Consider the following 122,340-nt stretch of genomic DNA (forward strand, 5'->3'; position numbering starts at 1 on the left):
TGTGCCCAGCAGGGAGCTATTCCAAAGCTCTGGCCAGGGCTGCTGTTAGCTGGGGGCCAGGTGTGGGGGCCTTTTCTCTCCACCTCCTTTACCTGAACCCCCTCCTTCTTCTCTTCTACCTCCCCTTTGAGGCACCTAACCCTAATCCTAACCATATCAGTTTATGCCTAACCATACCCCTAATCCTCACTCCTAAAACAAATCCCTAATCCTACCCTCTAACCCCTAAACCAAACCCTAACTCTAAACCCTATCACAAGCCCTAACCTCCCCATAGACCCCAATGCTATCCCTAAACCCAAGACAATCCAAACCCTAACCATAATCCTAACTCCTAATGCCTAACCCTAGTAAATACCACCCAACAACAGACCTCTAACCCAACCCTACACCTAACCCTCAGTCTAACACCTTATCCTAGCCCTAACAGCTCACCCTAACCCCTACATCCAACCCTTAATCTTATCCACAAAACCAAACCTGAACATGAACACCAATCCTGTCCATAACACCTAACACTGCCCCGAGATCTCCATTAGCTTTCTCATCTCTGTGGATATTTTGCTGACCTGAGGACTTTGCCTCCCTCCCTCCCTCTTCAGGCCATCAGCAAGGCTGACGATGTGCAGAATGGAAGAGCACATCAGCCAGGTCTTGATTTCCTCAGGCAGTGTCACCCAGCCTATGTCTGTTGCCAGCTGCCTCACACCTAAGTCATCTCAGAAGCTTTTTCGTGTCTTCTTCCATCCCTGCAGGAGAGCACCACTAACCTCTTCTTTCTTAGGCAGTGGAGAGCAAATATTTGCAGCATAGCAGGCAGGAAGACGCCCCCCCAGGTCTTCTGCTACACACCCTTCCAGCCATTAAGCTGTGATATTGTTGCCTTCTCCCACCTGAAAACAAAGTGTAAGAGCAGTGCTGAAACGCAAGTAAATAAGGAAGGATCTTGAGTAACTACTTAGCAGCTCTTGTTATTCTGTAAATGGTTTGTCCCTTTCAAAGGCACTTTTGAAGCTTGACAATAATACAACGTAGCTCTTTTACTGCTCCAGGAAGGCTTTGTCCTGCAGGGAGAGTAATAAAAGGCTGCCATCAGGTTGATATGTTTACATGTCAATTACTTGAAGCATCTTTCAGCCCTGTTTCTCCAAAAGAATGCAGCTGGGTCAGAAATCCCTTTTAATCTTTATCTGCTCTTACAAATCTCTTATTTCAACATCTTTGTTATGACACATGTGGGGAAATAAAAAAATAAAACAAAATTTTAAAACAAAATAAAATGTTAAAAGTCAGTTTTGTGATTTATAGTACAACCTAGATAAATAAAACCACACAGATCTGTTCTGATATTGTTATTTCTGGCAGGCAACTAAACAAATAATAATAAAAAAAAAAATGATCCCAAAACAAACAAAGGGAATTGAATATATTTGGGTTTAAGAAGTAAATATATTTTGACTGCAGTAATATCATATTAACCAAAAGTAACAAAAGCATCAGAAAATAGCCTCAAGTCCTCCTCCTTTTGAATGTTGTCAAATGCAAATGCACTAAACAGAATGGAAAATATCTATTGTTGAACTTCCCTGCTGTGCAAGTGGAAATTTTGTGCTGGGTGTGCAGGTGGGCTATGAACACGCTGCCATACACTTTGTGGCAACAATGGGAAACTGTTAGGACCTTCCCTGGAGTCTGAAGGCCCAGAATATTTCTGAGAAACAAAAGGAAGATTTAAATATTTTTTTTTAAAAAGTAGTTAATGATTCTTGCAAGTGTAGGAAATAAAAACATCAGGAATACTCTGCTTGTAACAAGAGGAGAAACTCCTACCAAAACAAACAGCTAAGACATGCTGCTTACCCCACACAGCAAGGAGCTTTCCCTGCTCATCATTAGGATGTGCATCCTTACACAAAACAGGGCCTTGGCAGGGTTGTGATCTCCTTCCTCCCTTGGTGGCTGAGGTTTTGGCATATTTGTATCATCAGAAACCAAGCCAGGAGTGTCCCTCTTGCATCCCCTGCCAGACTGAGCATCTGAATTCTGCAAAGCATCTGGTACTGGGATGAAAAAAATAGGTACTGAGCTGGGCAGGTGATTGGCACCAAGGAAAAGACTTCTCAGCTGGGCAGGCAAACGTGTCTGCAACTGGGAGAGAGGCCTTTGCCACCAAGCCAGGTCTAGAGCATTGTTGGTGAGACAAAGCAGCTGTACTTGGTAGCCAATGGGGTTTTCAGTCGGTGTTCTATTGCAGCACTGGGGTACACCAGGACCTCTCCCTAAAGTGTGCACCACCCGGCACCTGAACACGTGGGATTTTAGAAGCCATATCCATGGCTTTTCCACTTTCCAACTGCCTAACATAAAACCTTCTGTTCTCAGAAATCATGCTCATTGTCTACGCCCAGGCTTTTCTCGCTCTTAGCACGGTCTCTGCCGCCTTCTGCTGTTGGTTCTTTATGATGACAGCCACGCTGAGGGTCTCTTGCTTCCTCCGAGGGTCGCTTTGTAGCCTTCCTCAAGCGTCCTTTCAATGAGCTTTGTTCACACAGTTCCTCCTTCTTGACAACTCGGCCACACGAGCCGGCTGATCCCAGTTATGTTACAGCTGTGTCCTGTTTTCTTGCTTAACGGATTCTCCCGTCCTTGCAGCTTGCCTTGTTGTTGTTGATTTACCTCCTCCTTGCAGCTAAACAGATGCCTTCCTTCACAAGTTTTTGTTGTTTAGCATTCTCATAAACATCGCTATCAGCTCAGCAAGATTTAGTTACAAACTCAGCAGGATTCAGTCACCCACTCGTCTTAAGCTTTTGCAGAAAGTCCCACTGCCAAGCATCGACAAGGTTCAACATCCCAGTTAGGACTAGAGGATAAAATAAAAACTCTTTTGTTTTAATAGAATCATAATACTATAGCGGTCTCTTTGTTAAGTATACACAGGGATTCTAAACTATACGCATTCATCAACTATATATTTAACATTTCAAATGCTTTTTACCCTTCTTGACTCAGGTATGACAATTTTTCTTTGGGAGTGCCCTTGCTTCCTTTTGCCTTTCAGGGTGCAGAGCTTACTGATGGAAGCCTCTCGCTCAAGTTCCCACTTCCAGACGCATTTCAGTCGGGAGTTTTCTTTCTGTTCTTAAACGGTGATGCGCCTGTGATCTGTCCTCGATGGTTTCCTTGTCTTCATTGAACCCACAAAATGAAACCCACCCCTGGGTGCAGGGGCGAGCTCCCCTCGGGGAGGTGCTGGCGAAGGGAAGGGAAGGAGAAAGAAGGGGAACGGGAGAGGGAAAACAAAGGGGAAAGCGACCGGCGGGAGCAGTCGGCGCAGCTCAGCGAGGCGCACGGCTGCAAGGGGTGGCTGTGCCCGGTGTGACGCCGCCGCTCCGCGCCCGCCTCCTCCCTTCGGCGCCGGGGTCTCGCCGGCGCTCGCCTGCCCGCCACCTGCCTGCTCCTGCCGCTGCGGGCGCGGCCGCTGGGTGCTGCTTCCCCGCGTCACGCCTCGGGCAGGAAGGTGGCCGGGACCCCCTTGTCCTGAGTCCCGCGTCGCGGCAGTGGCTCTCGCTCGGAGGCTCAGGGCTCTCTTTGCCCCTCCGGCATCGGCCGGTCCCGCCCCGCTCCGCGTTGCCGCGGGCACGGAGCCACCGTTGGGCCGGCCTCTGCCACCGGCCTGCCTCCGGACGCGCTGCCAGGGGCGAGCTGGCTTCGTATCCGGAAAGGTGACGGCGGGACTAGGGCCCCAGGGCCTACCGCCGGCTGGGCGGGGAGCGCAGGTGTCCGCCGTAACAGAGATAGAAGGAGAAGGGTGGAGCGCGGAGGAGGTTCCATCGGAGCCTTACCCGGACGCCTCTCGCCGGCGTATCGCGGCCGCTTGGCTTTGAGCCGTGCTGGGGCTCCCTGCGCTGCCGAGGGCGGACATGGTGCGGGCGTCGCGGGCCGGCCGTGCCCGGCCTTGGGAGCAGCCTTTTGCTCTCGGCGTGTCCGACTGCAGCCCCTCCAAAAGGCAGGCTGAGGGTTGGCGACTCGGGGCCGCAGGCTCGGCACAGACAGTCCCCGGGTGTCGTAGGCGGACGGTTTGATTTTAAGCAGGAGCTCCGTGACGATCACCGACGCAGCGGTGCTTCGGTGCCCACCTGAACAAGCCGCGGACCGGCATGAGTGAGCCCAGTGGGCACCGGGGCCACCCGGGCTGCTTCCGCTCCTGCGCCCCCGCGGTCTCCGCACCTGCTGCCGCCCCGAGAAACGCTGGCGCCGAGAAACTCCCTACTGGCCCCGGCACAGCGGGGCAAGGCGCATCCGAAGCTGTTCTGTGCTTCACGTACTGCGCTGGCTTCCGAGTGAGGGGAAAGTGAGAAGGAATTTCGCGATTCCCGGCTTGCTGGCTGGGCTCTTTATAAACGACAGTTTTTTTCCGAGGCCGGCGTGTGATGAGGGGCTTGGGGTGTTCCTTCATCACCGAGATTTCTTACAGCAGCTTTGGGCTGTGGAAATGTCGCTTGTCATTCCGAGACCTAACTGTGCCTGCTCTTCGTCTCTCCCGTAGTAGTTTTCTGATGCTCCTTATTGCTGCCCAGCTATCTGGGGGTGGGAGCGCTGCTGGTGTTCTTTTCCTTACAATCTCTGCATTCTTGCTTTGGCAACAGGATGCGGTGCAAAAGCTGCAATTTACTACGTGGAGAGCAAAGACCACAGGTAAAGGTTTAGATCCGAGTTGTAACTGATGCACATGATGGGGAGGCCACTGAAAAAAATCTAAACCACACTGATGCAAAACTCTGAGCGGGAGGAAAGTAACTGCTTCTCTTTTCCTTTTCAGTCCCTGCTGGGAAAAGTCTCTTAGGACACCTGCCCAGGGGAAAAAAGGCTCTGCACAGAGGGCAGCACAGACTTCTGTTCAGCAGTGCTGCAGAAATGCATCAGTTTGCCTTTCACTGCATCCTTGGTTCTGAGTTCTGTATGATAAATGTGGTTTAAAACTGTTGTGAAGCACTTTCGCTTTCAGCCCTTGAGTAAAGGACTTCGTATCAGTGATTGCCTTTGTCCTTGAAGGCCAAGGGCTTGTTTTGCTTTCTTTTCCCTTCAGTGCCTCCTTTTTATACCTTACCTTCCCCTGTTGTTGGTAGAATGTACAGCTTTGCATAAGCAGAAGTGGGAAAGATGCTTTTTGGGTTGTCAGTAAAGAGCTGGAAATGCAGGGAAGGGCTTGGCTGAGCTCACTGGCCAAGAGCAGGAGGAACATTAAGATTGTTGCCCAAAGTCTGGAAGCCTTTGATGACCTTCTTACGGACACAGACAACTCCATAGCGCAGAAGGTTTTATGCCAGGCTGTGCTTGCTGTCCAGCAGCAGCAGAAGGATGAACAGCAAGACCTGGCACAAAGTTCTCATGTGCCAAGGGCAGCAATGACTCCAGCAGCCCCTCGGGACACAATGGAGAGCCGGGGACCTGCTCTTCACAACCTCCCATCCAGAGATGGGCTTTTACTGGGCGTAGACAACAAGATCGTGGGCTTGGCTGAGCTCATTTGCCAGGAGCCAGAGCCCAGCACAGCTTCTCTTGCTCCTCCTCCCAAGCTGCTGGCAGAGCCCAGCTAGCCCCGGCTGGGCAGCGCCGCCCCTCCCGCTTCAGGACGGTACTGAGGGCCCTGCGCAGGGCTTTCCGTGCTTTCAGCTGCACCAGGGCACAGCCAGAGGAGTAGCACCCACTGCTGGTGCCACGCAGGTCCTCACACATGGCACCTCCCGGCCCTGAGCCTGCAGCTTCCAGAGGCAGCGGCACGGGGTGGGGGGGGACACACCCCCGAGGGATGGCTGGGGCAGGGATGGTGCCTGCGGGCATTGCGCCCCTCGGCCCTGGGCACTTTCTCAGGCACGTTTTTCCCCAGTGCCCAGCCCTGCCTGCTCCATCTCAGGATGAAGACGGCTGCAGGCAGATCCCGTGCCATCAGGCAGAGCCGGGGAGCCCCTCTGCTCCCTTGGGCTGTGCTCACACCTCTGTGCTCTGGCATCGCTCCCTGGTGCCCACGCACTGAGCCAGTCTCTGGCCATGAGCTGTGTCCCAGCAGCAGCCTGGCTGGATCCCTTCAATCTCCTTTCCCAGCCTCCCTCGACTTCCCTTCCCAGTCTTCCCCTCTCTGCTTCAAGTTCTTGTTAATGTTTTAGATTTAAATACACTTGGTTTCTTTTACCCAGGGCTTCATCACCTCACTCCGAACCTCCTTAGTGCCAGGGTACCCAATGGGTGCCACCAATCACACACAGCTGGGCACAGCTACAGTTCTCCTCTCACCAGCACTGAGTTCAGCAATGGGTGTCCCTGTGCTGTGGGGGCACAGCTGAGTCTCCCCACCAGCTTTTCAGGCTCCACAAGGTCCCCCTGCCCCATGCCTGCTGCTAGGGGCACTGCCACCCTCAGGCCCAGCCCTGGCACTGTTGTGGGCAGCTCAGGGCAGGATGAGTTGCTCATGTGCCCCTGTGAGGACTCCACAGCATGGCTATCCCCTCTTCCTGTCCCTACTTTGCCAACCCACAGCCTTGAGGCATGGGACAGGGAAAGCTGCCCACAGGTGACATCAGACACAGGACAGGGAAAGTTGCCCACAGGTGCCATCAGCCACGGCAGAAGGAAGAAGAGGCAGAGACAGGGGGCCTGATGCAGGTTTTTTCTGTACATCAGTGTTTTTGACACCACAGCCTGTTGCTGCTTTATAATCAAACAGAAATCAGAAAGAGCAACCAGAATACACACCCAAAGGCAAAACACCCCTGGGCAGCACCAGGGCACTGCTGGACACCTCCCCCCCACGCCACCCAGGGAGGGGAGGCTGGCGGCTGGGAGCCCGAGGGGAAGGGTTAACACCTGCCCTGGCTGGGAAGAAAACACAACACAAAGGAAAAAACGAACCAACGGAAAACAAGAGAGAGATCCCCACCCGCAGCTCCCGCTGCGGAGCAGGGGAGAGCCAGAGAAGCCCCACGATTGTCCCCTCCTCAGTCCTGTTAGCACCTGTACAATAAAACTGTACCATGCCCCGCACCTGGGCGGCGGGCACCCTGCCCGCTGCTCCCCCGGGGCACTGCTCCTGGTGAGACCAAGGTGGGGTGGGGCCAGGCTGAGTGGCGCTGGGTGAGGAGGGGGCTTCTGCCAGAAGAGAGACCCCGGGGCTAGGGAGTTAGGGGACAAGCTGCTGGGAAGCCTGGGGGTGTGCCTGGGGCCACGAATGAGATGGGGGAAGGGGCCCGGGGAGGGGATGGCACAAAGGGACTGGCAGCTCCAAAGCCAAGAGATACCACTGTCCCCAGGCTCAGGGCCACGGGGGGCCCTCAAGGGGGCCGTGACACCCCCGAAGCCCTGGGGCGGCTGCGGCACTGAGCCTCAGGGGTGTTGGAGAGGGGCCAGAGGAAGAAGACCTGGTCCCACCGCCCCAGGGCTCAGCGTCACAGTGATCCAGACGCAGCAGAAACAAAGGAAAGGTTACAAATTAAATACTAATTAAATAAATACTATGGAAGACGTCGGGGGGGGGCAAACAGAGAGGTGCAGTTTCATGGGGTCAGGCAGGGAAGGGTGGCAGAACCCCCCCAGTCCTCGGTTCGGCAGAGCCGGGGCCGCCGGCGCTGCCCCATGAGCCCTGCAGAAGGAGCTCCATCGCCTGCCAGAGCTGGATGGGGCCAACTGCTCAGGGCCATGGGAAGTTCTTGGAGACCAGGGTCCTCTCCTCTTCCAACGGCTGGCAGGGTGACCCCGAGGATGGGAGGATGAGCTGGCCAAAGACTGGGGGTGTCCCTGCTGCTGGCGCTGAGAGGTGGGGGGCTGCTTGGTCCTTATTATTGCCTCGTGATGCGGGAAGCCACCCGTCCCCGTCAGCTGCTCCAGGCCTCGTACTCCAGCGCCGAGCCCAGCAGCTGCAGCAGCTCAGGCTCATAGTGCACCAGCTCCACTGTCTCTGCCGTGCCCGGCGCCGGCGGCTCGGGGCTCTCCGGAACCTCCTCCTGTGCCAGCAGCTGGCTGAGGGCCACCTGGCGCTGGAACTCGGCCCTGGGCAGCGTGGTCACCTCCAGGTGCGGGAAGCGGGCCTGGAAGATGCGTGAGGACAGCTTCAGTCGCTTCAGCACGTCCGAGAAGAGGAACCAGTTGCAGGGTCTGTGGGAATGGCAAGAGGAGGCTGGGTTATGGGGGTGGAGTGGCATGGGCATACTGCCCACCTCACCACCTGTCCTCACCAGAGAGGTCCAGGAACTCTCCTCACAGAGTAATGGAATGGTTTGGGTGGGAAGAGACCTTAAAGGTCATTTAGTCCAACCTGCTGACTCCAGGGACATCTGCAACTAGAGCAGGCTGCTTAGAGCCCCAGACAACCTGACCTGCAATGGTGCCAGGGATGGGACATCTCCCACCTCTCTGGGCAACCTGGGCCAGGCTCTCCCCACCCTCAGTGTCAAACATTTCTCCCTTCCCTCCTGTCTGAATCTCCCTCTTTGAGTTCAAACCATCACCCCTTCTCCTGTCACTACAGGCTGGGCTCAAAAGTCTGACCCCAGCTTTCTGATCACCCCCTTTAGGACCTGAAAGGCCACCAGAAGGTCTTCCTAGAGCTTTCTCTTCTTCTCCACATGGCCCTCCTACACAGGGTCTGTCCAGACCCCACAAACAGGACTGGGGCTCAGAGAAACCCCTGGCTTTGATCACTGCTTTGCAGGTCAGATCATTATAAAACACTCAAAGCAAGAACAGATGTGAAGTTTCCACCTTCTGTGAGCTCCCCTCCACCCACACTACTGTCACCCAAATGCCCTCTGCACCAGGACACTTACCCCCGAGAGACGGACACTTGGAGGTTGTAGCTGGGGAGCAGTGGCTTGTCTGAGAACTCAAACATGAAGTTGTCTGCTTCTTGCTCCTCTTCCTCCTGGTCTGAACTTCCTGGGGGGTTGAGCAGAAGATCACATCCGATGCTGTCCTTCCCCTCTGCAACAACCAAACAGATGCTGTTGGCATCATTCACAGCTTCACACCAGCCAGTGCTCCTCACTCCCTGGGCTGGCCTGGTCACCACCATGAACTCCTGTGTGCTGCCCACAGTGTCACAGCAGCTGCCAGTACCAAGTTCTGGGGCTCCTCCTCCTCCTCCTCCTCTGCCCCTTGGTCTTGGAGAAACCCTGAGTGAGCTCTGGCTGCTCTCCACAGCCAGTCCCTGCTTGGTGGCTGGGGTAGCCAGAAGGAACATCTCGTGTCATCATGGGTGCCATCAGGTTCACACTGACCCCACCAGTCAGAGCAGGTGCTGCTGCTTGTGAAACAGCCATGTCCCCTGTAAGAGAAGCCACTTCCTTGGATAAACCACATGTGGATTCTCCAAAGCCTCAGCCCCCTCCCCTCTGCCTCATCAGCAAGGGAGAACTGGCACCAGAGGCAAGAGGTGCAGGCACCAGATGCTTTGTTCACCCAAACTCTCCAAAAGCAGGCACCACGCTCTGCTTCTCCCTGCAGCTCCTGCCCCTGACAGCTGCCATCAGGTTCTCCAGAGGTGCCTGCCACCAACAGCCTCACATCAAGGCCTGCAAGGCTGTGCCACCACGCTGTACCATACAGCTAGAGGCTCACCCCACCAACCAACAGCAGCCTGATTCCCAGGATCAGCCTCATGCATTCCTAGCTCCTCTAGGAGGTATCTGAGCTCCAGCAGGATTCATTTCCAGAGGAGATGGAGAAGAGCAGAGTTGAGAAACCATTTAAAGACATCATAAATTCAGGGATCAACCTGAAAACCATCTTCCTGCCTGGAGCATTTTGTCTTGGGTCTGCAGAGTGGTTTTGTCCTGCTAATAACTCCAAACTTCCAGGATACGTTGAGATTCAACAGAGAGAAGCCAGACCCAAAGTGGTGGTGAGAGATAAACCAAACCCATCACCCCAAAGTTCAACACCACACACAGTAGAAAAGGCTGCAGGAGACTCTTCTGTGCTGCAGAAGAAAGGTCCCCCCACAACGCTGTGCTCCCCAAAGCAGCACAGTGCCCAGCAGGATGTCCTTCAAGAGAGAAACCACAGCAGAGGAGAGGAGACAGCAGCTCAAACAGGGCCTCAGGACAGAAATCAAATCAGTTCTCAGTTATGCCAAGGAAAAGAAATCCCTGAGAAGCAGAAAAACAATGGTTGAATCTTCAAAACTTCCTGTGGAACAGGGCAAAAGTGACACAGGTACAGATCTGGTGCCACAGCTGGGAAAACTTCAGATGCCACCACTGAAACCCCTACAAATTTCTTGAGCAACCCAGGAAAAAAGAATTAAACCCCTTTAAAGTGGCACCACAGTGCCTGTCCTGGAAACCCTCTTGGCTCCCTTCTGTCCCTCAGCCCAGCGCAGGCTGCGACAGGAACAGGGACATCCTGTACCAGCAGAGGGACAGAGGACAATCAAGCACAACAATGCTGGTCCCACTGTGGAACAAAGCCCTGGAGTGGGCCTTTGGAGCTGCAGGAGCATGGGGACGCTGATGACTTTCCCACACCCCAACCTCCCTCGTTATCTCCAGGCCCCCAGAGATTTGCAGACCCAAAGGAAGACGTGGACAAGGTTCCTGCTGCAAAGAGTAGGAACAGATGGAGCAGGGAGCTGGGATTTCTTCTCCACCCTGAGGGACATGCAGTGTTTTATGTCAGCTAGTGGGTCTGGTGGAAACTCTGGACTGAAGCCCTGAAGTAGCAGAGATGTTTCCTGAGCTGCCTGTGGCACAGAAACAGGCACTGGCCTGCCAGGGGAGAAGAAGCCAGCAGCTTGTCTCAGGCTTCTGAGTTGGGAACCACAACTTTTAGGAAGTGACAGCGAAAGGTCCAGGGGATGCCTCCACTAGGAAATGCCTGGCACTCTAAGAAGACCTCCCCAGACAATGACCTCCCTTCCAAAGAAGAGAAGGACAGGAAGCTCTGGAATTTCCAGACTTCTACACCTCGAAGGAATAAGGCAGTTCTCTGCCTGTCTTGCTGGCTGGTTGCTACAAGTGCTGCAAGAACAACACGCTCCAGGAGTGCCATCCAAAGACCCTCAGATGCTCAGCAGCACTCAAGAGTCTCATCTTGCACGTCATGTCCAGCCTGCTGGGAGGGATCCACAAAGAAAAACAGGACAGAACCACTCTGCAGCTTCCCAAAGGAAAACTCCCTTTCAGGAACAACTCCCCATCTGGAACTTCATGGTAAGATCTCCAAGACATGAGCCACGGACAGAGCTGGGTGAGTGGTGTCATCAAGCAGTGCTGCTGCCCTCTGCTCTGCTGCTGCAGCTGCAACATCCTGGCCTGAACTCACCTAGCACGGAGCTGCTGTAGAAGTCCCACGCGGTCCTGGGGTCTCCATCAGAGCGGCCCTGGAGATCTGACAGGTAATCTGCAGAGACAATGGAGAGGGTTAGATCTTATCTGCTGGTCACAGCACCACCCCAGCTGCCATGGACATCCACTGGTGCTGCCTGAGCCACGTCACCTCTGCTGCTTTCCTCGTGCTGCCATTATAGTGGCCAAAGCTGAATAACCTGAGTAAGCTCTGAACAACCTGCTCTAGTGGCAGATGTCCCTGCTGACTGCAGGGGGGGTGGACTAGGTGACCTTGAAAGGTCCCTTCAATCCAAACCATGACTCTATTCTATGATAACTTGCAAGTTAGAGGTTCTGGAGGAGTTGGATAGAAGGTTGGACTTCATGATCTTACAGTTGTTTTCCAACCTCAATGATTCTATGAAAGGAGAGGACAGCATGACCCCAGGCCTGAGGACAGGAAACAGAAGGTGAAAAGGAAGAGCAAGTGACCACACTAAGTGTGTTGGGAAGAGGTTCTTTGGGCTGTGTTGAGTTCAAAATTACATCTCCAACACCTGGAGGAACAGCTGAGCCAGGCAGGCAGCTGCCAAACAAGGTTATTTCAACAGGAGACTTTCTGCCTTGTATCTGTCTGGGAAACACCAGACTCCAGCTGTCTCTTCCTTGTTCTTGAGGAGAAGCCATCACACTTATCTTGCCTCCACACAAACAGCATCAAAAGCGGTTTGTGGCTTCACTGTGGGCCACAGGGACCCAAAATGGTCCTTTTTAACACGGGCAAATGGGCAGAAGCCAAGCAGAGCTGGGTTTGGGTAGAAGGCATCGTTACTTAGCAGCAAAAATCCATTTGCTTGGGTTATGCAGCAGAACCAGGAATGGTGGAACAGTGTCTCCAAGCCTCCTGCACAGCACTGCCCAGCTGTGTGACCACAGCAGTGCCATCTCTGCATTATTAGAGCTAAAAATGACTCAGCCACCTGCTGCTCAAGCCCTGCCAACCTGACACCCAGATCTGAGAGGAAGGGTGGAAGGCCTGGCAGCTCCAGCCTGGCACCCACCGCAGAGGAAGCGCTTCATCACGTCGCTGGTGGCGAGCTTCACCGCAGTCTGCCCCGAGTAAGTGGCCAGAGTGGGGTCAGCACCATAGGAGAGAAGAAGCCACATGGTTTCCAGGTTGTCATTTGCTACTGCATCATGGACAGGCCTGCAGGGACAGGAGGGTGGGCAGAGAAAGCAGAGCATTAGAGCAGGGTGATACCAGAATAGTATCAGCAATGGTGTGTGGCCAGCAGGACCAGGGCAGGGATTGTTCGCCTGGACTGGGCACTGGTGAGGCCACACTTTGAGTCCTGGGTTCAGTTTTGGGCCCCTCACTTCAAGAAGGACATTGAGGGGCTGGAGGAGGTCCAGAGAAGGGCAACAAAGCTGGTAAAGGGTCTGGAGAACAGGGCTGGTGAGGAGCAGCTGAGGGACCTGGGGTTGTTCAGCCTGGAGGAAAGGAGGCTGAGGGGAAACTTTCTGGCTCTCTACAACTGCCTGAAGGGAGGCTGGAGCCAGGTGGGAGTTGGCCTCTTCTTCCAAGGAACAAGTGACAGGACAAGAGGAAACGGCCTCCAGTTGCCCCAAGGGAGACTTTGGTTAGACATGAGGAACAACTTCTTCCCCTTCAGGGTTGTCCAGGCCTGGGCCAGGCTTCCCAGGGCAGTGGTGGAGTCCCCATCCCTTAAGAGGTTTCAGAGCTGTGGAGATGTGGTGCTGAGGGACATAGCTTGGTGGCGATTTGGCAGTGCTGGGTTCACGGTTGGACTCCATGACCTAAAAGGCCTCTTCCAACCAAAACCATTCTGTGATTCCTTGAAAAGGAGGAAACTGGAAGAGTTCACAAAGCTCTGTTTCGGGTGAAGACCAACACAGCAACAACCGGCAGCTGTGAAAGCAAGGCCCTGCTCCCTGCCCTACGCCTCTCAGCGCTCCCCAGCTGCTCCCCTCTCTCCGCGTTCCCCTTGCTGCCCGGCGGTGCCCTGCCGGAGCCTTGCCTGGTGCCGTCCTGCGCGCTGCAGTTGACGTTGGCACCGTGCTGCAGCAGGATGTGGAGGATGTCGATCCAGCCCCGTGCGCAGGCCTCGTGCAGGGCTGTGTACCCCGCGTTGTCACGGTGGTTCACGTCGCTGCTCTTCTTCTGCAGGCAGTACAGCACCACATCCTGCAGGGAGAGGAGTGTGGCCAGCCTGTCACGCACAAGGTGTGGCCAGCAGGTCTAGGGAGGTTCTCCTCCCGCTCCGCTCTGCCCTGGTGAGGCCACACCTGGAATGCTGCGCCCAGTTTTGGGCTTCCTAATTCAAGAGAGGCAGGCACCTGCTGGACAGAGTCCAAAGGAGGCTACAGGGATGACCGAGGGACTTGAACATCTCTGCTGTGAAGACTGACCAAGGGACCTGGGGCTACTTAGTCTTGACAGGAGAAGGCTAAGAGGGGACCTTATTAATGTCTACAAATATATGAGGGGTGGGTGTCAAGATGAAGACTGACTGAGACACCTAGGGCTGTTTAGTCTTGGGAGGAGAAGGCTGAGAGGAGACCTTATTAAAGTCTACAAATATATGAGGGGTGGGTGTCAAGATGAAGACTGACTGAGAGACCTAGGGCTGTTTAGTCTTGGGAGGAGAAGGCTGAGAGGAGACCTTATTAAAGTCTACAAATATATGAGGGGTGGGTGTCAAGACAAAGACTGACTGAGAGACCTAGGGCTGTTTAGTCTTGGGAGGAGAAGGCTGAGAGGAGACCTTATTAAAGTTTACAAATATATGAGGGGTGGGTGTCAAGATGAAGACTGACCGAGAGACCTAGGGCTGTTTAGTCTTGGGAGGAAAAGGCCAAGAGGAGACCTTATTAACATCTACAAATATATCAGGGGTGGCTGTCAAGATGAAGGTGCCAGGCTCTTTTCAGTGGTGCCCAGTAACAGGACAAGAAACAAGGGGCATAAGCTGGAATACAGAAAGTTCCACCTCAACATGAGGAGGAACATCTTTGCTGTGAGGGTGCTGGAGCTCTGGAACAGGCTGCCCAGGAAGGTTGTGGAGTCTCCTTCCATGGAGGCTTTCAAGACCCATCTGGATGCGTTCCTGTGCAGCCTGTCCTAGGTGATCCTGCTTTAGCAAGGGGATTGGACTTGATGATCTCCAGAAGTCTCCTCCAACCCCTACCATTCTGTGATTCTGTGAAAAGGGCCAAGGCAGCAGAGGAGAGAGAGCAGAGAAGGGTGCCCAGCCCACCTTGTAGCCCAGGCGAGCGGCTCGCTGCAGAAGGGTCTCCCCAGCGTTTTTGTTGACGATCAGCCGCCGAGCTCCAGGAGGAACGTTCTGGGCTGGGGGCACCTCGGGGCAACTCCCTGGGCTGACCCGATGGGACTTGCACAGTGTCCACAGGTCCTGGGGCTTCTTTGGGGAGCGCACTTTGGGCTGGTTCCAGCAGCCTTTGCCCTAGGAAAGAAAGGGATACAGTTCCTTGGTGCAAGTGGATGAGAAAGAGGAGTCCCCTTCTCTCGGCTCCACCTGAAGATGTCCCTGCTTATGGCAGAAGGGGTTGGAGTAGATGACCTTTAAATACCCCTTCCAACCCAAACCATTCCATGACTCTATTCATAGGTTCACAGAATGGTTTGGGTTGGAAGGAACCTTCAGACCATCTAGTCCAAGCTCCCCTGCCACAGTCAGGGACACCTCCCACTAGTCCAGGTTGCTCAAGCCCCCATCCAACCTGGCCTGGAACAGCTCCAGGGAGGTGGCATCCACAACCTCCCTGGGGAACCTGCTTCAGTGCCTAACTTGCAAGAAGGGGACCCTCACTGAGGAGAGAACAAGATGACCCCAGGCCTGAGGACACAAAGCAGAAGCTGAAAAGTGAGAGCAAGTGACCACACAAAGTGTGGTCTCCCCCTCCCTCCTTCTGTCTCTCCTCCCCACGCCTGCCCTGCTCCCCACCCCGAGCCGTACCTTCCCCTCGTCACAGATCCCTGCCAGGTGTTTGGTTTTGCATTTGCGTTTTCCTGATGGTTTCTCCAGCTCTTCTTGGCCAGGAGAGCTGTCAGAGTGCTCCAGGTAGAAGCCATTCTGAAAGTCTGGGCGCCCTTGGGATTTCCTGGGGGATGGGGACAGCCTGCTCCGCAGCCGCAGCTCCGCGCCCTTGCCCTTCCCCGAATCCTTCTGCTTCCGGTACCGAAAGTCTACAGGAGAGACAGGAATGAGGAGCTTTGGTGGGTACAGCCCTGGAGAGGAGCAACCCCATCGCTGCCACCAGGCAAAGCAAACGGCTCACCTCTGATGGCTGCACAGCCAGAAACCCAGACCCACAGGGGTGTCTCTGCAGGAAATAGAAGCAGAGTGACTGACAGATTGTACCTGTCTGAGAGGGACTCAGCATGGACACAAGAAATCCAAGGACAAGCAGAGGTCCTGGTCCTGGCCAAGGCTGCAAGAGCTGAGGCTTGCACACAACTGGCTTATGAGGAGCAGCTTAGGGACCTGGGGTTGTTCAGCCTGGAGGAAAGGAAGCTGAGGGAAAACTTTCTGGCTCTCTACAGCTCCCTGAAAGGAGGTTGGATCCAGGTTGGGGTTGGTCTCTTCTCACAAGGAACTAGAGACTGCACAGGAGGAAATGGCCCCAAGTTGTGCCAGGGGAGGTTTAGGTTGGACATGAGGAACAATTTCTTGCCCTTGAGGGTTGTCAAGGCCTGGCCCAGGCTGCCCAGGGCAGTGGTGGAGTCCCCATCTCTGGAGGGGTTTCAGAGCCATGGAGATGTGATGCTGAGGGACAAGGTTTAGTGGCAATTTGGCAGTGCTGCGTTCATGGTTGGACTCCATGATCTAAAAGGTCTCTTCCAACCCAAACCATTCTGTGATTCCACAATTCTTTGACCAAGGTTTTTCCTTAGGTCCGACAGGGATCCCAGCAGGAGACAACCCAGCCTGTCAGCCCTGTCCTTTGGTAATCCATTGCTGCACTCCCTGCGAGGCTGAGTAGGACTCATCTGGACACCCCATGGAGAGACAGAAAACACAGGAGCCATCACTCTCACCTGTCCCTGTTCTGCTGCCTTCAGACCCAGCCCTGCCCTCTCACATCCCCCCTTAAGTCACCCTAGCACCTTAAAGTCTCAGTTCCTAGGCACACAAGGAGGAGGGATCAGGGTTCCTTGAGCAAAACCCAGTTTTCCCCACATTATCCTGAGCTGCAGGTTGCTCGTCATGCAGGGATGGAGCCTCTGCTTCCCTGAACCAACAACAGCCCAGCCCCAGGACACAGCACCAAGGGGAAAACAAAGAGTGAAAGGAGAAAGCAAAGCCCTGTGAGCAAAGAACTGCCTGGCCCTATGCACCTCCCTCTGCCAGATGATCTGTGATGGAGTGACACAGGTGACAGAGGGCCGAGCACAGCCCTGAGGACTGAGGAGGCATCTGCAGAGCCTGCGCCTCTCAAGCCTGGCTCTCTCCAGGGCTCTGGGAAGAAAGATGTTGTTTCACTCCTAGGTGAAGTGTGAGGAGATGCCTCAAGGGTTAGTTCAACAGATCAAGAGGACAAACTCCAGGAACAAAATTTTCCTGCTGTCCCTAGGGCCAAGGCAGGTTTTGTGGATCTCCAGGAGCAGCACCTCCGGCTTCCACATTATGCCCAGAATCTAGATTCTCCAAGGCAAGCACCACACAGAACCTCCAGCCCTTAGGTCTTCCATACAGGATTGCTAAGAAGCAGGGACCAAGGATCTTGCAGAGAAGCCCTCAGGGAGACACTGATCACAGATTTGGTGTTGCCCCTATGGTCTGGACAGTTACAGGAGAGGCTGAGATAGAGCAGTGAGCAGGACATGGGCAGGAGGAACAACCTTCTCCTCCTAGCAAATAGGAACCATGAAGAGGTGTCCCTCTGTCACTTGCAGACCTTCTGGTTTTGTCAACCCTCTCTCCCCCTGTGCTCCCTGGTGCAAGCTACCTTTAGCAGGTCCAAGCACAAAGAAGCCCAACTGAATTGTGACAGCTCCGTGTCCCCCTGCTTCAGCCAGGGGTGCTCAGTGACAGTCCCCAGAAACATTTCACTGTCCTGCCTCACCCCATGCTGGGTTTGCCACAGCCCCTGTCCCAGACTGAGGGTAAGATCAGTGCTTAATGAGCCCCATCAGCTGCTGCTCCTACTCCACAACCTGCAGAAAATCTTTCTGCACAAAGAGCTGATGGGAGCAGCCTGTGGACAGCGAGTCATTGGTAACGATGGAGATTCATCATGAAAGCAACAAAAACCCGAACAACAAACCCCCAAATCCCCTTCACGACACAAAATAAGCAACCAGCCAAACCAACCCCAACCTGCTGATCCCCAGCCTGGCCCCAGAACCCCTTCCCTCGTGGTACCTGCTTTGGATTTCCTCCTCCTGTGGGGGTAGCCCACTCGCTCCTCCTCCCGCTCAGTCAGATATTCCCCTGTCTGGTACTTTCGGCTTTTCTGTCGCCTCCTCTTCTTCCTCCTCGTGTGGCTGCCATCCTCCTCCTCCTCGGTGGGCTCCCACAGCTGCCTGGGTGATTCCACTCTCCAGGGCAGCTCCCGGGTCCTCCTGGTGTAACAGCTGCTCCTCTCGGACAGGGACCTGTCCCTGGCCCTGCGGCTGTGGCACCGCGACGTCCTGTGGGACTTGCGCAGCTTGCGGCGTTTCAGGGATGTCTCCTCCTCCTCCTCTTCCTCCTCCTCATCTTCCTGATCCTCCTCCAGCAAGGGCAAAATCTCCTGACCAGTCACATCACACTCTCCTGTCATACCAGCAGAAGAGCCAGCGACGCTTCCTGCAACAAAGCAGGAATTCCAGGCTGACAAAAGCCAAGGGTCTACAAGCAGCTCCCCTGCCAGGCAGGACAGGAAGCAGGGACAAGAAAGGCTCAGAGCCCACCCAGGGCTGTCCCCTGTCACCAACCCACCCGATGGGTCCCCTGTCACCAACTCACCTGACTGACTACGCGTGCGGCTGCTCAGCACCACTGGGATGAAATCCCGAAAATTGTTCTTGGGCTTCTTCTCCAGGTAACCTGTGAGGAAAACTGAGCCTTGAGAATGCTCCCCAGGGATCCACGCTCTGGGAAGAGCAGCCTGGGATCATGTGGAGTTCTGCTCTGGATCCCACCCCACTGTGGGAAGCCACTGTCGGCAGAGGCCGTTCAGCCCCAGGGGAGCAGTGGTCTGGCTCCACAAAGGGGCACAGCCTGGCTGGAAAGAAATAATTTACAGAGAGGGTGGTGAGACAGTGGCACAGGCTGCCCAGGGATGTTGTGGATGCCTTCTCCCTGGAGATGTCCAAGGCCTTCAGCAACCTGCTGTAGTGGCAGGGAGTTGGAACTAGATGATCTTTGGGGGTCCCTTCCAACCCAACCTATGATAGAATTCCATGACCCCCCAGGAACACCCTCTGCCACCCCAGAGTACCTTCCTCGTGGCTGTCCCCACGGTGAGCTGAGGATAGGAGCTCTGCCTTGGTCAGCCTCCTGCGCTTGCGCTTCACCCTGAGGCTATTGTGGTCCTTGCCCAGCACCAGCCCTGCCCGGCCGTCCTGCCTGGAGAGCTCATGGGGCTTCTCGTGGTGCTTCCGCCACTGCCAACACAGGACACAAAGCAAAGCCTGACCCAGCTGGAGTAGCCAAGAAGAGGGGACAAAGTGCTGTCCCCCACTCATCACGCTGCTGGCCTCCAATTGTTTCGACACCCCAGGTCAGTTTGGAGGTCACAGCAATGATGGAAGGGCTGGAAGCCCTCTGCTGTGAGTATAGCTTAGCCCGGAGAAGAGAAAGCTCCAGGGAAACTTTCTGGTGGTCTTTCAGTGCTTAAAGGGGGCGATCAGAAAGATGGGGACAGACTTTTGAGCAGGGCAAGTTGTGACAGGACAAGGGGTGATGGTTTGAACTCAAAGAGGGAGATTCAGAATGGAGAGAAGGGAGAAATGTTTGGCACTGAGGGTGATGAGAGCCTGGCCCTGGTTGCCCAGAGAGGTAGGAGGTGCCCCATCCCTGGCACCATTGCAGGTCAGGTTGCTTGGGGCTCTGAGCAACCTCTTCTGGATGCTCTAGATGACTGCAGCAGGATGGAACTAAGTGACCTTTAAAGGTCTGTCCCCACCCAAAGCATTCTGTGACTCTATGATTTTTGCTCTAGACACCTGCTGACACAGGCACACTAACCCATGGCCAAAGACCACAGGCGGAAAGCCCTGCTGCACTCAGCTGCCCTCCCTCACAAGAGCTCCCTCCTCACCACCAAACCTTTGCCCCAAGCCAAGGCCCCCAGCCCATCTCACCCACCTTCCTGCTGTGCACACCCCGGCTCCCTGACTTGCTCGGGGACTCCTTGCTGTCCTGGGCTTGGCACTTGAGTCTCTTGTGGCTTTGCCTGGCGTCGCCATCGTGCTGCCGCTTGGCCTTGCAGCGCACGCTGCCCTCTTGCTTCACCTGCCCTGCTCCTTTCAGCTTGCCCTCGGCCAAAGCCTGGGGAGCAGCCCCAGCTCGCAGGCAGGTCATGGAGGTGAAGGGCACCTCACACTCCACTCGCTCCTTCTTGACCCTGCAGAGATCCACCTGCCGCACGCACGGCAGGGGCTCCATTGCCGGTGGCTCCTGGGGACCTTCACAGCCCGGCTCCTTGTGCTGACCCTCCGTGGCCACCTCCGAACCCCCCTGCAGGCTCTGCTGCCCGCCCGCCGGCAGCTCATGCGACAAATAGGCTGCCAACACTTGGTTTTTGGGCTTGGCCTCCAGCTGCTTGAGGTTGCAGCTCCCCTGGGGAGCCTCAGTCTGTCCCTTGCCCTCCTTGCTGGAGTCAGCCCCGGGTTGATCACGCTCTGGACTCTTCTGGGGGGTGTCCAGCTTGCCCTTGCCCCCTTTCCCATCCAAAGCGCTGGTTTGAAGAGGTGGGCCTCCATCCAAGGGGACGGCATTGGCCAGCTCCTCATAGAGTTTGGGCAAGGCCCTGCAGCTCTTGCTCTTGGCTGCAGCTTCCCGCTCCCGTTCCGGAGGCGGGAGCCTGGGCAGCCCCTCAGGCAGGCTCTGGGCAGCTGTGCTGGACTCTGTGGGCTGGATGTTGGGGAACACTGGGAGCTCTCCAGCACCTGCTGGCTTGCAGGAGCTGTTCTGGCTTGAGGGCAGCTGCCCTGCTGTGGAGATACCAATGGAAAGCAGTGGGGTTTGGTGATAAGGAGACCAGCCCAGAGGCAGCATCTGAGGACTGGAAGGCTTTCCGTTCACGGGGCATCGTGGGTACACACTCCCCTGGCCGGGATTCCAGGTGGAGATGTCCTTGGATTGACACAAAGGAGCTCCAGGAGCAACTCTGCCATGAAGAAGTCTCCTGGCAGGATCCTGCTGCCCTTCTGTGCTGGCCTGGTTGGCTTTCTTCCCACAGGGAACCCCAGAGCTGCGTGGCTCTCCCTGGTCAATGATGGAGATGGGCTCCTGCTTGGGAAGGTGGCGTGGGTCCCTGCTGAAGCTGACACCGGGGTCCTTGCTGAGCAGCAGTGAGGCAGGCACTGGGTTGGCAACGCCCACGTAGGTGCCCGGAATGGTGCTGATGAGGGTGGTGTTCTTCACCCAGGAGCCCTGCTCGCCGTTGCGCAGGAACTCAGGGAAGATGACCAAGGGAGAGGTGGTGCCAAGGCAGGAGGTGACGCTGCTGCCCGTGGTCTGGGCTGCACGCTGGGACTTGGACAGGACCGTGGTGAGAAGAGCTTTGCCACTGGTGTGCACGGGCGTGAGGATGGGCATCGGGGGTGTCTTGCGCTGGCTGGGCGGAGGCAGCTTCTGACGGTTGGACTTGGAGGAGAGATCCAGGGGCATCTCGCTGCACTCTGGAGAGGAGACCATCTCACGCTCCAGCTGTGGAGGGGACTTCAGAGGAGAGAGCGAAGTGACAGCCCCTGAGGCGTGGGGTTCAGGAGCTGCCGGAGCTCTGGCTTGTGCCCCGGTGCCCGCAGGGGGAGCAGCGGACCCGCACGATGCCACCACTGGTGGGGGCTGGCTGGAGGAGAGCGGAGGGCCAGTGGTGGAGGGTGCAGCAGGGCCCTCGGCAGCAGCCTGGGCACCACTTGCCCCCGAGGGAGAAGGGCAGCTGAGCTGGTTCACCTCCACAGGCACCACTTTGGCGTCGGAAGCCAAGGGCCTGGTGACGGAGAAGGTGTAGGGGTAGGAGCGCAGCTCTGGGGAGGCAATGATGCCCGGCAGGCAGCGCTCGTGCAGGTAGGAGGGCAGGACAGGGAGGGTGAGGGTGGAGGAGACCCCCAGGGCGGCTGGCAGCGTGGCCACGCTGAGCGGCTGCCCGCAGCTGGGCGGTGGGATGTACACCAGTGACTGGCTGGGGCTCAGCACTGCTCCGGTCTGGAAGGACAGGGGTAGTTTTTGCATAGCAGGGGCCTGAGAGGAGGGGAAGCACACCCTGTTCAGGGTGAAGGTGGCAGGGGTGGAGGCAGAAGTGCTGCAGCTGGAGACAACCACAGACAAAGTCCCCTCGGCCAGCACGCCTGGCCCTTGTGCCATGGTGCTCGGGGCAGCTTTCTCTGTCCCAGCAGGCTCGCCCTCTGGGGCCACTGGGCAGGCTGTGGGGACATCACCCTGCTTGTTGCTGGGAGCATCCGTGGCTGGCCAGGCAGCATCAGCACTGCCACTCTCCTGCTTGGCAGCTCTGGGGACTGTGGGCTCCTGCCCTCTGCCATCCCCCTGGCCTGCCAGAGGGCCCAGGCCATCATCTGTCACAGTCTTTCCTGTACACTCCGGGTTTGGGTTGGGATTGGGTGGCTGCTCTTCCAGTTTGGGCCCAAGCTTCTCCTCCACCTTGCCATCAGCATCCAGCCCCTGGGCACTGCCGCCACCACTGCTGACTGCTGTGAGCTCCACCTGCAATGAAAAGGGAGAAGTTGTTCCTCAGAGCTTTGCCAGCATGCAATACTTTCTCTTGAGCCCTGCCAGGACACAGAGGTGGCAAAGAGCTCTTGCCAAACTAGAATATGGCTTTGCTTTACTGCACCCAGGGGCATCTGTCTCAAGAAGGAGGCCATGGGATCCACTAGGGAAGATGTTCTTGCTTGGCCTGTTCCATCAGGGAAAGGCTTTCTTGGACATGGACACACATGTGAGGATCTCACCTCGGAAAGACTGCTGCTGACGCAAAACTCTTGAGACCCCAAGTGCTGGGAGCTGCTTGTTTTAGACTCTTCATCAGAAAGGGGGGCTCTCCTGGCAAGGAATAAGACACAGCATTAAAAAACCCCAAGGTACTCTCCTTCCAGCATCCCACCCCTTCATGTCCCCTAGAGGGACAGTGGAGCAGCTGGCAGCCTGAGAAATCTGTGTCTGCACCTCATCACCACGTCACAGGGTGGGTACTGGCCACTGCAGACTAAGGGGTGAGGAACACTGCTCTCCACTGCAGTCACCCCATCCAGGTGCTCCCAGGAGTTCTCCCTGGGTCACAGCACCTCCTCACTCATAAAGTCTATGGCTCCTGAAGACCTTCTCCAAGGCCCAGCAGCTCTCTGGACCTTCCCTACCCATCGACATTTTGACCCCCTCAGTGTCATCACAGGCCAGCCAAGCCCTCCCTAACCATGCTTGGCTCCACACCGCTGCTCCTGTCCCCTCTGCTGCCTGTTTGGCCTCACTGCAGGCTTCCTGTCCCATCCTGCTTGCTCTCTTCTCCCACAGGCACCTCCTCCAGAGGAGGCCACAAAAATGATCAGAAGGTGGAAGCCCTCTGCTGTGAGGACCGGCTGAAAGAATTGGGGTTGATCAGGCTGGAGAAGAAAAGGCTCTGAAGAGACCTTTTGGTGGCCTTTCAGTGCTTAAAGGGGCTGATAGAAAGCCAGGGACAGCAGCAGGGCCTGTTGTGATGGTTTGAACTCAAAGAGGGAGATTCAGATTGGAGAGAAGGGAGAAAGGTTTGCCCAGAGAGGTGGGAGATGCCCCACCCCTGGAACCATTGCAGGTCAGGTTGGTTGTGGCTCTGAGCAACCTGCTCTAGTTGCAGATGTCCCTTCTGACTGCAGGGGGTTGGACTGGATGAGCTTTGAAAGTCCTTTTCCACCCAAACCAATCTGGGATTCTTGTTCCTCCATCCATGCTCATTCTCTGCTCCTGACTTCCCAGCCCTTCTCTCCCCCAGCCTCAGGTGGAGATGTCCCTTCAACACCAAAGCTCCTCAAGCTCCAGCTGTCCCTGCTGGGAGCAGTGGGTGCCTGCAATGTTCTGCACACTTGTGACCCTTTCTCCTTGGAAGACAAGGAGCAGGAAGCCTGAACTGAGGAGCAGGAGTTTGAACTGCATGGAAATGGAGCACAGGGAGATCTGTCCTGATGATCTATCAGAAGATGGGATGAGACAGCACCCGTGTGTCCAGTACCCTCACCCAGGACCCTCCTGCCCATGGTATTTATCCGGTGGAGTTTAAAGCTCATCCAGACCAGCTTCTGGTGCTGGGATAGAAAAGCTCGAGTTTAACTCCTTCTGCAGATACGATTCTTCAGGACCCGCTCCCCACCCCCCGGGCCGCCCCCACAGCCCGACACCCGCCTTGCGAGCCAGGCTCCAACTCGAGTTCCGTGTCCGCAGCACCGGGACCTCACCCCGGGCTGTGCCACAGCCCAACCCAGCTCACCCCGCTGAGCCCTGGGAGCTACCTAGTCCCTTCCGGAGCCTCCAGTCCTTCGGTCCCCTCGTGGCACTTTGGCAGGACCCCTCCAAACCAGCCCGGCCACAGCAGGAGGCGCAGGGCCGGGAGCGGGGCGGACAGGAGGCGGCTAAGGAGCGAGCCGGGGCCGCCGGGACTCGGGGTGCAGCGTCCCGGTCCCCCAGCCGCCGCAGGCACCCGGTGCCCAGCCCTGCGGGGGTGGCAGAGCCTCGCGGGGACGAAAGGTGACGAAGGCAGCGGGGGTAGCGGAGCCAGGCTGCCCGGTCCCCGCGGGGCCGTACTGCGGAGCCGGGGCTTGGGTGCACACCGCCGGGCGGCGCCGCGGCGGGACGCCAGGAGGCGCCAAAACGCAGGCGGCTGCCGGCGGCACCGCGGCGAGCGACGGTTGGGATCCGGACAGCGAGGAACGGAACTGCCCGGCCCCGGTCCTGCCACGGCCACAGGCCTGGCTCTATCCCGGTCCTTCCACGGCCCCGCCCCAGCCTCCAGCCTCCGTCCTCGTCCTGCCCTGGTCCTTCCCCGGCCCCGCCCCGACCCCAATCCTTCCACAGCCCCGCCCCGGCCCAGCCCAGCCCCGGCCATTCCCCGGCCCCACTACCGGACCTGCCTCGTCGCCGCCGCGCCCAAGCCCAGGCCCTGTCAGCTGCCAGGACAACCCCCGGGCCAGCCCTGACCGCGGTCGTGCGGCCTGTCCGCCTGCGAGCCGGGCCCCGGGGACCGGCGCTCCTCCACAGCCCGTGGCGCCCCGCCGGTGACACGCAGCCCACGCAGGGGACGGGGACAGCCCCGCGCCAGCCGCCCCGCTCGGCCGCAGCCCGTCCGGTTTGCCCGCCTTGCTCAGCCGGCCCAAACTCCGGCGTTTGTTGCGGAGGAGAAGCTGCGAGCGGGTGCGGAGAGGCGGAGGGCAGCGCCATCCCCAGCCCTTATCTGAGGGACACACGGCGGGCGAGAGGCTGCTGAGGGCTGCAGATGAGCTCTGCCTGCCTCTGCCCCGAGCCAGAGCCCAGGCTCTTCGCTGTCCCTGCTGTCCTGACGGGTGCTCAGAGGTATCTACCAACAGGCTCCACACCCGCAGCCAGGAATGAGATACAGACTCCCAGCTCTTTCCTGTCCCACCATTCTCTTGACGGGTCCTCAGAGGTCCCACCACCAACAGCCTTGACACCCACAGTCAGGAATGACAGATCCAGAGTCCAGCTCCTTTCTGTCCCACCACTCTGCTGACAGGCCCTCAGAGGACTCACACCAACAGCCTCAAGACCCACAGCCAGGAATGACAGCCATGTACTGCCCATAAAACTCTTCTGGTTCCAGCTACAATAACATAGCAACCTCAAGGAAGCCACCAACTGATCAGTTTCATAAAGCCGAGCCCAGAGCTGCTGAAATGAAAGGGCCAAGCGAAGCAGGCCAGGGACTCGTCCAGATCGATTCTGCCTCCCAGCCACTAATCCTCCCTAAGCTCCTATTTGGTGGCATGTCACAACTCTCCTGTCTAATCATTTGGTCTGCACTAACCCTCCCGGGTCACCCCAAGCTCTCCACAGTGACTTGGCTCACTCCTCTCCTCCCCTGGCAGTTAAGAGCATAGGTCTGGGGAAGCTCACAACAGGTGCAGACACCTCAGCCTGTCTCACTCGTGGAGACAACACAGCTCACACGGTTCTTCTGCAGAGATCTCCAGCACACTTTGCCTGTGGGACCTCCTCACTGGAGCTTGCAATGCGAGGACCATCACAGAATGCCACCATTTGACTACACACCCATCCCCTTGCTGCAGCTCTCACACCTCAGCCTGGTAAGAACAGGCTGAGCCAGCACCAGCTCCTGCCCATGGCTTCCCCAACCCCGACCTCCCTTCCTCCTGCCCGGCACGCCGCCCACGCACCTCACCTCTCCTCGTTGAGGCCACACATGCGAATCCGCTCTGTGCTGGTCCAGTTGTGCACCCCACTGTAGAGAGGTGCTGTAGAGATCATGACAGCTGCTCCTCACCGACCTGCTGGGGCTCGAGGGGCCGCTCTGCCTGCAACAGAAAAACAGGGTCAGGAACCCTCCCTGGGACACTTCAGAGAATCCTCCCTGCCAGGCCAACGAGGTACAACACCTGAGATGCCACAGGTCAGGTCTAGAAGAGGCCCGGAGGAAATCAGCAGAGCCTTGGGACAGAAGCCACAGTCTGCTCATCCTCCTGTGACACAACCTGATTGCCAGAAAGCCTCTCTTCAGCTACCCCAAGAGTTTCACACACGTGTCTTCACACACCAGGTCATCCTTCAAAAGATTCCTCTGCTCTTCTGCCTCCAGAGGAACCTCCAGCACCAGACAGCAAGCCACCAGACAAAGCTGCACCCCAGACCACAGTATCATAGAATGATGGGGGTTGGAGGGGAACTCCAGAGATCAGAGTCCAACCCCCTGCCAGAGCAGGTCACACAGGAACGCATCCAGATGGATCTTGAAAGTCTGCAGAGAAGGAGACTTTAGACCATCTCCAGAGGATGGTCTGTTAAAGTGCTGACATCCTCTGGGCTCCTCAATCAGCACACTGCAGGTTCAGGGGGAAAAGCTTCAAACAAGGAGGCAGCTGGGGGGATGCTGGAGGGGAGCAGAGCTTTGCTGACAGTGCCATCAAGTGATTACCCCCTCCCTCTGCCGGGAAGGTGCTGGTATGGAGCGGAGTTGCGGGCGGAAAACATGAGGGAATCCAGGGATTCGTGAGCATCCAAGATGCACCGTCGGCTGGGTGGAGCTTTCGAGGGAGAAGGTTGCAGCCAATCGTGCAGCGCTGGCTGTTGGAGCATTAAGGCAGCTTTGCTGCTCCAGCCGTGTCAGGGAAAAAAAAGCAAGCAAGGAAGGAAGAGAGGATCTACCCTGCCAACAAGTGGAGTTGAACCAAGCAGGACTGACTGCACGAGGCAGAGAGGTGTCATCAAAGAGGTTCCTGGCTCGGAGGAACGCTGAGGACCCGGAGGGAAAGCAGGCGCAGAGCCACGGCAGCGGTGCAGCGGGCGAGAGTGGGAAGGAGCTGAGAGCCACACGTGATCCCAAATCTCCCTCGGTTTTCCTTTCCCTGACAAACTCCTGGTGACACAAGCTCTGAGTGGGACAAGAAGCAGCTTGCACCACCCGTTTGGGCTGGAAGGAGCTGCACTGAGATTTGCTGGCCGGCAGCTCGAGGGGCCAAGGTGAGGTATCGAGAGGCTGCTTGCAGGGAGGCTGCTGCTGCATATCCTCAGCCCAAAGGTGCCAGTGGTGAGACACTGGAACAGGCTGTCCAGGGAGGTCATGGATGCCCCATCCCTGGAGGTGTTCAAGGCCAAGCTGGATGAGGCCTTGAGCAACCTGATCTAGTGGAAGGTGTCCCTGCCCATGGCAGGGGGGGTTGGAAGAAGGTGATCTTTAAAGTCCCTTCCAGTCCAAACCATTCTGTGATTCTGTGAATCCTCCAGGCAGAGGAGTAGGGCCAAGCACGTGGGAGAAGCGGGGCAAGGTGGCTTGCTCTCAAAAGAGAAGTGACAGAGCCACTGTACAGATGAGGGCACGAGTGAGCAAACAGAACACGGAAACAGAGGGCAGGGCAAGGGGGGGAAACCTGCTGCAAGGCACAGAAGATGGCAGAAACGTGGTATGGTGTTGGGGGAGCCAGGCAGATGCCAAAGCAGAGAGCAGGGTCGGACCCAAAGAGAAAGAGAGGTGGCTTGGAGCAGGAAGGGGAGGAGTCTTTCGATGCTTGGAGAGAAATGCAACATAAAGGAAATAGGGGAACAAACAATCTGCGGGGATTTCACCATCTTAGGCCAAACTGAAAGAAGGGGAGGAGAAAGGTTCTGCTCCCGAGCACAGTGGCAGGACAGATGTGTCGGGAAGGAATCACAAGGGCCCTTCTGTGCCCCAGGGGACGGGGGACATGTACGGCTGCACGTTGTGGCACAGGAGCTGCAGACGAGCTGGAGCCTCCAAGCAGCACAGAGCCAGCGTGCACCCAGAATGGGGCTGGCAAGGGACAAGTGATAGCAGGGTGCAGGAGAAGCTGGGAGAAGCAGCATGATTTAGTACCCAGGCAAAAGCTGGTCAAGAGAGGAGGCACAGCAGCCACGAGGAGAGAGCCAGAAGGCCACAGCAACAGATAGACACTGTTTCACCAGTTCTTGGCCTCTCTCCTCCACGGACAACATGGGACACATGCCAAAGACAGGCAGTTCACAGGGAACGAAGGAGAGGAGAGGAAAAGAATCACAACTTCAACTGAGAGAAGGGGGGAAAGACAACAGAAGTGAAGGACCAGTGAAGGAGCCAGCATCCTTAGGAAGAAGTGGCTCAGTAAGTTTATGGAGCTCTGCAAGGATGATCAGGCTCTTGCTGCAACATGGACGTGGAGAGAGCAACCATAGCCTCCCAGCTCCAAGCCCACCTGCAGCAGGGCTGGCATGAGGAGGCCAAGCACATCTCCCATCTATACCGGTGCAGCAGCAAGCTACTTTACAGAGATGTAATTAAACTTGTAGGAGCCCCTTGGAGAACACAACTAGGGCATGGTTTCATGCCTTGCTTCCAGTAGAAGATGTTGAAGCCCTTCTCTCCCATCACCTCTTCAATTGTGTGGTGTCCAAGTAAACTTGACCAGGGAGCTGATCCCCACTTTTTTTTTTTTTTTTTTTTGGAGGGGGGATGGTTTTTTTTCTCTTGGCTGGCTGAGTTTTAACCCATCTTGGCTCCTCAAGTAGGTTCACCAAGAGGGAGTGAGGGCACAGCCTGGCACAGAATCGGCTTAATCCACCACGTCTGCCAAAGGAAGTGTGTATGAAACCACAGTCTTCTTTTGATTTAGCTAACTAGGTGCCCAGCCAATTCCAATTAATTCCAAAGGAAACTCCTTTAGAAGGAAAGAAGAACACCACCACCACAGCCTTCGGCGTGGAGAAGCTCGTCGGCTGGTAGTGAAGCTCCTTCACCTCTCAAGCTCCAAGAACTGCGAACAGGCAAGATGCCAAACATGTTCACCTCCAGAACGAAGAGAGATTTGCAATGAAGCCAATGTGGTGAGTTAAAAGAAAGGGCTTTTTGTTGTTGTTGTTGTTGTTGATTAAGGCAAATCCTCCCATCGTCTGCAAAAGGAAGGGATGCTGCTGTTCAAAGCAGGCTCAGAAAAGCCAAGCAGAAGATGTTTTCCCTGCAGTACAAGCAGGTTTTCACTCAGGTTAGTGATGATGTAGCTACACGTGGAAGTTCCCTTGGATTAAGTCAAGAAACTACTGACTCTTCTAAAATACAGCTGATGGAAACAAGTTTCACAGAATCATAGAACATTAGAGGTTGGACGGAACCTCCAGAGATCATCAAGTCCAACCGCCCTGCCAAAGCAGCTCCATCCTGAGATGGAGCTCTTCAGGAGTGGATATTCTCTAATAATTCTCTCCAGACAAATCCCTCTGTACACAGAAGCCCCAGCAGCAACCATCACTTCCACGTGGGGCAAGTGGAGGGTGGCAGGAAAGGCTGCTGCTACCTTTACTCACTGCTCCCTCACAGCACAACAGCATCAAGCTCAAGTCATCTCCACGCTGACCCCTGTTAAATCCCCTCCTGCTCCCTGGCTCTCAGGGATCCTAACTCAACAGGTTACTAACTCAGCTCAATGGGATCCTAGCTCAGCTTGCTCAAGGTGAGGATTCCTACTTCAGCTGCAGTCTTCCACTGCTACTCTACCCCTCACACATCCCATTCCAGCACTGATGCAGCAGAGGAGCAACAAGAGCTATGAAGATTTGGAAGCTATCCCACTAAAGCCCACTCCCCTTCCCAAGCAAGAGTCAAATAAGAGCTCCCTGACCCAACCCAATGCTCAGCTGCTGCTTCTTCTGGCAAATACATCATGCATCTTCTCTGGGCTGCCACCAAATTTTCAGCCACAGGTAAGGAAAGTGGGCTTTTTAGCAGAGGATTCAGGACTGTGGGTGTTTGCCCTAAGAGATGTCACATTTCTGTTGCCACCTGGTCTGACCTGCTTTGGTCAGGTCAGCCAGAGCCATGACCTTCTGCAGCTGGCCACCTCCACAGAACTGCTGGGGAGACCCAGATCCACAGGTACAGAAAGGAGGCTTGAAAGGGGTACAGAAAGAGACCACCTGTGCCAGCCACTTCTTCACACAGCAAATGCATTCCACTTTAGGATCATGCTGCCCTCACACCCACAAAGCTCCTCAGGTGTTTTCCTGCTCTGTACACCTCCAAGTACTAAACCAGCTTAGATCTCAAGTTGCTCACCCTTCCTCTCCCTCATCCCAGCAGCACAGCTACACACCAACAGACCACCGCTGCCTGAGCAGACACGAGGTGATGGGTACCAAAAGACCAACAGCCACCATCCTGAAACCCCTTGACAAGGGGCTTCCCTCTGCCTGGGCTCCAGGCAGGGTTCTCACCTCTGACACAGGCAGGAGAACACTGGCCAAAGGCCCAATGAACAGCATCATGCACCAGTACCAGGGTTCCCTGGCCAGCTCCAGAGACCCCAGCATGGATCTCCTTGGTGGCCAGCTCCAGAGATCCCATTATAGGTCACAAAGCAATGGACTCGGCTGGGCTCCAGAGCCCTAATGGACACAGAAAAACAGTGCCTCCTTCCATTCCCAGCTGCCACCTGAAGTGGGCCTATGGTAGGAAGGAAGGACAGGGAGACTTCCCAGCCTTAGGGCATCAGCAAGGAGAAAGCCCAGTACATCCTTGTGTGGCAGAAGGTATGGAGGAGGTAGCTGCTTGCCTCCGAGGTGCCACATGGCTCCTTGGGCCGGGAGCATTGCAGCAGGCCAGGGAGATGCACTTTGACCCTGGAACACCCCTACTGCAGACACCCCTGTAACCACCACTGCCAGGGAGCAGCCAGACCTGGAAGGCAGGGTGGGGTTCCTCCTGGATGGCCACGAAATCTAAATCTAGGTCGGGCACTAGGAAGCCAAGCGGGACTCGGAGCACATCCTGCACCCCGGTGACATCGATGGCAGTGGAACGCGGTGGCACGTGCCCTGTGGCACCTCAGCAGGGCTGGGATGGGCCAGGAGGACACAGCTTGCACCAGGAGGAGTGGGCTCCTTTGCCTGTGAGAGTTTGTTCACTTTAATCTTCGTTGCCATTAGTAACACAGGCAAGAAATTATATTTGTTGCTCTCTGTGGCTGTCGGGCGTCCATTTGAGGTGCAGAGGTCCAGAGTGAGTGCCAACACTGAGTCGCCCAGGGTGCCCTAAGTAGAGGTTTGGCTCTGAGCACTGCTCCACAAAACCCCTTTAAGGCAAAAAAAAATGCTCACAAAAAAAAAAAAAAGAAAAAAAGAAAAAAAAAAGTGAATAAAAAAATTCAGCTTAGAATATCACGATGGCCCTCTTGGAGGACTCACAGTGGGCATGATGAGCAGGGAGGGGAAAAAATTTGAGTAGAAAACTGGGGGGAAAAAAAAAGGAAACAGTTTATCTTGTGTTACTGCTCAGGGAGAGGTCAGAAACTAGCAGAACTGGCCAGGATCAAGCAGGCTGGATGAAAACCCAGCAGGGCCATGCCAGGCCAGCAGCAGAGCCCTGCAGAGGGTGATGCCACCTGAGCTGGGTCTGGATGCCCCGCTGCCGGCACCGCAGCCCCGCTGCCGAGCCGAGCCTGGCTTTGCCTCCACGCATTTGCTTAAGCTGATTTAAAGCCACAGTAACACCGCAGTGCTCGGTGGGCTGGCAGGGAATCAGGGGAAATCCCGCCCTGTTTCGGGGGTAAAAAAAGAAGTTTGGTGCAGAACAGGTATCCATAATTTAACAATCAGATGGAGGGGGCTGGTGCTGGATGTCCCAAAACTCCTGCTGACCCAGTCAAGCAGGCTGTCCCCACGGAAGCCATTGTCACCTATCTTTAAGGGGTGAAAATGAGCCACTAAAGGTGGATAAGGGTAAAAAAATCTGTATCTAGGAAAGTGTCATTGCCCACAACCTTGCGACAAGCACATGGCACCCCCTGCCCCAGAGAACCTCTGGCAGGGCACAGCCCAGGACCCCAAGGGCAGTTTCCCCTGAAGGCCAAGCCACGCTGAAGCCTGGTGCCTGAAACCCTCCCCAGACGCCGGTGACAGCGACAGGCCCTCGACAGGCACCAGGCAAACGCCAGCTGACCCCGGGATCCGCCAGAGCCAGGCGATGCTCAAGTCAGGGCAGGGAGGGCACAGCCAAAACACCCACCGGGGCTGCGGGGGGTACGGGCGGCACCGGCTCGGCCCTCGCCAGGATCCCCCAACACCGGCAGGGCTGGAGGGAGGCAGGGAGCGGTGCTCGCCCAGGAGCAGGAACCCATGTCCCCTTCCTTAGAGACTGGCAGCCCTTCTCCCGGTGCCGTTCCCGGTTGGCTGTGCCCTCGCTGGGATGCAGGCTCCGCTGCTGCTCGCCGGCAGTCAGCGAGGAACCCTCCGAGCATCGAGGCTGCACCGAAGGAGTTTTGGTTTCCTCCCCGGTGCGGGCAGCAGGATCCGCCTCCTCCTCCGCCTCCCGTCCGGTCCCGCAGCTTCCCGACCACTACCGTGGGCACTACCGGGGTGGGGGGTTCCGGCGGCCCTCACCGACCCCGCCATGGGCTCGGAGCGGCCCGGCCCGATCCTGGGGCTGGGACCTTCGGGGGATGGGGAAGATCCCCCGCTTGAACCCCCTCCCATCCCCACGTCCAGCTCCCCGATCTCCGGCCACTGCGGCCGGGCCGGGCCGGGCCGGGCCGGCCAGCGCAGGGCCGCCTCCCCCCACAACGTCGGGACACGCTGCCCCGGTGCCTCACCCCAGCGCCCGGTAGCCCTCCCGGGGCCAGGCCCCACGTTGCCGGTTCCCGCAGCACCCCCACCGGCCCCGGTGCCCACCCCCAGCTCAACAGTTGCCCCCGGGGCCGCTCTCCAACGGAGCTGCTGCCGCCTCTCGTCCCGCAGCCCCCACGCTGCCACACCGGGGCAGCCCCGAACATGGAGGTGGCGACGGCGGCGGCCGCGCTGCCCCCGGGGAGGGCTCTTCCGCCATCGCCCGGCGCTGCTGCTGCTGCTGCTGCCGCTGCCGGTGCGGCCGGGGACGGCCGGCTCCGTAGGGGCAAGGCTCGAGCCACACCGCTAAACTCCGCGACTCCCGGGGAGTCCCGCTGCTGTCGGCCGCCGCCCCGCCCCGCCTCGCCCCGCCGCCCCGGGACCCCCCGCGCCGCCCTGGGGAGCGGCAGGTGCCACCAGTGCCGGTGCCGGAGCCGCCACCGCGCCAGGCAGGGCAGCAGGCACGCCGCGCCGTCGCGGGGCAGGGAACGGAGCCCGCCGTCTGCCCGCCCGTTCCGCCGGCCCGACGCTGTCAGTGGCCGCCGGTCCCGCCGCTGTCCCGACGCAGGACGCTGTTCTCCCGACCCCCCCGCGACGCCATCCCCGGGGGTGTCCCGGGACCGTTTCCATGGAGACCCCGTCCAGGCGGGGGGGTGGGGGGTGGGGGGGTGTCGAGCCGCCCGTTCCCCTCCGCTTTCCCCCCTAATCCCCCCGCCCCACCGGTGGGTGTGGGGCTGCGCGGGTCCGGGGTGCCCGGGCAGCGGGGGCCGGGCGTCCGGTTGCGGGTCGGTGGGGCGGAGGACAGGAGGTTGTGTGTGTGTGTAAGGATCACGGGGGGACCCGGCGGACACGCACCTGCTTCCCGAGCCGTGCGGGCGGCGGCGGGGGCGGCGGGCCGAGGCGGGCCCCCCTGCCCGGGTGGCGGGTCGGACCCTGGGCGCTGCGAGCGGCGGTTCGGCGGCGGCGGCGGCGGCGGAGACACTGGCAGCGGCAGCCGGAGTGTGAGGGCGAGAGCGAGCCGCCGCCGCGGCGGCTGACGGGAGCTGTAGTCCGGTAACGACGGACCGGCCGTTCGGCGACCGGCCCGGGGGACTGCGGCTCCCGGCGTGCCGTGCGGGGGCCCTGCCCGCGCGGGGGGGGCCGTGCGGAGCCAGCCGAGTCCGGAGAGGGAACGAGCGAACGGGGAGGGAACGGGAGGGAGGGGGCTCCGCGCCCGGCACAGCCCGCGGGTGGGGGCGCGGGGGGGAGGCCGCTCCCGCCCGGGGAGGGGCCGCACGGCTCTGGCGGACGGCACGGCACGGCTCGGCTCGGCTCGGCGTGGAGCGGAGCGGAGCGAAGCGGGGGGAGCCCCACGCAAATACACACATACACACCGACCCCGCGCCGGGGCACCAGAGCCCGCACCGGGGAGAGGCGCTGGCTCCGCACCGGGGGGAGGAGGAAGGCGGGGGCGGGCGCTCGCTCTCTCCACGCCCGGACACAGTGGCTGGGCAGCGGGCAGCGCTGGACGGGCAGCGAGCGCGGAGACCGCAGCCCCCCGTGCCCGCAGCCCCCCGTGCCCGCAGCCCTGGTGTACCCCTGGGCTCACAGCCCCGCCGGGCCGGGTCAGGCCGGTGGAGCGGGCACGGTGCCGCTTGCCCGGTCGAGGTGGACGCGGGGCCGCGATGGCGCTGGGTGTATAAACCATCCCCCCGCAGACCCGGACCCGGTGCTCGATGCCCTGCCGGGTGGGCAGCGCTGCGGGGCGGGGGCAGCTCCGGGCGGGGGTCGATGCGCTTCCTCCGCGCCATGCGGGGCACGGTTCGGCTCGGCACGGCACGATACGGCACAGCACAGCACAGCACGGCTCGGTGGCTGGAAGTTTCTGACCGGCCCTCGCCGGCAGCACCGGGCCCCGGAGGCCCGGCGGCCGCCGCACCCCCTGCTCCGCCGTGCCCGGAGCGGGGCGGCCCCGGTGGTTGCCCGGCCTCGCCCCCGGCCTGCTCCGGCCCGGCCGCCTCGCCGGGCCCGCCCCGGCAACTGACAGCCTCGCCCGGCTCGGTGCTGCGCCGACAGCGGGCTCCGCACGGGGCCTCGGGACCGCCGGCCCCGCCGCCTGTCCCCGGCTCGGCCTGTCCCTGCGGCCGGTTCCCGGTGCCCCAGCCCTGCCACGCCGCCCAGGGCTGCCCGGCCCTGCCCGATCCCGGCGCAGGCACCGCCCCACTGCCCTCGCCTCTGCCCCGCTGCCCGGCACGGCCGCTGCCCCCGGCACGGCCCCGGCCCCCGCCCCCGCTCTCGCTCCAGTCTCTCGCCCCGGACTCTCGCCCCGCTCCGTTACGGGGGTCTGCGGGGGAGGACGGGCAGCATGGGCTTGACCCATCAGCGGGACGAGGCAGGGCCCGTCCTGCCCGGGCTGAGCTGGCACAGGGGTCACGGTGCCACCGAACGGGGACGGGAGGGAGGCCCCGGGGCCAATCGGGAGGGGACTGGCACTGGCGACGGGTCAGGGGCCAGGGGCTGCCCTGGAAATTCGGGACCACCTCAGGGGCAGGACCCCCGGGAGAGCTGCGAGGGACTGGGTGCACAGTGGGTGCTGCAAAATGACCACCCCCAAGCCCGTTTTGAGTGCCAGGCAAGCTCCTGGACCCTCACCACAGAGAGGGGTTCTGGGACCAGTGCCCATCTCCTCCCTTGTATTTGGGCCATCCAATACCAAAGTCCCTCCTGCTGTGTCCCAGCACAGTGCGTGCCATGCAGGAGTGACCCTGCAGGAGTGGGACCATGATGTCCATATAGCTGGCACATGCCAGATGACACCTGCACCCTGGTGTCATCTGCTGATGCCAGGAGTACCCTCTGCAGCCTCAGGACCAAACCTTCCCTCTGCCCAGGAAGGGGAAAAGATGCAGAACCATGGAACCATGGAGTCATGGCATCACCGAATTATGGTTTGGCTTGGAGGTGCCCATTGGGATCATCAGGTCCAACCCTTACACTTCCCAAAGGGCCAAGCTCTGCATTTTGGTTGGGAAGGCCGCAGCAGCTTTGGGCAGGATGCAGCCTTGGGCAGGACACAGCTCCTTGTCCTTTTGGGGTGTCCTCCAGGGGCAGTTCAGGGCCTGGGGCTGCAGCAGGGTGGTGCTGGGTGTGTGGATTTAGCCAGGTTTGGTCCTTGCAGAGGTGAAATGCCAGGGGCAGTGCCAGGGGAAAGCAGAGGGCAAGGACTGAGCATAGGCATGATGGGAGGAGGGAACTCTTCTCCTCCATTACCTTCTGCCTGTTGCCTGCAGCCCACTCATGGGCACAGCCCATGCTCAGAGCTGTTTGGAGCAATGGAAGCCAGGTTGACACAGCCCTCCACCGGCACATGTCTTGCTCTGGCCACATCAGGACCTGCCTTATTTGCATCCTGGTGCAATTAAAACCAGGCAGTTTGAGTGCCAGCCTCACCCTGCAGCCAGCCTCACCCCACCCCTCCAGGAATGGCACCTGGGAATGCTCCATCCCACTGTCACCTCCTCCAACCACGCTCTGCTCCTGCCCGGGTTAACCGGACCCCAATGAAGGTTGGGCACCTTCACAGGAGCACAGCTTGCTCCCAGGGGTGTACAACGTGGTGCTGAAACATCCTGCGGCACTGAGCTTCCTGCTCTGGGGAAGTCTGGGGAAGAAGGAGCATCCCTGGCAGGGGAGTGTGGTTAAACCTCATCAGCCATGGACTCACCTGCAGAGAGGCCAACATGGGTCATCCATTGATGGGTACTGTGAAAGCACGACTGGGCACACTGGCCAGTGACCTCCCAACAGAAAAGGGCTTGGCCATGGGTGGAGCTGGAGGCTCAATCCCAAGGACGCATCTTCTGGGAGCCTGGCTGCCCCTGGTTGCTGCCCTGCCTCAGTGTTCTCCTCCTCACTGCTTGCCTGGGCAGCAGGACTCTGCCAACCTCCACAGGTCTGATGGCACCCAAGTGCCCTCCAAGTGCTCAGGGAAGTCACTGGATGAAAGGACTGCAGTGATCTCTGCCTGCTGTGGTCCCCTGGGCCATTGGTGCTGAAGGTTTCAGATCTGACCTGGCCTGCAGCTGATGTTCCTGCTGGTTTTGGTACACAGCATGCTCTGATCACTGCCTGGTCACCCATGAGGAGACCTTAACCCCTTGTGGGTACTGTTTTGGTCTCCCTGCCCATCCCTCTCCAGATGCACTGATGAGGCAGGAGATGCAAACATGTCTCTGCTTCAGCAGGATTTTTCAAGAGCCTCCTTCTCCTGCAAGCTGGTAGAAGCTGGTGGCAGTGGAAGCTGTAGCTCCTGAAGCCAGGAGAGGAGTGATGGAGGTGACATCTCATGCCCGATGTGATGATGGGGATGACCTTTTGTGACAGGACAAGGGGTGATGTTTTAAACTAAAAGAGGGAGATTCAGACTGGAGGAAGGGAGAAATGTTTGACATTGAGGTTGGGGACAGCCTGGCCCAGGTTGCCCAGAGAGGTGGGAGATGTCCCATCCCTGGAACCATTGCAGGTCAGGTTGTTTGGTGTTCTGAGCAACCTGCTCCAGTTGCATGTCCCTGCTGACTGCAGGGGGTTGGACTAGCTGGCCTTTAAAGATCTCTTCAACCTAAACTATTCCCTGATTCTCTGCCATGATTAACTGTCTACACCATGAAACAGGGTGGTCCTGCACTGGACTTGCCAGCTTCAGAGCTTGGCCATCACTGGGAAGATGGAGTTGTGGCCAAGAAACCAGCCCTGAGGCTAAGGAGGGGGTTTCCTTTTAGGACAGATGTTCACTGGCACAGACCTTGGTGGACACTCTCTGGGTTTCTTGGGGCTTTTCCTTCTGTTCTGAAGAAGGAGCCTGTGTGCTACTCCATCCATGGTGGGCAGACACCTCCCCTGGGATTTGCTGGCGATGAGAGGTGTCATTTGTAACTGCAGACCTTGTCTCCCCGCTTTCCATGGGTCATCCACACCCTGACAGCAAACACTTCTGGAGCATGTTTAAAGGTGCAGCTACAAGATGGCAGCGTTGTTGGAGCAGCTGCCTCCCTCTGCCTGCACAAGAGGAAGGCCACAATTCCTGCTGGGGACATGGTGGGCCAGGCTGCTGCCCATCGTTGTGCTGTGTCACCCCTCTTCCTTCAGCTTCCCAAAGAGGACATGTGATGGAGTCCCACCTCCTCAGAGGTTGAACTTTGGCCCACTGGGGCCAAACTGATGCTGCTTCTGTGTTGGAAAGGGGGGGTTCATGATTGAGGCGTTGGGCTGCTTCACCTTGGATTTCCCACAGGCACCACAGAGAGCTCAGGGCTGGCATCTTCTTCCCCACGGAGGGGTTCTTGGAACTGGCTGGAGAACTGCGGAGAAATGACACATTGCCTCGGTGAGGGATGCGGCTTGGGCTCTGCTGCCCTCCTCCTCCTTAGTGTCTCCAGCAGAAGCCCTGGGCTGGGAGAACACTGGGATGACTGGGATGGGATGCCGGGGGGAAACCCTGCTCTGCCTGGGGGCAAAGCTGGTAGCTCGGGCAGTGATAGAGAGGAGGGGGATGAGCTGAGCTGGGGTGCCAAGGGGAGCAAGAGGCGGGAGTCTGGCAGGGTCGGAGGGCTCCCCGCAGGAAGCCCTGGCTCAGTTCCAGCCCTCTCCCGAGGTTCCAGGGAGCGGCTCGAGGTAGGCAGAACCGGGCCTGCCCCTGCCTCCTACCCTCCGGCTCCGTTACCGTCCGTCTCCAGCTCCCCCGGCTTCATTACTGCCCACCCTCAACCCCCCTACCCCGCCCACCCACCCCCCCCCCGCTCCGTTACTGTCCATCCTCAACCCCCCCGGCTCCACTCCTGTCCATCTGCAGGCCCGACCCCCAGGTCCGTTTCGGAGCCGCCGAGAGCTCCCGGTTGTGACCGCAGACAAAGAGACGGTGTCAGCGCGGCTCCCGCCGCCTCCGCCGACCGGAGCTGGGAGACGCCGAAAGCCCCGGGAGCGACCGAGCTGGGGGCGGGGGGGGGCCTTTGCAGCCCCCGGGAGCCAAAGGCCGAAGCGTTCACTGGTGCCCAGCCGCGGGCATCGCCCCCGGCTCAGTCGCAACCCCTTCCCCGGAGGGCCGAGGGGGACGCGGGGACAAGCGGCGGCATCTCGGGGCCGGCCTTGGCTCGGGGCAGCGGGGGAAGGTCGGGCCAGGAGCGGAGGCAGCGGGGTCGCGGGGCACGGAGGGGGCGGAGGCGGAGAAGGACGGCGGGGGCTGGGTCGTCTCCGTGTCCCCCGCGGGCACCGAGCGTGTCCCGGCGGCGCTTCCCGCTCCGCGTCGGCCGGCAGCGGTGAGGATCCGCTGCGAGCTCCGCCGCCGCTGCCAACGGCCGGGACTGCTCCTGAGCAGCGGCCCGGGAACGCGCACCCTGCCCATGTCTGTCTGTCCTGCCTCCGCTCACCTCCGGCACCGCCCCAGACCTGCGCCTCTGGGGCCCCCCGGGAGCTTTCGGTACTGCGGCTCTGCCAGAGACCTGCCAGGGACTCCCTGCCCTGAGGTGCTGCTGGTTTGGGGCTCGGCTGAGCTGTTTGTCCCAGTGTGGGGATCCGGTGCAGTGTCCCCCTCCCTGCCGCGTGCCCTTGGCATCCTTCTCTGTGCCCCACTCCCTGCCTGGTGCCCCTGGCACAGGTCATCCTTCCCTGTGCCCCCTTCCTGCCTGCTGACCCTGGCATCTTTCCGTGGCCCAAATGTGCCCAGCAGCTGCAAGGCGGCAGCTGGGACAAAGTCGTCAGAGGGACATGGGTACCTCCTCCCTCTTCTACTCAATCAGCTGGGGACAGACAGGGACCTATCACCTCCAAGAGACCCAGAATATGACAGCATGACCCAAGCGGGTCCCCACTCCAGATGGGTGACAAGGATGGCATCTGCTCCAGCTCCAGCAACTCTTCAAAGCTGGCAACTGCTCATATCTCAGCACCCACCACCCAGCTCGGAGTGGGAAACAGTTGAGTGCCACCACATGCCACCCTGGGAGCCACCACGGGCCCTGACCACCCAATACCCACAGAATAGCCCCACTGCGGGTGCGAGGGTCCCGGCTACGGCATCTCGGTGGAGATCTGCTCAGGTTGTGCCGTGCTGGATCCGGCATCTCCATGGAAACCCTCCCGCTCAGGCTGTGCGGGCTCGGGAGATGCCATCTCCACGGAAACGCGGCTGGGCAGGCCGGGATGCGCCGGCCGGGCACCGGCTGCCCACGGCAGAAGGGTTGGGTGTGCCCGGGGCACCCCTAGCTGCGGGGTGATGGAAGGGAGATGGACACACCCCGAGGCCAAAGGGTACCAGAGGAACAGGGGACAGAGCGCAGCCACCGTTATCCCTGGCACGGGCACAGGAAGGATAGGGAACTGAGGGCAGTTCTGTGCCCAAAATACCAACACAAAGCCTGCCTCCCCTGCCCCATCCTCTCTGCACAGTGCCACGGGTGGCTCTGCAGGGCTCACCCCCTCTCCCAACCCAGGACTCAGCCCGGTCCATTCTAGGGTGGGCATTTCCTATGCCATAGGGGCCAGAGGTATTTAGGGTTACCAAAAATCTCCAATGCCACTCAACAAGGGTGCAGGACCCCAGTGACAGCTGGGAGGGCCCTGGGATGTCCCTGGTGTCCATGCTCAGGTCCTACAGCATGGGAAGCTGGAGGGCTGAGGTCTCACCCTCAGAAATAGCCCAGATGAAATATTTCACAGGTTATTTATAGCCTGCATAGAAAAAAAAACACCAAACAACAACAGACAAACAACAACAACAACAAAAAACCCAAGCAACCACCCCCATCCCCCCCCAACTCAACAGCAAAAGGCTTTTTGATTTTAAATCTGCTTTTTTCCTTCGATCAGCTCCTGCTGCTCTCCAGGACAGTGGGTGCAGGGCCACTGCTGCACCAACAGCTCTGTGGACTCATCCATCAGCTCTCCCCAGCCAGGTCCCTGCTCTGGGGTGGCTCTAGGGGACACCAGCAATGGCTGTGCCACCTCCTTGGAGCAGCACCAAGCCCAGGCACACTACATCAGGAGAGGCGCAGCCCCGCCAGCTCCTCCGGGTTGTGTCACCCATGGGTGCTGCCCAGGCTGGGCTCTCCCCGTGGTGGGAGCTCTGGGCTGGGATTAGCCATCGTTCCCTGCTGGCACCGAGAGCAGCTCGGCCGCCCTCGCCGCGGCTGCCGGCTCTGTAAGCTGGGCTTTGACGTAGCCCGGAAAGTAGGCCAGTAAGAGCAAACTGCAGCCACTCGCCGCTCTCTCCAGGGACGCGTGGCTGGCGCGGCCGTGGGAAGCCGTGCGCGCTCCCACCGCCGCTTACTCGGGGGGCGGGGGTCTTCTCCCGGCACTGCAGTGCCTGCTGCCCACCGACTCACACTTTGCGTGGCCAAGATGCTGCGCTGCCAGGCTGGAGCATGCCACGGGAAGGGATCAGCCTGGGAAGTTCCCATGGGGAGCTGGTCTCCATGCCAGGGTATCCCCACACCCTTTCTGCCCCACTATACAGCAACAAACCCCTCCGCCAGGGGTTCCCCCAGTGACAGCTCCTCATTTCCCCCTCACCCCGGTCGTCCTCAGCATACCAGACCTGGAACTGTTTTGTAATTAAATCTCCGAGTGCTGACGTCCCCACGCCCAGCAGTTTTATTCCTGCAGGGAACTCAGAAGGACAACAGCAGCTCTAGAGAAGCTGTCCCAGCAACCTGGAGGGGCAGCACCAGTGCCCCACTGTGTCTGGGTCCCCCAGCTCGCCCCTAGTAGCTCACACTGATGCTTTTTGTGTTCATTTTAGAAGCATCTCTGGCTACTGGGAGCCCCAGTTCAAGCCCAGTCCAGCCCAGCGCTGCCCTTGTTCACAGGATGAGGCACATCCAATTCTCCCAGCTGGTGAGCATCAGCCACATTCATGCCACCCACCAGCCCAGACTTAGCGTGGGGCAGCCTGCAGACCGAGGGGACACAATACAGCAGGTCCCAAGCTTCAGGTAGTCCCAGGCTGTGACAAGCTGCAAACCCACGTGCTCCAGTAAGACCTCAGCTGCTTTAAGATCTGGTGGCCTCGGTCCTCTGCAGGATCTGCACCCCAGGAACGGTCTGCTCTGGTGCCATCATCACCCCAGCCCCGGTGGGGAGCATCTGGGGCAGCAGAAGACAGCTCTCTGCTGTCCAACATAGGAACAGAGAGCACAGGGGTGCACGGGGCCCTCCATCCTTGCAAACAGCCCGAGGCTAGCTCTGCTCTGACTTACGGTGGGTCTTCAGCCCTCCCAAGACCCCTTCCCAAGCCCAGGGCTGGGAGCTGGGCAAGTTGGTCTGGGTGCCAGGACGCCCCATTGCACCCAGTCAGGCACCACCCCAGGGATGAAGGAGGCAGGCAGAGCACAGGGTTTGGCAGACGAAGGAGGGTCCCCCCTCGAAGACGCACAAGGACAGCGGTGCCACGGGGACGCGGCTGTGCCCAGGGCTGTCAGGGGGCAGGTGGAAGTGTGGGCAGAGGGGCTGCGCCTATCTCCAGCGCCGGGGGCACCTTAGCTGAGACCAAAACAAACAAGACCCTCCCGGGACAGCCCCGGGGGCCGGGGCGAAGGTTTCCCACGGCTCCAGGGCAGGCAGGGGCGGCGGGAGGCTGGGCCAGGAGCGGGGGCCACCAGCCCACCGAGGGGCTGGTCTCGGCTCGGAAACGCTGCCTCTTCCTCTCTTTTTCTTGTTTCTCTCAAAGCCCTCCGGCGCCGCCCGCAGCCCCCCCCGCTGCCGGAAGCCCCCAGGCTGGGAGTGAGCACAGCTTGGGGTGCCCGCGGAGGGGACGAAGAGCATGCGACAGCCCCAGGCATGGGCAGGGCACACGCAGCTCCCACTTCCCTGGGAAAGGTGCCAGCAGCCCGAGCAGAAGGGCCCTGTCTAGGTTTGGGGGGAGAGTGGCTGCAGTGCCAACCTGGGAGGAGGCAGCCCTGGCACAAGGGATTTGGCTCTAGCTCCTTCACTCTGTTTGGCAGCAGCATAGGAGCCATGGGATGAGAAACCTGGGGGGTTGGGGGGTGTCAGTGCCCATTCCTGCTTCTCCTCAAGGCTCTGGCACCTCACCCACTGCAGAGCAGAGCCTGGGGGCAGGATTCCACAGGAGGAATAGAGCAGGGAGGCTGTACAGGGGGCAGAGCCAGCTACCAGTGTGGGGAAGAAGAGCAGCACCCACTTTAGATCTGGCACCCGCCTTTCAGAGCCCTTCTCCAGCTCATAGGGTTGATTAAACTAGGGCAGAAGGTAGTGGGAGCTGGGAGTGGACCTGAGGAGCAACACCCAATGGTGAGGCTATGAGAAAGCTCCTTCAGCCAAGATTAAAGGTATTTAGGTAAGGTATAGAATCATGAAATGGTTAGAAGAGACCTCTCAGATCAGAGTCTGATCATTAACCCAAGCAGTGCCAGGTCAGCACTAAAATCATGTCCCTCAGCACCACAGCTCCAGGAACGGGGACTCCACCACTGCCCTGGGCAGCCTGGGCCAGGCCTTGACAATCAAGGGAAGACATTGTTCCTCATGTCCAAGCTAACCTCCCCTGGGGCAACTTGAGGCCACTTCTCCTTGTCCTGTTGCTTGTTCTTAGCTCCAACCTCCCGTTGGGGAACTGTAGAGAGCCAGAAGGTCTCCCCTGAGCCTTGTCTCGAGGCTGAACAACCCCAGTCCCTGCAGCAGCTCCTCACCAGCCCTTTCACCAGCTTCATTGCCCTTCTCTGGGCCCTCCCCAGCCCCTCAACACCCTTCTTGGAGTGACTGGCCCAGAACTGACCCCAGTACCCAAGGTGTGGCCTCAGGAGCGCCCAATGATCCTGAGAGTGTTGCATATCAAAAAGGGGAGGTGAAAGCAAAAGCCAACGGCCCTGAGGGAGCACCAGGGGCTGCTCCAGCCCAGTGCCACTCTCCTAGGCCTGCCTCATCCTTGGGCTGTATCAGGGCAGCCATGCAGACAGGGCAGCCCCAGAGTTTTATTGTGGGGGGGAAGTAGTGGAAGGTAGCAGCCAGCACCAGAAGCTTCTCCCAGTTCCTCCAGTCCCATCCCCTGGGCCACAGAGCTCCTGCGCTCACTTGTGCGGGCGGTTAAAAGGCTGCTTTGGCTCCTTAGGCACCGCTTCCAGCCCCGGCTTGGCCCCGGTGCCCGCTGGGGTGGCTGTGTTGGGGACATCCTCAGCAGAGATGGGCTGGATGATGTGTCCTGCCCGGGTGATGACCCGGGGAGCTGTCAGCTTCTGGAAGGCTCGCTGGGTGTTCCAGGTGGAGCCCAGGGGCGTGCGGATGCTCTGCTCAAACTGCTGGTGCCTCTCGAAGGGGAAGGGCAGCTCGCTCACCTGCGGGCACACAGCAGGGTGGCGGTGACACCCTGCCACAGGCCCCTGGGGGCTGCCCTCATCCCACACTCCCACTGATCCCTGCACAGCACCTCACTCCATCCCTGCTCCTGGCACAGCCTGAGGCTGGCACAGTGGAGTCAGCCATGAGGGGAGCACCCCTGCCAACTCCTCCTCTGCCTCTCTGCTGGCCTCTGGGGTGCCCAAGCTGGACACTTTGGGTAGGGATAAGAGGCAGGCAGCATAGGCAGGAGTCTGGGACAGGTTCCAGGCCAGCCTGGGTGCTGGAGCAGTGGCAGAGCCCACAGGACACCCACCTGATGTGCTGCCGCGTGGATGTTGCGCTTCTCGCTCAGGATAACATGGGGCAAGTGCTGGTCCTTCCTGGGGGGTGCTGGCGGTGGCTTCAGCAGGAACCTGTGGGGCAGGTGGGTGGTCAGGGGGCAGTGTGGGGCTGAGGGGCACTGCCACAGCTTTCCTGCACTCACCTCTTGATTTTCCTGGCGCTGGGCCTCAGCCCGGTGCCTCCCCACTCACCCCAGCCCGGCAGCACCAGGCTGAGCGGCTGTGGCTTCGTGGCCTCCTCTGCCTTGCGCTTCTCCCGACGGAAGTCGGCGACCACATCGTCCCCGGCAAAGGCCTCTGTGATCACCCTTCTTTGGTCCATGCCCCCTTCCTGGAAGGGAAAAGAGTCACCACCCTGTACTGAACCCCACCCTGGGACCAAGGACAGTCCCGTCCTGCTCACCTCTTCCTCCACGACCACCGGCATAATGGGGCACTGGACGTCCTGGGCCTTCCCTGCCAGCACAGCCTGCAGGCTGATCATCTTCTTTTTCTTCTTGGCTGGTGGTTTCTTGGCTTGTTTGTCCCCAGCTCTACTGTCCTCCTGTTGTTGCACTCTCTTCTTTGCTCTGGTGGCTGCTGGCTTCTCCACCCTTGGGGCCACCTCCTGCTCTTCCACAAGCTCCTTGGAGGCCAAAGCCTCCACCTCCTCTATGGTCTGCACCCGTCCCAGCTGCTCTGACAGCAGGATCTCCTCCTCCTGGGCCTGCTGGGGCTGCTCCTCACCTCCTGCAGTGCTCACCTGCTCCTCCTCAGCACAGACAGGGTGGACAGGGCTGGCCCCTGGCTGTTCAAGAACTGCCTCTGTCTCATCAGCACCTACACGTTGAGTGAAGAAGTGATAAAGTCACCTGGGGGCAGGGACAGAGCAGAAGAGCTGCATGAACCTGGGCAGCAGCCTCCTCACCTTGCTCCTCAGGGCTCCCTGCCCGCTGCTGCCGTGCCTGCCGCTTCTGTGCGAAGTCCTGCAGCAGAGCTTCCTCCTCTGACATCTCCTCCTCCTCCTCTTCCTCCATCTCCTCCTTGCTCTCCACAGCACCAGACACCTCCATGTCTCCAGGCCCCTCCTGCACCTCAGGCTCCTGGGCTGGGTTGCTGGGCTTACCCAGCATCCAGGGATTGGCTCCGCTGGCACCAGTGGGAATAGGCATGGATGGGAGGTCCTCAGGGACATCTGCTGGCTCCTCCTCAGGCAGCTCCACCTGTACCTTCTGCATCAGCTCCTTGTTCTTGGCCAGCTGTTCCTGCATGGCTTTGCGGGCCTGGGGGAATCCAGATGTCAGAAACAACATTCCCACCTTCCCTGCCCCACCTCAGCTTCCACAACCCAGATTGGAGACCTTCTTGAGTCCTTTCCATTTATCAAGAGGGTTCTTAAGAAAGACGGGGACTCTGTGCCTATTGTGACAGGACAAGGGGTGACGGTTTGCACTCAGAGGGAGATTTAGATGGGAGAGAAGGGAGAAATATTTGACAGTGAGGGTCCTGAGAGCCTGGCCTAGGTTGCCCAGAGAGGTGGGAGATGCCCCATCCCTGGAACCATTGCAGGTCAAGTTGTTTGGGGTTCTGAGCAACCTGCTCTAACTGCAGATGTCCCTGCTGACTGCAGGAGGGTTGGACTGGATGAGCTTTAAGCTTCCTACTCAGGCCCTACTGTGACCCTGTGATCTCACCTCCATGTCATACTTAGCCATGATGGCCCTGGAACGTGCCCATTTTCCTTTGTTTTGGTGCTTAAGACTCATCCGCTCCTGGGAGCAAAAGGAAGAGAAGCGTCAGGAAAGGCACCTTCACTCGTGGGGCCTTCCCAAGGAGAAGGACAAGAGGAGCACCTGCATCCTAAGTTGCTCCAGCTCCTCCAGCTTGGCCAGGGCAGCCTTGGGGTCCGATTTATGCAGCTGCTCAAACTCCTTCAAGGCTTTGTGCCTCTTGCTTTTCTTCAGGACGCGATGGTACCTACAGCCACAGGGCAGAGTCAGTGAGAGGGAACTTGTGGTGCTGGGGAGGCCTTTGGGGATGCCAAGGATGGGACTCAGCCCTTCCCACCACCACAGCAGAGCCTTACTTCTTGCTCTTGATCCTCTTCTCTCGCCGAGCCTTGGCTTCATAGTAGGACTGCAAAGCCCGAGCCTTCTGCAGCTCTGCGCGCCGCTGCCGAGCCTGCCAGGGAAAGCTAGGTGAGAGCAGGTGCCAAGGAAGAGGTCTCCAGGGGCAGGGCACGGCCGGGGGGAAGAGCTCACCTCCTCCAGGCTCATTGCCTGTAGTGAGGCAGTCTCTTCTGGTGTCAGGAGGGGGTCTGTGATGGGCTGCTTTGTCCTGTGGAGCAACCCAAAGATCTCCTGCTCCAGGGGAGTGCGAGCCTGCTAGGACAAGAGTGACACAGCAAGAGCATGATGAGGAGAGCTGTGAGGACTAGGGGACAAGCTGCAGGGGCTAATGCTCCCCCAGAACTTCCTGGTGCCCCTGGCACACACACCTTCCATGTTGAAGCCGCCTGCTCCAGGGGCACGACTGTAGCAATCTCCTGCTTCAGGGGGAACACCAGCTGCTCTGCCCGCCGGTTCTGCAGAACCACCTCCTGCCACTTGCCCACATCTTTTGAGGTTGTCACATAGGCAGCTTCCCTCACAACCTGCAGGCAGGAGCAAGACAGGAGAGGGATGAGCAGAGAAAGCCTCAAAGAAGAGTCAAGGTGCACCCAGGGGCTCAGCTCCGTGGATTGCCCAGAGCCACTCACCCTTTTCGCCTCCTCTTTACTGAGGGGCAGCTCCACTGCCTTCTTCTGCTTTACTCTGCTCAGCTCTTTCTTCACACTGCCCAGGGCGGATTTGGGTTTGATGGGCTTCAGGAGCTCGGACAGAACCAGCTTCTCCCCAGCACCTATGCAAGGTCCCACACATGAAAGCAGCCTCATTCAGCCCAAAGACTCAGGGCAGGTACTGCATATTGCAATCTATCAGAGAGCAGGAGCTCTGCCCAGGATGTCACCTTTGCAGCTGACGTTGAACTCAGACACCTGCACGCTCGCCTCTGTGCGCTCCGCAAGCTTCCGCCTGAGAAAAAAGAAAACAAATCAAAAAGGTTCTTGTGTCTCCCCCAGTTTGCTTCTCTCCCATTCTGCCTCTGCCACAACTGAGGCAGAAAAGTTGGAGCTACCAGGCAGAGAACCGAGCAGTCTCCCACCCACCTCTTTTCAAAGAGCTCCCGGGGAATGGGGAGGAATCGCAGCGTAGCTGCTGCAGGAGCTCCAGGCATGAGCCACGGGAGCCCCACCGTCACCCCCCACTTACCGCCGTCGTCCGGACAGGGAGCTGACCGCCTCCAGGAGCCGCTGATGACGCCGCTCATCGTCCTCCTGCCCCTGGGACACGAATACACGGTTACCGAGTGCGGCTCGGCTCGGACTGAGCAGCCGGGCAGGTGAGGTGCACAGGCGCGTGTATGGCCTCCAACGAATACCAGAACCGGTGCCTGTTCCCCAGGACTCCGCCACCATCTGGCCTCGCACCAAGCCACGGCCCGCACCTGCCCAGGCGTCCGCCGGCCAGTCCGACAACCTTCCACCGCTTCTGTCCCGGGACGCACGAGTCGGGGGAGCCCCCAGAGCTCTGCCTGCAGCGGCGGAGGCCGCCGGGGGAATCCTGCCTGGGTCCGCTCACCTCATCCTCGCCTTCGCTGGCGCTCACGGCCGCCTCCACACCCAGCCACTCCTCCGCCATCGCGCCGCACACGCCGGGCGAGCCGGAAAGCAGCGCGCGGCACCGTTCCCCCCGAACGACGAGCCGTAAAGTGCGTCGCTTCCGCCCTGCCTGCCGCCGCGCTTCCGCCCGCCCCTCCTGACGTCACGGTTGCCGTGGCAGCGGGGCCGGGAGGCGGAGGATGGGCCGCGCCCCGGCCCAGCAGCAGGAGGGCGTCGGCGCTGCCCGAACGGGCCCGTGCAGCGGAATGGAGTCCCTGCCCCAGCATCCAGGCTCCGGGACTGCAAAACTAAGCGGAGCCGTGTGCGGGGACCACAAATACGGGCGGAGGGAGGGGAAAGGGGGGACCGCGCCCCGCCCCCGGCCACGTGCCGAGCTCCGCCCCGCGGCCCGCCCCCCCTTGTCCCTACCGCGGCGGGGGTGGAACCTCCACGGAGTGACGTCGTGCAAAACCAATGGAAAAGCAGAGAGCGGAGGGGAGTGGAGAAGGGTTCGGCCGGACCAATGGGAGGCGTGGCCCCGCCTCCCCCCTGGGGCGCGGGGCGTGGCGGCCCCTCCCGCGGCGCTGGGGGAGGGAGCGAGGGCCTGGCCCGGCGCGCCCGGCGCTGCTGCACCGGCACCGGGTGAGCCGCGGCGGCGGGCGGCGGCGGGCGGCAGCGGGGGCCCTGCCCTGCTCTCCTACCCTCTCCCTCCCATTCTTTCCATGGGTCCCGTTCCCGGCGCGGCGTCGAAGTGGGGACTGCCCTGCCCTGCCCCGTTCCCTCCCATCCCGGTGAGGCCTCCGCGGCGCTATCCCGCCGCCCACCGGTCCTCACGGCCCTACCTCCTTATCCTGCCGGTTCACCCTAGCCGCGCCCTGCCCACCTCTCCCCTCCTCGGTGGGTTTCCATGGCTACCCCCCTCCCGGGGCGCGGGGGTTTCCATAGCGACAGCCGCCGCCCCTCCCGCGCTCTGAGCCCCGCCGTGGCCCCGCCGGTCCCAGCCGCCGCCCCGGTGCTGAAGCGCCTTTTGCCTTTCCTCTTCCCCGCAGCCCAGCCGAGCCCAGCGGGGCCCCCGATGATGCCGGGGGCGCGGGCGGCGGAGGAGCAGCGCCTGGACGTGTGGCGGCTGTTGCCGCCCCAGTGACGGCCCCGCCATGTCGGTTATGGTGGCGAGGAAGAAGGTGGTTCGGAAATGGGAGAAGCTGCCGGGCAGGAACACCTTCTGCTGCGACGGCCGCATCATGATGGCCCGGCAGAAGGGCATCTTTTACCTGACGCTCTTCCTCATCCTTGGCACCTGCGCCCTCTTCTTCGCCTTTGAGTGAGTGACCCCGGGGCCGGGGCTTGTTCGGGGCTTGGCCGCCCGGTGTCCCCGGGAGTGGGAGGGGAGCGTGGTAGCCGAGGGCTTGGTGCGGTGCGGCTCTTTGCGGTCTGTCTCTTCACCCCCAACAGATGGGCCCTGGAGCTTCTGGGGGAGGATGGACCTTCTGGAGCTTGTCCCCAGCTGCTTGGCTGCGCTGCTGCCTGGTTGGGTGTTGCAGTCTGGGGGGACATGGGATTTTGGGGTGCATGCTCCTCACCCAAGGGCACTGCTTCTGCAGCAGCTGAGGCCAGCGTTGGCCAAGCCTGCATCTCTGCAGCCACCAGCTCAGACCAGTTAATGGGGGTGACCCAGCTGGAGAATTAACAGGCTAAAGCTCTGGTCTTTGGAGAGGATCTGGCCACCCTTTGAGTCAATCTCAGCTGCCTGAGCTGCGGCTGAAGCACTGCCAGCAGAGCAGGACCTGCCCCTTCCCACAGCTCTCTGCCCAAAAACAAACAGAAAGGAGAAAAAGCCAGAGTTTGCCTGAGCCCTGGGGGCATGGGGAGTGGGCAGAGCTGCCCCTCTTGCTGCTGTGAGAATGAGTTTGGGTCAGCAAACAGCCACGAAACTTTCCTCCCGCTGCCTCCGTCCGCGTGTTGACGTTGCTGGGCGGGAGGCGAAGTCCTGCAGGCTGTTGGGTAACACAAAAGCTCTTGAGGGTAGGAAAACAAGCGGAAGAAACTGCTCAGTGCTTAAGCCCTGGCTATTACCCCACATCCATAAAGCTCTTAGCCCAATGCTGGTCTCCTGCACATCTTCCCTGGCCTTATCTCAACCTCCCCTTGGCCTGACTTTGCTCTCCTTCACTCCTGGACATCACTGGCAGCCTTTGGAAAGGGCTTTCTGGAACAGTCTGTCAGGGTTGCAGCCATGGAGGGGCTGATGTTGGGCTTGGGCTGGTATGAGACTGGTTTTTCTGCTTAGTTGTCATGTAGCTTTGGAGGCTGTGCTGTGCAAGGAGGTGTTGGTGGGGTTCATGGGTGAGGAAAGGCCAAATTATCTCTGACTCAGTCAGAAATCAGAGATAGGAGATGACACTACTACTTGTTTGGTTGTTTGGTTTTGCTGCCATCTGAAAAATGGGGCTAGGACTTCCTGCCTTGCAGGAAGGACTAATGCTGGTGCTCCAGAAACAGCTATTCCTGCTCCAGAAACATGTGTCCCATGGGATAATTGCTCTGGCTCCCCGCAGAGTCCTTCCTTAGCAGAGGAATGAAGCCACATCCCGCTCTGCTGTGGCTGCGTGGGGCAGAGCCACCCAAGGCTGCCTTACCCAGCCCAGGCTGTGGTGGCAGAGCTGGTGGTGCAGTGGTTTGGCTGTGGACACAAGCAAGTAGATGACTGGAACTTGCTGGAGAAGCCCTTTCCCATCCTCTGGGAGGTGGAGGCCTGGGGAGGGGTTGCTCATGCTGAGACCTCCAGGACGTGCCCAGGACATGTCCTCTGTGTTGGGCTGGAGGGTAGCTCTGTGGGGGGGAAGTTTTGTTGGGAGCAGAATCATCTCCAAATTGTAACAGAATCATCTGGGGGGTTTGGACTGTGGAGTTGTGGAAACATTTGGGAGAATCCAAGCTCTCCATTCGATTCTCTGGCTGCAGAGCCCCTCGGTGTGCTCTCTTTGGAGGAGGTGGGTTTATTTTCAGGCTTCCCAGCCAGGAGCACTCCCCTGTGTCTCTGTTTCACTGGCCAAGCCCAGCAGCTGGGCTGCCCAAGGGCCCTGCTTGCCCTGTGTGCCTCCTGTGTGCACTGGGGTGCTTTGGTGTCAGGGCCCTGCCTTGGTCTCTTTGCTGTGTTGTCCCTTCCTTGTAGCTTCTGGCAGATTCTTTGGTGTTTGTGCAGAAATTTACCCTTTCCCCCTTAAAGTTTGTGCTGCAGAGGAGCACCTGGGGCTGCTGGGCTCTGGTTTTGGAGAGAAGCAGCAGCAGGGCTGGGTGGAGGAGTCCTCAGCTGACTGCAGGACAGTGCTGGGAGGGCTGGCACAAGCTGAAGCTCTTGCGCAGTCACCCCTGGTCTGGAGGAGCCTGGGGAGTGCCAGGAGCCAGGAACACCTTGCTGGGAGCCAGCCCAGGCTCACTCCTCGCCCTCCAGGCTGCTAGGACTTGGCTCTGCCCACAGCCCTGGCACTGGTGAGGGTGCTGACTGGCATCACACGTCAGAGATAAGCTGCTGCCACGTTCCTTACCCAGGAGAGTCCTTCCCAGCCCTGAGATGCCAGCTCTGCTCGGGCTGCTGCTGGGGCTTCTTTTCCTTTCCAAGTAGCTGTGGTGCCACTAGCTCCTCTGTCTGAAAAGTCTGAGCCCCCCCAGACCCCTGGGTGGGAATTTTTGTGTTTTTACCCCCCCCTAGAGCTCAGAACTGGAGAAGTTTGTTTCATGGAGGAGAAAGCAGAGCTGTCAGTGCCGTACCTGGAGCTGCAGCTCCTCCCTCCCAGATAAAGCACAGAGCAGAGGGCTGTGGAGCTGGCCTGGCTCCTGGGGCAGAGCTCTGCAGCAACTCACCAAGGGCACCTCTCAGCACCACCTTGGCAGGCAGCAGCTCCTGCTGCTCCAGGGCTGAGGCTGGGCCCTGCAGGGTCCCAGAGCTGTGCTAACTGGGTCTGCTCTGACCATAAGGTGTCACAGAAAACGTTTGATGTCCTCTTGGCCTTATCTCAGAGGCTTAATGGCTCTGTCAGCCTCTGCGGGAGGGCCTGCAGTTGTCTGCCTGTGCTTGTGGTGCTCAGAGCAGGAGGAGAAGCCCCAGGTAAAGCACTTGAGGGAGATCCCTTGGGAACTGAAGTGATAGGATGGAGCATCCTGGGCCTGGCTGCTGGCAATTCCTCACTGCCTCCCAGAGCTAGGGCTCTGCCTGCAGCTCTCCAGAGCAGCTGGGAGGGAACTGGGTCTCTTTTGTCCCCAGGCTTGCAGAGTGGACGCTGGACTTCCACAAACGTTCTGGGCACAATGGTGCCAGCGATGCCAGGCTCTGGGCACGGAGTGGGGCTGCTGTTTGCTCTTCCAGCTATGAGTTTATCACTTTGGGTTTGGCTGCTTTCTTAGCTAAGCAGAGATTAAAATGTTTTCTGATGAGCTCAGAAACCCTGCACTGACCCTGCCTGTGACTTAATTTCATTTTTCCAAGCCCCAAAGATCCCAAATTCTGCACTGAGGTGGCTTCTAGCTCTGTTTGGGTCAGGCACTGCCAGAACTTACAGGCCACTTGATTGGTCATTTTTGGTAGTCAGAGCTTCTCTCAGGAGAGCTGAACTTGGTGTCCAGGGCTTAGTTCATGTTGCTTGTGGAGAGGTTTCTGCTCCTTCTGTTGTTTTTTGTCTTGCTTTTTTCCTTGTGTGTGGACTCCTGTTCAGAAGACACCTTCACTCTCCTAGAATCATTGGGGCTGGAGGAGACCTTTAAGCTCATGGAGTCCAACCATTAACCCAGCACTGCCAGGTCACCATGCCCCTCAGCACCACATCTCCACAGCTCTGAAACCCCTCCAGGGATGGGCACTCCACCGCTGCCCTGGGCAGCCTGGGCCAGGCCTTGACAACCCTCAAGGAGCAGAAATTGTTCCTCATATCCAACCTAAACCTCCCCTGGGGCAACTTGAGCCTGTTTCCTCTTGCTCTATGAAGAAAATCCAGTGGTGTGCAGGGCAAAGCCATGCTGTGTGGAGCAGGTCCCTCAGGAGCATTTTGGTGTCACTGGGGCAGGCAGAGCTGCTGTGGGCAGCCCCAGCTCTGCCTGGGCACCGCCAGGAGCAGGCTCTGGGCTGTGGCATTGCAGCATGGTAGTGCCCAGCTCCTCGGAGCAGCTGCTTCCACCCTTCCTGCAAGTGCATCAGCTCCTGGAAATGGTCCCAGGGCTGGGAGATGCAGAGCACTGCAGGTGCTCTGCTGAGGGGCAGACCCTTGGTGAGTACTCTGCTTGGCTGCAGCTTGGGACAGGGCCATGTTGTGGTCATGGGCTGGTTTAGGGGAGCTAAAGGGATGATTTGCAAGTGAGATGGAGATGAATGATCCAGCCCTGGAGAGCCTGACCACGAGATGTGCTGCCTGAGGGCCCTGGCTGAAGGCCATTTCCATCAGGGCTGGTGTGTTTCTTCTCCCCTTCCTCCAGTGCCCTGCTTAACCTGCTGCTCACAACAGACCTTCCCAAGTGGCTGCAAAGTAACCAGTCAAGCCCTCAACTCGTGGCACCTCCCAGCTGCTGCTTCTCCCTGCTCCCCCCACACCCCCACACTGCAATGATCTCTTTGTTGAAGCCTTCCTCAGCCTCTCATGGTGATGAGTTGTGATAGTGCTGTTATTGTCCACTGCTGGGTGACAACACACTCAGGAGCAGGGGTGGAGGAGGAGCCACATCCCTGCATGCCAGCACTGTGGCTCTGTTGACTCTCAGCTTTCCCAAACAAAAGGTCTTTAAAATGCCTCTTATGCAGCACTGGGAACCACTGGCTGGGCAGGATCACACTGGAGACTGCCCAGTGACTGCCAGTCAAGACCTCACTGATGGCTTAGCCATCCTGGACAGCTGCACTGGGATTGTCCCCTGAAGGACACCTTCCTGGAAGCAAGGAATGGGATGGGAGGCACATGGTGGGCTCAGTGTCAGGCCTTGGGGTGCAGCAGCCATGTGGTGAGGGTTTGTCAGGCAACTCTGCCCTCTCTTCCAGGCCATGGTCATGCTGAGTGGATGCAGCAGCAAGGGGACACACCTCCTGCAGGGTTCTGCTCAGACCCTGTGCTGCCAGGGCATGTCCAAGTGATGGGATTGAGTGTCCAGCACAGCACCTGGATGTTTGCTTTGTGGCAGAGGGACACAGGGCAGTGGCTTTGCTGAGCAGACATCTCATGTGCTGCAGTGAATGGTGGCTGAAGGAAGCGGTGTTACTGTCTCCTGGTGTGAGTTCCTAGGTGTCTTTCCCTGTCAGAGAGCAGGCAGATGGTGTTTGCTGGGGCTTTGTCCCTGTCCTCCCCTCTGCCCACCTCTGGGCAGATGTGCAGTCTGTCAGGGGTCACTTCCCTCCTGAACCTCCCCTGCTGGGAGCTGGCTGGAAGGGCTGGATGCCGGCTGGATGGAGCTTCCTTCACCACCACAGCAGGGAGGATGGTCTCACACTCATGCCTTTCATCTCCTGGAATCACAGGCTGCTTCCTATCCCCATGCCAGGCTCTGTGCTGTGCTAACATCAGCCCTGAGCTGCTGTCTCTCGCAGTTGCTGAGGACGGGCAGGACTCGCTGCAGCCCCCAAGGGCAGGTTTCCAGCCACACAAAGCTGCCTGGGAAATGGTCAGCAGGGAGTGAGTCACAGCCCACACTCCTGCTCCTCCATGGGCTGAGCAGGGCTTGGGACTGATTCTGTGTGTTCCTGAGCACTGCTGTGTCCAGCTGCCAGGGCTGCCCATGTGCTTGCAGGTAACGACTCTGCTGGCAGTGCCCTGAAAAACCTTGGAGCTGCTGGGGTGTGCCCAGGCTGGAGGCTCTGGCACAGGTTCAACTTTAACACAGGGCACAGAGCTGTGTTTGAAGTCTGTCATATGACAGCTACAGAAGCTGTCAGGGCAGCTGGGCAAGGGTCACTGCAGCAGAGCACATCCAGCTTTTGGAAGAAGAAAGCCAGATTCCTGCCCAAGATGGGATCTAAGGTTGCTGCTTAATCTCTGGCTGGCTTTCAGCTCTTCCTAGACTTTGCCCTTGCAAAGGGAAAGCAAAGTTACCTTGGGCTGTCTGAGGATGGTGAGCTCAGGCTTCTGGCCACTCAACCTGGCTCTTCAGGTGCAGGCAGGACCCTGCAGGTCAACCACTCTGAGGGCTGTGTTGTTTTGAGTCACTGCAGAGTGTGCAGTGCCTCGAGTTAAGGATGGTTTGGGGGTCGTGTGGACACTGTGTGTTGTGGCTGTGGCCAAAGCAAGCTGTAGCTTCAGTCTAAAGCCCTCTCTGTACCTTGTCACACGCAGAGGACACTTGCTGGAGCCAAGTGGTGGCAAATGAAAGCCCAGTGAGGCTTCCTGCAGCGGGTGGTGGGCTGGCAGAATTGGGTGCTGTGAGGGAACCAGCTGGAGCTGGGAGCTTCTCTGTGTTCAGAGGAAGGTCTGGGTGGGAAGGCTCCAAAACGAACTGGTTAATGCTGTGGATGTCACCTTGCTTAGGGTGCTGGATCCACTGGGGAGGATCATCCCATGCCTGTCACTGCAGGAGCCTTAGGCTTTTCCACAGAGCAGTAATCTGCCTTGGGTGCAGCACTGTCAGGGCTCAGTCAAAAGCCAGAGTGCCCAAGGGGTTGCCCAGTTGCACTGGGAGAGCCAGGGGGAGAACAGGGCTTGCAAGGAGGGGGGAAATCTTGCATAAACATTGGGATTTGGGGGAGGCTTCCCTTAAACCATGGGAAAGCTCCACAAGAGCTTCACCCCCACATCACTGGGGCTTTCTGGAGGAATTTGGGTTAAAATAGGTTTTCTTTCAGCCCACTTCATCTCTAATCCACAACTTCTGTACAGCCTTCTGCAGGGCCTGTGCTGCAGTGCCTGTGGAGCTGTCTTTGGGTGTCCAGAAGTGACATGGCCACAGCTGATTGATCTCCTTGATGCTTTTGCCTCCATCAGCTGGATCGGCAACTAAATTCCTTGTTGGACCTTTCAGTGCTTGGAAAGCAAACAACCCTTACACTGGGTTTCTTCTCTCGAGCTGGGGTTGTCTTGGAGCAGGAGCTTTCCCACTTTGCGTGGAGCTTCCAGGTCCTTACCTCAGAAAAGTCAGAGGAGGCAGATGTCCTGTTACAGGGGAACGTGGCACTTCCACCTGAACCCATTCCTGAGAAGCAGAGCTCACAGTTAATCCATGGAAAGTCATCTCTGTTGCACTGTTTAGGGCACAGACAGAGATTCCCATTGTTCCAATCTAGTCCTGTGCTTCCCAGCTCTTTCCAGTTGTGGGCTCTCAGACCATCACCCTTGGGTGCTTCTCCAGGAGGCACAGTCCATCCCTCAGCAGATGGCTGCAGCAGATGTCCTCTGGGCAAAGTCCTTCTCCCTGCCTAGTTCTGTTTCTGGTGTTGCTCATGACTGAGCAAAACAGGAGCTGGAAACCAAACAAAATCAGAGTAGTAGGGGTTGGAAGGGACCTCTGAAGATTGCCCAGCACCTGAAGGGGCCTATGAGAAAGCTGGGGAGGGACTTTTTACAAGGGCTTGTTGTGATAGGGGGAATGGATTGAAGCTTGAGGTGGGGAGATTTAGACTGGAGATTAGGAAGAAATTCTTTACAGTGATGATGGTGAGACTCTGGAACAGGTTGCCCAGGGAGACTGTGGATTCAAGGCCAGGTTGGGTGAGGCCTTGAGCAGTGTGGTCTAGTGGAAGGTGTCCCTGCCTGTGGCAGGGGGGTTGGAACCAGCTGATCTTGGAAGTCCCTTCCAACCCAAACCATTCCACGATTCTGAGAACGACTCCAGTGTCACCTAGGGTGGGCCACAGACAAGTGCTGGGACACATCCTGTGCCTGGCTGGTGGGAAACACAGCGGTGCTTTGATCATGGCTGCTCCTCAGAGGGTTTTCCCTGTGGTGGTGGTGGTGGTGGAGGCATCAGAAGGAAGTGCTGAATAGCTTCTCTTCTCCAAATGCCCCCGGAGAGCTCGGTGCTGTGCGGGGCTGTGCCGGGCTGTGTGGTGCTGTGTGGGGCTGTGCTGGGCTGTGCCGAGCTGTGCCGGGCTGTGTGGTGCTGTGCGGGGCTGTGTGGGGCTGTGCGGAGCTGTGCGGGGCTGTGCCGGGCTGTGAGGAGCTGTGCCGGGCTGTGCCGGGCTGTGCGGGGCTGTGCCGGGCTGTGCGGGGCTGTGTGGTGCTGTGCGGGGCTGTGCCGGGCTGTGTGGTGCTGTGCGGGGCTGTGCCGATCTGTGCCAGGCTGTGCCGGGCTGTGCGGGGCTATGTGCGGCTGTGTGGGGCTGGGCCGGGCTGTGCCGGGCTCTGTGGGGCTGTGCGGGGCTGTGCCGGGCTGTGCGGGGCTGTGTGGGGCTGTGTGGGGCTGTGTGGGGCTGTGTGGGGCTGTGCTGTGCGGGCTCTGTGGGGCTGTGCGGGGCTGTGCCGGGCTGTGCGGGGCTCTGTGGGGCTGTGTGGGGCTGTGCTGGGCTCTGTGGGGCTGTGCTGGGCTGTGCCGGGCTGTGCCGGGCTCTGTGGGGCTGTGCGGGGCTGTGCGGGGCTCTGTGGGGCTCTGTGGGGCTGTGTCGGGCTGTGCGGGGCTCTGTGGGGCTGTGCGGGGCTGTGCTGGGCTGTGCTGGGCTGTGCTGGGCTGTGCGGGGCTGTGCTGGGCTGTGCTGGGCTGTGTGGGGCTGTGTGGGGCTGTGCCGGGCTGTGCTGGGCTGTGCCGGGCAGTGCTGTGCTGTGCTGGGCTATCTGTGCTGGGCTGTGCTGGGCTGTGCTGGGCTCTGCTGGGCTGTGCTGGGCTGGGCTGGGCTGTGCTGGGCTGTGCTGGGCTATCTGTGCTGGGCTGTGCTGGGCTGTGCGGGGCTGTGCTGGGCTGTGCGGGGCTGTGCTGGGCTGTGCTGGGCTGTGTGGGGCTGTGTGGGGCTGTGTGGGGCTGTGCGGGCTGTGCTGGGCTGTGTGGGGCTGTGCTGGGCTGTGTGGGGCTGTGCTGGGCTGTGCTGGGCTGTGCGGGGCTGTGCGGGGCTGTGTGGGGCTGTGCTGGGCTGTGCTGGGCTGTGCCGGGCTGTGTGGGGCTGTGCTGGGCTGTGCCGGGCTGTGTGGTGCTGTGCTGGGCTGTGCTGGGCTGTGCTGGGCTGTGCTGGGCTGTGTGGGGCTGTGCGGAGCTGCGCGGAGCTGTGCGGGGCTGTGCCGAGCTGTGCCGAGCTGTGCGGGGCTGTGCCGAGCTGTGCCGGGCTGTGCCGAGCTGTGCCGGGCTGTGCGGAGCTGTGCGGGGCTGTGCGGAGCTGTGCGGGGCTGTGCGGAGCTGTGCTGGGCTGTGTGGGGCTGTGCCGGGCTGTGCGGGGCTGTGCTGGACTGTGCCGAGCTGTGCGGGGCTGTGCGGGGCTGTGCCGGGCTGCGGGGCGCGGGCAGGCTCTGAGCCGTGGCCTCGGGCGGTCTCTCGGCAGGTGCCGGTACCTGGCGGTGCAGCTGTCCCCGGCCATCCCGGTGTTTGCCGCAGTCCTCTTCCTCTTTGCCATGGCCACGCTGCTGCGCACCAGCTTCAGCGACCCCGGCGTCATCCCCCGGGCCCTGCCCGACGAGGCTGCCTTCATCGAGATGGAGATCGGTGAGTGCGGGGTGGGCCAGGGCTGCCGAGCCTCCTGCTGGGTCTGCCGAGCCTCCTGCTGGGTCTGCAGAGCCTCCTGCTGGGTCTGCAGAGCCTCGCTTCCTGCTGGCCCTCTGAGAGCTGTCCCAAATGGGGCATCTTGCCACCTCCTGCCCGGTTCTGCTTGGCTGGGGCTCAAAAAGATGCTGTGATGTGCCTTCTTCCCCTTCCAGGAACCTTTCCTGTGCTAGTTTCTCTCATAGCTGTGCAGGTGCAAACCCAGCTGGCTCTGGGGAGGGGGCGCAGGGGATTGGTGTGGGCACACTGAGCCTTCAGGTACAGAGGAGGCTTGGTGGATGTGGGTCTGTATAGTGACACTGCCCTGGCCCCTTTCACCATGCCCGTGAAAGCTCTGGCATCCCTTGTTCTGCCTCCTGGCATCCCTTTTCCTGCCTCCTGGCATCCCCTTTCCTGCCTCCAAGCTGCCAGGTTGGCTCTGGCCCATATCAGCAGAGCTGCTGCCGCTGAATCCAGACCCAGACAGCCCTGATCCCACTGGATCAGAGGCAAAGCAGGGAGATGAGTGACTGTTCTAGGCCTGTGGTGTCACAGCAGGGGAGTTCAAGGCCAGGCTGGATGGGGCCTTGAGCATCCTGGTCTGGTGGAAGGTGTCCCTGCCCATGGCAAGGGCATTTGAACTGGATGATCTCTCAGGTGCCTTTCAACCCAAACCATTCTATGATCTCTGCTGGGTTCCTTCCTGCAGAGGCCACCAACGGGACAGTGCCACAGGGCCAGCGCCCGCCGCCACGGATCAAGAACTTCCAGATCAACAACCAGATCGTGAAGCTCAAGTACTGCTACACCTGCAAGATCTTCCGCCCGCCCCGTGCCTCCCACTGCAGCATCTGTGACAACTGCGTGGGTGAGTGGGGGACCTGCTGCTGCTCCTGCTCCGGCACAGCCTCTGGGGTAGAGTGGGGGAAGGTCTGCGCGTGGCCCTGCTCCCTGCCGGGTCTCACCTGCCACGCAAGTCCAGAGTGGTGAAGTGTGGACAAACAGGGACAGGTGGCCTCAGCTTAAGCTCAAGGAGCTGGAGATGAGCTGAGAAGCTGAAGCCAGGTGGTTCATCTCTGCCAGTCCTTGTTTGGCAGTGACTAGTCTCACCCAAGTCTCAGTGTCCATGTGAGTGCACAGTCCGTGGTTGAGCTTCACTGAAGTGCTGGCCCTGCTGGGATGGAGGCTTCCAGCAGAGACCTGTGTCTTGTGTGAAGGCAGCTCCTTGCACCACTGGAACAGGTTGCCCAGGGAGGTCATGGGTGCCCCCTCCTCGGAGGCATTCCAGGCCAGGTTGGATGAGGCCTTGAGCAACCCGGTCTAGTGGGAGATGTCCCTGCCCGATGGCAGGGGGGTTGGAACTAGATGATCTTGAAGGTCCCTTCCAACCCAAAGCATTCTGTGAATCTATGGAGATCTGGCTATTGTGTTGAGGCCCTAGTTTTTGTCCCCTCAATGCACTGCAGACCTGTCCTAGCCCTCTGGACTAGTGGGTACCCACCTGGCTCCTGCCCAGCATCCTTTCTCATGGCAGACATCCCGTCCTTCTGGATCCCTTTCCTCTTCTGCAGGTTCCCAGCCCTTTGAGTGGTTGTGCAGTGCCTTGAACCCTCTCCCAATTATTCCTGTGGGAGTGAAGTGGCACATGGGTTAGACAGGAGCAGGTTCTACTTCTGGAGAACCCCTAGACCTTACCTAACCTGTGTGGGGCTTTAGTAGGAGCTCTCCAACTCCACCTTCCTGTGCAGAACAGCTCCTCAGTAAAACGGTTTTGACTTGCTCACCTCCTCTGGGCTATGTGGGACCTGAGTTAACAGAGGATGGGGGACCCCACGGCTTGGCCATGTGTGAATTTGAGGCACAGGAGCAAGCATCTGCAGGCAGGACCATGCTGGAGCAGCACTGATCTCCTCCTTGGCTTTCACAGAGCGCTTCGACCATCACTGCCCCTGGGTGGGCAACTGCGTGGGGAAGAGGAACTATCGCTACTTCTACCTCTTCATCCTCTCGCTCTCACTCCTCACCATCTACATCTTCACCTTCAACATAGTCTACGTAGCACTGAGTGAGTCTGGCTGCGGAGACCTGGGTAGTGGCCGGGCTGGAGAAGGGAGCAGAGGGCATGCAGGTGGTGGTGTGTAAAGTGGTGGAGTGGGGAAGGGAACTGGACTTGCCCTGATGATCCAGAGGCAAAACTTCTCTCTCTTGGTATTGCCAGAATCTCTGAAGATTGGGTTTCTGAACACGTTGAAGGAAACCCCAGGGACATATCCTTCCACAGTGCTTCTCCGAAGCTGGGGGTCAGTGGGAGCTGTGTTATTTATGGAGAGGCTGTAGTCTGGATGCCCAGGCTTCTCTGAGGAGTTGGGGGAAGAGGAGCTAAGGGGAGATCTTCTAATGCCTACAAATATCTAAGGGGTGGGTGTCAGGAGGATGAGGCCGGGCTCTTCTCAGTGGTCCCCAGTGACAGGACAAGGGGTGATGGGCACAAACTTGAACATAGAAAGTTCCATCTAAACATGAGGAGGAGCTTTTTACTTTGAGAGTGGCAGAGCACTGGAGCAGGCTGTGCAGAGAGGTTGTGGAGTCTCCTTCTCTGGAGACTTTCAGGGCTCACCTGGACATGTTTCTGTGTGACCTGCCCTAGGTGATCCTCCCTTGGCAGGGGGGTTGGACTCAACGATCTTCAGAGGTCCCTTCCAACCCCCACCATTCTGTGAGTTTTCAGGGCCTCTTCCCCCATGACTCTAAGGTGAGGAGCAATTTGGTGGCTGTTGGGGGGAGGGTAAAGCAGAAAACCATGACTAAGAAAAGAAGTTAGCCTGCCTGGGGTGGTGACACAGCTGGGCTGGGACTGTTCCCAGGCTGCTCCCAGTCCTTAACTGTTCTCACTGTACTGGAGGTGCTCATCTGTTTCTTCACCCTGTGGTCAGTGGTGGGGTTAACTGGGTTCCACACCTTCCTGGTGGCACTGAACCAGACAACCAACGAAGACGTAAGTAGAGTCTGTTCCTCTGAGCCATCTATCCCCTGTTTCCCGTTGCTCCCTTGCTGTGCCACAGCTGTCTCTGCCTTGCCAACATGCCCTTCGGGGCTCCGTGGCCTGGAGGTGGCTGTTGATACAGCAGAGCTGAGCTTGTGGCCTGCCTGTTGCAGATTAAGGGGTCCTGGACTGGGAAGAACCGCGTGCAGAACCCCTACAGCCATGGCAACATAGTGAAGAACTGCTGCGAGGTGCTCTGTGGGCCTCTGCCCCCCAGGTAAGATCTTGAGGGGCAGCTCTGCTCTTCTTGCCTCCAGAGAAGGACCCTGAGGAGCTCTCCTTGCTTGGGTGCAAGGCTTGGCTGCTCTTCTGTCAGCACTGCATGTGTTGAGGGTGTCTGGAGGTCACTGGGACAGGACTGGAGGAGGGAAGGTCTTCTTGTGTTACCTTCCTTGCATATCTTCAGTGATTCAGGCTGCTTTGAGGAGAGTCTCCCCTTCCCTGGGGCTGCACGTGAGCAAAGGCTCATTCCAGTGGGTTCCCACCCTCTGAACTGGGCTGTTCTCCAAGGGGCTTGGCTTACACAGGAGGAGCACAGACCCTGTAAACGAGGTTTGGGCTGTGCACAGCCTGTTTTGGAGAGAAACCCCTTCTTAGGAGCTTTGTCTTCCACCAGCACTTTTCCTGCCAGGAAGAGAAACTGGATTCAGGGGAGGCAGACAAGGGACTACTGGAGAGTGTTCAGTAGAGGCTGCAAAGATGCTGAGGGGCCTGGAGCATCTCCATGAGGAGCAAAGGCTGAGAGCCCTGGGGCTGTTGAGCCTGCAAAAGAGCAGCCTGAGAGGGGATTTCCTCAGTGCTCAGCAAGTGCTAAAGGGTGGGAGCAAGAGGATGGTGCCAGGCACCTCTCAGTGGTGCCCAGTGACAGTACAAGGGACAATGGGCACAAACTGGAACTCAGGAGGCTCCACCTGAACAGGGGGAGGGGAAAATTCTTCAATGGGAAGGTGCTGGAGTCCTGGAGCAGGCTGCCCAGAGAGGTTAAGTCTCCTCTGGAGAGTTTCCAAACCCAGCTGGCCATTGTGATCCTGGGCAAGCTGCTGTGGGTGCCCCTGGTTGAGCAGAAGATTTGGACTGGATGATCTCCAGAGGTCCCTTCCAAGTCCCACCGTGCTGGGATTAGGGGGGGGTTTCTGTGAGGTGTGGATCTCTGACGGTGCCTTTCTGTCCTCACAGCGTCCTGGACCGCAGGGGCATCCTGCAGCAGGAGGAGAGCACAGCTCAGGAGCCCTGCCCACGGGGGCCCAGCGCTGCAGAGCCCACAGCGGGGCAGGCGGAGGAGAGCCGGGTGCAGCAGAAGGGTGCCAGCCCTCCTCACCCCCCTGCTGTGAGTGGTGCCCTCAGGGTGGGGGCTGCTGGGAGCTGCTGGTGCTTTGGGCCAGCTGAGAGGAAGCTGATGGTGTGGGTGAGCAGGAGCAAAGCAGCGCTGGGGGCCTCGCTGAGGGGCTGCTGATGGAGGGCCTGGGGTGCTCTGGTCCTGCAAAGCTGCTTGGTTCCCTTGGAGGAACTGGCTGTGGTGTTGGAGATGTTGGTCCTGCTGTGAGACACCCAGGTCCTGGCACTATGGAGGCTGGGAGGAGTGGGTGGTGGCAGACATCTTGTTTGAGCACTGAGTGCCAGCTGAAGGATCTCCTGTGGCAGCTGTGGGATCTCCATCCTTGGAGAAAGCCACTGGTCCCCTCACCATGGCCCCAGGCAGCCTCCTCTGCCTCTGCAATCAGCCCTGCTCTGAGGATGTGGTTAGACTGGAGACCTCTAGAATGCCCTTCTCACTTCCATGACCCTGTAAGCATGGTGTGAAGTGGTTGGGCCTGCCCCTGCTTGGGCACGAGCTGCTGTTTCCCTGGTGGCAACAGCCCAGACTGGTTCTGCTGGAGCAGTGCAGTGCCCCAGATCTTCCTGAAGCTGCTGGTTTGCCCGTTTGGTGGCCTCTGGTTTGCCCAAGCACAGCCAAATTCTCTGCCTGGGGGGAGCTGGAGAAAGGAGCAGGGTGGCAGGGCTGGGTGCCAAGCAGATTCCCTGCCTTGGGGTGTTGGCAGGCAGGTCACTGCTGTCTTCTCTCTCCAGGCCCCTGCACCGCCCCTGAGCACTGCGGAGATGTCGGAGGAGAAGCAGCAGACGCCTGGGGAGCTCCTGGTCCCGTCCCGGGACGCTGGGCAAGCAGAGCAGTAGCAGCTGCTTGGAAGGGAGAACTTTCTTGTGTTGTCTAATGGAAGCTGGAGGAGATGGAGGAGAGGAGGAGAAGGGCTGCCTGGCAGGCAAAGGATTCCTCACGGCCATTTTGCTTTAGTCTTTATTCAGCGGGGCGCGGGCTGGGCGCTGGCCTGGCAGGACGGATTGGGAGCGGGCAGTGGCCTGCCCTGGTCCCCGGGGGCCACCTGCTGCCACCAAGGCTGCTCTGCCTGCGGGCAGAGGCAGGACCTCTCACGCTGCAGGTTGCCCTGGGACCTCGACACAGGCTTGGTGACCAGGCTCGTTCCTCACTGTCCTGGGTCCTCGGCACCAGCTGGGTGGCTGGGGATGTCCCTCACTGTCCCAGGTGCTCAGCATGGGCTTAGTTGCCAGGGTTGTCCCTCCCTCTGGTCCTGGCTTTCTTGAGAAAACTCATGGTGGAGCAGCTCAGATGTGAGGTTAGGGCCGGCCCTGTTCCCTCCTGCTGAGGAATCCCGGTGGGATGGGGCACAGCAGTTGGTGGCAGCAGTGTCCCCTCTCCCCTCCTCCCTCCTTTCCCTCCCCTGTGCCGTTGTTTTGTGGGGTAAGGTGGCAGCAGGGGGTGGCAGGAGACGTTTTGGGTTCCAAAAGGGCCAAACCCACTGGGAAGGTGTTCTGCTGGCAGCAGGTTTTTGAAGCAGCACTCCTGCTCTTCACATGGCGTGGGCAGGAGGACACACACTCCTTCCTGCCCCTTCCCGGGGCTCACCAAACTGGGGGGCTCAGGGAAGGAGCCCCTAGGGGCACCAGCCCACCTCCTGCTGCCTCTCTCCACCCCACGCTGGCTGCAGAGTGGTTGTGCAAGGGGTGTTTGAGCAGGGGGGGGTCCTGCCTATGCCACTGGCTCTCTGGCTCGTGCTGGTGCTGTCTTTGCTCTGGGCATGGGCACCGAGCACAGGCATGCCCTCCCCATGCCCCCCAGGCTATGGCACTGCTCGGCTGCTGCTCTGCAGACGCTCTGCCCCCCGTTCTGTGTCGTGTCGTCGTGTCCCCGTGTGCCCCTTGCCTTGCCCTGCACTTCTCAGCCATCCTCCACTGGCTTTCAGAGCCTCTGCTCTTCTCCCTGGGCTTTGCCAGCTGTCCTGGCACTGGCTGCATGTGTGGGCCAGCCCTGGCACAGGAGGGAGGAGAGGCAATGGCCAGGCTCCTCTGCCATGCCACGCTCCCTGCCCCACACCTGGCAGTGGCTGGGAAGAGCTCTAGGTGTCTGTGGGACAGCGATGGAGGGCCTGGCAGCAGCAGCCTGTGCCACCATTGCTGGGTACCCCTGTGCCTCCCCACAGGCACTGGCTGACTGGGTGGCTGGTGACCCACTAGGGGCATCCTGCTTTTCTTCACAGTGCTCCTGCCTGGCAGTGGGAAGTTGCTGCTGCTCCTTCCCTGGCCTCCTGTGCCACCCTGCTTTCAGCACAGGGCAGAGTGGCAAGGTCTGATGTGTGCCCACCAACACCCTCCTCTTCCCTGGCCCCTTGAAGTGGTGACCCGGGCTGTGCCTGGCAGCAGATGACATGGCACTAATGTGGCATTAATGTGGTGGCTGGTGCTGCCCCTTCTCCTGTAGCACCAGGCTCTCTGCTCCCAGGCGAGAAGGCACTGCTGCCACCCTGGGCTCTGGCTGCCCTGGCCTCCCACTGCCACCCTGCAGCCAGCTCAGCCCAGGACTGGGGGGATCCTAGGACCACTGCAACCACCCTGCCCCCTCCAGGTAGTGAGAGATGTGCCCCCCTCCCCCAGTTACCAGCTGCCCCCAGCCTGGGTGAGGAGGGGGGGTTGGGGTCCTCGGGTGAGTGTCAAGGGCTGGCTGCTGCCTGCGGTTCCTCTTGGCTGGGCTCAGGTTGGGCCATGGAGGAAGTGGGGGCAGGGCAAGGGTTGGGCTTTCTGCAGTTCTGGGGTTGGTTTTTTTTTTTTTTCCTTCTCTTTTTTTTTTTTTTTTTTTTTTTTTTAATTTTCAAACAATGAAGGAAACTCAAATTGGTTTGAAAAACAGCTGAGCTGTGGCCCTGCCTCTCTCTGTGCCTCCCTAGCCTGGCTGCCTTCCCCCTTCCCTGGGGCTTCTCAACCTCAACATCTCCTACTTGCAGGAAGTCTTTTCAGTGTCCCACTATCCACCCATGATGGTTGCAGCATCCTGGGCAGGATTGTGTCACATGCACCCCAGCTATCACCCCGTCACGAACACCCTGGGCAGCATTGTGCCACCTGCAGCCCATGCTCCTCTCCTCAGCCCCCTCCAGGAGCCCTTGGCAGCAGGATGGAGGCTGGAGCCAGCTACAGTCACAAACTTTTATTGGGATGGAGCAGAAAGGACCCACCTGGGTGCCTGGAAGTTGATGGTGCAGCATCAGTGGGGCTGGAGCTGGCGAGGCTGGGCAGGAGGAGGCTGGGAGAGGTACCCCCAGCTGGGCAGCAGCTGCTGTGTGTGTTCCTGGCTGCCTCTACCCCACCATAGATCCCTTCCTTGCTTCTGCCCCCCCAGGGGTGGTCTGGCTGGGCTGCAGTCCCCCTGCCCATTCCCCAGCGATGTCTGTGGGGAGGTCTGGCAGGCTGGAAGGGGCTGTTCTGCCATGAGGCTGTGTCCTCACCCCACCAAGTCCATCATCAGGGTAGTCACTACAGGTTCTTCTTGTCGCCCTCCCTGGACCAGGCTTGGTGGCAAGTTGGGGGCGACTTTTGGGGCTCTCCTTGTGTAATGGAGGGGGCTCATGGTGCCCTTGCTGGGCTGTTCAGCTGAACCTCTCCCCCCCACCACCCAAACTGTCTAGCAAACCTTTCCTTGGATGTGAGGAACTTGCTGGAGGCAGGCAGGTTGGTGGATGGTCATGAGCTGGGCTAGATGGGTCCTCTGGGCTGGGTGGGACCTCTTCATTCTTCCACCCAGCTGCTCAGCACTAGGCTTACCCCATCCCACCCTGCCATGGCCCTCACTGTCCTCAGCCCAGCAGCCCTAATCTCCAGGAGGAGCTCCTAAAGCCGTGGATGAAGTGGGGCAAGCCCGGGAGACAGAGCCCAGACCTGTGGCACCTCAGAGTAGGGAAGGTGGTACCCCAAGGCAGGGTGGAACAGGGCAGGGTGCCCTGGGGGCAGCCTCAGGGGGCTGAGGGCTGACTTGCTGCAGCCAGGGGTGCTGGGGACATGGGGTCCGGCGGCTCATCTGCTCACCCCACGAGCAGCTGCCGGGGCCAGAGCAGGCAGCAGCTGTGCCAGCAGGCAGGGTGGGCTCAGGAGGATTCTGCCAGGGAGAGAGCCTGCAGCTGCCCGTCGGGACCCCCCAGCTCGGCCTCATCGCGGCTGCCCTCAAGGCCCTCGGAGCCCTCGAAGCAGCCTGAGTCCCGGGGGATGTCCCCTTTGGGCTCCGAGGGCGAGGGCTGCGCTTCGGAGCTGGCGCCTTCCTCCGACTCGCTGGCTGCTGGGAGAGATGGGACGGGGCATGAGTGGGCAGTGGGGCTTCCCCGAGGCACGGGGGCCATGGGCAGCACAGGGGATTCCCCCACCCCTCACCCCCAGTTCTTACTGTCGTAGTCCAGGAGCAGCTCGGCAGCCGTGAGCAGCTTGGCACGGTGCTGGGGGTCGGTGATGTTCAGCTCGCTGAGGTGTGTCTCCCGCAGCTCCTTGAAGTCCTCCAGGGTCTGGTAGCCGTTGAGCAGCAGGGTGGAGGTGTGCTCCTGGAGGCAACGAGACAGCAGCATGGCATGACTGCCCTCGCCTCCTGCCCGCCCATGGTGCTGCCCATGCGGCTACTTGCCTCGGCACAGGCCCATGGTGGACGCTCGCCCACAGAATTGCTGTGGTTGGAAGAGACCTATGAGCTCATGGAGTCCAACTGTGAACCCAGCACTGCCAGGTCACCACTAAACCACATCCCTCAGCACCACAGCTCCACAGATATGAAACCCCTCCTGGGCAGCCTGAGACAGGCCTTGACAACCCTTTCAGGGATGAAATTGTTCCTCATGTCCAACCTGAACTTCTGCTGGGGCAACTGGAGACTGTTTCTTCTTGTCCTGTCGCTTGTTCCTTGTAAGAAAAGACCAACCCCCATCTGGCTCCACCCTCCTCTCAGGGAGTTGGAGAGAGCCAGAAGGTCTCCCCTCAACCTCTTTTTCTCCAGGCTGAACAACCCCAGGTCCCTCAGCTGCTCCTCACCAGCCCTGTTCTCCAGACCCTTCACCAGCTTCATTGCCCTTCTCTGGACCTGTCCCAGTCCCACCTCGATGTCCTTCTTGGAGTGAGTGGCCCAAAACTGAACCCAGAACTCAAGATGTGGCCTCACAAATGCTGAGTGCAGGGGAACAATCCCTGCCGTGGTCCTGCTATCACTATTATTGATACAAGCCAGGATGCTGGTGGCTTTCTTGCCTACCTGGGCACACTCTGGCTCACTTTCAGCTACTGTCAACCAATTCCCCAAGTTCCTTTTCCACTGGGCAGTTTCCATCCACTCTGCCCCAAGCCTGGAGCCTTCATGGGGTTGTTGTGACCCAAATGTGGGACCAGACACTTGGCTGTGTTGAACCTCATCCCACTGGTGCTGGCCCATCGATCCAGCCTGGCCAGGTCCCTCTGTAGAGCCTTCCAACCCTCCAGCAGATCAACACTAACATACAATTTGGTATCCCTCTGGAAAAGCCCTGTGTGTCCTCTCCATTCCCCCCAGCAGCACTTGAGTGTGAGGTGGGGGAGCCTACAGGGACGTGGGACACCAATGGGCTGCTGGGGTGAAGGTGGTGCTGTGGCTGGCACTGGGGGCTCATTCCCCCAGGGGTGCCCATCCCTTACCTGCAGATTGATGCGCTCCAGCAGCTCGTGGAGGGTTTTGGGCTTGAGCCTCTTGCTCTTGCCAGAGCCTCGGCTCCTGCGGGCAGGGGCTGTCTCCTCGGGGATGACATCCACGTAGATGAACTTGAAGGAGCCCACCCTGTTGTTGAGCAGCCCGGTCCAGGTGCCCACGGGTGGCTTCTCGATGATGCCGATGATGTCCCCTTTCTGGCCCAAGCGAGGAGGGGGGGTGGAGGGGAGTGTAAGGCCTGGGCCGGGGGGGTCCCCAGCCACCCTCCCTCCTTCTCCTGCCCTTCTCCCCGTGGCCGTGGCTCACCCGCAGCTTCAGCGAGTCCCTGTCGTAGGGGCTGGGGGTGAAGTCGGTGTGGACACGGGCATGGCCGCAGAAGGGGCCGCTGTAGGCTGGGCTGCTCTCCTCCAGCCCTGGGCTGCTCCCCGGGCCGGGGCTGGGCGCCTCGCTGCCTGCAGAGGGGAGGGAGGTCAGGAAGTGGACAGCTGCGGGGAGAGGGGACGGTGTCACCAGGAACGGTGTCACCAGGAACGGTGTCAGCGGGCCAGGCTCACCACTGGACAGCTGGCGGCTGATGGAGGATGGGTGTCCATCTTCCTCCATCTCCACGTAAGACAGAGGCAGCTTCTCATGGCTTGGCTCCCCCACGCTGCCCGACGGGGATGGGGGGCATGGGGACTCTTCCTCCTCCACTTCTCCCTGCTAGGGGGACCAGGGTCAGGCTAAGGGAGTCTGTGTGTGTCGGGGGGGCTGCTTCCCACTTGCCCAAGCCTCCCACTCACCTTCCCCTCAGCCAGGGCCTTCACGGCCACCCTGCCCATCCTGCGGTTCATGGTGCGGGTGATGACTGCTCGCCACTTCTTGCTCAGCTTCATTCCACCGCTCCGTGTGGTGTCCTCGGGGAGGCCACTGCTGGATTCATCCTCGGGGATCTGGCAGAGGGGTGAAGAGTGAAGGCAGAACCCCCTCCACACGCAGGGAAAACTTCAGATGGGGGCTGAAGGACTCTGTAGTAGGCAAGATCCCCCAAATCCTCCCAGTTCTGGAAGTCCTGGGGCTGCTCCATGGCATTTGGGGCACTGGTATGACCAGGAGTTTGGGGGACCAGGCTCTGATGGGGGCTGTGCCTGCCAGGAAGGTGGTCCCAGGGTAGGGGGATGTGGCACTCACATGCTCCTCCAGGTTGAACTCCTTCTCGCTCGGCACAGGGGAGCTGACCTTGGCCTTGGCAAAGTCTTTGAAGCTGTTGGAGCGCTGAAGGGAGAGCTGGGGGAGGTGGAAAGGTGTGAGGGCTTCTGCCCAGACTCTCATGCCAGCAGCTGGCACCAAGCCTGAGCAGCCCCTGGGTATTGCTCGGAGCTCTCTGACTGGCACACCTTTGCCCTATCCTGCCCCTGCTGAGAGCCACTGTATTGTGAGCCCCTTGGCACCTGGGGTGCAGAAACCTGGCATCACTCTGGGTGTATCCAGTCCAGGGAGGGGCTACACCCCTGGTCCTGCTATGGTGATGGCCGTGCCATGAGTCTGTCTCTCCCTCCCCTCCATGGCTGGCAACTAAAGGCTGTTTTCAGACTGTGCTGCTGTGCCCATGTGCTGCCCTGCCTGTGTGCCCCGTGCTGCCCTCACATTCAGCTCCAACATCAAAAGAAGTTTCCCACATTTCCTCCTGCCAGCTTCACCCCACAGCCCAGAGAGCTCCTCCCCTGCAAGCATCACCAGCTGGGTCCTGCCTTTGTGCCAAAGCCACCAAGGACACTTGGGTCTCAGTGCTGGTGGCACTTTCATTGTTGCCTCTCCCTCTGCCTTCCTCCCTGGCTCTGCTTCCTCCCCTCTGTGTCTGAGGGTTCCTGTCCCACATGAGAAGGGGGTTCCCCATGCCAGGAACACCCTTGGTGCCAGCTGGGATCCCTGCACGGCCACACAGTCCTGATGCCCAGTGACAGTGCTGCTGTGGGCCCTGGTTCCCACGCTGGGGTGGCTGGCTCCCCGGAGCTCCCACCGTGCTGCTCACTTCTGCTCGACCACAAACGCAGCGATTTCCTTTCTTCTCAGCCCGCCCCCGGGCTCCTGCTGCTGTTGCCTGGGGCCCTGCTCTGGCACAGACCTGAGCCTTCCCCTCCTCCTCTTCATCCCCTCTCCTGAGCATCCTCCATATCTGGCTGGGATGAGAGACACCCTGCTCTATCTCTGCAGGACCAGCCCAGCTGGTGTGGAGGTGCTGGTGTTTTGCCCCACTCCTACCCCAGCACTCCTGGACCCTGGCTGGCATGAACGCCTCGGGTCCCCCCCCTTGCTTCCCCTGTGCCCTGCCCGGGGCTGTCAGAGCACTGGGTGCACGGAAGCCTGGCAGCAGGGGCTGTGCAGCCAGGGCCTCTTCAGGGGAGAAGCCAGAGAGAAGTGAAAGCTGTGGCTGGGCAGGAGCAAGGGGAGCCCACCGGGCACTGCCAGGCTCACAGGGCCACCCCCATCATAGGGACAGGAGAGCACCCAAATTCCCAGCAGGGACAGGGCACCGTGGCAGCTCTGTGCCAGGCTGTCTCACAGCACTGAATGTCCCCTTGCTGTCTCCTTGTTGCCAAAGCCAGCCCACCGAGTGGCCAGTGGTGGCTCTCACTGGTGACTCCAATGGGGTGGTCCATGGCTCTGGTGGGCTCTGGAGAGACCCCGGTGATGGTAGCTGGTGCATCTAGATCGGTCCCGGTGCTGGAAACCGGTGCTGCCGGTGGTTCCCAGCACCCAGCACGGTGCTGCTAGAGGAAGTGGCCAAAGCAGGTGGTAGAGCCTCGCTCAGCCTCGACCGCAGGCTCCCGGCAGCTCGGCGGGGCTGGGAGTGCGAACCGGCACGGCAGCCGCGCCCGCCCCCCCGCCCCGTCAGGAAACGGCGAGCAGCAGCCCGTGCTGTAGGGAGCCCCTGGGACTGGGGTCACCCCCCAGCAGAGCCCCGCGGCTCATGGTCACGGTGACCCCAGGGGGTGGGTGCATCCCCGGCCACCCACCCGCCTGCTTGCAAGCCAGGCTGGCAAGCAGGGCACCGCGGGACGCGGCCGGCACCATGCGATGGTGAGGCCACGGCGGCCGGTGGCGGCAGAGACTGGAGGCAGCAGAGCTGTCCCCAGCCGCCCTTTAGGTCTGCCCCACGACTGCCCCAGCCCCCTGATGCCAGCGCTCCCCTGCTCAGCATCCTGCGGGCAGCCTGTGGTAGCTGAGCAGAGCGGGTGCCAAGGGCAGGCAGGTGCCAGCAGCACTCACCTTCCTGTGTCCCGGCTCCTTGTCGCCGGCGTTGGAGGGCTTGCGGCGCAGCATGGTACCACGAGTACGGTGCCGGAGCAGAGGCTGGCACGGCACGAAGCGAAGCACCGGCCCCGAGGCCGGGAAGCGCACAGGAAACCGTGGGTCACATGAGGGGAGGTGGCAGCGGCGCGGCCCGGGGCGGCTGGCCGGGGGCAGGGGCTGCTCCGGGAGGAAGGAAGCCTGCCACGAAGCGGGGGCCCCGGCGCGGGCATGGCTGCCCTTGCCCTGCCACCCCTGCCTGGCCATGGTGCCAGTGGGCATTATGTCTCATCCATGCGAGGGATGATGGTCACCAAACCCCAGCATGGTGGGGTTGGAAGGGACCTCTGGAGATCATCCAGTCCAAACCCACTCAAGCAGAGTACCCGCAGCAGCGTGCCCAGGATCACAATGTGCAGCTGAGTTTGGAAGCTCTCCAGACATGAAGACTCCACAACCTCTCTGGGCAGCCTGCTCCAGGGCTCCAGCATCCTTAAATCACATCAAAGAAATTTCTTCTCCTGGTCAAGTGGAACCTCCTGGGTTCTAGTTTGTGCCCATTGCCCCTTGTCCTGTCCCTGGGCATCACTGAGAAGAGTCTGGCCCCTTCTCTTGCCCCCCACTCTTTAGCTCTTGCTGAGCATTGATCAGATCCCCTCTGGGGCTGCTCTTCTCCAGGCTCAACAGCCCCAGGGCGCTCAGCCTTTGCTCCTCACAGAGATGCTCCAGGCCCCTCAGCAGCTTTGGAGCCTCCCCCTGCACTCTCTCCAGCAGTTCTCCGTTTCTGTTGAACACGGAAGCCCAGAGCTGGACCCAGTACTCCATCTGTGGCCTCACTATGGCAGAGTAGAGGGTGAGGAGAGCATCCCTGGACTTGCTGGCCATTCTTCATGCACCCTAACCCTTTTCTGCCTTGCCTGCTCTCTGTGCCTGCTTGTTCTCCCTTCCCCTTGGTCCAGGATGTCCCATGGCCCCTAGTGATCCTCCTACCTGGACGTCTCTCCTCTGAAGACAAACAGGTCCAATGGTTGGACTTGATGACATTAAAGGTCCCTTCTAACCCAAACAACTTCATGATTCTAGGAACTGAAATCCTTTCCAAACCTCCTCAGCCTTGGTGCTGACTCAGCTGCCCAAGGACATAAGGTGGGTGACAGTTGTGGTGCTGGGGGGGGTCACATGAGGCTGGATCCCAACCCCATACCACTTGTGGGCAGACTGGTGACACCGGACACAGCAGGGCACAGCAGGGCACAGCAGGGCACAGGCACCTGCCAGCATTGCTGATGTTTAATCACAAAGAGAAAAGAGAAACCAAGAAAGAGGAAGCCAGTGGCAGGGAGCGGAGATGGTGGCGGCAGGGCGGGGGCTGACATGGGCTCAGGCCTGCAGCGTGGGCAGCAGCACCCCGAGCAGGGATGCCAGGGCCAGTGTGCCCACCATGGTGGTGGCTGTAGTGGCAGCATTGGTGGTGCCATTGCCCAGTGGGAAGGGCTCAGTGTTCCTCTGCAGCCACTCGTGCTCCTCATGCAGCTGCTGTCGCAGCAGCTCCGGCCCCACGCGTGCCCGGATGGTCTCATAGTAGGCATTGAGGTACTGGATCTGCAGCCGGGCACCATGGGGAGCTGTGGGGGGCTGCCCTGGCACCTTCCCCCGTCACTGCCTGCATCCCCATTACCCCTGTTGGCCCTTCCCATCCAGCTACCTCACACCCCCATCACTGTCCTCAGCTGCAGACTCAGTTTGGTCTGGCCCCATGACTCACCCCATCTTCAGACCCTCTCCATCCACACATCCAATCCTGCTCCAGCCTCATTTACCCACCTTGACCTCATGCCACAGTCCTGGTTTCCTGCTACCACCCTGTTTCCACCTCCCCTTTTCTCTCCCTGTACCCCAGCCCCATGTGCTGGCCCCATGCCCCTACTCTGCCACCCTGCTCCAAGTGCCCACCCCGTACCTGCTCCAGTGACAGGAGGCTGAGGTCAATGAGGTTGCGGTCATAGGGCACCAGGGACACCACCTCAAAGGTCAGGAAGGGCTTCTCTCCAGTCTGGTGCTGCCACAGAGAGGCGACCTTGAGTGCCCCAGCCCTGCCCAGAAGATGCTGCTCAGCCCAGCCCTGTGCCACCCTCAGCCTACCCCCATGGTGTTACCTTGGTCTGTGCTTCCACCACGAGGGCGACGTCCTCAATGCGGATCCCGAACTCTCCATCCTGGTAGTACCCAGGCTCTGGGGGACAGGAAGGTGCCCAGTGAGTCCCATGACTCAGCAACTCCCCCAGCCCATCTCACCCCACCCCAGAGGGGCTGGATCTGGCTCCTGGGTGGAGCTGAGTGCTGAATGCTACAGTGGTGGGCACCTACCGATGGAGGTGAACATGCCAGCTGTCAGTGGCACATTGTTAGACTGGAAGCCCACGGGCCCTGTGAGGGACATGGGGTGGCTTACAGCTCCTGGGGACAGCCTGTGCCAGGTGGACACCCCAACAAGGACTGAGGTGTCACCCTGACAAGGACCATGTGGCAATCACCACAGCAAGGACCATGGAGCCACTGCAGCAAGGACGGTGAGACACCCTGGTAAAGACCATAGAACCACCCCAGCAAAGACCATAGAACCACCCCAGCAAAGACCAAACCACCGTGGCAAAGACCCTGAGGCCATCCCAGCAAGGGCCATGGAGCTACCCTGTCAAGGACCATTGGATTATCCCAGCAAGAACCATTGGATTATCCCAGCAAGAACCATAGCACCCTGCAGGTAACAAAAGGCTTATCCAGGCTGTAAGAAGCCCCAGATGAGCCCCTGTCCTTGTCTCTGTGCCCCGTGGCTCAGCCATGTCCCCAGCACCGGTGCCCAGCACCTACACTCGTGGACTGAGAGGAAGTTGCCAACGCCGTGGCCGGTCCCATGCCCATAGTTGAGCCCCACGTCCCAGAGCGCTCGGCGGGCAAAGGACTCCACGTTTCTCCCTGGGGAGTGAGGAGATGGGATGGGCTGGTGAGCCACTGAGACCCCCCTGCCATCCTCCTTGCCATGGGAAGGGCTGAGCTACCCCATGCCAGGCTCAGCACCCACCTGCCGTGCTGGGTGGGAAGACCAGGCGGGATAGGTCGATGCTGCCCATCAGCACACGGGTGTAGGCTTCCTGCCCAGGGGCATGGCAGGGCTGAGTGTGGTAGTGCCCAGGCACCTGCCCAGCACATCCAGCTCTGGCTGGGACCTTGGTGCTGGGCACTGCAGAGAGGTTTTAGACACCTAGCTGGCATGGTGTGGGGTGGGTGGGTACCTTCTGGAGTGGGGTGGGCACACCCCAGTGCACTGTCCGGGTGATGTCTGTTGTTCCGTCCCTACAAAGGGGACATGTGAGGGGGCACGATGCAGCCCTGGCACTGCCTTTGGGCACTCCCTGTGCTGGGGGCATGGGGAAGGACTGGGAGGCTGCACAGTGCCGGAAGGGGCTGCACAGTGCTGGGGGGGAAGAGGAAGGGCACGTTAAAGGCTACTCACAGATATTGTCCCCCTGTGTCTGCCAGGTACATCTCATCCACAGACAGCTTCCTGCTGCTCCCATTGGAGGGGCTGCAAGAGCATGGCAGGGAGAGGGAACTGCCCACTCCCCACTCCACTGACCCCATGGCACCCCCAGACCTGCCCTGGTCATACCTGTAGTGTGCCAGTGCTGCGTTGAGCCCGCTGGCAGAGATGGACTGGAAGCTGGGTCCACGGTTGTGTTGCTGTGCCCTGGAAGGCAGCAGGGAGAGAGATGCTGGGAAGAGGCCCAGCTGCCCGATGCCAGGCAGAGCTGGGGGGACATAGTGGCAGCACTGTACTTGCGAAGGGCATCGATATGCTGTGCCCCTGAAAACTCATCCACCATCCCCTGTGGGACCATCTTCTCCAGCCATAGCAGGTACTGGATGACAGCCACCGCGTCCCGAACCTGGTGGCACCAGGGGAGGGGGACATCAGCACCACCCCACTTCCTCTGCCTGTCCCCCACTCTGGCTCAGGGCTGTGGGGATGGGGACAGCCCTTACATGGGCAGCTCGCAGCAGGTCCTGCTCCTTGGTGTTCTTCACTGCCTTGGCCAGCATGACAGGTGAGTAAGTCTCCTCCAGCAGCTTCTCCTGCAAGGGCACAATGTGGGTGGCATGGCTGGGCATGGTCATCCACCCCTCCTACCCCCACAGCTCAGTGGCATGGGGCCATCCCCAAGCCTGGCAGGACCCACGTCACCCACAATCAGGCTCAGCAACGTGAGTGCCAGTGGGTGCCCAACCTGGGGGGTAGCATTGTAGAGGCCATAGTTGGTGTATTCGGTGCCCAGCCAGATGATGACGTTGCCCTGGGCATAGCGGTGGAGGTGGGCACGTGCCTCCCCGTAGCCCAGCAGCTCCACACAGAGTTTCCCTGGGCACTCTGCCTGCAGGGACTCCCTTGCTGACGCTGACAGCCGTGCCTCATCCACGAACAGGCTGTGGGAGAGCGTGGCATGGGGTGGGCACAGCTGTGGCATTGGCACAGTACCCCCCAGCCCAGCTGTGCAGGGCATGTTAGCAGAGAAGAGGGTGCTGGTGGCTGGCAGTGAGCATACTGGATTGGAAATGGGGGTCAGCCTCAGGTAGTGCTGGAAGGAGGGGGCTGCACCCCGTTGTGAACTGGGGGGAGGGATGCTGGATCTGGGAAAGATATAGGGCTGGGAAGGTACACATGGTAGGACCGGGCACTGTGGGACATAGTGAGCTCAGGGCAAGGGGGCAGCTGGGCCAGGGGAGGGTCCCATGGGTGCTGAACCTTGTCCATGCCCCGTGCCCACAGGGAGATGCTGCCCACCTTATGCTGGTGTGGGTCAGCAGGGTGTAGGAGTAGAAGACAGGGTTGTAGGGGATGTCATCTCCACGGAGGTTGAAGAGCCCTGTCAGGAATGAGACCTCCGAGCCTGTGCCCACCGGCTGCCCTCCCACCTCGGCACCCACCCTGGCACCACGGCTACTCACAGGCCGTCTCCTCCAGCCCCGACAGCAGCACGGCCGTGGGGTGCCGACTGTGCTGCTCCATCTGCTGCCTGATCCCTGCCACCTTCTCCTGCCAGCTGCTCCCTAGGAGGGCAGCAAGTGGCCAGCTCAGCTCGGGGCCCCCCATGGCCCCCGGAATGGGGGCTGCCGAGGGGCAGGAGTGTGGTCATACCTGTGAAGGCTGTCGGCAGGCTGTAAATCTCGCTGGAGGCTACAGGAGGTCTCTGGTCACCCCACACCTCATCCACGAGGTTGGTCTCCAGGGGCAGCAGGGTCCTGCCGGAGCCCTGCAGAGCCTCGCTGTAGCTGTCCCAGGTGTCTGTAAGGAGAAGCAGCCCGTGAGTGGGGGCACCTGGCAAATCCACCCCCCCGCGAGCTGCCCACCTGCTGGCCAACCCTACCGATGGAGAAGAGGAAGGGGTCCAGGCTGACGATGCCCCTCTCGGGAACTGCCTCAACGATCCACAGCCCGATGGACTGAATCCAGGCTGCAGAAGAGAGCTGGGTGACACCGTGGGGACAAGCCACATCCCGGCCCATGCTGAGGCTGGGGAGCCTTGTGGGGACACGGCACCCCCACATTCCCCTGCCCCCCGACTAACTTGTCCTCTGCAGCTCCCAGTTGCAGTCCAGCTGCCTCTCTGCCTGGGTCCAGTAACGGCTGTCGGTCCACAGTGCAGCCTTGTCCTGTGTCACCACCACGGTGCCTGGGACAGGATTGGGGCCCAGTTGTCACCTCTCCCACTCGGCAGGCAGTGCTGGGGATCCCCAGGGATTCATAGAATAGGCTGGGTTGGAAGGGACCTTAAAGATCATCTAGCTCCAACCCCCGTGCCACGGGGCAGGGACACCTCCCACTAGAAGGGATCCCCAGCCCGGCCTATGCGGAGCAGGACCATGCCCTGTCCAGAGGATCCCCGAGGGTGAGGAGCAGCGGGCAGCCAGGTGCTGTGCCCCCGAGCAGGGCCCCCGGGGTGCGGAGGATGCCCCCGAGCAGGGCCCCCGGGGTGCGGAGGATGGCCCCACCTGCCGAGCCGGTGAAGCCGGTGAGCCAGCCCAGCCGCGCGTCCCGCTCCGCGATGTACTCACTCTGCAGCGGGGACAGAGCCCTGAGAGGTGGCCACGGGCACCGACTGCTGGAGCTGGTCCCTGGGACCACCGGCAGGCTGCTGCCTTACCATGTGGGCGTCCGTGGAGGGCACGATGTAGGCGTCAACACCGCGGGCTCGCATGGTGGCACGCAGAGCAGCCAGCCGTGCCGTGGTGTTGGTGGCCGTAGGGGGCAGGTACTGGTGGCACAGGGGGACGTGGGTTAGGGGTTACCAGCTGCAGTGGTGGTGCTGCGAGGTGATCCCAGGCAGGGTGCGCCAGGAGCAGGGAGGGTGGCATGGGCAGGCTCACCGGTGGGTCCATGGAGCAGTCCCTGATGTCAGTCCTGGCAGAGGCAGTCTGGGATGGCTGGCCCATGGCAAAGCCTGGGGACACCATGAAGTTAGGGTTCTGCTGGCTCCTCGCTTCAGCCAGGTGTAGGGGCAGCTGTGACCCTCATCCCCAGCCACAGAGCCAGCCCAGCTTTAGGGTTTTTCACCAAAACCACTGCTTCTAGCCCCAGGAGCAGTGAGTGGAACCCAACCCATCACCCAGCTCAGGAGGAAGTAAAGGCACTTGGGCACAGCCAGTGCCCATGGCACGGCTAGGGATGGGTTCCAGGACTCTGGTGGCATCGTCACAAGGTGCAGGGTTGGCAAAAGGCAGCCCTGAGCATCCCTGGGGCTGTTGGAGGACCTGGCTGGCAGGCACGGATGCACCCCAGAGGGATCTGGCCTCTTTCCAGGGCTGCATCTGGTGCCACCACAGGCACTGCCTTTCCCTGAGCTCTCCATCACCAGCACCACCTGTCCTCAAGCTTTCCATCACCAGCCTGTGGGCTGGGACCTGGTCCTTCATTTGGGGCCAAGCACACCAGGCTGGGGTCTGCATGGAGATGGGTCACCCTTGGCACAGTGTGGCCTTGGGCACTTGGTCTCTGTGCCCCTGAGCTCCTCCTGGGGTTGAGGATTATCTCCCACCACTAAGAGCAGCAGGGCTGGCACCCAGTGGGCAAACCTACCCTTGCTTCACCCAGTGCTGGGGCTCAGGCTGTGGCCAAATGCCCTATGCAGACCAGCCTGGTTCTGGGGGATCCCAGGAGGTCCCCAGCAGGTGCCCAGCAAGCTCACCCACATCCCAACCCCCTCTGACATACCGTGTAGCAGGAGCAGCCAGGCTGTGACCCACTGCAGGGGGGACATGGCTGTACTGGGTGTGCCTGCAGGAGCCGAGGGGACAATTCCCCAGCACCAGGGTGACAGGTCCCTGCTCCTGTGCCTTTGCCCCAGGGGCAGAGGGATGATGGGGGTGTTGTCCCCAACAGGGACAGGGTTGTTGTCCTCCATGAGATCAAACAGCAAAGCCAGCACAAAGTCCAAAGATCCTCCCCCGGAGCTGAGGTAGGGCTGTGCCAGCTCAGCCTGGCGCCTGCCAGCTCCTAGGGGTGTGGGGTGTCCCCCTGGAGCCACTGAGGGCTGACCCGATGTGGGGGCCCTGGGATGAGGGTGCCCAGTGGGCTATGCTGCTGGGGCCGCCCCACCACCCTCCTCCATGGAGACATGCAGAACATCCTCCTGGGCATGGCCATGGTGGTCCCCAGCTGGTGCCCAGGGGCACCCTGAGGACAGAGCTGACAGAGAGCAGTGGTGGGAACAGGAGGGACCCCACAGGGACTGCTAGAGGTTACAGCTGTCACAGGGAGGCAGAAATATCCTTCCTTCCATTGGGAAATATTCCTCCTTCCCATGAGGAAGTGTCCTTCCTTCCACAGGGAAATGTCTTTCCTTCCTGTAGGCAAATGTCCTTCATTCCCCTGGGGAAATCTCTCTTCCGTGGGACCTAAACCGCAGGAGCCAGCTGGGATGTGGCCCTTGGCTGGGGCAACCAGAGCCCTGATGGGCCCCTCCCGACCCCACCTTCAGCTCCTTCAGGCCCTGCCCACGGCCAGCCCCTGACTCCTCTAGTCCATCCCGGCTCATCCCACCGGCACTGGGGTTCAGGGTGGCTGCCCTTGGTCTTGGCCCCGAGCCTGGAGAAGTCCGTGGTGCCATGACAGCAAGGACCGCTGGGTGACAGGGCTGAAGGTGGCACCTGGGCATCTACTGCAGCCCCTTGCCCCCCTTCTTGTCCCCACTGCGTTCCCCCCACCTGCCAGCCCTGCTTGGGCTGCCGTGAGCAGCCGCAGTGCCAGCACAGCGCCGTCCAGCTGTGACTGTCCAGCTGTGGCTGTCACCAGGATCCTGCTCACCACGAGGTGGCACCAGGTCCGCACTCTGCAGCCGCACACACCGCTGTGTCCCTCTGTTCTGTCCCCTGTTCCCTGCCCACTTGTGGGGACCGGCAGCAGCAGCAATAATTGGTGGCCCTTCCACAACCCTGTTCCTGCCAGCGAGGCCGGTCACACTCGCGTCACGGATGCTCCTTAAGCTGCCTGTGCCTGGTGTCACCTCCTGGTCCTCTGCTCGGGGTGAGCGGTGGCAGAACCCCTGCCCCAGCAGGGCACAGGAGGCAGAGGACACACCGAGTGACACCGCAGCTGCCTGGCACTGTGAGGCAGCCCAGGGCTGTGCGATGCGGTTGCTGCGGTGACACTTCTGCTGCCATCCTGCACTTTAGCCACACACGGTCATGATGCCAGTGCAGAGAACGTGCCCATGGCAGTGCCCAGGACGCCCCTGTACCTTGGTCCCCCCACACCACACAGCGACAGGGCTGTCCCCATGCTCCCTTATCCCCAGTTCTGAGCTCAATGCTGCGGTGCCATCTTCAGTGCCACCCTCCCTCCCCCCCGCGCCACGGGGCTGTCTCCTTCTGTGGGTGCAGCACCATCCTGGCTGCACATCCCTTCTCCTCCTCCTCGCCCAGCAGCGGCGGGGGGGTGACAGCAGCCGTCCCCGGGGACCCGCGGGGCCGCGTGCCGCTCGGGCCAGCATCAACAGGACGAAGCTCATCGGCCACCGGCGCGTCCGGTGGGGCCCGGCCCTCCCGCGGGAGGTTTCCTCGAAGACGGGGGGGAGGAAGGCTCTGGCGGGGGACATCCTCCCTTTGTGGGCTATTGTTGGCCTTCCGTCACCTGCGAGGGCTGCAGGGTGACTCAGGCCGGGGGTGACGCGGCCGCAGGAATGCGGAAGGGAGCACGGGGACGTGGCTGCCATCCTGTGCCGAGGCAAAGCCTCGGTGCCCAGCAGGTGGGGGGTGCTCTGGTGGGGTGGGCAGCCCAGACCTTTCCCAGAGCCTGCCAGTTGCATGCAGGGATGGGGGGAATCAAGTTCCTGGACCCTTCCTAAAATGGGCACCCCACTTTGGGGTGCACAGCATTGGTGGGGTTACCCTGCACTGTGCCAGGGGGGCACAGGGTGTCCTCCCACCCTAGTGCCCTCCCACCATAGTGCCCATGCTCACATGCAGCATTCTGACATGGTCCCCACACCCCACCTGTAGCCCCAACCCACAGCCCCCCATCCCCAGTACAGCCCAAACTCACCCCCTCAGCCCCCTAACAGCCTCATCTCACACACCCTGCACCCCCATCTCAACCCTGTAGCCCCCTGACAGCCCCCAGAGCTCATCCTCATGGCGCAAGACACCACCACCACCACTCTGAGCTGTTGGTTCCTCCATCACATGTTGTTTCTGTAGCTCCTCACCTCCTCTTCCCCTGCTCCATCTTGGGGTCACTCCCATGGCAGACAGTGCTCCATGGCCTTCTCTGGCACGAGTCCTCCCTGTGAGCTCCAGCTCTTCACCAGCTCCTCCAGCATGGACCTCCATAGGCTGCAGGTGAGTATCTGCTCCAGCATGGATCTCCATGGGCTGACAGTTCTTATCATCTCCTCCAGCAGGGTCCCCTATGGGGTGACAAGTCCTGCCAGCAAACCTGCTCCAGCATGGGCTCCTTTCTCCATGGAGCCACAGATCCTGTCAGGAGCCTGCTGCAGTATGAACTTCCCACAGAGCCACAGCCTCCTGTGGCCTTATCCACCTGCTCCTCTGTGGGTCTCAACAGGCTGCAGGTGAGTACCTGCTCACCATGGCTGCACGGGGGCAGCCTGCCTCACCGTGGTCTTCACGACTGGCTGCATGGGAATCTCTGCTCCAGTGCCTGGAGCACCTCCTCCCTTCTATCACTGTTTCAGTGCCTGCAGAGCTGTTCCTCTCACACTCCCACTCCCACTCCTCTCTCCAGCTGCAATTGCTCAGGTTGCTGTTTGTTTTTGTCTTTTTCCCAGAATGTCATCCCAGAGGAGCTGCCGCCATCACTGACAGGCTCATCCTTGACTAGTGGTGTGTCTGTCTTGGAGCTGGTGGCATTGGGCCTGTGGACACAGGAGGAAGCTTCTGGCAGCTTCTCACAGAAGCCACCCCTGGAAACTCCCCACTACCAAAACCTCAGACAGACCTGTACCTACAGCCCCCACCTTGGCTGCCCACACAGGGGACCCCTGTGCTGGATATGGAGGACTGGTGGGGGTCTCAGCAGCTCTCATGATGTTGGGCTGATGGGGAAGTGTTACAGTCATGGTTCAATCCCCTAATCCACACCCCTCCTCACCCTGCCATCTGCAGAGGCTGAAGTGTGATGTCCTGGCAAAGTCCAGGGGTTCTGTGGCCTCCCCAGCACAGAGGTCCCTAGACTGTGGGGGACGAAGGGGCTTTTGTGCCTCCCCCCCAGCAGGGACTGGATGACCAGCAGGGTGGGTGGGCAACCCCTCTGCAGGCGCTACCTGGCTTGGGGGGGATGGAGTGGGAGAGGCTGCCATAGGCACTGGGCAAGGGAAGTGCCAGGAGAGCCTCCTGCCCCCTTGCGTGCCAGGGAAAGGAGGGGTGGGCTGGAACTGAGGACCCTGGGCCAGGTGGGGTGGAGGGTCCCAGGGTCTTGGCGCTGGGCTGGGAGGAGGCATCGGAGTCTGAATGGGAGTGAAGTCCCAGAGTCAGGCTGGGATGGAGGGATTCCAGTGCCAGGATGGGAAGGGGATCCTGGCTGGGAGGGGGGTTCCCAGGACCAGGCTGGCAGCAGTGCTGGGATCCGGGGGCCAGGCTGGGTGGGGGGTCCTGGGCCAGGCTGGGAAGGGGAGGATCCAGGATCCACACTAGGAGCAGATCCCGGATCCAAGCTGGGGGGTCCCGGAGCTGTGGTGCTGGGGCCGTGCTGCGGGGAGATGGGGGATGCCCAGGAGGGGGGATGCTAGTTGAGGGGTCCGTCTAGGGAGGTGTCCCGGGGCGGGGCGGGGGCGGATCCCCCCCGGGGGCCCGGCAGCCACATGACGGGGCGGGAGAGGGCCGGGCCGGGTTCTCACCGCCTACAAATGAGGCTTCCCCGGCGCGGGGCCGCCGCTGCCGCCCCCCTGCCTCCCCCGGTATGACTGCGACGCGCTGGCTCCTGGCCCTGCTGCTGCTGCTCTGGCTCGCCCTGGCCGCCGCCGGTGAGTGCAGGGACCTCTGGGGATCCCCCCGTGCTGGGGATCCCCCCGCCTCGGGGATCCCCCCGCCCCGAACCCACACCTCCTTCTCCCGGTGTCCTTGTCTTCGGCCCCGCACCTCTGGGCAGCGGGGCTGGCAGCGGGCACTATAGAGGGAACCCTACCTAGGGGTGCTGAGTGGGGCTGGAGTGGGACCAGCACCCTGAGCTTCTGTCTTTGGGCTGGGAAGGACAAAGCACTTTCATGGGGCCAACAAGCCCCCTCTGCCCCGTCCCCATCGAGAGGGGGACCCGGGAGCAGTCTGCCACCGGCTGCCGGGCACGACCCGCCTCGTGCCACGGGTGACAGCCCAGGGCAGCGCCGGCATGCCACCGGAACGACATGCTGCCCACGGCCGGGCTCGGTCCTTGCGCCGGCTGGGACCCAGATCCGGCTCCACACATCGCTGCTGGGAGCAGTGCTGGTGGTGTTGGGAGCAGTGCTGGCACCAGAGCATCTCTACCAGGGGACCAAGGGGACCGGGCAGGAGCTGGCTGCAGGGCAAGGGCACTGCCCAGAGGGAGGCAACAAGGGGCCTGGGGGGACACTGCCCATCACTGGCATGGAGTGGGCTACAGAAGGGGACTTTAGGAAGGGCTGGGGGCCAAAGGTTGTTGCTGGGCTGCTCTGTGCCCCTCGGAGAGGCTGGTGGCCACGCTCAGCACGGGGTGGCCACAATCGATGCAGGTGGCCTGGCCGCCTCGGCGCAGGAAGCACTCAGCCGCGAATGGCTCCTGTTGGGAGCAATTCAGGAAACGGGCAGGGTGCCCGCCTTGGGCCGGGCAGTGGGAGGTGTGGGCAAGCCCCATGGCATCCCCAGCCCACATCCAGGATGGGGGAGACCTAGCTAACGCTATTCCTGTACCCCCAGGGCCACTGTGCCAGGCGCCAGACGGCAGCGATGCCCAGAATGGCCTCATCCGGACACTGGTGCGGCCGCGGGGTGCGCGGCGCGGGGCTCTGCAGCGGCCGGCGGGCACACGGCGGTTCCGCCGGCCCCGGCCCCGGCCCCGGCCCCGGCTCTCGCACAAGGGCCCGATGCCCTTCTGAGACAGGTGAGGAGCAGCAGGACGTGGGACCCTGGGGCTCGGGGGAGGTTGTCAGGAGGGAACTCAAACCAGTTTTGCTCTTGTTGCAGGGTTGGCACCAGCCGTGTGGCGATGCAGCTGCCACCACCTGTGCTGTGCCCTAGCCTGCTCTGCTCCACTGGACTCGAGTGTGGTGGCCCACCTGTGAGTCTTCAGATGGCATCACCTCCTCGTCTCTGCACCCATCTCTGGTGGCCCTGGCACCATATCTGGCACTGTGGGTGCCTCTCACCTCCCTCATCACCTCCTGGGGCTGGCTGGGAGTGGGTCACCCATGTAGCTCATGGTGGGGCCGGGTGCTGCCACGGTGCCTGTCCCTGTGGTGTCCTGGGCATCAGTTGCCAGGACCCATGGGGTTTTCCAAAGCACTTTGTCAGGCAGAGGACCTTCTCTGCAGGGGTCTGCAAGCTCCCTGGGGCTCCTGCCCTGTCTCTGCCAGTCACCCCCATGCCAGGGTGGGCACACAGCTTGTCCCAAGGCCTCTATTTATTCCCCTGGAGCTAATCCATGGTGAGGTGAGCTGCCCTCCCCACCCCAGCTGCAAACCCCCTTCCTGGGGACCTCTGAGGCATGGGGTGCCCAGCCCAGGGCACAGCGTGGGGCCCCTCTGCCCACTCCACACTGTGGGGCAGTGGGAGACTGGGGGGCACAGGGATGTCAGTGTCAAACACTTGCACATCCCGAAGAGGGGGCTCTTAATCCAAGTGCCACCGGGTCCTGTGCCCGTGTCTTTTGTGTCTGTAGAGATTTATTCCATGTAAATATAACTTTATAACAAAGAGTTCTGGTGACAGCAGCCCTTCTTTTGGGGGCATGGGTGCTGGGAAGGGCCCCTGGAGGTCGAGGCAGCCCCTTCCCCTGCCCACTGCTGGCAGAGAAGATGCCCAGCAAGGAGAGCAACAAGCTGCAGGGCTGCAGCCTGGAAAACTCGGGAAAAGTGGGAAAAGCCAGGAGGTCAGTGCCCCCTGTGCTTGCACGGGGGCTAGAGGGTGGAGGAGAGGGCACTGGGGGGCACAGGAGTGCTGGGGAAGCAGGAGGCAAGGGGCTGGTGGACCCTCAGGCTGTGGAGCAAAGCCCTGGCTGGAAATGCTGTCCTGAGCCTCCCACCATTAGCCCTGCCTGGAGTTAATTTTTCTGCTCACCTGAATCCACCCCAAGATGGGCACCAGATGCAGGACAAAGGGCTGAGTAGACAAAACCACGGGGAGGGTGTTATGCAGGGACACTTTGTGCCCAGAGAAGGGGACATGGATGGGCCAACCCTGCCTGTTGTCCCCCTGGGCATCCATGGTGCCCTGCTCCAGGTGCTCCAGCAGCTCATCAGCCGAAGCCTTTGCTGGGGCAATGGTTTGTGCAAGAGCATGTGGGGGCTCCTGCCCTGTGCCCACCATGCTACTATTGTCATGGTGACTGGTGTCTGGCAGCACCCATGGATGCTGGGTGAAGCCAAGGGTGCAGCACCTGTCTGGCAGTGCAGTACCAGGACAGGGAGTTGGGTTTGTGGCTGGCAGGTTTGGCAGAGCAGCTGCTGAAGCTGTCTCTGTCCCTTGCCCAGCACCTCACTGGATGCTTCAGTGCCCAGTGAAGGGCTGCCGCTTGGCTCAGTGCTGCGGGGTGGTGGCCCAGTCCCAGACATGGGTCCTTGTGGTTCTATTTCATTCTGCTGCCTTCAGTGGCTGCCAGCTGCTCCCTTTTCCTCCAGCATGTCTCCACCAGCCCTGGGCAGCTGTGCCCATAAGCCCCACAGTTCCACACAGGAGCTGCTCTGGGTGCCTGGTACCTGTAGTGTTCCTACCCGGGTGAAACTGTCCCTTGTTATTCCCTTCCTTGATGTCCCTGCCTCTGGTGTCATTGTCCCTGGCATCCCCCTCCCCGGTGTTCCTGTCCCCACAAGACCCTTGCAGGGGGACAGTGGGTCAGGGCTCAGTAGGCTTTGACAGTCCCAGCAGGAACCTTGCAGGCAGCTGGGGGCTGAGCTCTGCAAGGGGATGGGACCCTCCCTGTGCCCGGATGGCCAAGCCAGGCAGTGCCCATGTGGATCCTCCGCCAGCCCTTTGCTGTCTCCAGGAGCCTCCCTGGAGCAGCATTCCGGGCTGCGGGCAGGGGCTGCAGTGACTGGGAAGGGGGGACACGAGCTGGGGGTTGCAGCACTGGCGGGGAGGGGGTTAAGGGGGCCCCCAGGAGCGGAAAAGCTGCAGCTGCGGGGCTGGGAGCAGAGCCCGAGCCCGGGGGAAGCTTCGGGGCTGGGCCCAGCTGGCCTCCATGAGCTCATCCTGCGGGCTCGGCAGGGATGTGCTCCCGGCCACGCGGCAGGGACGGACACCCCGAGCCACCGGCACCCGAGTCCTGCCATGGGTGCTAGCCCCGTCCCCGTCCTTGTATTGTGGCTCCCAGCCCCGTCAGCCTCCCGGCACTGGCGGCCACCAGTGCTGCGGTGGGGGTAGGATGTGGTGCCAGGGCCACAGATCCATCTGTCTGATCCCAGCTCCAGCTCCGGGCAGCCTGGGGTGGTCCTGGGGGAGTAGCAGTGCTTAAGTAAATCACAGAATGGGTGGGAATGGATCTTTCAAGCTCATCCAGTCCAACCCTCTGCAGTCAGTAGGGATGTCTACAACTACTGCAGGTTGCTCAGAGCCCCAAACAACCTGACCTGCAATGGTGCCAGGGATGGGGCATCTCCCACCTCTCTGGGCAACCTGGGCCAGTGCCACCCTACAGAGCTGCTGCTGTTTGAACTGGGAGGGCTCTCCCACAGAATGTCAGCATGGTGTGGGTTGGAAGGGACCCCTGGCACTCATCCAGTCCAACTTCCCTGCTCAAGGAGGGGCACCTGCAGCAGCTTGCCCAGATAACAATGGCCAGGTGGGGCTGGAAGCTCTCCAGAGAAGGAGACTCCACAACCTCTCTGGGCAGCCTGCTCCAGGGCTCCAGCACCCTCACACCAAAGAAGTTTATCCTCCTGTTCAGGTGGAACCTCCTGGGTTCCAGTTTGTGCCCATTGCCCCTTGTCCTGTCCCAGGATATCATTGTAGAATAATTTTGGTTGGAAAAGATCTCCAAGGTCAGCGAGTCCAACCATCGACCCAACACCACCAGGAATCTGACCCCATCCTCTTGCCCCCCCCCCCCTTTCCCTCCCTTTAGCTCTTACTGAGCTTTAAGATCTCTCAGGCTGCTCTTTTCCAGGCTCAGGGGAAGACTGCAAACAGCCCTCACCACCAATGGTTCACCCTCCAACCCACCACCCACAGGCAGCGGCACCCCGCCCAGAGCCCTGGCACAGGATGCCTGGTAGCAGGGTGCGTCCTGGCAGCCCTCCTGGAGCAGCTCCCTGTGCCTGGTGCCAGGCAAAGCAGAGATGCCCCATACCCCATTCCAGAGCAGGGGGGCTTGGGCTGTGGCCAGGGGGCACACAGATGAGCCCTGACCCCAACCCTCCCACACCAGCCTGGAAGAAGGAGGCCAGGGAGGACCCTCCCGGTTGGGCCGTGGCCAGGCCATGCTGGAGGAAAAGGCTCCTGGGCCGGGAGCCCTGAGGAATCTCTGGCTCTTCCTGGCCTGGCTGGCTGCCCATGGGCAGGTGGGAGGCTGCTGGGCTCCACCGTCTTCCCCATGCGCTGTGTGCCAGGGCAGCTCCCCCGTGCCAGTGCCCCAGCACTGTGAGTGGTAGGACACAAGGACAGAGCTGATCACAGGGACGTGGGCAGAGGTGGGCAGGCAGGAAGAGGTGGCTGCTGGAGCACATCTCCGTCATGGTGGCTGCTGCAAGGGCTGCCAGGGGCTTTGGAGGCACAGGGGGCAGTGAGGTGTCCAGAGCCAGGGGCAGATGGGGAAGGCACACAGGCAGTCCTCAACCCAGGCAGCTGCCCAGCTGCTGTGCCAGGGTGTCCATGCAGGTGCTGGTCCTGGCATGGCAAGGATGGGGGAGCTCTGCTGAGTCCCCACCTGCTGAGTGGGGAAAGAAGAATGTTGGGTGTGCTGGGAGAGTGGATGGGAATGGGCTGGGCCCTGAGGACCTCTGGTTGCATCCCAGGGACCAGCCATGGACACACAGGGTGAGCATGGGACATCAGCTGTGCCAAAGCCACAGGCAGAGCCCCACTGCCCATGCATGGAATGCCATCAGCTACACCACTCCTACCATCCAGGCACCACCATCCCTCACTCCCCCGTGCCCACGGTGGGCTGACTGGCAAGCACAAGCCCCCCACCTCCACACAGGGCACAAAGCACTCTGCCACCAGCCCCCAAAGCTCCCCCTACACCCTTGTGCCCCTGGCCAAGCCCGGAGGATGGGCAGCCTCCATCCTCATCCCTGAGGAGCATCAGGGCTTGGCGCTGGCCGCGGCATTTCCGCCGGCAGTGGCAGGAATGCGGTGGCCGCAGGAACAATGCCGGCACCTTGCGCCGGTCCCTGCGTGACGGAGCTGCGGCAGCTGCCCGGGCACGGCCCTGCTCTCAAGGAGCAGGCAGGAAGCAGATGGAGATGACACCGGTGGCCGCTTCCTGCCGCAGGACGTGGGGCCTTGCTGCAGAGCTGCTCGGCCTGCCAAGACGCAGGAAGGAGGGACCCTTGCTCCAGGGCCTGCAAAAGCCCCATGCCACACAGCGCTGGCACCCTGCTCTGCCTGCCTGCCCCAGGCTCTGCTCTGTGCCCGTTCCATCCTTGCCCTGGCATGGGCCAGGACACCGTGGATCGGGCACAGCTAGCTCTGGGCTGCATGTTGCTAATGTGCAGGAGGCTGCAAGCCGCTGCCGAGGAGCAAGGCCGGCATGCACGGGGAGAACTGTAAACCCTGCCCTGGGCCCATGGCTCTGCCTGGCAGTGGTGGGAGAGCCCAAGCATGGACTGGAAAGTTCCAGCCCTCAGGAATGACTTGGTTGCATGTGGAAGGTTCCATCCCCCAGGAAGGTCTCAGCTCTTTCTGGAAGGTTCCATCCCCCAGGAAGGACCCAGCCCTGGCCCAGCAGCTCCACGGGGGGCAGCAGCCTGGAAGGAAGCGGCTGGTGCAGCCCCAGGCCCTTGTACAGTGGAGGTTTATTTGTAATGAACTATTTCCAATAAATTATGTAATTTAAAAATCGTAACGAAAGAAAAAGAGCCACAAGGTAGGGGGCAAACCACCCCCCCCCCCCAACATCGTACAGGGGAACCATGGAGCCTCACAGGCAGCCAGGGTTGGGGGAGCTCTGGGACTGCAGCCCCCCCAAACCCTTCCCCATTCCCTGTCTCTGGAGGTGAAGCCACACAGCCCCAGCAGGCAGGACCTTGCTTAGTGTTGCAGTGGGACCCATCAGTGCTGGGCCCCAGGGGTGTCCTCTCCCAAGCTGAGTGCCACCCTGGCACTACAGGTCCTCCCTCAACAACCCTCTCTACCCCCAGCTGCTCCTCTGAGCCCAAGGTGGGGAGGAAGGACAGCATCCACTGTCACCCTGGTCATTCAGCTCCAGTTCTAGCCCCTGTGGCGCAGGGGCACAGGAGCTCTGTCCTGCTTCATACCACACACAGGGACAGCCCTGCACAAGTGGAGAGGCAAGCCCCTGCCTGGTAGCCACCACCTCATGTCTCAGAAGAAAAGTGGGGCACAGGGAACAGGAAAGAACAGAGCAGGGCCCAGGTGACAGCAGCAGAAGGGTAAGAGTGCAGTGACAGAGCCCACAAGGGAGGGGAGAGGGTCCCAGGCTGCCAAGGGGAAGGGGCCACGTGTCCAAAGGAACCCTCCTGGGACAGCCACAGTCCAGCTTTCATGGCACAGTGATGGGGAATGAGGGCGGGCTTGATCTGCTGGGTGGCAGAGGGTGGCACACACCTACCACCAGCATGGGGCTCTCACCAGTCCAGTCAGTGAACATCAGAGGCACAGCTGGGCACCGGTCATGCCAGGGCCCTCCGGGAGCATCGGCAGTCTCCACCCATCCCAGCCGAGCTCCGGGGAGATGGGGGTGAAGAGGAGGGAGAAGCGTGACTCAGGGACCTGGTGACGCTGCTGCGGGCCGAGGGGGGCACCGGCACAGTGCTTGGGTGGGTACCAAGGGGTGCACCCAGCTGGCAGGAGGCAGCAGGAGGCTTCTGTGGCGGATGGCAGTGCGGCGAGCGCGGGTCCTGCGGGGGCGCAGGGTGGGCAGGACGCTCCCTCCCATCTGTAAACATGGCACCGGGAGAGCCGGGAGCCCCCGGAGCTGCCAGCCCGGCTTTGGCACTTGGCAGCTGTCACTCCTCGTCCCCGGCCAGCAGGAAGCTGTAGAGGAAGTTGATGGCTCGCTGGCGCTCCTGCGGGGGCTGCTTGGCCTGCAGGTTGGGCGGGGGGCGCAGGAGCAGGCTGGAGAACAGGGCGGCTGCGGAGGGGAGAACAACAGTCAGAGAAAGGATGTGGGACCCGGGGCGGCGCAGCCTGCAGAGCAGCTGAGAGGGAGTCTGCTCAGTGGAGAGGGGAGGTTCTCCTCCTCCACTCTGCTCTGGGGAGGCCACAGCTGCACAACTGCACTACTGGGCTCCCCAGTTCAAGGGAGACAGGGAAGTACTGGAGAGAGTCCAGGGAAGGCTCCAAAGGTGCTGAGGGGCCTGGAGCATCTCTGTGAGGAGCAAAGGCTGAGAGCCCTGGGGCTGAGAGCCTGGAGAAGAGCAGCTCCAGAGGGGATCTGAGCAATGCTCAGCAAGAGCTGAAGGGTGGAGGGTAAGAGAATGGGGCCAGACTCTTCTCAGTGGTAGCCAGGGACAGGACAAGACGCAATGGGCACAAACTGGAACGCAGGAGGTTCCATCTGAACAGGAGGAGAAAATTCTTTGGTGTGAGGGTGCTGGAGCCCTGCAGCAGGCTGCCCAGAGAGGTTGTGAAGTCCCCTTCCCTGGAGAGCTTCCAAACCCAGCTGGGCATTGTGATCCTGGGCAAGCTGCTGCGGGTACCCTTGCTTGAGCAGAGGGGTTGGAGTGGATGATCTCCAGAAGACCCTTCCCACCCTCACCATGCTGGGAGCAGGGGACTGGTCAGGAACAGGGTGTGAAAGGTTCCAGGTTGTGTTTCGGGGGGCAGCAGCAGGGAGGGGACCCCCGTACCGATCATGGGGGCGGTGACGTTGTTGTCTTCCGAGTAGCGGAGCAGCTCTCGGAGGAAGGACATCAGGTACCGGAAGACGCTGCGGTGGCAGCGCGGCAGCTGGAAGATCACCTGCGGGACCAAGAGCGACAGGAAGCTCTCCCAGCTCACATCACTGCAGGGCTGGATGGGCAGCCTCCCCCCACAGCAGGCCCTGGGCAACCTGGTGTAGTTGGGGAGGTCCCTGCTGACGGTGGGGAGTGGACTAGGTGCCCTTTGGAGGTGCCTTCCAGCCTGGACCGTTCTATGAGTCTGTGGCCTCAAGGCCGCTGTGCAACCACTGGTGTGAGCTGCAGGCCCAAGGAGACAGCAGCGAGCCCTCAGCTGCAGCCCAGTGCTGATGGGACTTGTGGGGTTTGGCTCCTCTAACTACCCCCAGGACAGCCCTGGCACCAGGCAAACACCACCACTGCCCTGGGGCTGCTTCCTGCTCACTTCCAGCTGGATCCCAGCTCTCACCTTCCCCTTGGGATGCACAGCAGCAGTGATGACCTGAATGAGACACTTCCTGACGCCAGGGCTGAAAACATGTCCCAAACCCACCTCCACTGACCAAGGATGTTTGGCCTCACCTGATGCCTGCCAGAGCCTCTCAGCCCTTAGGGGAAGCAGAGGAACTGCAGCTCTGAGCAGGAACTTGAGCCCTTGGGACCAGCAAAGGCTCCTTGCCTCCCCAGGGCTATTACCCCCATTGTGTCCAGGGTCAAGGCACACTTGGGGTCTCTTTGGAAGCCACCAGCACTGCCAGGAGACACCACAGTACCCACCTTGGGGCAGGAGAGCATTATCAGAGCACCCCAGGTCACCCTGCCCACCCCTTTGGTCTGCTCCCAAAGGCCCTTGCCAGCTCCAGGGAAGGGAGCAGGTGCCTGGCAGGTACCAGGGACAGGGCAGAGCTGGCAGCCCAGCGGCAGCAGCAGACAGACAGACACACACAGGGGCAGGGGGGCAGCTGTGGCCCAGGGGGGCAGCTGTGGCCCAGGGGCAGCACGGTACCTGTCGGCAGAGCCTGCTGCTGTGGGACCAGTCGAGGCAGCGCTGGTACAGCTCGTAGCAGATCACTGGCTCTGGCAGGGCCTCCAGGAAGATGAGGAGAGCTTCAGCCACCGAGTGGTTGCTGCCCGCTGTGGCAGCAGGAATCAAGGGGCAACACTTGGCAGATGGACACTGCTCCCCCAGCCTGCCCCCTGCCTCCCCTCTCCCCCAGCTGCCTCATGTCTGCTTCCTCCTCGCAGGCCTTGCAAAGTCTATGACACCAAAGTCCCTCTCCTTTTCCTCTGTGGTCTCCCATCCATGGAAGATGCTGCTCCATCCACTCTGTGCTGCCTTCACCCATCTTCTAGCCTCAGAAGCCCTCTGCTCCATTAGTCCCTTCTCCAGATCATGCTCCCCAGTGTTCCCCTCATCAGCTTTAGCCTGGCAGAAGCTGCCAGGGCTCTGCCCTGTTACCAGCACAGGTTCAGCTCCAAGAGAGGTTATCTTGGTGGGCACAGAGGTGAGGCAGCCTAAGAGGGACCTGGTCAGCTAAAGGTCACATCAAGTTCTCCTGAGAGGAAGCAATCCCAGCAGAGCTCCTGGGATGTCAGGCACAGCAAGGATACGGATTGTCTCAGGGATGCTGGTGTCCAGGCAGTCAATAATCTGCTCCAACTCCTCCTGCATGCCTGGGGTCTGGAAGAGGTCCTCCTGCCAAAGACAGCACAGGGACAGAAAGTCATCGTCCTCACAATGGCTGAAGCACACAGTGATGGAGGGGGAAGCTGGTACCCCCAGGCAGGGCCTCAAGCCTGGAGCTGATCTCCAGAGGCTAGTCATGAAGCAGGTCTCCAGGCTCTCCAGGGGTCCCCTGCCTCACCTGGTGGCAGGCATTCTTGAACAAGTGGTCCACCAAGAGCCAGATCTCCTTTGGCACCTGCAGCGGCGTCTCCCCAGCCTCCTCACTGTCCAGGGAGTCCATCTGCAGAATGGATTTCTCCTGGTGGCAAAGAGCAGATGAGGGTTCAGGGAAACATCAGCAGAGAAATCCTGCAGAAGGTAAGCAGCAGGGCCCAGGACTCCTCTGTCCCTTCCTGGATCTTCCAGCACAGAGCCCTCGCTCCTCCTGCTGCCCCTCAGAACCTCCCTGCTCCTTCATGGAGCTGCCCAAGAGTCTCAGCCACAGCTCCGAGGCACAAGCCCAGCCACACCATATCCCACAGGATGGGGCCCTTGCTGGCCAAATCACAGCTCCCACCCTGCTGCTGACACTGGAGGAGCCCAACAAGTCCTGCTGCATCAGCTTCCATGCGTGAGGCTCCTCCAGCTGCTCTCTGGATGCAGAGTGCAGGAGCTGCCTGTCCTGACCCCTGTGAGCTCTCACCACATCTGCTCTCTGGGGCTAAACCAGCCCAGCTGGCTCAAGCTTCCCTCCTGCTCTCCAAAGGTGAGGTCTCTGAAGGCAGCTACCCTTGACACCACTGTCACATTTCCCCACTTACTCAAAGCAGCCCAACTGCTCGGACATCTCCATCACACTGTTTGACAGGATCGGTGGTTAGCTCAACTGCACCACCCCTCATGCTCCCAAGGAGGGAGCCATGCCCAGCTCTCCTGAAGCACCCCCAGCAGAAGCACCCAGCCAAGGTGGGCACCAGCAGGAACACAACCCAAGGCACCAGCAGAGGAGCACCACAAGCCCCATGCCAAAAGCTTTGTTTCAGCCATCAGCGCAGTGACAGCTGCGGTCACTCTGCAGCACACACAACCACCCTCAGCACCTGGGGCTGGGTCCTGCTTCTCCCAGTGCACCCAGAGACACCTCTGCTTGGCATGAGCCCCACCAGCACAGCCACACCAACCACACAGCACAGCTTTGCTCCACACACTGATGGATTTTCTTGATAGAACCAGAGGAAATGGCCTCAAATTGCCCCAGGGGAGGTTTAAGTTGGATATGAGGAACTATTTTTTCCCCTTGAGGCTTGGCCCAGGCTGCCCAGGACAGTGGTGGAGACCCCATCCCTGGAGGGGTTTCAAAGCCATGGAGATGTGGTGCTAAGAGCCATGGTTTGGTGGTGACCTGGCAGGGCTGGTTTACTGGTTGGACTCCATGAGCTGAAAGGTCTCTTCCAACCCAAACTATTCCACAATTCCATGATTTTTCCCAGCTACCAGAGGCTGAGCCATGGCCACACATCTGCCTCAGTCACACAAGCACACAGGGCAGGCTCAGCAGCAGTGTGTTAGAGCTTCCACCAAGAGGGAAAAGCCAAGAGCTGGAGACCCCCTGAAAGCTCAGGGCTCTCAGCAGGGAATCCCCACATCGGGGCAGCACTGCAGACCAGGGCAGGGCAGGGCAGTGCCCCACTCTGCCAGGCTGCTTGGCAGGGCTGCAGAGACCCCCAAGGCAGGAGAGCCCCAAGGCAGGAGAGTCCGGCTGCTTACAACAGAGGAGGAGAAGGGGGAAGAGGGGGGGGGAGGAGGAGGAGGAGGAGGAGGAGGAGGAGGAGGAGGAGGAGGAGGAGGAGGAGAAGGAGGAGGAGCTGGTCCCTGGGCTGCCCTGGCGCCAGGCCCGGAGCGCCCTCTGCTGCCGGGAGCGGGGAAGGGAAGGTCCACATCCTCCGAGATCCGCAGAAGGGTGTTCCCAGGCGGCAGGCACCAACCTCCTCCCTTCCCCTCTGCTAGGAAGGGGGCTGGGAGCTTCAACCCCCACGCTCCTGGGGTGAAGACAGCCATCCCCTCTCCTGTTCAACCCTGACAGCCTGGAGAGGGACATGTACACCGGCTCAGGAAGCTGCAGAGAGCAGGAACAACGCTGCTACCCTCCCAGCATCTCCCAGTTGCTCTTCCAGTGACAGATGTGACTTGCTTGGCCTCCAGTGTGAAGCCAAGCAGGGACCCTGTTCTGGCACTGGTGGCTGTGTGAGCTGGCAGCCCAGGCTCTGCGGCTCCAGGAGGCAGAGGAACATCTGTCTGCTGTGCAAAGCCCTCCTTGGCCTCCACAAAGACACAAAAAACCCAGCAGAGACAAAAGACTTTTCAGTTCAGGAGGCAGAGGAACATCTGTCTGCTGTGCAAAGCCCTCCTTGGCCTCCACAAGGACACAGAAAACCCAGCAGAGGCAACAGACTTCATTTTTCCAACTCATTCCTCTCCCCACATGTCTGGGGAGGGTGCTGTGGTGAACCCCATACCATGAGCATGGTTGGAGCTAAATCTGATGTGTCAAAGGCCTCCAATCCCTTCTGGAAGTCCCTACCACTGCTGCCAGGATCAGGAGAGGGTTTTCTTCCCCCTCAGAGCAAATGTGGTGAGCTTTAAGCAGCTCAGTGGGGCTGGCCCCACCTTGGCTGCAGGGTCACCCTGTGCTCCAGCCTGTTCCCATCCAGCCCACAGCTGCACTAAGAGGCTTTGCTGAACAAGGCTCCCTCTGCACCCACCCCCTCCCCTCTGCAGCACAGAACAAGGGAAAACTCTGTCTTTTTTGACAAACAAGGCACTGAAAAGCAGAGGGGTTGCTTGTGTTACCTTTTCTGAGAAGCTGTCTTCTCCCTGAGAGCAGTGGGAAAGAGAGAAGAGGAAAAAGTACGGTTAAGAGAGGGAAATGCACCTCCAGACCCTGCAGAAACCTCATTTGCATGACAAGACCCCAACGACTGCCAGGCCCTTCACACATTTTGCTGACAGGGCCAGAGAGCTAAACCTGCAGGGAGAGATTTGCCTGCCAATTAGCACAAATCCTGCTCACATGATGCACAACCTGCTCAGGATCCCCACAAACTCCTCAGAGGGGCCTCCAGCAGCACCCTTTGTGCCCAGCAAGCAGCCAGCCCGCGGGCAGAGGCGAGGTGGCCACCAGGAAGCAGCAGCCCTCCTTGGATCCTCCTGGTTGGGCATAAACATCCCTGTGTGACTCCAGCCATCTGCCCTGGTGAACAGGCCAGAGATACAACATTCTCCAGGCTAAATCTGTGTCCCTGAGCGGGTGGCAGCTGTGGAGCCACCAGGCCCCCTAAGCAGCTTTGTGTGCAGTCAGGGAAATGAGCGTTTGTGCCCCAGGCTGCTCCTCTGGCCCCACCTAAGAGCATTAACCCACTGCAGGAGGGGCACTGCAAAGGCTTTCCCCCCGGGGCTGCCAGCCTAAGCCCTCTGGCCACCCTCAAACACAGCACCAGCAGAAGACACTGCCCACAGGAGGGGACAGCAGCAGGTTGGTCAAGCTGAGTGTCGGCAGAGCGACCTTTGGGGCTGAGAGCAGCCAAAACTCATCCCAGGGCTGAAGAGCTGCAGCCACCACGGCACAGGGCAGGCTGGGGGGGCAGGGAGCAGCATCTCAGCTCCGTGGTGACCTCAGCTTCCTTTGGAGGCTCACTGAGGAGAAGACAGCCCCGGTGGGCCAGCCTCTTGCCCACAACAGCTTGCTCCCACCATGAGCTGGCACAGGTCGTCCTTCCCCGGCGCAGGGATGGCAGTGGCAGGCTGGGGATGGCAGAGAGAGGCTGTTTCATAACGGGGTGAGTCATCTGCAGCCTCACTGCCCCTCCCCAGGCCTGCCCTGCTCTTCCTTCTCCTCCTGCAGCCACCAGCGCCATCAGCTCCAACAGGCCAACCCCCTCCTGACAGGCAATCTTCAAGAGGCTTCTTAAAGCCCAAGAAAAAAAAGCCCACCAGGATGAGACACTAGGACTGAAATCCCAGAGGTGTGATGCTCAGGTGTCAGCAGCTGCTCCCAGCAGAGCTGCTCCCAGCTCCCTCTCTATTCTATTCCACATCAAACTGGTTTCTCAGACCTGTGGGCACCTGTGCTCTCCAGATCTGCTGCTGTAGACAAGCCTGGCTTAGCCAGGCTGGCAAAAATCCTCAGTGCAGGGAGTGACAAGCCCCAGCATAGCTTCTCTGCAGCAGGGAAAATCATAGAATCCCAGAATGGTTTGGCTGGGAAGGAACCTTAAAGATCATCCAGTTCCACCCCCCCACCATCAGCAGGGACATCCTCCACTAGCCCAGGCTGCTCAAGGCCTCGTCCAACCTGACCCTGAACACCTACAGGGAGGGGGCATCCACAACCTTCCCTGGGCAGCCTGTTCCAGTGTCTCACCACCCTCACTGGAAGGAATTTCTTCCTAATCTCCATCCTCAATCTCCTCTCTTCCAGCTCAAAGCCATTGCCACTCATCCTAGCACTACAAACCCTTGTAAAAAGTCCCTCCCCAGCTTTCTTGTAGCCCCCTTCAGGTACTGGAGAGAAAAAAAAAAAAAAGGGTTCTTCATGTTCTTCACACATAAACCAAACACCTTCCTCACATTCTGAACATCCTCTCCACACCTCACTGTCCCAGAACACCTCTGGGCTGTGGAGTAGTGAGCACATGCAGCAGGAAGAGCTCAGCTTGTCTTGTCTCCAAGAATTTCTCCACTCAGAGGTAGGATCAAGCCCAAAGGACCTAAAGTAGCTCCAAGGTGACAGCAGCTTTATAATCCAAGTGACTGCATTTTGCTTTGGGCTGCTGCACATCGTGTTGAGTTTGCTCAATGTGTTCTGAGTGAAGCACTGCAGTGACACTGAGCCCACCAACACCAGAGCCTGCTCCTTTGCTGGGCATACTGGGACAGGGAGCTCTTCTCCCACTGTTTGGCTCTCTGTACTTCTGTGTGTTTCCCTGAACAGCAGGAGGAAGCAGATAGAGGTAAAGGAAGCAGAAGCTGCCTCAAAGAACTCCCAGCAAAGTAACAGTGTGCATCTGTGAGGGCAGAAGCTGAGTCCAGGCCTCAGTTCCTGTCTGCAGAGCACAAAGTGCTGAGCACTGAGCAGGAGAAAGGAGCTGGAAAAGCCCCTAAGATGGATGAAATCCTCTAGCCCAAGTTCAGCACACTTCCAGAACATGCTTTCAGTCAAAGCCTGGAAAGCATGAGGAGCCTGAGACTTGGAATAGTTCCTTGAATTGAGGAGGCAAATGTTGGATCTTCCCACCTGGATTCTGCAGAGTCTGATCCTGTACTTACAAAACCAGGACTGTGGTATGAAAAAGGCCCCTCTGAGTGTTGGGGCTGTGAGAAAAGCTGAACACCTACAACAAAAGGACTGGAAGAGGCATGGTGCAGCTGCCAGAGGGAAAAGGAAGAAGGGTAAGCAGATGGAGTGGGAGCTGCCAATCTACAGATGTGAAAAGGCAGCAGCTCCTGGACAAGAAGGATGAGGTACAACAGATGAGGAGAGAGGAAAGGTGTCACATGTCAGAGAGGGGCTGATCTTTCAGATGAGCAAAAAGAAAAGAGCTTTCCTGGCTAAATCAGAATGGACTAAACCCCAGCAACTGCTGGACCCCACTGAGGCAAGGCCAGGAAAAGCCAGAGGAGAGGAATGAACTCAGGCTGGAAACAAGAATGAAGATCCCCAAGCTGGGGCTTAGTTTCAGAACCAGCCATGAGACACCACCAGATAAGAGGTGACCAGGGCACAGTTTCCCTGCCTTGCATACACAACTGCCCTCAGAAGGATAAATATTGATGTGGGGGCTGGTGGAGCTTGGGGAGAGGAGCAGTTATCTCTGCTCTGCAGCGCAGCTTGCTCACTGTGGTTGGCAAGAAAGGAAGTAGCCAGAGAGGCTGGAAGGCTGGTCCTCTGCTGTGCTCTACTCATCAGTGCACCTAACAGCACCAAGGTCCTTTCCTCAGTCCTCCTACTTCTGCTTGTTTCTTCCACTGAACAGAGTGAATGACACAAGGATCCAGAAGCAAATGGACTCTGGAGCCCTCATCCCTGCAGAAGCAGCCCAGGCACCTCAGGAAGTGTTTCATCACCCACCTTAGGACACATCAGTGCCACCCAGCTGAGCTGCCAGCACCAGCCCAACACAAAACACAAGGTGCTAGGACCACTTTTGTGTCCCACCAGTCAGCATTCAGAGCCTCTTCAGAAACAGGGGACAAGCACAGGCTGTCAAGAGCCACTGGGTGAGATGGAGAGAAATAACAACACCTAAAGCCCTGCAGGAAGTAAATTGGGTCCAAGCCAGCAGAGCTGGCCCAGGCTGAAGGCACTGCTCCCAGGAGGCAGCAGGAGGGATGGTGCCCTCTGCCAGAGCTGCTCCAGGAGGCTGCCACTCACCAGGTCAATGAGCTTGGTGACTGGAACCTCTCGGATGGGTCGCTTCATTCGGCACAAGGCTTCCAGGGAGGTGCCAAAGCAGCTGGGCAGGTAGGTCCCACTGATGGTGAGGAAATAGTCCTTGCCCCGGTCCAGGTGAAGGACAAGAATGTCCTCAATCTTGTCCTCACCAGAGTTGAGCAGGGTGACCGAGTCCTTGCTGACATACACGTCCAGGGAGATCTCTGTGCTCTCATCTGCAACAGACAGGAGCTCTCAAGAACACAGAGACACCCAAAAAGGGGCAGGAGGACAGACGTGCAGCGGCAGGGACAGAGGGGACAACACTGAGCAGACAGACAAGGACCACAGTGAGAAAGGTGGCACGTGAGGGACAGGAAGGACTGAGGAGCTGGCTGGCAATCTGCACCAGCACATGGTGGAGGAGCTGGGGGAGAACTCACCTGGCTCCAAGTAGCCTTCACAGGGCTCTGCCCGAAGCCATGGCTTGCAGTAGTGGCTGTCGTTGAGCTTTGGGATGAAGGAGAAGTGACAGGTGACCTGCCCATCATTGGTGATCTGGAACTTCTGCTTCTGCAGCTGACGGAACTTCACGTTCTCAAACTCAAACTGCAGAGCAAAGAGAAAAGACAAATCGTGCTCCTGGCCACCATGGGACACCCAGGCTCTGCTGTGGCAACCCAGGACTGAGGAGCAGCCCCACAGTTCCTCGCAGAAGACCTGCCAAGGGGCCAAGGCAAGTGGCCCTTCTAATCCAACTCCTGATCCTATGATTATGGATAAACTGCAGCTTCCTATCATCCACTTTACTGAATCCAGGGCTTTAGAAGCAGTTGCAGCACTGCAGTGTTTGGGAGGTGGACAGGGAGTGGGGTTTCATCCTCACTTCTCTCCTGCTCAGCTCCAGCGAGGGCAGAAAGTCATTCTCCATCCTGTCCATCATACGAACGATGTCTTCGAACGTCTTACGACACTTCTGCTCATCCACAACCTTGACCTGTGGGAGACCAGGAAACACTCAGCACAGCTTCTGAGCAGCTTCAGATCATGAAGCAAGGGCAGAAGTGAGATCTTTCCCTAAGCGCTTGCTCTGTACAGCTGGAAGGCTGAGAGAACCTGCAGGCGTGGTGCACCTCTGAGCTGCATGTGCAACTCTGCACACCTTCTACCCCTCCAGATGTTACTGGGGTCCTTCTAGCCACTGATCACCCTGCTGGGAGGTACTGGGGGTGAGCTGTGTGGGACAGAACTGGCATCTGAACATTATTCATGATTCTCCAGAGAAAGAGGAGAACAGCTCTCCTTTAAGGCTTGAGCTACCCAAGGAGGAGTAGGCAGCAGAAGTGGATGTGTACTGTCTCTGCTAACCTAGGAAACCCAAATCTGCCACCAGCCAATCACTTCTGAAGGAATTCAGGTGTGAACCAGGGGACACACTCTTAACACATCAGAGGAAGACTGCAGACACAGGTTGTGTCTGCTTGCAGAGGAGAGAAGACAGCAGCTACCCATAGAATCATGGAATGGTTTGGGTTGGAAGGGACTTTAAAGATCATCTGGTTCCAACACTCCCTCACCATGGGAAGAGACAGCTTCCACTAGACCAGGTTGCTCAAGCCCCATGCAGCCTGGTTTTGACCACTGCCAGGCTTGGAGACTCCACAACCTCTCTGGGCAACCTGTTCCAGTGCCTCACCACCCTCATGGGGAAGAATTTATCCCCAATGTCCCATCTCAATCCAGCTTCTTCCTGCTCGAAGCCATCACCCCTTGTCCTGTCACTCCATGCCTTTGTCAAAAGTCCCTCTCCAGCTCTCCTGCAGCCCCCTTCAAATCCTGGAAGGTTGCTCTAAAGTCTCCCTGGGGAATTCCCTTGTGCAGGCTGAACATCCCCAGCACTCACCTTGTGCTCACATGGAACAGAGGTGCTGAGTGCCACGCAGAGGGCGCACCTCACCTTATTCACTCTGTGCTCTCGCACCAGCCTCAGCAGAGGTGCTGTGACCACACCACTCCTGCCAGAGCAGGGTGTGACAAAGCCCAGCCCAGCCCAGCCCAGCCCAGCCCAGCAGGCAAGCTCACCCCGATGCGGAAGAGGGCGCTGACAGGCTTGTGGTCGCTGGTCTTGAGGTCCATGTGGCTGCCGTAGCGCATCTGGGCGATGTTGCTCCCTCTCCACAGGATCCGGTCGCACCAGGCTGGCACGCGGCACTTCCCGCTGCCCAGAGCAGGTTACCAGGCTGACCCAGCAATCCCACAAAACCTCCCAAGCTGCTCCTCTTCCCAGCCAGCAGCTCCCTCCACCCCCACCACCAGCGGCTGCATCGGCAGGGGTGGGATGAGCTGCTGACACCTCCCTCCGCTCGAATACTGCTCAGAATGGTTTGGGTTGGAAAAGACCTCCAAAGAACATCGAGTCCAACCTTCAACCCAACACCACCATGGCCATTACACCATGTCCTGAAGTGCCATGGCCACAGGTTTCTTGAACACCTCCAGGGATGGGGACTCCACCACCTCCCTGGGCAGCCTGTTCCAGAGCCTGACCACTCTTGCATGATACAAATTTTTCCTCATCTCCAACCTAAACCTCCCCTGGCACAGTTTCAGGCCATTTCCTCTCATTCTGTCACCTGGTACTAGGAAGAAGACACCAACTCCCACTTCACTTCAACCTCCTTTTGTGAAGTTGTAGAGAGCGAGGAGGTCTCCCCTCAGCCTCCTCTTCTCCACCCTTCCCCACAGAGGAGCTAAAATTCCCATCCTTTCCAGCATCAGGAAACAAAATAACCCCAGACAAGGCTGTTTCCATGGCCTGAAGCCGTGTGTACTGTGACCCAAGCTGCACTGCTTTCTTCTGCTGCCAGATCTTTCTTCACTTGCTCTTTCCACAATGGAAAGTTTATTCAGACTCAGAGATTACTATGATGCTATGAAGTCTGAATCCCAGGTTGAACTACTGTGCTGATTCATAAACATGGGCAAGGGAAGAACCAACTGCTCTCTGGCTGGAAACTCCTTCTTGGGAGTGTGTCCATTTAGAGCAAGCTTCTGTAGCAGATGCACACAGGGCTGTGGGAGGCAGAGAGCAGCTGTGCAGGCAGGAACTGCTGCTGCTGCCACAGTGCAGCTACCCCAGGGGCTGAGCAAGTCTGGGGACAGGATGAGTCAGAGAATCACAGAATGGTTTGGGTTGGAAGGAACCTTAAAGATCATCCAGTTCCAACTCCCTACCATGGGCAGAGACACCTCCCACTAGCCTGAGGTTGCTCAAGGCCTCATCCAACCTGGCCTTGAATGCCTTTAAGGAGGGGGCATCCACAACCTCCTTGGGCAACCTGTCCCAGTGTTTCACCACCCTCACTTGTAAAGAATTTCTTCCTAGCATCCAGGCAGAGAGAGAGAGTTTCCTTCTCTGCAATTATGCTCCCTCCCTGGAGGTGTTCAAGATCAGGCTGAATGAGGCCTTGAGCAACTTGGTCTAGTGGGAGGTGCCCCTGCCCAGGAGGGGGGTTGGAATTAGATAATCTTGAAGGTCTCTTCCAACCCAAACCATTCTATGAATCTATGAATCCCTGCCCGTGGCAGCAGCAACCCTGTCCTATGTAGGGCTACCTGTGAGCTCCCTCTTCATCCTCCTTCTCCTGCAACCAGCAGCAAAGGAGACTTAGGGCCTGGTCAATGTATAGAAGCTCTGCTTATTTCAAAGAGGAGGGGATGTGGAGTCCAAACCTGCCTGTGCACTCCAGCCCTCACTGTAACACTGAGAGGTGTTTCCAGCTCTAGGAAGCAGGAAATGGTTTCTGTGTCATAGGTGAGGACATGACTTGGCAGCTTGCCTTACCTGGAGTCCCAGCGGTCTGTTTTGGAGTCATATTTGTAGGTGGGGATGAATTTAATCTCTCCCTCGGTGAAATCTGCAAAGGCTTTCTTCTGGGTGCGCTGAATGTTCAGCTGGAGCAGGAAAAGAATGCTTGGAAACACACCAAAACCCAGCAAACCACCCCAAACACACAGCAGAGCATCAGAGAGCAGAGCTACAGCCAGAGGCCACTGCCACCTGCAGCCAAGGGATTCAGCAGACGCCCTCCAAACTGCTCCTCAGACCTGGAACCTTTAACAGAGGTAAAAAATCAACAGCAGAGGAATGTTTCCTGGACAGGCTGAACACCAGCTGGCCCAGTGCTGCTCACCAGGCCCTGCAGGCAGCACACAACAGCAGTTAGGGGAAATCTGAATTGCTGCAGGGGTGCTAAAAGCCCTCCTTAGCTTCCAGGCTCCGGCATCATTGTCATTAATATTTGACTGCCAATCACTTCAGCAGCAGCCTGCAGGACTGTGCTTGGCTGACACCTGACACAGCCTTCCCTTTGCTCATTTCTTAGCCTGAGAAACATCTGAGCTGCTCTCCTGACACAGATCTGCTCACTGCAGGGATGAGCTCTAGGACAGGATTCCTCCCCCTCACTCCTCAGCTGCCTGCCAGGTGCTGTGGCACCATTCTTGTCCCTGTCCCACAGGCACAACCCTTCACAGAATAAAAGAATCATTTGGGTTGGAAAAGCCCTCTAAGGTCATCCAAGCACCAACCCAACACCACCACGGCCATGAAACCATGTCCCAGAGTGCCATGGCCACACGTTTCTTGAACACCTCCAGGGACAGGGAGGTGTTCCTCCCTGGGCAGCCTGTTCCAATGCCTGACCACTCCTGCAGGAAAGAAGTATTTCCTAATCTCCAACCTAAACCTCCCCTGGCACAATTTCAGGCCATTTTCTTTCATTCTGTCACCTGATACTAGGGAGAAGAGATCAACCCCCACCTCACTGCAACCTCCTTCCAGGGAGCTGTAGAGAGCAACAAGGTCTCCCCTCAGCCTCCTCTTCTCCAGACTAAACAGCCCCAGTTTCTCAGCTGCTCCTCACCCGACCTGTTCTCATCTTGAAGGCACATCTGGTGCTGCCTCAGTTTGCAGCACTCAAAGAGATGCTGAGCAGGGAAGAGCAGAGCATAGAATTGAGGTCAAACAGCAGGGAAGTGCTGGTCCCAGATCAATACCTCCTGCAAAACACTGATCACAGCAGCTTTGGTGGCTGGTACAAATCTTCATGTTCCAGCTGGTGGGTTGCATGTAAGAGAGAACCTCAATGAGAGGCAGACACCTCTGCAGTAGCTGCCTGAGCTGCTATCAGTTAACCTCAGTACCAGATACAATCTACTTTTGGTGCCACCAGGACACCAGAGCTCTGCCCAGGGTCTAAGTCAGAGCATCTGCCAGCTCCTCCCAAGCACAGGCACATCTCAAACCAAGGTGACTTGACATGTCTGGAGTAGAGGTGAGTGGAGGTGACTGACCTGGTCGTACATCAGCAGCTTCTGAAGCTCATTCCTGCTGATGAGACTTTTCACCTCGCTGGCATCGGGCAGACAGAGCCTGTAGTTCAAGTCCCCGAGCCAGATGACAACACTGAAACCAAAGACAAGCGTGGAAGAGAAGAGCCAGGAGTTAGTGTTGCAGGGCACACACCACAGGAAGAGCTGGTAAAGGAGAAGAGATGGTTGGTTGGTGGTGATCAAGGTTAAGACACATGAAAGACAAAAGGAGACAAAAAAGACCGAGCCCAACAGCAAAACTTTCCAGTGGCAGCAGATACTACAGTACCAAGTCCTCCTCCTCTGGATCTCACAGGGGAGTGAAGACTTAGATTAATGGAGATACATGAGCTTGCTTCAGCCTGGAAAAAGACCAAGACCACCACAGAATCACAGAAAGATAGAATGGCTTGGGTTGGAAAAGACCTTTAAGCTCACAGAGTCCAACCACAAACCCAGCACTGCCAGGGAACCACTAAACCATCTCCAGGGCTTTGAAACCCCCCCAGGGCTGGGGACTCCAGCACTGCCCTGGGCAGCCTGAGCCAGGCATTGACAACCTTTGAGGGGAAGAACCTAAACCTAAACCTCCTCTGGGGCAATCTGAGACCATTTCCTTTTGTCCTCACTTGTTCCTTTGGAGAAGAGACCAACCCCCACCACCAGCTCTCTGAATGAAGTGATACCAGTGTGCCTCACCAACCTTCACAAGCTCTCAAGCTACCCAAAGTCCATTTAGCATTCAGGGTGGTCTCATGCACAGAAGATGGCAATGACAGAGCTCCTGAAGCAGAGCTGGCTTTGTCAGCCAGGCAGGCTGATCTGTGCTCACACCTCGTGTGACACCCTGGGTTTTACCTCTTTCTTTTTCACTGCCTTTCCTTCAACCAGATCAGGCCACCACTGTGTCAGCTCCACAGCAAAGACCGACTGGTGCAGAACTGGTAGAAGCAGAGTTAGATTCCTGTGGGGGCTGTGGTCTCCAGTACATTCCTGTCCTATCTCACCCATCAGGCATTTGCTATCAGCATCCTCCCTTCCTCTGCTCCTCATTGGGCTCTCCCGCAGCCCCTCAGCCTTCTCCTTATGCACAGAGAAAGACACCCTTGTGCTTTTTCACTCTTAACTCCATAAAGGTTTCATTTAAAGGTTAAAATCTAACCCCTCTCTCTGCTATCAAAGCTCTTCCTGTTTACAGTCAAGCCTCAACGTTTCCATTAGTGGATTATCGAGGATCATCCCCTTTCTGAAGTTTTTTCTGCACTAATCCACTCTACATTTTCTTCTTAGTTTTTAAATGGTTTCAATATTAGCTACAGGATCCTGAACCCTTCGCACCAGGTTTAAAAAAAAACAAACTTAACTTCTGTGCTGTTCTCCACGTTTGAGTTGGATCTGGATCATTCAGCAGCACTTCCAAAAGAGAGGAGAGCAAACCAAACTCACTCATGTTTCATGATGTTGAGCTGAGGCAGACCATCAGCAGGGATCTCAAAACTCATCCGAGCACAGATGTCCTTATAGTCCTGGTTCCGCCGCTCGAAGTCCTCCACGTGAGCAGCCAGGTGGGAATTGACAATGCAGAAGGTGGTGTTGTGGAACACGAACCTCACAGCCACCCCACCCTTGTTGCCCTGGAGAGAGAAGGTGGTTGGGTGGGTTGGTTGGTTGGTTGGAGAAGGGAGGTGGTGGGTGGGAGGCTGGAGAACGGAGGTGGTGGGTGGGTGGGTGGAGAAGGGAGGTGGTGGGTGGGTGGGTGGAGCAGGGAGGCGGTGAGTGGGTTGGGTGAGTGGCTGGAGCAGGGAGGCGGTGGGTGGGTTGGGTGGGTGGCTGGAGAAGGGAGGCAGTGGGTGGGTTGGGTGGGTGGCTGGAGCAGGGAGGCGGTGAGTGGGTTGGGTGGGTGGCTGGAGAAGGGAGGCAGTGGGTGGGTTGGGTGGGTGGCTGGAGCAGGGAGGCGGTGAGTGGGTTGGGTGGGTGGCTGGAGAAGGGAGGCAGTGGGTGGGTTGGGTGGGTGGGTGGAGAAGGGAGGTGGTTGGCTAAAGGAGAAAGGTGGTTGGCTGGAGAAGGTGACAGTGAGGCACCAGGGATGGGCCAGGGAACACCACCAGCCTGTGCTGTGCCTTGCAGGGGCACCCAGGGAAGCAAGGGTGACTCACCATCTTTCCCATGATCCCTGTGCCCACAGTCTCTGTCACGATCTTCTGGATGTGGCTCAGGTGATCCTTCTTAGCATATATGAGCAGCATCATCCCCACCAGACGGACCATCTGCACCTGCAGCACCAAAAGGGCTCCCGAGCTCCCAGGAAGGCAGAGGGAATGCAGCTCTGCTCTGCCTGATGTTCTGCTGTTCCTCACCATGTTTTGGAGTCACTGCCTGCTTGCAACCACCCAAAGGATCTCTGGTCCCAGTGCAAGGCTCTGGAGGAGAATCCCTCACCCCTCAGTGGCTGTGCTGAGCCAGCAGTGTTCCCCACTCTGGGGGTCCCCTGCAAACAGGGCTGCCCTGGGAGGGCACAGAAACTTGCCAAGCACACAACAGACCTGCTTGGGAAGCCTCAGCCTTGTGCTCTAACCAGCAAACCCAGCCCTCACCTGAGGGCTCTGGTGAGGCACATCATGGAGAGCCTCTGGCTGCCACGGAGGGCTGCAGGGTCAGCTGGGAGCTGTGCCACAGGGGACCAGGCAGAGAAGCTCTTATCTCCCAAGGCAAACATGCCCAACCCATGGGGTTTCAAAGGCAGCTGTCCCTGAGCCTTACAACCTGTTTGGTCCTCAGAACACACTTCTTCTCCAAGGCCAGGAGTCTCTGGAGCTCAGAGGTTCTCTGCTGCAGAGCCCAACCTATGGATGCTAGCACAGCACTGCCATAGGCTGTTGCAGCAGGGATCTGATCTTCTCTTACATCTGCCAAGCCAACCCAACTTCCTGTGCCTCCAGAAGAGAGGGGTCACAGCTCTGCAAGCCAGCAAGAAGGCCTGATCTTCTTGAGCACAGGGTGCATGCTCACTGCAGAGGTATTGGATGAGTTGGGATCAAGTTTGGGGAGAGGCTAGAACTGGAGAATTCATTCACAGATTCATAGAATGGTCTGGGTTGGAAGAGACCTTAAAGCTCAACTAGTTCCAATCCCCTGCCATCAGCAGGGACACCTCCCGCTAGAGCAGGTTGCTCAAGGCCTCATCTAGCCTGGTCTTGAACACCTCCAAGCAGGGAGCAACCACAACCTCCCTGAGCAACCTGTTCCAGTGTCTCTCCACCCTCACTGTCAATAATTTCTTCGTAATCTCCAGCCTAAATCTCCTCTCTTGCAGCTCAAAGCCATTGCCCCTTGTCCTAGCACTACAAGCCCTTGTAAAAGGTCCCTCCCCAGCTCTCCTTCAGGTACTGGAAGGATGCTTTAAGGCTCTCCTTGGAGCCTTCTCTTCTCCAGGCTGAACTGCCCCAACTCCTTCAGCATGTCACCACAGGGAGGGTGCTGCAGCCTTCCACTCATCTTGGTGGCCTCCTCTGGACCCACTCCAGCAGGTCCATGTCCTTCTTGTGCTGCAGGAAGAGCCTGAGCCCCCAGCCCACTCTGCAGTGGTGGAACCTTCATGAAACCACAAGGCTTATCTACAAGGTTCAGTCATTTCCCCCTGGCTCACAGCCATACCCTGCCCTCTCCCTTCCACCAGGGAAGGAGAACTTCACCCCAAACTCAAGCACAGCAAAGGGAACAGGAGCCTCTTGGCAGCTCAGGTCATGACCCTGGGCTCTCTCTTGAGGTGCTTCTGCTCACTGAGATGCCATTTCCCTGCTGTGACAACCTGTAACAGGTCACCAACCTCAGCTCCCAGGGTGTGACAGGGGACACAGGCTGAGGAGGAAGGGGAAGCTGCTCAATGTGCTCTGGGCTGAAAGGTTTGCTGCAGCACAGACAGAACCCAGCAGCTGGCTCTAAACCAGCCAGAACAAAAAGTCCTGCTGCCACAGCTGAAGCAATCCAAGGTAGCAGCCTCTGGAAGGTTTCACCCCATGAATTAACCCTTTCCTTCCAGGAAAAGCTACTGATTCCACTCACCAGCTCAAGACACACCTTGTTTTTCCACTGCAAGGCTGAGATGGTGACAGAGATAAAGAACCCAAACCCACTGCTATGATTTTATCCAACACTCCACTTCCCTCAGACCCAACCCTGTGCTTTACACAATCGTTTTGATCCCTAACTTTGTAAATTTCCACTTCAAAGAACAAGGTCCCCTACAGCTGTGGGCAGAAAGACTCTCCAGATGCAACCTGGCCCAGATTTCTCCTTCCAAGACCCCACACCACCAAACAGAACTCACTTTCTTATATTTGGCCTTAGGGTGCAAGGACTTCTCCACAGCCAACAGCCATTCCTGCTCCTTTGAAGAATCAAAGTAGAAAAAAGCTTCTGTGCTGAGGTCCAGCTCCTGGAACCTGAAAAACCAGCTGAGTTAGGACATCCAGCTCCCCACAGATCACCCTCCTGCTACAGGAAGGTCACAGATTCACTGAGTGGTTTGGACTGAGAGGACCTCCAAAGGTCATCCAGTCCAACCCCTTGCAGTCAGCAGGGACATCTGCAACTAGAGCAGGTTGCTCAGAGCCCCAGACAACCTGACCTGCAATGGTTCCAGGGATGGGGCATCTCCCACCTCTCTGGGCAACCTGAGCCAGGCTCTCATCACCCTCATTTCTTTCCAGTCTGAATCTCACTCTGAGTTCAAACCATCACCCCTTGTCCTGTCACAACAGGCCCTGCTCAAAAGTCTGTCCCCAGCTTTCTGATTGGCCCCGTGAAGTCCTGAAAGGCCAAACTGAAGTCTCAGGTCTCAGTAAGGTCCACAGGAAGCCTCTAGCAACAGCTTTTCTTGCAAGAGCAGCTCCTCACTCCCACTTGCTAAATAAAGTAGCAAAATTTCACCACAGTGCCCCTGGGACCCTGCTCCAGTGCCTCTCAGCAACCACCCCTGGAGCTCTGCCTCAGGTAGTGGACAGGGAGCTTTGGCCATGCCTCAGGGGACATCCACTTTGCTCTGTCACACCATCCTCCTCTAAGCCCATCCAAACAGCTCTGTGCCCTCACACAGCTCTTCTGAGACACAGCTCAGGGTTGTGGCAACTCTGAGAGCACACCAGGAACTCAAACCAAGCACAACCCACCCGTACCCAAGCCAGATCCATGAAGAACCCAGCCCCAGGAGTCGACACGAGGCCACTGCCACTTACCCGATGCAGTAGAAGTCTGGAGGCTCCATGTCACACACCAGCCAGGGCTGCAAGCTGCTGTCTGGAGACTGCCCATTCACGTTCCACGTCCCCACAAAAAACCTACAGCAGAGAAGCAGTTGAACTGTTAGAAAACACAGCAACAAGCACAACAGCACAGCCAGGCAGTGTCCAGGCTGGACAGGAGATAGATGATCTTGAAGGTCCTTCCCAAGCCAAACCATTCTGACTCCATTCTAGACCTCATTGCTGTCTACATCTACCTGAAGGGAGGTTGTAGCCAGGAGGGGGTTGGTCTCTTCTCCCAGGCAACCAGCACCAGAACAAGAGGACACAGTCTCAAGCTGCACCAGGGGAAGTTTAGGCTGGAGGTGAGGAGAAAGTTCTTCACAGAGAGAGTAATTGGCCATTGGAATGTGCTGCCCAGGGAGGTGGTGGAGTCACCATCCCTGGAGGTGTTCAAAAAAGGATTGGATGTGGCACCTGAAGCCATGGTTTAGTTAGTCCTGAGGTGCTGGGTGTTAGGTTGGACTTTATGATCTCTGAGGTCTTTTCCAACCTTGTTGATTCTATGATTCTATGCCATTTCAGTGGGAGCTGCAAACATCTGGCTCTTTTAACACCCTGTCACAGGGGGCAGCACTGCAGCAGCATGGTGGGACAGCTGCCTTGGCCCTCTCTGCACAATGGTTTCAGCCTCACTTGAGGGCCAAGAGATCTGGCAGGCACAGATGCAAAAGGAGAAGCTGCACCACAGGCACTTGTTGACTTGCAGGCTGCACTGATCCTCCTTCAGCACCCACACCGGCCACACCTCAGAGCTGTCAGGTTTCAACCCCAGGCGAGATGTGAGCTCCCAGAAGGAAGCAAACAGCTCTGCCTGTCCCTCACCTGAAGTTGTGAAGGTTGACATAGTCCTTCTCCCTCTTGGCAAGCACATGTTTGATCAGACCTTCTCTCTGCCCCAGCTGCGTGCTGGGCAAGAACATTTTGCGCATGGTGTTGGTCACCTCGGGCTGGTCTCTGGAGGCACCTTCCCTCTCTCGGTGGAGTCTAGGAAGGAAGCCAGAGCAGGATGAGTATGTCCTTGCTGCCTAGGAAGAGAAGGACAAAAGCGAACAGCTTCACTCCCTTCCTTACTGTCTGTTTTGAGGCACAGGAGGAGGACGTGGGGGTTCCCGGCGAGCCCCTGGCTGGTTCTGCATGTTCCTCTTCTCTTCCAGGCTTAGAGTGTTGAAGTCATCTTCAAACCCCAGAGCTCCTGTCATGGAAAAAAAAAGGAGCAAGGTGCCCTGAGAAACGGCATCAAACAGCTCCAAGGAAAAAAAAAATAACTCTACAGCAAGGGACAAAGCTAATTTGAGAACAACATATCAATGCTGGTGGCTGGGGAATGTGAGAAAGGGGCACTAACCCCAAGTGAGGGAGGGAGGCAGGGTGAAGACACAAACCAAGGCAGGAGGGAGAAGGCAGCAATCAAGAGGGAATCAACAGGCCGGGCCAACAGGACCAGAGGACTGAGATGTTTTGTTTTGCACAGGGTGATGTGAAATGAGGAAACGAGTGCAGGGCTGGACACAGGTCCCTACCCAGAGGCCCCACCACTGCACAGAGTACACCAAGGTGATTGTCCAGCACCTGAAGAAGAGGTGTGTGACAGAGTTGGAAGGTTCTTCTCCACCTGATGCCAGCTAGCTGAGTCCTTAGGTTCAGGAAGAGAAGCTTTCATGTGGGCTGGAAAGAGATCAGCCCCATCAGTAAGTGCTGGTGGTCAGGGGGTGTCACAAACCCACTGACAGCTCTGCTCACCGTCCTGGATGCTCTGCACTTCTGAGAGGAACCTGAGGCACTGCTCCTCATCAGGGATCTCAAAGAGCCGCTCCGCTGTCTTGTCCCCTTGGATGCGGACCTTGCAGCCTGCTTCAGGCACAGACACAGGCTCACAGGGTCAGACAGGGTTGCTTCATGCAGCTGGCACCAGGCTTTCTGGCTGTGCTCTCAGCTCATCAACGACAGCCAAGGTCCAGCTGATGTTTCCAACACAAATCTGAACCTAAGCTACCCCTCCTCTGCTCCCGAGATTTCCCCCACCCCACCTAGGGTGGCATCAGCCATGTTTTCCTGGCTTTAGGAATGCTTCTCCCTCCTGCAACCTCAGAGAAGAGCTCTGAAAGCAGTAAGACATGTTTCCTGAAAGGGACAGCAGAATTGGTGATGAGACTGAGTGTTGTCAGCACTGAAAAAGGCCAACTGTCACCTCAGCTTATGCAGAGAACAGAGAAGCAGAAGGGCAATGATGGTGCAGGGGACAGGGCAGGGCCTGCAGAGAAGATTTAAGAAGCTCAAGTTTGACCAATTGCCAATAATCCAACCTGGGCATTTCAGACCATGTTTGTCATGGCAACTAACTGTCTAAAAGAACCAGATAACATCACTGGGAAAGTTCAGTCCCTGGAGACAAACCCCAAGTGTGGAGGAGCTTTGGCCATGTGGCTGCAGGTATAAAACTTACTGTTGGTGGCGATATCAATCAGCAGAGTCTCTTCTGCCTCTGCAAACGAGAAAAACAAGATCAGGAGAGCTTACACTGAGTGCTACAGGAATTGAGAACTCCGAAAAGCATCCTGCCTGCACAAGAGAGTCCTAGCAAAGGAACAAATAGCTTCAATTTACACCTGAGCTGCCAATAACAGCTCCAGGAGAAAGAAGGGTCATACTTGACCTAGCCTGGGTGGCCACTTCCCACAACCCATGTCTGACTGGGGAGATTCCCAATATCCAGAGTTCTCATGCACCTGAATGCCGTGCCCCACATCAGTCTCTAAGAAAGACCAACAACGAACTACAGAGTTTTCCACAGCAAACCCACCCTTGCCAACTGAGCTGGTCCAGAGAGAGGTGCTTTCAGTCCCAAACCAACCCTTGCCTCAGGAACACAGGCTGCTGTTTGGGTTACCCCAAGAAAAGGACTGAAGCTTTTTCCTATTCCATAGCTTCTGGGACTTGACAGCTTGCCAGACCTTAGAGAAGTTTGGATCTAAAGATGGAATTGGAGTAAAGCTCCCAACTCCTGCTCTTATGGAGCAGACAGAGAGCAGCAGACATCAAATATCAGCCACTACAGACAAGTGCTAAAGATGCTGGCTCCACATGAGCCCGCAACTCATCAGCCCCAGCCTAGCTCCTGCCCCTAGGGTGGGGAAGAGGCAGAGATCCACAAACCCAGAGGTGTAGTTCCATGGGGATGGGTTCAATCTACAGGGGTGCCCAGGAACCCGGTCAAGGAACTTCTCCAAATCCAGGTTCTCCCAATAAATAGCAGCAGGTTCCCACCTCCAGCACAACACCCCCCTCAGCTCAGTACCTTGCACACACTTAAAGCGGCTGTTGATGGGGATGTAATCGGGGTCGGAGCTTCCCTTCTCCTGCCGCTGGATAACTACCCTGGAGAGAGAGCAGAGCCCGGTAAAACCCCCAAACAACGCCCTGCCCGTGCTCCGACACCCGCTAGCGCAGCGCCGACAGTGAAACGCAGCAGCGTTAATTTCTATCACCGTACTGCTGGGAGCAGAGAAGCGAGAAGAGCCTCCGAGTCCTGCGGGACAGGGATGCTGAGGGAGAGACTCTGAAGTGCCGCTCAGCTCTCCCTGCTACGGGGCAGGTTCGGCCTTAGCGCGCAGCGGCTCCCGCTCCTCGGAGAAACCCGGAGGAGGAGCAGGGAAGCGGAGCGGAGGAACAGAGCTCCAGAGCCCTTACCTTAACCGCCTTGCCCTCCGGACACGGCGCCTGCGCTGCAGGGAGAGCAGCGGGGAAGATGCGGCGGCAAGCTCCCGCTCTGCCCCAGCCCTGCTCATAACGCAGCGGCTCACGAGTTTCAGCTCCCTGGGGCAGTTACGGCAGCTGCGGTACAGCCTTGGCCAACCGGGGACCCAAGAGCGGTAGAAGAGGAACGAGCCGCCCCGGAACCAGGCGCCCGCACGGCCCGAGTCCCGGCACCGGCACAACCAACCGGACTCACCGGCACAGCGGCCGGAGCAACCTAGCTGGCCCGGCAGACAACCGGAGCCAGAGCAGCCCTACGGAAACGAGCTCCCCACGCCACGTCCTGGCACTCACCCGTAACGGCCGCCCCGGCAGCTCAGGCTGAGCACGCACGGCTCCCGCCGCCCAGCCCGCACCTCCGCGCCGGCCACGCTCTGCACCGCAGCTAAGGAAAGCACCGTCACCGCCTAGCCCTTCACCCCCACACCCCCCGCCGGCCCGGTCCCTCCCTCCATAGCTCCCCGGGGCAGGTCCCGGTGGATACGAGCAGGCCGCAGGCCGCGGCGGGCCGCTCCATGGCGGCGCCTCCGTCTCCCGGCGACTTCGCGCTGATCCCGGACACGGCACAGAGAGGCGCCTGCCGCCTATCGCACCGCCCCCTGCCGGACGGCGGACTGCATCACCCTCTGCCTGAGAACCGAGGGGACGGCTCGGGGGCGGATCCGCTTCGGGAGGTGGGGAGCTCCGGGGCTCCGGGAAGGCACCGGAAGGGGCGGGGCTCCGGGCAGCCACCGGGAGGGGCGGAACTGAAGCGGAGGGCCGTGCCCCGGGCACGCACCGGAAAAGGCGGAGCTTCATGGAGGGGGCGGGGCGTAGGGATTTCGTAGAGCACGGCAAAAGGCGGGGCGCCGTCGGGGGTGGAGCTGCACCGAGCGGCAGTGGGCGCTGGTTGGTCCCCAGCCCGGGGCATGACGGGAAGTGCCGGCGTTTGAAGCCTGGCGCCATGGCGGCCCTGGGGCTGGCGGAGGAGGAGGAGAGCCGGTACCGCGGGTAAGCAGCGAGACAGAGTGCCCTGCGGAAGGCTGGGGGGCTGATCCACGCGGAGGGACCGAGGGCGAACCGGGCTGGTGGGGGAGACGGCCCTGGGGCTGGCGGAGGAGACGGCCCTGGGGCTGGCGGAGCGGGACCGAGGGTAAGCAGCCGGACAGGGTGCGGTGCGGAGAGCTGGGTGGGACGGGAGAGATTCACTCAGGAGGACTGAGGACGGAGCGGGATGGTGGCGGAGCGTTACCGGAGGTAAGCAGGGAGACGGACCGCTGCTTGAGGGGAGCCCAGGCGGGAGTCTGAGGGTGGATTGAAGAGGTAAAGGCCCCTGGGAACGGGGTGCCGGAGGCCCTGGGGACGGGGGACTGGGCGATCGGGCTGGGTGGTTTCACCTCGTGCTGACGGTGGTTTCTGCAGGCTAATGAAGGACGCGAAGGCTGCGGCAGGGAACGGAGATCTGGAGGAGGCCCTGCGGCTGTTTCGGCTGGCGGCTGCCATCCTCCCCAGCAAGAAGCTGTTGGGCCGTATACAGCGGGTGGAAGAGGTGCTGGCGGAAATGGAGCAGGAGCAGCAGCAGGGGGAGGATGAAGAGGAGGAAGGCTTCGTGAATGTGTGCGGCAGTGGGCTGCTGATCTATGGGGAGATGCACAAGAAGCTCTTCCAGCACCAGCGTGAAGGTGTCGCCTTCCTGTTCCGCCTATACCAGGAGGGCCGGCCCGGCGGCATCCTGGCTGATGACATGGGCCTGGGCAAGACCATCCAGGTGATTGCTTTCCTTTCAGGCATGTTTGATGCTGAGCTCATCCAACATGTCCTGCTCATTATGCCCACCACCCTGATCAGCAGCTGGCTGTCTGAGTTTGCCCGCTGGACCCCTGGCCTGCGTGTCAAGGAGTTTCATGGCACCAGCAAGATGGAGCGCAACAGGAATCTGGAGAAGGTCCGGCGGAGGAACGGCATTGTCATCACCAGCTACCAGATGCTCATTAACAACTGGAAGCAGCTGGCCAGCAGCAATGAACAGGAGTTTGTGTGGGACTACATCATCCTGGACGAGGCCCATAAAATCAAGTGCCCATCCAACAAGACGACCAAGTGTGTGTATGCCATCCCCGCCAGGCATCGCCTGCTGCTCACGGGCACCCCCGTGCAGAACAACCTGCAAGAGATGTGGTCCCTGTTCGACTTTGCATGCCAAGGATCCCTCCTGGGGACAGCCAAGACCTTTAAAATGGAGTATGAGAATCCTATCACCAGAGCAAGGGAGAAGGACGCAACACTGGGTGAGAAAGCGCTGGGGCTAAAGATGTCAGAGAACCTAATGACCATCATAAAGCCGTATTTCCTCAGGAGAACTAAAGAAGATATCAAAACCAATCCTGCTGAGGAGCCAGATGCTCGGCTTCCTGAGGACCCTGGTGACAGCAGTGCTCCTGTCATGCCATCCCTCACCAGGAAGAATGACTTTGTGGTGTGGGTGTACTTGTCACCAGTGCAGGAAGAAATCTACAGGAACTTCCTCTCGCTGGACCACGTGAAAGAAGTGTTGATGACAACACGATCCCCTCTGGCCGAGCTGACCGTCCTGAAGAAGCTGTGCGACCACCCCAGGCTTCTGCCTGTGAGAGCCTGCATCCAGCTGGGCCTGGAAGAGCAGGAACGCTTGGAGCAGGAGAACGGGAGCGACAAGGAGATGCCTTCAGCTGCCAATAAAATCGATCACCTCTCGGATGAGACCCTAGTTCAGGAGTCCGGAAAAATGCTGTTCCTGGTGGGGCTGCTGGAGAGGCTGCGTGAGGAGGGGCACCGCACGCTGGTGTTCTCGCAGTCGAGGAAGATGCTGGACATCATCGAGCACGTCTTGGCCCGCCGGCAGTTCAAGCTGATGCGCATCGACGGGACGGTGACCCACCTGCTGGAGCGGGAGAAGCGCATCCACACCTTCCAGAGCAGCCGCGACTACACCGTCTTCCTGCTCACCACCCAGGTTGGCGGCGTTGGCATAACCCTGACGGCGGCCAGCAGAGTGGTCATCTTTGACCCCAGCTGGAATCCGGCCACGGACGCTCAGGCCGTGGACAGGGCCTACAGGATCGGGCAGAAGGAGAACGTGGTGATCTACAGACTGATCACCTGCGGGACCGTGGAGGAGAAGATTTACAGGCGGCAAGTGTTTAAGGACTCGCTGATCAAACAGAGCACCGGCGACAAAAAGAACCCCTTCAGGTATTTCTCCAAACAGGAGCTGCGGGAGCTCTTCACTCTAGAAGATACCCAAGCGTCTGCCACTCAGATGCAGCTCCAGGCTCTGCATGCCATGCAGAGACAGAGCGACGTGCAGCTGGACGAGCACATCGCCTACCTGCACTCGCTGCAGATGTTCGGCATCTCCGATCATGACTTGGTCTACACTGGGGAAATGGCTCCCGAGGAGCAGCCTGAGAATGAGGAGCACCACCAGTACATCCAGCAGCGGGTGCAGAAAGCCCATGAGCTGGTCCAGATGGAGTCCCAGCTGAAAGACCACCGGCTGGAGAGCATCAGGAACGAGTGTGAGGAGATGTGGCAGAGACCTTCGGAGTGGGTTGCTGAACCGAAGAAGCCGTCCCCGGGGCTGAGCAACACAAATCGCTTTGTGTCACCCCTGGGAGAGGATGAAAACAGAGTTATTGACCTCACAGAGCAGGAGGTTACTTCTGAGATGGTCACTCTGACTGTCAATGACTTGGATGAAGAGAATCCGGCACCAGATGTGTCTGGCATGGACACAGAGCCAGTTAAGACCAGCATGACAGTGAAACAATCCAGCATCCAAGAATCTGAGCAAATTCTTTACTCGAACATTACACCACCATCACCTGGCCTCCATCCCCCTGACCAAGAGAGTCAGAACCTCCAAGAGAAGCAGTCTTCCCATCTGCATTCAGAGAGCCTGGCTGAGGCAAGCCACAGCCTGCCTGGGCACCACCAGCGGTCCTCTGATGACTCAGGTATGGCTGATGATCCCCAAAGAGATGTAGAAATGTCATGTGAGGTGCTTGACCCACATGCTGCCTTAGGGATGGAGAAGGATGATGGTGCTGAGCTGGCTGTAGCTGTAGCTCCTGAGCTGGCTCTATCTCCTGCAGGGCCAAGCTTATCAAACGTTACACCAGAAATCCACTCTGTGCTCCAGAAGTCTCATGTGTCAGAAGCTGGCTTGGAGGAGGGTATGTCCATGCTTTCTCTCCAGGATCAAGTTGACTTCAATCTGTTCTTGGAAGATTCGGAAGATGAACGTCATGATGGCTCAACCAGGGAAAGATCACCACAGCACCTAGAAAAGGAGGTCTCCCAACTAAAACCAGAAAGCTTTTTTAACTCTCCAACTAAAAACTCTCCATCCAAAGCCTGGCCAAGTGAAGCTGGTGACTCTGGAAAGCTCCATCACCCAGCTGAAGAGCCAAGCACCCCAGAACGGAGTGAGACATCAGAGGCAAGTGGTGTTGCCTTCACTTCTGGTAGAAGGAAGCATGCACAAAGAATTGCTTCAGACAGTGAGGAGGAAGATGATTCTGTTATGATCTTGGAGGAAAACCAGGCTGGAAGAAGATCCCCTCCCCAGAGCAGCCCTCCACTCCAGTTCCCAGAAGGAATCAGTGCCTCCACTCCCAAATGTGCTGGCAGCACACTAAAAGCTATCTTTTCTCCTGGACTAACCAGCAGTGGGAACAAATCCACTGCTTCGAGGAGATCCTTCATCTACAGGTTGGCAAATGAAGTTGAGGATATTGGAGAAATGGAAACCACTGATGAAGATGATGATGACAGTGATGAGGAGCAAGAGTACATTGTGGAAGAGGAAGCTGAGGAGTGTAGTGGGGAATCTGCTGAGCCTGAGGAAGAACCTGCTGGAGAAACACTTGACACAGCTGGAGAGTCCTTCCACCTGGACACCCTGGCCTCTGAGCAGTCTGGAAAAGAGGAGACAGAATCCTCTCAGGAGGAGTCCAGTGGTGATGATGAGCTGTAGTCTGGTCACTAGGTAGATTACTTCTCCCAGGAAAATATCTCTGAGAAGGAGGCTGGTCAGGGTTCCTCTCCTGTAGGTGATTAAAACTCCTTGGGGGCCAGTGGGAAGAAACTTCAGAGTGATGGAAAGCTGCAGGAGATATTGAACCTCTTCCTGCAGGCTCTGCACATCAAAAGTGGAGATTCTGAAATGATGCTTCTGACCCTAAACCTGTACAGGCAGCTAGCCCCAAAATGAAGTGGGGGTGCCCTTGTTACTGACAGCCTGTCCTGGGCTGGGGAAGCGTTGGAGCTACATCACCATGGTCCTTCTGAGCTAGAAGTGTGGTGGCTGCTGTGCACAGATTAGTGGTGGTGACAACAGATGCAGCATCTCCCACATGAGGGAACAATTTAATGATCTAATGGTTGGCAAAAGGGGTCAGGGTGGGCTCAGGTCCCAAAGATGAAACAGTTCATGCTCTTCTCTATTTAATAAAAGAAGTCATATTTTTGTCTCTGAGCTTGCAGCCCTGGTGTCACCTTCCTGCCCTTTAGCTTCCATCCCTGCCTCTCTCCTGGGAGGACACTGAAGGTGTAGTTCCAGGGCAACTTCACACAGTCTGACCTCAGGATGCTGGAGTTCTTCCCTCTCTGACTCTAAAGCTGCCAGTTTCTCTGCCTGAACATCCTCCTCCATGGGGCTGAGCTGCTACAACCTGGTTTGGAGGTAGGCTGAGAAGGGGTTTGCACAGAAAGAGGAGAAAAAAATAAGATGGTTGCTGCTCAAAGTCCTCCAAGCCCTGCAGACCAGCACCCCTGCTGCCAGGTCTAACCTCAAACGTGGCACTGCAGAAGCCCCTCTGCTCCAATTCTTCATGGGAAGGTCTGGAAAAGAAATTAGCCCCTGCATGCTGCAAGGTAGTGAGCACCCCAGGCCTTCAGGTGTTGCTGCAAGGGTCAAGGAAGGCTCTATGTGGAGCTCACCCCCATTCATTTCCCTCCCAGCCCAAAGGCAGCAGGAGGGAGAAACTGCAGCTTAAAGCTGCATTTCCTCTAGTGGGGGGAAGTTCTCTGACCCTCTTCCCACCCCCCTTTTGGCAGTAGTGATTAAATGTCTCCCTGTGCTGCTGCAGGCATCATAAGGTGGACTCATAGCTCAGAACCACACACAGCCTTCAACCCAGAGGAGGGCACTGAATTTTGCTGCTTCCTCCTGCCCTGGGCACGTTTATTGCCCAACAAGTTTGCCTCCTTGTATCACAACATGATCCCAAGGGACACTTCCACACCTGGGGGAGGAAACCAGTCTGCTGCATCTGAATCCTTTGTACCAAGGGACGTGACAAACAACAGGCCTGTGGGTACTGGAGATGTGCCAGTGTGCTTCTGCTAGTAGGCAGAACAAAGCTCTGGTAGCCTGGAAACAAGAAGTTTATTAATAGAGCATCCCTTAAACAAGGCCACATCTGCTCTGGTAGTGTGGAAGGGCCTGGCTGCCTTTCCTAACATGATGTTAAGGAGCTAGGTCTTTGCAGTCCTTTGCTTCTGAGCTTACCAAAACAAACACCCCTGAAGGAGAGGGAGGAGAAACACCTGCCCTGCTTTTGGTGTCCCCTCTTCCTTGGGAATCATCTTAGGAAAGGCTGTTTGTTCCTTTGATTGGTGTTTTCTCCTCCTTCCTGAGCCCTCTGACAGCACCCAGGGCTTGTGCTACAGAAGTGCCTGGTTTCAGCAGGAAGGGGCTGGCTGCAGTGGGGAGTTTGCTGCCAGGAGCCAAGGCTCCAAGAGGCAGGAGATGGGAGGTGCTGTCTCATCCCATCCATCATGCTGCCCTTCAGCACAGCCTGCTGGGGTGCAGCCACACACAGAGCTCTGAGCAGCAGGACACACAGGAGGCCACAGTTGTTGAGAGGCTTTTCTCTTTCACACCCAAGTCACACAATTTTATCCCTCAGTTTCGAGTGGGTAAGATGCAGCTTTGGGTACTTTTGCACGCAGGTTTCCTTCTCCAGCTTCTTGTCTAAGAAGCTTTTAGATTCTGGTATCAGTTTTGATGTCCAAGATGGGAACCTGTTTCAGAACCTCACTGGCTCTGCAGGACCAAAGGGCCTCCAAGCAGCTGCAGCACCAAGAGTTCTCGGGGAGAAATTTTGATCCCCAGAGGACCAGGAGCTAGAGCAAGGTAAAGGGAAACCCTGCTCATAAAGTGTGTAGAGTCTGAAACTGCACAGAGGTTTTGGGGATGCCCAAAACAGGCTTGCCCTGAGTCCCAGCCAGGGTATCAGAAGGAGGCTCGATTACATGTGAATGCTAGCCTGAAGGGAGCTGGGGAGCATGGCTTTGGGTCCTGACACAGGCCCCAGGCCTAAAGAGTTAAAAAAGGTCTAGAACTGATAGAAAAATGTAGATCTCCTGGAAGAGCTCCTGTCTTGGACCAAGTGGGCTGAGACAACCCTTATCCACCAGGACCAGGAGCCTCAAAATATTGATCAGGTCAAAGCCTTCATCTCTGGGTACCAGGTGAGCCCAATGCTGAACATGGTAGGCACTTGGGAGAGGGGCAGGGAGGTTTATTCCTGACCTTCCATGGAGGAATCATGGACTTCTCTTGGAAGTCCCCATTGAAACAATGTGTGACCCAACTGGAGCTGTCACCTGGGAACAAAGCCAGTCCAGGGGGTGAACTCCAGCATCTTGTAGGGCTTCTAGTGCTAGGATGAGGGACAATGACTTTGAGCTAGGAGAGAGGAGATTTAGGCTGGAGATGAAGAAGAAATTCTTTCCAGTGAGGGTGGCACTGGAACAGGTTGCCCAGGGAGGTTTTGGGTGCCCCCTCCCTGAAGGTGTTCAGGGCCAGGCTGGATGAGGCCTTGAGCAACCTGCTCTAGTGGAAGGTGTTCCCTGCCCATGGCAGCAGGGCTGGAACTCGATGATCTTTAAGACCCCTTCCAACCCAACTCATTCCATGAAATCTCTGAAATGGCAGAA

At 59.0% G+C, this 122,340-nt stretch overlaps 9 protein-coding genes across 11 annotated transcripts; 3 read left to right on the forward strand and 6 right to left on the reverse strand.

The window, feature by feature from the left end:
* Nucleotides 1-7,868: 7,868 nt before the first annotated feature.
* Nucleotides 7,869-26,002, reverse strand: BCORL1 (BCL6 corepressor like 1). The gene is made up of 13 exons (XM_054388632.1): nt 25,917-26,002; nt 22,483-22,573; nt 19,655-22,234; nt 18,786-18,951; nt 18,311-18,391; nt 17,726-18,151; nt 15,317-15,546; nt 14,597-14,803; nt 13,358-13,524; nt 12,380-12,525; nt 11,314-11,391; nt 8,820-8,973; nt 7,869-8,148 (listed from the first exon to the last, which is right to left on the reverse strand). Exons 1-13 carry the CDS (start codon nt 26,000-26,002, stop codon nt 7,869-7,871), a joined length of 4,692 nt encoding a protein of 1,563 aa, XP_054244607.1.
* Nucleotides 26,003-29,989: 3,987 nt separating this feature from the next.
* LOC128972529 (collagen alpha-1(I) chain-like) lies at nt 29,990-36,554 on the reverse strand. The gene is made up of 7 exons (XM_054388566.1): nt 36,537-36,554; nt 32,863-35,334; nt 32,612-32,779; nt 32,372-32,567; nt 32,238-32,303; nt 30,912-31,048; nt 29,990-30,085 (listed from the first exon to the last, which is right to left on the reverse strand). Exons 1-7 carry the CDS (start codon nt 36,552-36,554, stop codon nt 29,990-29,992), a joined length of 3,153 nt encoding a protein of 1,050 aa, XP_054244541.1.
* Nucleotides 36,555-43,791: 7,237 nt separating this feature from the next.
* On the reverse strand, nt 43,792-48,215 carry UTP14A (UTP14A small subunit processome component). The gene is made up of 14 exons (XM_054388567.1): nt 48,156-48,215; nt 47,787-47,851; nt 47,485-47,549; nt 47,234-47,376; nt 46,973-47,128; nt 46,737-46,856; nt 46,562-46,656; nt 46,329-46,452; nt 46,170-46,247; nt 45,404-45,758; nt 44,900-45,315; nt 44,640-44,827; nt 44,469-44,568; nt 43,792-44,151 (listed from the first exon to the last, which is right to left on the reverse strand). Exons 1-14 carry the CDS (start codon nt 48,213-48,215, stop codon nt 43,888-43,890), a joined length of 2,229 nt encoding a protein of 742 aa, XP_054244542.1. The 3' UTR covers nt 43,792-43,887.
* Nucleotides 48,216-49,329: 1,114 nt separating this feature from the next.
* On the forward strand, nt 49,330-64,013 carry ZDHHC9 (zinc finger DHHC-type palmitoyltransferase 9). Its single transcript, XM_054388568.1, has 9 exons — nt 49,330-49,496; nt 58,602-58,762; nt 59,508-59,666; nt 60,726-60,863; nt 61,017-61,065; nt 61,691-61,793; nt 61,955-62,058; nt 63,018-63,168; nt 63,909-64,013. The coding sequence occupies exons 1-9, from the start codon at nt 49,330-49,332 to the stop codon at nt 64,011-64,013; spliced, it is 1,137 nt and encodes a 378-aa protein (XP_054244543.1).
* A 3,257-nt stretch (nt 64,014-67,270) lies between these two features.
* On the reverse strand, nt 67,271-72,141 carry SASH3 (SAM and SH3 domain containing 3). The gene is made up of 8 exons (XM_054388443.1): nt 72,088-72,141; nt 70,009-70,104; nt 69,621-69,770; nt 69,393-69,540; nt 69,145-69,290; nt 68,829-69,035; nt 67,564-67,714; nt 67,271-67,458 (listed from the first exon to the last, which is right to left on the reverse strand). Exons 1-8 carry the CDS (start codon nt 72,139-72,141, stop codon nt 67,271-67,273), a joined length of 1,140 nt encoding a protein of 379 aa, XP_054244418.1.
* Nucleotides 72,142-73,488: 1,347 nt separating this feature from the next.
* XPNPEP2 (X-prolyl aminopeptidase 2) lies at nt 73,489-79,421 on the reverse strand. Its single transcript, XM_054388612.1, has 21 exons — nt 79,376-79,421; nt 78,532-78,605; nt 78,309-78,419; nt 78,157-78,220; nt 77,733-77,837; nt 77,532-77,618; nt 77,303-77,449; nt 77,113-77,214; nt 76,949-77,030; nt 76,395-76,590; nt 76,153-76,242; nt 75,946-76,055; nt 75,779-75,856; nt 75,623-75,694; nt 75,402-75,462; nt 75,191-75,260; nt 74,980-75,084; nt 74,476-74,535; nt 74,265-74,341; nt 74,069-74,167; nt 73,489-73,710 (listed from the first exon to the last, which is right to left on the reverse strand). Exons 1-21 carry the CDS (start codon nt 79,419-79,421, stop codon nt 73,489-73,491), a joined length of 2,058 nt encoding a protein of 685 aa, XP_054244587.1.
* A 4,157-nt stretch (nt 79,422-83,578) lies between these two features.
* Nucleotides 83,579-84,728, forward strand: APLN (apelin). The gene is made up of 3 exons (XM_054388569.1): nt 83,579-83,642; nt 84,321-84,326; nt 84,550-84,728. Exons 1-3 carry the CDS (start codon nt 83,579-83,581, stop codon nt 84,726-84,728), a joined length of 249 nt encoding a protein of 82 aa, XP_054244544.1.
* Nucleotides 84,729-90,977: 6,249 nt separating this feature from the next.
* On the reverse strand, nt 90,978-114,892 carry OCRL (OCRL inositol polyphosphate-5-phosphatase). Of its 3 annotated transcripts, XM_054388768.1 has the most exons (24): nt 114,860-114,892; nt 114,670-114,749; nt 113,918-113,997; nt 113,066-113,104; nt 112,363-112,473; nt 112,207-112,287; nt 111,694-111,817; nt 111,445-111,606; nt 110,554-110,655; nt 109,647-109,761; nt 107,476-107,592; nt 106,766-106,953; nt 105,302-105,413; nt 103,791-103,900; nt 102,029-102,164; nt 100,833-100,943; nt 100,390-100,555; nt 99,947-100,182; nt 96,367-96,390; nt 93,716-93,835; nt 93,462-93,546; nt 92,857-92,984; nt 91,821-91,932; nt 90,978-91,102 (listed from the first exon to the last, which is right to left on the reverse strand). In XM_054388768.1, the coding sequence occupies exons 1-24, from the start codon at nt 114,890-114,892 to the stop codon at nt 90,978-90,980; spliced, it is 2,697 nt and encodes an 898-aa protein (XP_054244743.1). The 3 variants fall into 3 exon arrangements, with proteins under 3 accessions (XP_054244743.1, XP_054244745.1, XP_054244744.1); XM_054388770.1 differs by lacking the exons at nt 114,670-114,749; nt 114,860-114,892 and having other exon boundaries at nt 111,694-111,866; nt 112,235-112,287; nt 113,918-113,970; XM_054388769.1 differs by lacking the exons at nt 114,670-114,749; nt 114,860-114,892 and having other exon boundaries at nt 111,694-111,814; nt 112,192-112,287; nt 113,918-113,970.
* Nucleotides 114,893-116,083: 1,191 nt separating this feature from the next.
* ERCC6L (ERCC excision repair 6 like, spindle assembly checkpoint helicase) lies at nt 116,084-119,608 on the forward strand. The gene is given in 1 exon segment (XM_054388785.1): nt 116,084-119,608. A coding segment is annotated over 1 exon segment (3,510 nt). The 5' UTR covers nt 116,084-116,098.
* Nucleotides 119,609-122,340: the final 2,732 nt, after the last annotated feature.

Source organism: Indicator indicator, chromosome 17, assembly GCF_027791375.1.
Source record: "Indicator indicator isolate 239-I01 chromosome 17, UM_Iind_1.1, whole genome shotgun sequence".
NCBI lineage: Eukaryota > Metazoa > Chordata > Aves > Piciformes > Indicatoridae > Indicator > Indicator indicator.

What these genes read in the sequence shown, in the direction of transcription:
- BCORL1 (XM_054388632.1), bottom strand. Translation starts at nt 26,002, where the DNA reads ATGATCTCTACAGCACCTCTCTACAGTGGGGTGCACAACTGGACCAGC. An exon ending in TCAGCAGCAGTCTTTCCGAG is followed by an intron (nt 22,235 to 22,482) that starts GTGAGATCCTCA and finishes TTTTCATTGCAG; the next exon opens with GTGGAGCTCACAGCAGTCAG. An exon ending in GATGAAGCGCTTCCTCTGCG is followed by an intron (nt 11,392 to 12,379) that starts GTGGGTGCCAGG and finishes TTGTCTCTGCAG; the next exon opens with ATTACCTGTCAGATCTCCAG.
- LOC128972529 (XM_054388566.1), bottom strand. An exon ending in CCGAGCCCATGGCGGGGTCG is followed by an intron (nt 32,568 to 32,611) that starts GTGAGGGCCGCC and finishes TGCCCACGGTAG; the next exon opens with TGGTCGGGAAGCTGCGGGAC. An exon ending in AACCCCACCCTGCCTTCCAG is followed by an intron (nt 30,086 to 30,911) that starts GTCTGGCTGCTC and finishes TCTCCCCAGCAG; the next exon opens with TTCTGTGGAGGTGGCCAGCT.
- UTP14A (XM_054388567.1), bottom strand. Translation starts at nt 48,215, where the DNA reads ATGGCGGAGGAGTGGCTGGGTGTGGAGGCGGCCGTGAGCGCCAGCGAA. An exon ending in GTAAAGAGGAGGCGAAAAGG is followed by an intron (nt 47,129 to 47,233) that starts GTGAGTGGCTCT and finishes TCCTGCCTGCAG; the next exon opens with GTTGTGAGGGAAGCTGCCTA. An exon ending in AAGAGGATCAAGAGCAAGAA is followed by an intron (nt 46,453 to 46,561) that starts GTAAGGCTCTGC and finishes CTGTGGCTGTAG; the next exon opens with GTACCATCGCGTCCTGAAGA.
- ZDHHC9 (XM_054388568.1), top strand. Translation starts at nt 49,330, where the DNA reads ATGTCGGTTATGGTGGCGAGGAAGAAGGTGGTTCGGAAATGGGAGAAG. An exon ending in CATCTGTGACAACTGCGTGG is followed by an intron (nt 59,667 to 60,725) that starts GTGAGTGGGGGA and finishes TGGCTTTCACAG; the next exon opens with AGCGCTTCGACCATCACTGC. An exon ending in TTGAAGGAAACCCCAGGGAC is followed by an intron (nt 61,066 to 61,690) that starts ATATCCTTCCAC and finishes AACTGTTCTCAC; the next exon opens with TGTACTGGAGGTGCTCATCT.
- SASH3 (XM_054388443.1), bottom strand. Translation starts at nt 72,141, where the DNA reads ATGCTGCGCCGCAAGCCCTCCAACGCCGGCGACAAGGAGCCGGGACAC. An exon ending in AGGAGCCGGGACACAGGAAG is followed by an intron (nt 70,105 to 72,087) that starts GTGAGTGCTGCT and finishes CACCTCCCCCAG; the next exon opens with CTCTCCCTTCAGCGCTCCAA. An exon ending in CAGCCGCCAGCTGTCCAGTG is followed by an intron (nt 69,291 to 69,392) that starts GTGAGCCTGGCC and finishes TCCCCTCTGCAG; the next exon opens with GCAGCGAGGCGCCCAGCCCC.
- XPNPEP2 (XM_054388612.1), bottom strand. Translation starts at nt 79,421, where the DNA reads ATGTCCCCCCTGCAGTGGGTCACAGCCTGGCTGCTCCTGCTACACG. An exon ending in ACCTGCTGCGAGCTGCCCAT is followed by an intron (nt 76,056 to 76,152) that starts GTAAGGGCTGTC and finishes TGGTGCCACCAG; the next exon opens with GTTCGGGACGCGGTGGCTGT. An exon ending in CTTCCTCTCAGTCCACGAGT is followed by an intron (nt 74,536 to 74,979) that starts GTAGGTGCTGGG and finishes TGTCCCTCACAG; the next exon opens with GGCCCGTGGGCTTCCAGTCT.
- APLN (XM_054388569.1), top strand. Translation starts at nt 83,579, where the DNA reads ATGACTGCGACGCGCTGGCTCCTGGCCCTGCTGCTGCTGCTCTGGCTC.
- OCRL (XM_054388768.1), bottom strand. Translation starts at nt 114,892, where the DNA reads ATGGAGCGGCCCGCCGCGGCCTGCGGCCTGCTC. An exon ending in TGGAGCTGAGCAGGAGAGAA is followed by an intron (nt 100,556 to 100,832) that starts GTGAGGATGAAA and finishes TTTGCTCTGCAG; the next exon opens with TTTGAGTTTGAGAACGTGAA. An exon ending in TGAAGGCTACTTGGAGCCAG is followed by an intron (nt 100,183 to 100,389) that starts GTGAGTTCTCCC and finishes TGTCTGTTGCAG; the next exon opens with ATGAGAGCACAGAGATCTCC.